Raw genomic sequence first — 132,440 nt, 5'->3', positions numbered from 1 at the left:
TGCAAGAATGTTACTAAGGGGTGTGTGTGTGTGTGTGTGTGTGTGTGTGTGTGTGTGTGTGTAACTAGCTATGGAATTACTGGGTCCGAGGGCACATACATAAACTATTTTCTAAAGGAATGTGCTCTTTTGTCACTTCAGCAGTAAAGCTCCATAGCTACCCTAATACTTAGTATTATTAGACATACACTTTTAAAAAATATTTACTTGTTTTTAAATTTTAAACATGTTTGAGTGTTTTGCCTAAGTGTACTGCATGTGTGCCTGGTGCCCTGCGAGACCAGAAGAGGGTGCAAGATCCCTTGGAACTGAATTTATAGATGATTAGCTGCCATGTGGTGCTGGGAACTGAACCCTGGTCCTTTGCAAGAGTAACATGTGTTCTTTTTTTTTTTTTAAAGATTTATTTATTTATTATGTATACAGTGTTCTGTCCCTGCAGGCCAGAAGAGGGCACCAGATCTCATCACAGATGGTTGTGAGCCACCAGGTGGTTGCTGGGAATTGAACTCAGGACCTCTGGAAGAGCAGTCAGTGCTCTTAACCTCTGAGCCATCTCTCCAGCCCGTAATGTGTTCTTAACTGCTGAATCATCTCTCTAGCCCCAAGACCTACATAATTTCATCAATCTAAAGGTTATGTAGTGGTATCCAGTGCCTTTTGATTAAAGGCTTTTATTTTTATCTACTTGATATTAGTCCTTGATCCTTTACATTTTAAAAATAGATGATATAGATCAATTGATTATATATATTTTGAAAATATTTTTATTTGTGTAGGGGGGCAGTGCATACCACAGCAGCCTTATGGAGATCAGAGGATAACTTTTGGGAGTTGGTTCCTCTCTTCCGTCATGGGTTCCCAGGAATGAACTCAAGTTGTTGGGCTCCCATTGGCCTTCACTATGGCATTTAAATTCCACTGAAAACATTTAAAAGAATGGTGTTAAGAAAAAGAATTTTTTTGAGACAGGGCTTCACTGTGTAGCCCAGTCTGGCCTTAAACTCTCAATCCTCCTTAGCTTTCCAAGTGCTTAGATTCTAGATGTTTGGGCCGCACACCTGGCTTTGTTCAGCACATTGATATTTGCTGTTAGCACTGTTTAAATGTTTTCTCTGAGCCAAGCCCTCTTAAATCACTTTACTGTCTTATCTCATGTAATCCTCTCCACAATTAGCTAATTCAAAGTTGAGGAAAATGAGTATAGGGAGGTTAAGTAATTTGCTCCTGTTCACACTGCTAGTTAAGTAGTAGAGCTAAAATTAAAACTCATCTGGTTCAAATGCTGTCACTTACACAGCACACTGTCCCGTTTGTTTGGTGAAATCAGTGCAGTAGACAGTGGACTACTGTTCTACTTGGTTATCAGCTTAGGTAGAGTTTTGTTGTTTGGAGAAAAGGTCTTAATACGTAGCCCAGGTTAACCTGGAGCATGCTATATATCTGTAGGCTTGCCTCGTACTGTAGTGATTCTCCTGCCTCGGACTTGTGGTGATTCTCCTGCCTCTGTCTCTGGAGTGCTGGGATTGCAGGCATGGGCCTCTACACTCGGATCAAATTGTTGCTGGCATTTGTTTTTTGGATAGTATCTCTTGTAGCCCATAAACTCGGGATCTCCTGCTTCTGCCTCCCACAATGCCAGGCTTGACTTTTCTTTTTTTAAACTAACTTTATTGATGTAGAATTTACTATACTTGTATTTATGGGTATGTTTGTGTGTGAGGGTGTGTACAGATGTGTGTGCTTGCAGGTACATGTCTGAGGACAGTTTTGGGTGTCACTCTCAGGAGCAATCCATCTTGTTTTTTGAGATAGGGTCTCTGTCTGCGATGTGGCGCTCACTGACTAGGCTGGCTGGCTACCTGTCTCTGCCTTCTCAGTGTTAGAATTACAAGTATGCCCAGATTTTTTACATGAATTCTGGGCATCAAACTCAGGCCCCTATGCTTGCATAGGAAGCATCTTAACAGCCAGATGATTTCCCTAGCTCTAAAATACTCAATTCTTATGCATATAGTTTGATGACAAAATCATCACCAAATTCTAATCTTAAGACATTTCCCTCATCTCATGGATCATTTTTAGCATGTATGTTCTTGAGTCTCACATTAAAGTTGGTTAGAAGGTACCAGAGAAGTAAACTCTATGGTCGATTCTAATGTGCAGAGTGGCCTTAGGGGAGAGGATTGAGAAAGAGGATAGCCTCCAGTTCACATACCTCCGTCCTCTCAGCTCTGCCCTCTGGCTGCCAGCCTCCTTCCCACTGCCTGTTCCTGGCACCTCTGCTGCGGTTGGGGAGCAGTCCGCAGCCTGTGGCGGGCTGACCCGGTTGGGGAGCAGTCCACAGCCTGTGGCGGGCTGACGCGGCTCTTGCCGTAGCTGTACTTGTTTCAGCACCAAAGCCTTTGCTAATGTTCTTGTCCTACCCAAAGTGGGTGCTCCTCCTTCTTGGAGGATTTTTTTTCTTGTTTTCCTTTCATTTTATTTTGTGTGTGCACATGTATGTGTGTGTGGGGGGTGTGTGTGTGCATGCCAATACATGTGCACGTGGAGACTTGATGTTAACATTAAGTGTCTTCTGTGGCTCTTCAGCTTATTTTTGTGATGGGATGGTTCACTAAGCCTGGATTTCTCTAGCAGGAGCTTGTCTCTACCCCTTTGTTACCCCAGTACTGCAGTGGCATCACGTTCGGCTTTTGCTTGGGTGCTGGGGATCCTAAGTTTTCATGCTTGCATAGCAAACAGTTCACTCACTAAGCCATCACCGAGCTCTTTAAAAAAATTATTTGTATTATTTTAATTATGTGTATTTGTGTGTGTGTTTGAATGTGTTTGAGTGAGTGTGTGTGCATGTGTGTGCACACATGAGTGCAGGCCAGTGCTGGAGGGAGACCAGAGGCAGCAGATCCCCTGGAGTTGTGGACCACCTGATTTAGGCCTGGGAACCAAACTCGGGTCCTTTGCAAGAACAGTATTCACTTTTAACCACTCCAGAACCTGTTGATCTTTTTTGTTGGCTTTTGTTTTGTGTTGTTTCGTGTTTTTGAGGAAGAGTCTCAGGTAGCAAAGGAAAGCCTTGAATTCCTGACCCTCCGTCCTCCACTTCCCAATGTGGAGATTACAAGTGAGGTCACTGTCCGTTAGGTCTGTTGCTGTCAGGGTAACTGAAGCAGCTCTTCCGTTTTCTTCATGAGTCTTCTCTCCACTCTGTCTGTCCAGCTGTCATGTCTGACCTGCCGTTGCACTGAATCTGCAGAGGCTGTCTCCCCGTGGTATAAAATTGGCAGGGGACAATTAATCTTATATGTATCTTGTTCCTCACTGCTGGGCATGGAGCTAAGACATGTCAATCTGGAGTATATGATGTTTGTAGAATTCTAAAGTTTGTAAAAACCATTGTGTGTATAAAAATAGGTAATTTTATTGTATGTAATTTATACATCAATGAAGTTGGTAAACAGTTTCCTCTGTGTATCTGGGGCTCAGGAACCTACTGATAGGTCTAACTTGGTTTCCATGCAGTATAGTATGTGGGTGCATGTGTTAGAGCATATTCAGTACATGTTCTTCTCTCTCTTTGCAGGAATATTACGTCCCCTGAATGTTTTGGCATCTTTAACCTATCGGAACTATGCTAAGAATGCCTGTCTTAATTCTGCACTGTGCACCATTCATTTTAGACATATTCAGACACCAGCTGTTTCCTCTGCTCCAGGACTTGTCACATCTGTCAGAAACCTGACACATGGGCATACTGCAACAGTCCTTAATAGGTAGAGTACATTCCAATTACATATTTAAACAATATTTACACAAAATTTTCTAAAATATTTGTGCCTAGGCTGGGCATGTAGCCCAGTGGTACAGTGTGGTCGTCTCCCCGACCTTCCCCCTCCCCCCGCCCTCCATCGGTGAGGCTCTTCCTTCTATCCCTGGTACTGCAAAGTCTGTAAAATGTGGTCAAGGCATTTTAGAGGTAGATAACCTTGCCCTACCTGCAGTTTATGATATGCACTGCCTCACTGAGGAGGAAAATAGGACTGGTATCCTAGATGCCAGGAACAGGAAGAACAACCCAGAGCACTTCCTTCCCATCTTGCTGTGTAGTCTTGAACTTGTAGTCACCCTCCTGCCTTAATCTCCTGAGTGCTAGGATTACAGGCATGCACCACCATGCCCGGCCTTTTCGAAATATTTGCAGCTCTGGGGAAGGAACCTCAGGCCTTGTATGTGCTGGGTTAGTGCTCTCCTAGTGATATCTACCTCCACTCCTGGGCTCATTTTCCATTTTGTTCATGTGGTTTCCAGATGGAAACCAGAGATCTGGCAAACCAGAGATCACATGAGATGCTCAGCTTATGTGGCTCAGCTTGTATGGTAGTCAGTCAGGAGATACTCAGTTAAGCACCCATAGGTACCCAGCACTGTACGTGCAGAAAGTACACAAAGATGAACAAGCTGAAGTCCTCAGAGAGTTTATACTCAGGTAGGCAGATAGAAAGGAACTTCGTGATAAAGATACAGTGGGATCATTCTCTCTTAGTGATGGAGTGAGTGGGTCTTGTTTGTTGTTAGGGAATTGGACCTAGAGTCTTGTATGTGCTCTACACAGGCTCTACCTCTCCCTGCAGGGCAGATGTTAGAAGGCTTGAAGTTGGGAAGGTTGCCCTTCTCTGTGCTGTAGTGTCACTTGAAGTCATGTGCTGTGTTCCAGTGGAGCAGTGTAGTGGCTTCAGTCTGATTGTTACATTTTCAAAACTATATTATTTAGAGTGGCCGCCTTGGTTCCCAGTGTCCTGAAGCCTCCGGTCAGAACTCTAACGTACTGCAGCACACGGAAAGGCAAGAGGAAGACAGTAAAAGCGGTCGTGCATCGGTTCCTTCGACTCCATTCTGGTCTTTGGCTAAGGAGAAGGGTGAGTGAGTCTCTGTACTGTCATCTGGGTGAAAGACAGGAAGTGAAGATGCAACTAAATGAACCATGACGTGCCCGCTCATCTCACTAGTAGCTCTTTCATGTTCCACCGAGGTGCTGGCTTTGTAGGTGTCTCTGTCCATCCTCGTGCAGAGAAAGGGCATGGGTGTGAATAAAGTAAAGCATTATTCAGAGTGGCAAAGTCTTCAGAAAGGCAGGAGCAGCCACTATTGGAAAGGCTGAAAGGATTTTCCCCTATCTTAAATTTATAGATAAATGTGTGGATTAGAACTCAGCTCATCTCTCCATTGAGACAAGCTTGTAATTCCTAGTCAGCAGTAGCTCAGGTGTCCAGAAGAAGCTGCATGGCAGTTCTGACAGTTCTTTTTGGACCATTGGAAATAGTTTTTCCCATTTATTATGCCAGGTCCTTTAGTATGAAATGAATGATTTTCTTTCCTTAATTTCTAGTCCCTCTTTTGTTTATTTTTAGATTTCTTTATTTTTATTTTATGTGTATGTGTTTGCCTGCATGTAGTGATGTTCATCACGTGCATGCCTGGTGCCTGCAGAAGCTGGAAGAAGGCATTTGATCCCCTGGAACTGGAGTTAAAGATGATTGTGTGCTGTCTTGTGGGTTCTGGGAACCAAACCTGGGTCCTCTGCAAGAACAGCAAGTGCTCTTAGTCCATGGGCCACCTCTCCAGCCCCTGTATGTCCTTGTTACTGGGTTCTGGACTCTTGGTTACTATAAAGGTCCTGATAAACTCTTTAGCAGGACTCACTCCAGCTCGTGTCTTGTGCAGAAAGTCCTGCTTCATTAAACTCTAACTTTATATATTTACTTTGTTAGGTTTATTGTTATTAGGTAGGGGCATACCATAGCATGCATTTGGAGGTCAGAGGGCAACTGTGTCGAGTCAGTCTCTCCTTCCACCTTACATGGGTTTGGGGCTTCTTCCCCTCCACCTTTACCTGGGTTCAAGAACCGACCCAGGCCATCAGGCTTATGAGACAAGCACCTTTATTGCCTGAGCCATTTTGCCAGCTTTATCAAAATTTAATTTATAGGAAAATAAAAGTCTAGGTGGGAGAAGTATTTTCTGTGGCATGGTTTCATCTAGGTGCCTAACTTTTATAATATTCCTTGCTTCCATTTCTGACCTAGAAACTCAGGTTTCTAGTGTTTTCATTGTGTTCTTATTGCAGTCATCTTAAAGGATGCTAATGGATGAGCAGGACCGTAAATTAGGACTCTAAATATGACACCCACAGCCACCTGTGGGATTAAAGGCATGCGCCACCACACCCTGCTGCCTTTGTGATTTTTATGTCTTTGTAACATTATCTCATAGGCTGGTTATAAGAAAAAATTATGGAAAAAGTCAACTGCAAGAAAGAAGCGCTTGAGGGAATTTGTGTTCTGCAACAAGACCCAGAGTAAACTCCTAGATAAAATGACGACGTCTTTCTGGAAGAGGCGCAACTGGTACGCCGGTGATCCTTACCAGATGTACCATGATCGGACGAACCTGCGAGTGTAGTTCAGAGCTTTCACAGGTTCCCCCCTGTGGAATGTGGATCTTTGTGTACATGACATCCTTGTAGAAGTGAGTATGTGGTAAACTGTACCAACTGATAGACAAACAGAATACCATCATTGTGCTTTGAAAGTCCATGCATTAAACATTCCCAGAGTTGGTCATAGAATTAAGTTAATTTTTTGTGCATTCTTTCCAAAAATGGTAATGGCTTTCTTCATTCCCATTAGTTGCAAGGAATCTCGAGTGAGGAAAAACGTGAAAAGACACTTAAACAATGGGCCTTTTTGTGGAGTTGAGATTGCACCCAGGGCCTTGCATATGCTAAACAGACATCCTACGTGCCTATCCTCAATAGGATGCATGATACATTTCAAGAATAAGTACCTTGGAACTCAGGAACCACCTCACAGTTTGATCTCCTACCCGAGACTTCCAGCCGCAGCTTTGGGAAGGGTGGAATTGGATGGAGCAGGAAGTGGTGGGGCTTTATGTCTGGGCTCTGCTGTGAATGTGACTCTACCCATCGCTCTCCATCTTGGCTTTGCTTATGTAAAGTGTACATTCCCTCAGACTATTCAGTTTGAACCTTTGAGGTTCCTTTTAACGTGACAACCCGCGGCTCTTGTCATCTCCTGTCTCTGATGGCCAGGGGACTCTTTAGTGGGCCAGCTTACCCTTTCATTGTAAACCCTGACCCATGCCACCATGCAGTGCAGAGCGTGCTCGTTTGGGTCGAGATCCCACCCTGGCCCTCTTAGTTAGCAGGTTCATGTGTAGTAAAAACGCAGCTCTGAGTGGTTTTCATAGAAGTGACACAGGGTAGCAGTGTACTTTGATCTTGTGTCCTGTGTTCTTTGTGTCCATGACAGTTATCATTCATTTATTGTAGTGAGATGCTTTTCATAAAAGTAAATCACCTTTCCACATACCCTTCTTGAAACACATGGCTATACAATAAACCCTGCCCAATTTTTCTTTTCAACTTTAATTTTTTAAGTATATGAGTGTTTTGCCTGCACGTATGTATGTGCATCATGTGGGTGCCTGGTGTCCTTGGAGGCCAGAAGAGGATTGTTGGGTTCACTGGCATTGGAATTACACATTGTCGTGAGCCACTGTGTGGGTGCTGGGAATTGCTCTTAACTGCTAAACTATCTCTCTAGCCCTCTCCCCAATTTCTCAAATGCACTGTATCTTCTAAAAGTTTATCCAGTTGAGCCGGGTGGTGGTGGCACATGCCTTTAATCCCAGCACTTGGGAGGCAGAGCCAGGCGGATCTCTGTGAGTTCAAGGCCTGCCTGGTCTACAGAGCGAGATCCAGGACAGGCACCAAAACTACACAGAGAAACCTTGTCTTGAAAATCTCCCCACCCCCCAAAAAAACTTTATCCAATTGAGATAAACTTTTTTTTCTTATTTTCATTTGTAAGGATAAACTTTTTCTAGAATTCTCCAAAAACGTATTATGGAAACTAAGGGGAGAATATCTGTCATTGATGAGACTGGCGGGCTGCCTGCTGTGCTCAGAGGGCAACAGAACCACTCATTTTAGAAATGGCAAGAGACTATGGCCACACCACCCTGCATACACATGATTTTGCCTGCTCTCAGAAGCTAAGCAGGGTCGGGCCTGTTAGTACTTGGATGAGAAGAATGATGCAAGAGTTACATATTATTTACTTAAAGAGTGGCAGGTGATGGCTACGGTCCAAGACAGCAACTCTTAGCTCTCCCGGCCGAATTATCTGGAAGCATTTTCAAACAAAGCAGCTTGCCAAGTTGAAAACTCCCATTAAATAGAATTCTGAATGAACTACTGTTTGAAACCTTTGGTGATAACATGAAATTCCTCCGTTTAGTAGAATAAGCTAATCAGTGGAAGTTCTGTGGCATGTCAGGCCGGAATCTGAGGGCCATTCACTGAAGCCAGTGCTTGTGTCCATTAAATGGCGAGGGACGCAGACTGACCCGGATCCAGACGGCCAAGTGTGTGTGTATTTGTGGGACCAGACGCACAACTTGAACACCTCATACACCAATGGCTTCTGTTCCGGGGGCTCTTCCTGTCTGTGTTCATACTCCTGAGGTGGCAGGAGCTGAGTGCTGTGGGGCTTTTCTTCCTGTCTGTGTTCACACTCCTGAGGTGGCAGGAGCTGAGTGCTGTGGGGCTTTTCTTCCTGTCTGTGTTCACACTCCTGAGGTGGCAGGAGCTGAGTGCTGTGGGGCTTTTCTTCCTGTCTGTGTTCACACTCCTGAGGTGGCAGGAGCTGAGTGCTGTGGGGCTTTTGCATTTCCTCACATGCGCAGCTCCTGCTTCCAGTCCATCTGTGCCATGGAAAGAGCTGGTGCTGCAGAAGCTCAGAGGAAGACACTGCAGCCTCCTAACTTCTCTAGAGTCAGTGTGGATGATTCGGGTCTCTGCTGCACGGTCTCAACATCTTGGCTTCCCCTGGGCCAAGGACAGGCTAGGCAGGGAAGGACCAGCAACTGCAGGCTGAGGTCAGTGGGCTGCAGGCACACCGTGTATGGGAAGGGAATGCCGTACGTACAACTTTTTGTGGGTAGGGGAGCTTTCCATCAGAGCTGAGGTTTTAGTTTGACAGTAAAGCAGTTTGCATTAGGGCCTGCCTAAATGATGTTCAAGTATAACTGTTTACTTACATGTAGTTTATTAAACATTTGCTATAGCTCAGTATATCTGCAAAAATCTGCTGGGCCTCATGTCAGCCTTAGAAAGAAGCTAGCATTTACTCCTGATATAAACTGGAGGCAACTAAAGCTTATAGAGGCTTAAATAATTACTCTAAAATACACCTTATGCATCCTAGAACCCCTGTCTTACTCTTTGGATCTGTGTGCTTCCTTTGGTTTTCTAACAAGATAGGACAGTCAGGTCTTACTCAACAAGGGACTGATCCAACACTAGTAGTAACTACTTCATAATCCTCCAGTTCAGTCCTGAAGGTGTGTGGCTTCGCCTTCTGCCCGTCAACTGTTGCTGTACGGCCCAGGCTCAGTAAATGAACAAATCAATGAGTGGATTTCTAGCCTTCCTCCCTGTCTCTTCTGTTCTCCGTCCTCTGAATCTACTCTTTATTTTCCCGTCTGTACTATAAAAACAGAACAGAACTGTGATTGACTCTGACGCCTGAAGGTCCTCTGTGACTTCCCAGGGAAGCTGGAGGGAGCCCTGCTGTCCAATGGTTGGTTGGTTTTTGAGATAGTCTTGCTTAGCCAGGGCTGGCTTCCAATTCATGTGTAACTGAGGATGACCTTGAACCTTTGATCCTCCTATCTCTACCTCTGAGTTCTGGGATGGATGATAGGAATGTCCTGTCAATCCTGTTTCTGTGGTGCTTGATACGGAACCCAGTGCCTCAGGCCTTCTGTACGAGTACTGTGTGACAGCTAAGGCCCCAGTGCCTGATGCTCGTGATTTAAAGGCAAAGGATGCAGAGTGTTAAGGGCATCTTTACCATCCACAGTGGCTCTGCACATGCGCAAGCCTGTTCTAACCTGCACAGGTACTCCCGTCTGCAGGTGAAGAAACACTCAAGAAGGAAACGGCTACCCAGAGGTCTGCTCACAAAAGTAAAACTGCCTACCAGTGAACTGCTCATTTTCACAGGGACCCAGTTTCCACTGATCTATAAAGCAATAGAACAGTGATGCCTTAAGGTTAATATTGTGTGATAAGCTGGGTTTGTGAAACATATATCAGTGACATGTTTCCTCCTAGTCATCCTGGGCAAGTTTCGAGGCTAGGGAGAAGTTAAGCACTCAGTTTCTAACCCTTGTTTTTAACTAATTTATTATTTATAATTTTTATATTTGTTTTATATTTTTGAGACAGGGTCTCATTATGTTCCAGGCCAGCCTCAATCTCTATATAGCTGAGAATTCCCTTGAACTTCTGATCTTCCTGCTTCTGCCTCTTGAGTGCTAGGATCACAAGTGTGCCCCACCAAAGCTGGTTTATATGGTGCTGGGGATTGGACCCAGAGCTTTGTGCATTAGTTGGGCACTCTCCAACTGAGCTACATCCCTAGACCCCCTCCCACACTGAAATAAAGTTAGATTACATTTTACTTATTTTGGGGGTGGGGTGGGGAGATGTGTGCCACAGCGTGCGAGTGGAGGGCAGAGGACGACTTGCAGGAGTGTCTTCTCTCCTCCTACCATGGGGTCCCAGGGGGTTTGTTGTTTTGTTTGTTTGTTTTTCGAGACAGGGTTTCTCTGTGTAGCCCTGGCTGTCCAGGAACTCACTCTGTAGACCAGGCTGGCCTCAGACTCAGACATCCACCTGCTTCTGCCTCCTGAGTGCTGGGATTAAAGGTGTGTGCCACTACCGCCTGGCATGTCCCAGGATTTAAACTCAAGTCATCAGGCTTGTTGGCAAGTACTTTGACTTCTTACCAGCCCTACCCACATTTTTAAAAAGTGTTTTGGGGTTGCTGAGATGATACAGTGGTTAAGAGTGCTAAGAGGACCCAAGTTTGGGTTCCAGAACCTTCATCTTGTGGTTTACAACGACGGTAATTCCAGCTCCAAGGGATCTGATGCACCCTTCTGGCCTCCTCAAGTACCTGCATTCATTATATAGGCACACACATCCACAGTTTACTGAGAGCCAGGCCAGTCCAAGGCTTTCTCAGAGGCCCTGATGAAAGGACAAAAGGAACCTAGTTCTGTGTCCTTGCCAAAGGGTAGACTTGGCAAGGTCTGGTCTGGAGCCCTTGAAGGAGTTGTTTTGGTTTCTGGGAACTTGGCTTTTTCCCTTGAAGAGACTGGAGCTCTCGGTCCCAATGCTGATGCCTCCTGGGTCTATGATGATAGACCTGTGTTCCCCTTGTGCAACCCTGCTTGGTCAGCTTCCTGCTGACTTCATTCCATTGTATGGTGACTTTCTGCTGACTCCTTCCCTCCCCCCCACCTCCCCGCAAACCACATATAACATGCCGTACTTCTTAATACACTTGTCTGGGATAAGACTTAGCTTGTACATGACCTCCCAACCCCAGCTTTTATCTTCTTTATCTTTTCATCTCCTGGTACTCCCCCTTAGGACCACTGAGGAATGACTTGCTGGTCTAGGTCAATAATTGTTTAAAAACCACCAAAATAATAAACCTTTTTTAAAAATATTTCTTCTTTCCTCCGAAGTCCAACATTACAATTTTTTAAAGAAAAATGTTAAGACTTTATTCAAGATGTTTATCAGGCATTATAACAAAACAGCAGAGCTTCAGCCTTTGGAATACTGCAATTTACATCCCTTAGAGACACAGTCCAGTATACTATTTAATTACAGCTCATTCTAGAGAGACTTCAGAAATAAACTAGAGGAAGTGTGCACAGTCACGATCCAGAACATCAGCTGCTGAGTGGACACTGTCCAAAGATGAAGCACATCTTTCGCCACTTCAAACACTTCCAATACTGTGCAAGGCTACACGACGGTTGTGTTGACAAGCACTCTTAACACAAACACATGGACGGTTTACCGTGGAGAACATACATGTCAAAGGCAGCACAGTGAGCAAGCTATTCACACAAAGTCAATCTCCAACTGATAAGCATGAGACTTCATCTCACGTCTTCAGAAATGGGGCCTGTGCTCCAAGGCGAGTGAGTGACTCAAAGCTGAGACAAGTGCAGACCTTCGAGCTAGCACTTTGTAAACAGCCCGTGTCTAAGTCAGCAAACTAGAAACATTCATTATCTCACTGGACAGCACCACACCACTACACGGACGGGGACATTCACATCATATGTCAGTCCACACACAAATGCACAGCTTGTCAGGGAAGTAAACACATTTTTCAAGAAACGACAGCTGCGCTCAGCTCTATCGTGAGTGTCTAAGAGAGGAGACAACTCCCTAGTCAACACTTGAAGGAAGAGTACTTACATTTACAATAAGACAATTTAGATACCTTTATATCTTAAATCTGGAACAAGAAGTAATACAGCATGTCTGAGAGGAGTGCTTCAAACTGGGTTTTGGCATAGCTGAGTACAAACTCGATAGCCTAGACGTGTTATGACTTCCGCTGTAAATGGTGAAAATACAACAGGGCTTAAACTCTGCTCCTAAAGCCAATTATTGGGGGGGGGGGGGAGTTTACACTGCAAAGCTGCTTCTCTCGGGCCTTTCTGCATCTGTTTCTCTTCATCCCAGATACACCCAGTCGATAGGTTTCTACAGTTTACAGGGTATCATTTCGCCTGTCTGGAGCTGTCGGGTGAGCTTGACGAGGACAGATGTTTTTCTTAACGGGTTCAGATGGCTGTGGGCCACAGGCAGACTACTCGTCCTCCCAGTCACCAGCTTTTGGGTTAGTTCCCTCGGGTTAGTTCTAAAATACAGAATCACTTTTGTAGAATTTCATTAGGTGTATCTGGCAGCAATGAACTTCACCTAGAACCCTTTGTGAAGTGGCCGAGGTCCGGCTGCTGTAGCCTGGCAGTCCCCCGTGCATGGTTGCGTCGCTCAGGAACCTCGGAGCAGTTGGTAATTGATCCTGTCTGCAGTTACTGGCAGTTCTATGTGGTATGCAGCACTACTTCTCTAGTCTTCAGGGCATAGCTATGGACAAACACAATCCAAATAGGAGTAACTGGGTTGTGACCACTGCATGCATCACACGGAAAGGAAACACCAACTCTAAGCACAAATGGACTAGCCCTACAACTGGGCTCAGCTCTCAGAGGGGAGGGCAGCTCCCTGGACCACAATGCTATCTAAATCAGACACTTGTCAAAATTCTCAGTGCAGTCCTGGCTTGTAAAAAAACATCCACGAAGACCTGGAGTGAGTATGAATGTTCATCTTCCACACAAGCCAGAAGGAAGCAAGAGCCACAGCTGCCTGTGGAGCTCAGCCTCAGTCCTCCCCAGATCCTGCCTTCCGGTGGTTATGTGAGGGTCTTGTGTATTTTGACACATCTGAAACAAAGCCTAGTTTTAGTCTTTTCTCTGCATAGTGTTCTCTAAAACAAGGTGCTCAGATGCAGGCTCTTCCTCCTGGAGAAATCAGCCACGGCACTGGTCCCTGAAGGAGAAACACTCTTGCCAAGTGATTCTGAGATACTTGGAATTCTTCCGGCATCTGAGTCTCCATCCCCCCCCAAACGGTTCTGCTAAGGGTGAGCTGCCTGCCTGCCTGAGGCAGTTCCAATGCCCCCAGAAGGGCTCAGATGTTTCTGATCTTGAACCCAAGGAGATGCGCTTCCTTGCTCTTCCCTGACTCAGCAACCTTCTTTCCTGTTGCTGAGACCCTGTGCTCCTGGCTCAGCTCTGCTCTGCTGACTACACAGCCACTTGAAGAACGCGGGCCATCTTCCTGCAGGAGAAGGCATGCCCTACTGGCACTGGCTTTGTAAGCACGTTGGAGACACTGTCTAGAATCAAAGTATTTGTCTACGTTTCCGGTTTTTGCAGCTCTGTCACTTATGAGAACCTCTGGCAGCCCTTGCAAGTTCATTACATTAAGCTAAAAGCCGTAAATATGTACATCATAGTCCAATGTATTAGTACCAAGAACAACGAAAAGGTTTTTAAAAAAGATCACTTCGCCGGGCAGTGGTGGCGCACGCCTTTAATCCCAGCACTCGGGAGGCAGAGCCAGGCGGATCTCTGTGAGTTCGAGGCCAGCTTGGGCTACCAAGTGAGTCCCAGGAAAGGCGCAAAGCTACACAGAGAAACCCTGTCTCGAAAAACCAAAAAAAAAAAAAAAAAAAAAAAAAAAAAGATCACTTCGTTTGCATTTACAGGACTAAAAACTATGCAACAAATAAATTACAAATGTCCATCTCAGCAGCAGGGTAAGAGTGCTTATATATCTAGAAACACTGTGGCCACAATGACACTCCAACTGTGGGACATTATTAACCCAGAAGATGGAAAGGTCACCCTCCACCACCACCTTTCCCCTTTAGCCTCTCCCCAGCAGGAACAGAAAGGAAAGAACAGAAAACTCTTAAAGGCAGAAGAGGGGAGCGAGTAAAGGCCATGTCTGTGAGGCTGCACACTCGAAGCACACCCAGCCTGCGGACTTCCGTGTTACTAGTGACTAGCTCTTTAAGGCAGAGGAGAGACATCTGTGGATCCGGTGCTGTTGGCTCATCTCACTCACGTGGTTTCAGTGGCCGGGGATGAGGTACTTTTCTTCCTGAAGCGGGATCGAAGGGTTCTAGGCGGTGCCTGGTAGAGAAAGCAGAGAAAGGGCATCCTCCATGTGGCTTGAGAGGTGGAATCTTGGGAGATGGCATCTGGGGAAGGGATACTGAGACATCCTCTCCTTTGGCCAGCTCCCCACTAGTGGGTAGAGCTGGGGTCCCCACAACAGGAATCAGATACTAGAGTCCCACCCTTGCACCACGTGAGGTAAGACTGAGCCCCCGTGAGAAGGCCATCACACCTTCCTGAGTCCAAAGAGGAGAGCTATGCAGAATGGCATGTCTTCCTTGTTTTAAATGAGTTGAACGAGGGATAGCTCCAGCCCTTTGCTATTTCTGTATTTCCTTTGGAAACTGTTTTCTGGTGTATGCTTCAAACTTCTAGCCTTCATCCTGGGTGTGAAACCTTTTACTATCCAGCAAGCCACACCACAAAGACCAACACCACCTCATCTGCCTGATGATGACTGCAGGGACTATTTCTCTTAGGGGAGGCATAAACCATAGGAGGCATTACGACTGAAATAAGAAGAGGTAAGATGTTCTCCTAGGATGCCACTGAATAGGGTTCACAGAGCTGGCCCAACCCACTGTCCACAGCCTCAAGCTTCTCTGTGAGGACAGAGAACTTTCTCTCCACTGTACTTTCATTCCATTGTCTCTTCTGACTGGAAATTCTAGTCCCCTTGAGCACCAGCTCAAAAGTCACTTGTCTAGGAGACCCCTGACTCTCTGAGCTGCCTGGCCACACACAGCCACTGTTGCCTCACAGTGGCCTGGGTAGTGTTGTTCATACACTTGAGACATGTCTTTCTAAATAGTTCAAGGTGGCCATGAGATCATTTTGTAGCCCAGCCTGGCATCAGACTTGTGATCCTCCTGCTTCAGCCTCCCGAGTGAGATTGCAGATGTGCTCCACACCTGCCTAAATGTTTCTCTGTTCCCTCCCATACTGGAGCATTGAACCCAGGGTTCATACATTGCTAAACAAGCACTTCACCTACAAGATATACACCTCCAGCTCCTTTTCCTCAGTGTTTTGTATATGCCCACAGCAGAGGGCTTTGTACCCAGGCCCAGGGAGTGGGATAGCGCCCTTCACTGCCCACCAGACTGAAGTGAGGCCTGTGTCCTCTTCACCACTGTCTCCTGGTGGCTGACTAGCTCAGTGCAAGGTAAGCACCCAAGTGGGGAATAGGCTCAGTGCCCCCCAGACCCCTCAGACCACAGCTTCACTGGTAGGAAAGGTTCACTACTCACTTCTGGGTGTAGACTGGAACAGCAGCAACAGAAACTTCCCTTTGGGGGCACCTGTTTCTTGACCATTACAGTAAGCAGGGGAGCCATGTGCAAAGCTTTAAACAAAACCACAGCTAGGTGTGGTAGTGTACTCAGTGATCACAGCACTCTGAAGGCAGAGGCAGGAGGATCAGGAGTGTGTGGCCAGCATCCACTACAGAGGGAGTTTGAGGCCAGCTTGGGCTACAGGTGAGACCTTGTCTTAAAACAAAACAAACAAACAAACAAACAAACAAACAAACAAAAACACAATCCCTTGGGCCCTGGGACAGTTAAGAGTGTTAGAATGAACTCTCCCCATCACGAGGGTTCCCAGGCTCTAGGCCAGATAAGACTAGTCCAGTACCTAGAACTAATCCCTACTGGCTGGTTGGAGACAGCCCAGTGGTAGAACGCTTGCCCAGTATATATGGGAGGCCCTGCTTTGATCCGCAGCCCTGGAGAAGGGGTGGAGGAAATAATAGATGAGGACATGAAATGGACAGGAATGAAGGCGCTCCTACATCTCAGAGTGAGTAAGAGAACTAGGCCTCCATGCCTGTGAAGGGGAATGTTCCTGAGCGTCTCATCTGATTCTTACAGGGCCCTCTCACTTTGTGACAGGAACCATGACCTTCTCACAGTGAACCTCAGGCCAGAGAGCTCAGTAGATAGGGAACCAGAAAGGAACCAAATGGCTCTGTCCAGAGCCTGTGACTAGTGACTCTCTACCTGTGCCACAGAACACAGCCCATGAGTGCCAGGCATGGTCCTCCTGCTGCCAAACCCGTCTACATCCCAACTGGCCACAGTGCCACGCACACTGTTTTCTGGTAACTAAAGAACTGTGGTGCTGGGGGAATGGCTCATCTGGTGAGGCGCTTACTGCCAAGCCTGGCCTGATTTCTATCACTAGAACTGATTTCTGCGCGCGTGTGCGCGCACACACACAGACACACACACCTTGGCAGGTAGCTAGAGGCTACCTGGTGGCTTGTCCTACCTGTTCGATGGGGAAGTCATTTTCCCCCCTAAGTACGCAGAGAATGTAGAGTATCACAAGTGAGGCTATTCTCAGGACCCCCAGGTGTCTAGTGCAAACACACGCTCCAGCCCACACCCCCAGACACCATGTACCTCCAGGGGCAACTCCGTCCTCCTCTGTGCCTTATACTTGTACATGAACTCCAACAGGTCCTCCTCCTCCTCGTCAGAAAACGCCAGTGGGCTTTGGACCTGGTGGGGCTCCCATGACTTCACACCACCCTCATTCACATCTCCCTCAACCACTTAATGTCCATCTAACAGAGGAGACAAAGTACAGCAGGTTGGGGGGCGGGGTCAGTGTGAAAAGGAGCAAGGGAGGGCAGGATTAGGTACACAGCACGACAAACCTGTTAGGACAGCCAGGGGCCCGCGTCTGAAGAAGTTCCACTGTTTTTATTGGGGCCAGGGAAGGTGAAGTTGTAATTGGAAGACTCAGCAGTACGTATAAAATTAACTGTAGGCGCAGAAGCCACTGAACAGCTACCAGGGGATGGGAGGAGACGGTCCGAGACTTGGCATGCCCTGATGCTTAGACCCATGAATTGACCCCGAGGAGTGCTCAGGGAAGACTTCTCTGAAAACAAGAGCTGTGCTCCTGAGGAGTGATGCCTGGCCCTCTAAATGGTATGCACAGGCGATGTTGACACTGCATTCAGTACCCCGGTGCATGCAGCACTAGGCATTCTGTAGGAGACAGGATGTAAAATGCCAAGAGACCTCAAGGGATAACTGTAAGCTGAGCTGTGCAGATTTCTCATTTCAAAGGACCTGGTGCTAGATAACAGAGGCCCTCATTGAGATGCAAAATCTGAATGTATCCCCACCCCACCCCACATGACAGCAAGATCCCTATTTCAGTCTAACTTGAATGGACTATAGGCAAAGCTCCAGAATTCACTTGGCCCACTGAATGCAGCCATGTTACTGAGCCAGGATGTCCTCGCTTAGTTAGTATGTAAATTATCCTCTCCCACACCCCGTCTAGCTGGCATCCACAGACGTGGCTTTCTATCCTTTGTATGTTGTCATCACCCAGCGTCACAGAAGGCAGAGCTAGAAGGCCCACAGCTCATCTGGCTCCACCACTCTGACGCCTGCAGACGGAAACCTGAGCTCTTTCTCGGATACTCTGCTACTGCTCCTAAAATCATATTCAGCCACAGAACTGGCTCCATCTGTCAGCAGAGGGCTGGTGGGTCTGTAACAGCAGCCAGCATGAACTAAACTAAAGCCAGCAACTAAGAGCTTTTCCAGTTGCCACGCTGTGCTCCACGGCAGCCAGCAGAGGGCAGCACGAGAACGTGGCTGCCTTCTGCAGGCCTTGCAGAGCGGAGCAGTGGGTGGGAGCCAGCTGCTCAGGCTGTGCCTTGTCCGCCTGACATCATGAATTGGCCTTTCCTTCACTCTGTGCTTCTCTTGCTCTGCTGACTCCACCTTCAGTTGTTTCCTGGTCCCTCCACTGCCTAAATCAGCTTGTTGAACTCGAGGACAGTAACTCCATGACACTTCCTGAACACTCCTGCCCTCCAGAGCCTCACTGCTCTGGGCCCCCAGTAATGCTCATGGTCTGTACCCTGCAGCCTCTGCCACATGCCCTGGTTCTCTGTCAGCCACACTGTCTCTGCTCAGCAGAAAGCTCCCTGAGGTTGTGGGTTTGTGGCTGCTCATCCCTCACATCATCTGAGAAAGGACGGCATTCAGCCAGTACTGCCACGCCAATAAGCTAAATGGAAGCCTGTTGCCATCTCAGAGAACTCAGCTCTCTGCACTGGAGCATGACACTCGCTAACCAGGACATTCCTCCAGACACAGATTCCTCCTTCCTGGGAGGAAGAATGAGGGCCAGGCCTACCCAGGACCCAAAGCTCCCTGGCCAAAGTAGACATGCAGAAGCATCCTGGCCAGCCCCACCCACCAAAATCTGCATCCTGAGGATGGGGTTGAGTACTGGCTGAGGTTAGGCCTCTGAACAGGTGTGTGCTGCTCCCCTTAAACCCTGTTTCCAGGACTTTTCCTGTACCAATTGTCTTGGGCATCAGAAGATAAACCAGAGACACAGCAGGATCTTTGGGTATCTAATTATACAGTCCACCCACCAGAATGCACTGAGACTGAGCATCCAAACCACACATTAACCACAATAATAATAAGCACCTCGTAAGCCGGGCATGGATGCTGGTAATCCTAACAATTGCTATGGGTTAACCTGGGCCACACAGTGAGTTCCAGGCCAGTCTGAGTTATAGTGTGGGGTCGCTGTCTCAGGCACAAAGCAAAAAAAAAAAAAAAAACCGAATGCCCATCTCAGTACTGAAACTGTTAACGGAGCTTTGCACATGCTTCCATGGCAACCTTGAAAAGAAGTGATCCTGTGTCTCCTAGGAGTGGAGGACATTCCAGATACACAGGCAGAAGTAAAAGCCAGACCTGATCTGGACAGAGGCTGGGAGCAACGGAGGCCAGTGTGGGCTGCTGGGGGACAGAAACAGCTTCACATGGAAGCGACAGAGAACCCTGTCTGAAAACCAGCCCCAACTGTTAGGATGGTCCCTGTACGTCTGTCACCATGTTGTTGGTAGTTATTTAGAGCGCTGGAAATCAAATCCAGGGCTCTGCACATGCCAGGCAGGTGCCCGACCACTAAGCTGAGTCCTTAGTACCCTGTTTGTATATTGTCTCCCTCTCAGGACAGGAAATAAACAAGGACAAGCCACGCTTCCTAGCACCACCACTGTGGACGCTGGCTAGCTGTGTTTCCCTCTCCAGCAGCTGTGAGGAGGGCCAGGCTTTGATGCTCCCTGACCAGGCGGCCGGGGTTAGAATTTTCCCTTGATCCTATCTTCCTTCTCACGTCCCCCAACTTTCATTTTCTTCTTACTTTTGACTCGCCATTTCACATATATTTCCTTCACATTCATTTCCTTTTTGGAATAAGCAGCAGAGTAGGCAAGAAATAAGTCACACTGAACTTGGCCACATTGAAGGGTGGCACCAATTGACTGCGCAGAAAACTCAGGAGTGTGCCTATGGTTTTGCATAGACTTGTGACCAATATGATGTCCTCAGCCTTAGCAATGGACCACACCCCAAGACCCTGAGAACTTATGCCGGTACAGGCTCTCCCATAAGAGGTGATGCCACACTCCTGCCGACCCTTCAGCAATGGCAGCCCGTTCCTGGGGGCCACTGAGCTGCCATGGTTGGGTCGAGGTTGGTGGTTTCTACTTAAGGACAGGGAGGCCCTGTGGTCTTCCACAACAGGGGACATGCATGTGTTAGTGCCGGGCTCAGCACTGGAGCATGGAGAGGAGGGGCTGGGAAGTCTAAGCCCTTTAAAGACCTGAACAGATCTGCCAGTCCCAAGCCCTGAGCCACCCACCCACAGTGCAGCACGACACCCAGGTTAGCATACATCCCACACGACACACATTAGTGAGGCAAGGCCGCAAATGTGTTGGAAGGACATGCCTGTCTGAACACTTACATCCAGGTCCCCAGCAGTCACCGAGGAGAGAGGAAAGAACATTCCGTTAGAGAAGAGACTTTGGGATGAAACGCACACGCACTTAAATTTATGCCCCGCATACTTGATTTTAAAGAGGAGGCCTGATAACACCTTTCTGACTAATGACAGGAAGCTCAGGGAGGAAGAGAGAAAGAGGAAGGAAGGAGGTGGACAGGGGTGATAACAGAAGCATCTACAAAGACAGAAATATGAGGGAAACAGCAGGGAACTGGCTGACTGGCAGAATAAAGCAGAGGTAGGGAAAGAATGTTCTAGTGACTGGGAGGCAGTTTAGAATAGGCTCTGTCTAATATCTGCTGTTTGCTGGGCCCGTGAGCTCCAATGCCATGGCTGTCACTGCCCTCTGAGCTGACTACCAACCTCCCAAATGCCCACCTTTCCTTTCTCCACTTCCTGAATTAAGAACTGGATTTGCAAACCCTGTAGAAAGTTCAGTTTCTGCTCAGGGATCCTAAGGCCCTAAGGATGCCTAGAACCTTCCCATGCTCTGGACTGAACACCATCCCATGTGACATAATTTCGGGGGATCAGGAGGAAAGCACCCAAGACCCATTTGGAGTCTTTCTCAAAAGGTGTTGAAGCTTAAGGGTCAGTTTCCAGTCCCAGGTGTCCGACAAACACATCCCAACACCATCAGCCAGCACTTCCCAGCAGAGTGCCCTTCACTGCAGAGAGCTGGGGGGACCACAGAAGCATTCAGCCCATCCCCCCACCTTACAGAAGGGAGAATGGGGCCCAGAGAGTGGAGAGTTGTCCCTAAGGACATAGAGGGATGCACTGTGGAGGAATCATGGCATGAGTCCTGGCAAGGAGCTCTAGGGGGCAGGGAGAAAGTTCTAGAGTACTGGATGTCAGCAGGACCCTAAGAAAGTAGGGCCTGCCACAGACAGGCTGGGACCAGTCCTGGCCATGACTCCAAGCAGAGCCATCCCAGCCGGATGCGTCCAGCTATTTGCTACTTACTGGCTGTTCCACTCTCCCCAAACCCCATCCACTCTAAGACACCTGTCGCAGTGGCCTACAGAATTCACAAGTGCCCACCATCAGCTGATTTAACTGTCTGCTATGTGGACTTTGACTATAAAACCCTGGTGTCCCACAGGTGAAGGTGTCCTAGAGCCAGGAAGAAGAATGGAGCAGAAAGGCTGGAACATTAACCGACCTGGTCCCAGACGGTACTATCCTGGCTCGCGGAATTTACAATTCAACATGCAGAATAGGGGACAGAAATGACCATGACCTTATGGGGACACTGAAGTGCTGTTTCCTAAGAACTAGGAAGTCTACCAGACTTATGTGCCCGCGTCTAGCAATGGGAGTCCCCAGCTTCCTAGATGGACTGGGGGCCCCAGTTGGACGTGGGCTGGTAAAGACTGGTTGAATACTGCTCTCCCACGGTGTCTCTGCTCAGTGTTCCTGTCTGTCACTTGTCTGGGACTTATGGCTTTCAAAACCCAGGACCCTCCCTAGTCCCTAATGCATCTAGTTAGGTCAGGCAAAATGGAGGGACACCTTCGAAGAGAGCAGTATGACTGGCCCCAGAGAACCACAGCTCCACCACCTGTCACTCACACACACCAGCCAACGGCAACATCAAGAGTGTCTGTCTAGAAGTGGGGGTTTGTCTGGCTAGTCCAGCCTGTAAAAATAGTAGTCACGGGCCAGAGCGATGGCTCAGCAAGTCAAGGAGCCTGCTGCCCAGCCCGACGGTCTGAATTTGATCCCCCGAACTCACACTGCGGGGAAAGAAAACCGACTCTCCGGAGTTCTTCTCTGACCTCCACACACAAGCCATGGCACGCACATGTCCATATACGTCCCCACAGACAAATAATAAATATAATGAATAGCAGTCACCCTTCAAAAAGCCTTTTAACAGCCATTTCTGTAACAGTGCAGGGAGGAAGGCCTGGACCCCATCTCTGTTTTATGATGAAGAAACAGGCTGAGGGCAGTTAGCTGACTCACACAAAGCTGCACAGCCAGTGAGTGGCAAGCCAGAGCTCCCCTAGCAGGGCCGCCTCCCTTCAAAGGAGCGTGGGCAGTCTCTAAGTCCTCGGGACGTATTGCACAGGGATGTGTAGGACTACAGATTGGCTTAACGATTCACACATGCGTCTCTGACATTCCTTCTAAGAGGCTGGATACTTCTCTCAGGGAACCTAGGTTTGGTGACTCACGGCCATCAAACAGAACAACCCAGGAGCAGATGCTAGCTTGACTTCAAAGGCAAGGTCATGAAAGGTTACCATGGCTCCCCGCTTGACCTCTCTATCTAGAACCATTGGCTCTGGGCCAAGCCACTTGCCACGTGTGGGGACTCTCCAACAGCCTGAGAGAGGCCCGGCTGGTAAGGAACTGCGGGCAGTGGCCCCTGGAGCCATCTTGGAGTGGATCTGCCAGGGCTCAGTCAAGCCTGCAGGTGACGGGGCCCAGCCAGCATCCTGACTGCAGCTTCCTGGGAGGTTTGGCCACAGAAATGAAGGACAGTGTGTCTGTCGGCTTGCCGTGAGGGCTTTGTCCCCCATTTGGCCCGTGCAGCTGAAAGGGAGCCCCCAGGGGGCAGCACCCGGTTAGTGCCCCCCCTGAAGCAAGCCGAATCCAGCGGGCTGCGGGCAGGCCGGCTGCTACTCACCTTTCCGGGTCCTGCAGCTGGAGCAGCAGGTACACACTGTGGGAATCGGGTGGGGGCACTGTCAGAGATAGCCTCCACCCAACAGGAACCAGGCCCCAGCAAACTGGGAAGACCCAGGAAGTGTGCCAATCCCGAGTGGGAATCCCAGCAAGAGGGCGGAGTCTACAGACACTGCAGTGTGGGAAGGGATCATCTCTGATTCAACTTCCTCTAGGGTCAGGCCCTGCTTCCTGTGGCTCTAAGGCAGTGGGAGCTGAGAAAGTTTTCTCTGGGAATAACCACCCCTTCCTCCAAACCTCTCCTTCTAGATCTTTTGATTCAGAGCCCTCCAGGAAACCTCCTCAGACTGATCTCTCAACCCCAGGGAACTAGTGTCTGAGCATTTGGCAAGAGGCCTAACTAGCTACCGCTTTGGACACTGCATTCCTTGGCCTCCAGACCATGCGGATCTTGGCATATAGTAGGTGCTCACTAAATCCATGCTGGCCCAGTGACTCAGAATCTGTGGCAGGCTCTCTTCATTCTCTCAGCTCCTGGTATACCCTTCCTGGTGGCTAATGCCAGTCATTCCAATGTGTGGTCCCTCCCTCTCAGTTCACTCTGTCGGAAGGGCAATCAGTCTCTGCCTGCCCTAACACTTCAAACTCCAGGCAGGTGGGTCAGCTCTGGTGTGTGGCCCAGCCTCGCCCTGGGTGCTAAAGGTGGCCGCAAAGAACTCTGCTTCTCCATCTACTAAGCTCAGACCCGGAGCTCTCCTCCTGCCACATGTAAGGGCTGTTGTGTGAGAGGCATGTGACAGGCCAGTAGAGGTCGGTTGGAGAGGGAGGCAGACCAGGGTCTGTCTGCAGGACTCTTGCAGGCAGAGTATCACAGCAGTACGGTTTCTGTGTCTTACTGTTCCTTTTTTCCCCTTTCCTCGAGATGCGGAGAGTAAATGTTCTCGTCCCCGGTTCTCAGCCGATCACCCTCACTGTGTCTGTCCTGGACCCACTCCATCGCTTCTATCTGGTACCTCACCCATTCTCCTTCCTCAAGAAGCATGACTGTCAATGTCTACGTGCATCTTTTTGTTTAATGGTGCTCTTGCAAACTGTATTATTTTGTATACTATGTATATTTTTGTGTGTGCATACATGTGTGCATGTGTGTGAGGGTGAGCCTGCCCCTGCTTCTGAGTGTAACGGTGACAGGTTATGTGGTCTCTTCTCTTGCTCTCCACTTTGTCTTTTGAGCAGGATCTCTTACTGGACCTGGAGTTCACTAGCTGGCTAGACAAAGTCTTGGGTCCTCTTGTCACACCCCTCCAGCGCTGGCATTACAGGCTCATGCTACTGCGCCAGGCTTTTCTAGGGACTCTGGGGATCCAAACTCAGGTTCTCATACTGCTAAGTAAGCATTTTACCAATTGAGCCATCTCTCCAGCCCCTGCTATCTACCTACCTACCTATCTCCCTACCTAATCTATCTACCTATCTACCTAATCTATCTACCTACCTCCCTACCTAATCTATCTACCTATCTACCTAATCTATCTACCTACCTACCTACCTACCTACCTAATCTATCTACCTATCTACCTAATCTATCTACCTACCTACCTAATCTATCTACCTATCTACCTACCTACCTACCTACCTACCTAATCTATCTACCTATCTACCTAATCTATCTACCTACCTACCTACCTACCTAATCTATCTACCTACCTACCTATCTACCCACCTACCTTTTTTTTCTTTTTGAGACAGGGTTTCTCTGTGTAGCCCTGCTGTCCTGGAACTCCCTCTGTAGTCTAGGCTGGCCTCAAACTCACAGAAATCCACCTGCCTCTGCCTCCTGAGTGCTAGGGATAAAGTCTTGCATCACCACTGTCTAGCCTATCTATTTTTTTTTTTTACACAGGTCTCACCATGTAGCCCTGGCCTGGAACTCACTTTGTAAATGATACTGATCTTGAACTCACAGAGATTCTCCTGCCTCTGCCTTCTGAGCACTGGGATTAAGGTATGTTTCATCACACCTGGCTATATGTTTACTTTACATAAATGATTACATAAGAATCCACTGTGGTTTGTGCATTTCCATGGGGTATCCTGCTTTCAAGATCCGCCAGGGCCCACTGAACTGGGACTTCCAGCTGCTGCAGACACAGCCTGAGCCATGCCGTCCCTGCTCCCTCTTCTAAGTTGTCTTCAGCTCCTGCCATCTGTTTGGAGTCTGAAAATGATCATTTTTTCTTCTCTGTCTCTCCTCACAACAAAAGACAGGTGGAACCTTTTCCTCAAGAGAAAGCCGGAGGGACCGGGGTCTGCTTCCTGCCAAGGTCAAACCCTCTGCTGAGACTGAGAAAGTTCTAGAAGGCTGGCGGCACACAGAACTCAGGGGAGGGAGTGGGCTCAGGGAGTGAGCAGGAGCACGTGTGGCGATTGCCCCGTGGTGTCAGCTTCCCTGCGTGGCACTTTCTGCACCCTACAGGCTCTGTGTCACCGAGCCAGGATGGACTCCTAGACTTGGGCACTTGACCCCAGCAGATGATGCTGTTTTGGAAGGCTGTGGAACCTTTAGGGGGCGGGACTCTGCAGAAGGCAGGGAGTCACAAGGGGTGGGCCTTAAGTTTTGACAGCCAGACCCCACTTCCAGTTCTCTTTCTGTTTCTTGACTTCTGACCCAATGTACCGCAGCCTCACATTCCTGCTACCATGCCTTTGTGGCCATGATGGCCTGTGCCCTCAAACTGTGAACCAAAACAAACCCATGCTCCCTTCCATTGCCTCTTCTGCCAGACTTCTTCCCAGGGACCCTGTCTCACCTTGTGGATGACAGCTCCAGCTCAACATGGGCTTGAGAGCTTCTACTACATATCCAGAAGTGGATCTGTGTCACATCTGTCTTTCTTTCTGCGGCAACTGCTTGAGAGAGTGCTATAGTCCCTGACCTCCCCACCATGGGCCAGCACCTCCATTCTCTGAAGGGGGGTCTCAGGATAGCAAAGGATCGCACCCCCTCCGCCAACACCAACACAAACCATCCCAGACCTTCTTCTACCTGTTGCTGGGCTAGAAGGTGTTTCAGGCCTTGGAGACATCCACATCATCTCTGAGACCCAGCCAACCTCCTCTCATTTCATTCTGAGCCTTGACCTGAAAAATCTATCAAGAGGTGGTCTGGGGAGAAGCCTAGATTCCTGTTTCGTGTGGCCTGGGCAGAGTGTGTGCCTCTCTGTGCTGCTGCCTCTACTTGGTTCTCCTTTAAAATGACAAAATGGACTCTTAGAGGGGAAGGGATACAGGGCTACCTGGGCCCACTTCCCTGCCAAAGCAGGATGCCCTACCTGACCTTTCAACTTTGGTGTGGGTGGGCCATTCCAATGTCAGGGCTCACACTACCTCACAGAGAAGCCCATTTGTCTTCTGAATATTCTCAGCATTGTAAGGAACTTCTTTGGGTGAAATAAAGAATTAATAAGATTTATAACAGTAGCTACGTACTGTCTCCTGGCACCAGGCATGGTCCTGAGTACTCTTACCTGGCTTATTCCAATTGAATCCTCATACCCTAGCCTTCTCCTCCCTGGTCCTACCCTGCTTCTGGAGTGAAAACATCTCCCATCAAAAAGCTATGATCTTCAAACTTAGGAGCAGTGCAAAGGGCATGGACCTGAAAGGGGAGGAAGCTGATGGATACTAAGGAATGCTGATGGTATTGAGTGGTCGGGCCCAAGTGTGTTATCATGTCTACATCATGTGCTAGCCCTCAGAATCAGGTGGGGTCTGTCAGCATCTGGGGCTCAGAGCCCGGGTGCCTTTCATGCTGCTTCTTATAGCACACAGTAAGGGTCCAGGGGCCCTCGAGGTCCTGGTTTGCATGTTTAAGGGCAGGACAGACATCGGGTTCATAACACCATATTCCAAGACAACCTAAGTCCTAATTCCTCTGTAACAAGGAGGGGAAAGGTGGTGCCCCCCCCCACTTTGCCATCAGGAGAAGGCGGTGACCCATCATTGTCCTCTATGCTTCCTGCTGTCCACCACTCGGCTCTGCTCCTGGAGTCATTGTCATCTAAGGATCCACCTTGGAAACTGATAGCCAGCCCAAACACTGACATCCAGAAGCTCCAAGTCCACACGGATAGATTAGATACTGGATTCACACCCCAATCTACACAGCTGGGGCTCACTGAGACCTACTGAGATCTCTGGAGACAGGCCCAAGACTCCACACGTTAAGCAAGGTTCCTGGTCGAGCCCCATCTGGGCAGTCTCATGCCAAGTACTTAACCACAGTGTTAAACAGAAGAGGTAGATTTTCCGATACTGGGTGGACTTGGCCTCCCCGGGAACTGGACCACGGGCCTAGTGTGGTCCTTGGTAGGTGTAGGCTGTGGGCATGCGTAGTGTGTAGGTAGTCAACGATGAAGTGGGGACACAGGAGAGGGAGAGCATGCCTATGGGAGGAGTCACCAGCTCTGAGGAGTGGGAGAAGATGCTCAGGGGGTCATGAGGCCTGAGTGTGGGGCCAGAGAGAACAGAAAGTGCTCCCACGGCCCAGACTACATTTCCTGCTCCCGATTCGGCCCAGGCACAAGCACCCAACACTCTGATCCCTCCATGATGAAGAAGGAAGAACTCTCTAGCTCTAGTAACCTATCCTGCCCAAGGCCCAGTCCCCAGGCCCGCTTCCTGAGTGGCTATGCTCCTCATCTGGCCTGGTATAATCTAACAAATATCTCTGTTGGTGACAGGCCCATGGGGCAAGGGACACCTTGTGTGTGACCCAGCACTGCGCCTCTTAGTGACAATGAGGCCCAAAGTGCGAAGGGGGAGTGGGGAGACCTACCTGAGCTGCTGGCACTCTCAGAAGCGCTCCTGGACATCTTGGGCTGGCCATGTTTGCCGCTGGACCGCCCAGTCCCTGGTGGAGGGGGGCCTGAGGGAGCAGGGGCACCATCACCCCTGATAGTGGTGAGGTCCTGCATGCTGAAGCTCCGTAGTCTCTCCGACAAGGCACCCTGTCCCTGGACACAACACAGGAGAGCACTTGTCAGAGGCCTGACCATAGGCTTATGAGCAATGGGAACAGACAGGAGATGTGACAAGGGCCGAGAGACCTTTGCTCTGTGAGTAGACAGGGCAGAAGTAAGCCCTGGGTTGCCTCTCCTGAGGTTCCCAGGTATACTTGCTGACATGGCAGGTATATGCCAGGGCCACCTCTAGGGCTCAACCGTCACCCCCCTCTCTTTTAGAGATATTCCCTTCCCTCTTTCAGACACCCCAGGGAAATCTCTACCTAGGATTACAGCCCCCTCCAACCTGTTTTTGTTTGAGATAGGGTTCTCATGTGTTCGAGGCTGGCCTTGAACTTGCTGCTTAGCAATGTAGGCGTATACCTATTAGGATGATCTTGAACGCCTAATCCTCTTGCCTCCACATCCCAAATGCAAGGCTTATAGGCATGGGCACCTGGTTTATGTATTGATGGGCTCAAATTCAGGGTTTTATGCATGCCAGGCAGGCACTCGACCACGTCAGTGACATCTCCAGCCACTGCAGTCCCCACCCTCCCGAGATGGCTGGAGGCCACTGGCTTCCCCCCAATAAAAGTCTATATATGGCCACGCTCTCCTCAGTTCTCAGAATCTTGTTACAAACTCAAAACCTAATAGTCTATGCACTCAGCTGTCCTTCCTAAAGGCTATAAAGCGCAGACGATGTTTCACTGTATGACAGCAGTCATTTTTTTTTTTTAAATCTGTGAAACTGAGATGGTTTACAAGGCACATTTGAGTTTCATAAAATACTCAAGAAGTAATGAATCAGGAAGGAAGAAATGATATTTAAAAAAAATCTCTGCTGTCAGAATAAGCACTCCATACACTGAAGAAGCTGTGGAGTGAATCTCAGTGTAAATATATTCTTTTGTTTAGGAAAGCAAGGTGAATGTGTTGTGTGGATGAAAGAGCAAATCTTCCCTCTCCAGCCTGGTCCTGAGTGAAGAGAAAGGGCCAAGGTGAAGACAGGGCTGGGTGTAGCTGTAGGTGTGCAGGTGTGCCTCAGGGCAGGAGAGAGGCTAGTTAGATTTTGTTGTTGTTGTTGTTTTTATAATTTATTTTTGTATAGTTTTATTTTTTCACTTATTATCTGAGGCTTTCATACACGCATATAATGTGTTTTGATCAAATTCATGGAAGTTCTACCCTTGCTGAGGAGTTAGTGGCCACTGATGTCTGCAGGTGGGGGTCAGGGAGTCAGTTATCTTTTTAAAGATTATTAATTTAAAATTATCTATTTGCGTGTGTGCGCGCATGCACATGTGTGTGTGTGTGTGTGTGTGTGTGTGTGCGCACACGCACGCACTCACTGGCCAAGCCAGAAAAGGGTATCAGATCCCCTGGAGCCAGAGTTACAGGCAGTTGTAGGCTCTCGGACGTGGATACTAGAACCAAACTTGGGTCCTCCCGAGAGCAGCAAATACTCTTAACCACTGAGCCATCTCTCTGGCCAGTTTTCTACAGGAACAAGGCCCCTGATAGGTTGCCCATGTTCCAGTAGATGGCCTATACCGATGTACTGAGCAGACCGAGTGGGTTAAAAGACAAAACAAGCCTGAGAAAGGGAAGGGAGGCTGAGAGGAGACTGGTGTTACTCAGATAGTGTTGGGATTTGGAATAAGCAACTGCCAGGCCATGAACTTGGGTGTGCTCAGAATGCTGGTGGCCCTGCAGCCTCCCCTCAAGTACTAGGGGGGTGAGTCAGCAGGGTGGGAATGGCCTCTTGTTTTCATAGCGAAGGGAAGAGTGGTGCCTAGAGGCCCAGAGGACTTGTGAATAACAAGGTAGGGTAGACACAACAGCATCAGCGAATCAGTGCAGAGGGGACGAGGGCGGCCAGAGCAGAAAATGAGCAAAGCACCAGACAGAGGCTTTCTGCAGCGGGAGGAGGGTTCGAGTGAGCCTTTCCACGTCGTTCAGTCACAAACCACTGATCTAAACGGGAGGGCAGAGCTCAGCCCCTTGCTAAAATGGAAGGTCTAATGCGACAAGGAACAAAGGAAGGCGAGACACAAAATAACGCCAGAGAGGCTGCGTCTATGTGTTTAGGAACGTGTGTGCACACAGACATATGTAATAACGACTGAAGAAAAAGAGGTCATTAGTTTACAAGAGTGGCTGGGGTACATGGGAGAGGCTGAAGGAGGACAGGAAGGAAAGGGAAAGATATAATCTCGAAAAATAAGAAAATACAATAGTAAAACCAACAACACCACAAACAACTACTGCAATGAAAGCTGGGGGGGGGCAGGCAAAAGGGGCTAGCACACTGTAACAAAGCTGGGGAGGGGGCAGGCAAAAGGGGCTAGCACACTGTAACAAAGCTGGGGAGGGGGCAGGCAAAAGGGGCTAGCACACTGTACAAAGCTGGGGAGGGGGCAGGCAAAAGGGGCTAGCACACTGTACAAAGCTGGGGAGGGGGCAGGCAAAAGGGGCTAGCACACTGAAATGAAACTGGGGAGGGGCAGGCAAAAGGGGCTAGCACACTGTAACAAAGCTGGGGAGGGGGCAGGCAAAACGGGCTAGCACAAGGTTTGATGATGCACCGGGAAATGAAATAGGTAAAGTCTCAACCTACCAAAGACACAGAAACCATGTCTCAAGGAAACTAACAACAAAGACACGCAGTGCCTGCTGTCTCACACCTGTAATCGCGGCATTTGGGAGCCTCAGGCAGGAAAATTATCACGTGTGAGGCTGGTCTCGGCAGCATAGTTCCAGGCCAACCTGGGCTACTTATTCCCCCAGAAGCCAACAACAACAAACACAAACCACAAACAGAAAATGGTTTAAGTGACCAAATACATACAGTTAGAACCATTAATCTATAAAAACAAAGTATTACATCCTCAAGATACCCACTGTGTAGAACAAGCCAGAGTTAAGTGTGTAAGAGGGCCAACTAAGGACCTGGAGAGATGGCTCAATGGTTAAGAGAGCTTGCTGCTCTTCCACAGGAGCTGAGTTCAGGTCCCAGCACTCACATCAAGAGGCTCAAAACTGCCTGGAAATCCAGTTCTGGGAGGATCCAACACCTTTGGCCTCTAATGCACCCACACAAATGTGTACAACCCCTCCACACCACCCCCAACAGATACCACACACACACACAATTAAAATTAAATAAATCTTTAAAAACAATGTTTTGATTTTATTTTTTTATGCCAGTGAAGATGATGGCTGCTGCTGTTGCCTGCTGCTGGCCACATCGAAGTTGCTACTGAAATCAATGAAAGAAAAGACAACCTATGGCCAAAAGGATCAGGTGGGGTCTCATGACCCCCAAGCCCAAATAACTGATCAGGGACTAACTCCATCAACACCTTCTGCATCTTGTAAACGCTCTGCAACAGACCTGAGGGAAAACAGCAGTCTACACAGTACGCGTCCATTTGGCAAAGGGCTGTTTCACTCAGGGAAGCCGAGCCAGCCCAGCTCCAGTATCACCAGCATCAGGGAGACTGTGAGTGGAAAGGGTTAGGCAAGAGAAAAGCATGGCTCAGGACCAAGCTAGCCCTGTGCTGAAGGGAACCACAGAAGCATGGAGACAAGAGTCCTGAAAACAAACCAGAACAGCTGGAGACGTCTGAAAGTATCATGCTTCGCTTGAAAACCTCTCAGGCCTGCTCAGTCTCTACTCAACCTCATTCTTAATCACCATCCATGAGGCGCATCTTAGCTGTGCTTGGAGAAGCTCCATCTTTTATTCGGGAGCTATCATCTTCTGGAAGAGCTTCTGTCTGCCACACTGTGTTCCCTACTTTGGGAAAATAATTTCGGATTCTCTATGTTTGAACAACATAATATCATCAGGGCATAGTGGTGCACGCCTTTAATCCCAGCCTCGGGAGGCAGAGGCAGGTGGATCTCTGTGAGTTGGAGGCCAGCCTGGTCTACATAGTGAGTTCCAGAGCTACATACTGAGACTTTATCTCAAAAAAAAAAAGAAAAGAAAAAGTGTAATATCATATTGTCCCTAACTCAATGAACACTATGTTAATAAAAAGCTCTGAGAAGCCCTATAGTGGTTTATTTGTTTGTTTTTTTTTCTTTTCTTTTTTCTTTTTCTTTTTTTTTTTTTTTTTTGAGACAGGGTCTCTCTACAGCCCTGGCTGTCCTGAAACTCACTATGTAGACCAGGCTGGCCTTGAACTTACTGAGTTCCATCTACCTCTGCCTCCTGAGTGCTGGGATTAAAGGCATGTACCACCCCACCTGACTGCCCTACAGTGTTTGGGGCTGTTTAATAAAATATATCCCAAATGTCTGTGGCCACAGTAGGAGTCACTGAGAGCCAACCATGCAAATGTCTTTCCAAACCTCATTCTTTTCCTTTTCTTTTCTTTTCTTTTTTTTTCTCTCTTATTTGAGACAGGGTCTCACTCTGTAACCCTGGCTGGCCTGGAACTTACTATGTAGACCAGTTGGACCTGGAGCTCACAAAGGTCTATTTGTGTCTGCTTCCCAAGTGCTGGTATTAAAGGAATGCACCTCCATACATGGCTATTCTTTTTCTTTTGAATATGTATGTGTATGTATTGCACGGAGGTGTATTGGGGCATATGTGTATTTGTGTACGTGGAGATCAGAGGACCTCCTCAGGACTTCCTTTGAGTCAGGATCTCTCCTTGACCTGGAGTTCACCAAGTTAGGCGAGGCTACCATGGGGATCTTTTAGTGTGCACCACCCCCCCCCCCAAGCACAGGGATTTCAGGCATGTGCTGCCACACTTGACGTTTTTACTGGGTTCCAGGGACTCAGGTGCTCATGCTCGCACTGCAAGTGCTTTACTGACTGAGCCATTTCCCAGTCTTCATTCTTGAAATGACTGTAAAAAACAAAACTTAGGCTGGGCGGTGGTGGCGCACGCCTTTAATCCCAGAACTTGGGAGGCAGAGCCAGGCGGATCTCTGTGAGTTCGAGGCCAGCCTGGGCTACCAAGTGAGTTCCAGGAAAGGCGCAAAGCTACACAGAGAAACCCTGTCTCGAAAAAACAAAAAACAAAAAACAAAAAACAAAAAACAAAACAAACAAACAAACAAAAAACAAAACTTAAACTTCCCTGCCTCCCTTGCAGCTATGGCTGCATTATACTGCAGTCTTGTCCAATAGGTTGTGAGGAGAAATCTGCTGAGGGGTTTGTGGTTGGGGAGACATTTTCTCTTCCTGATATGTAGAAGGAGAAAGTCCTGTCCTGCTCCTTTCTCTCTGCCTTCAAGGGTGGTTTAGATCTTGGAGCTGGTGATAGGAGCGTCACAGAGCCGTTGTCCAGAGCCTGGTTGTAATAGTGACAACTTCCATCCACTCCTAGCTTTTTTCATAAGTAGTTTTCATCAGTTCATAAACAAAGTCTTCCACTTCTGAAGTTACAGTGGTTCGTAATATTGCTTCTGATATCACTATCTCTATCTACAGATATGTATACTTAGTTATCACCTGTGGCAAGACTGGACAATGGAAGGTTCTGAGTGTTTGGTTAAGTGAAGAAATATGGGTCCTGGTTAACTAGAATTTCACTGATCTTTTCTGGACCATCAAGGAACAAAGGGGTTAAACTCTCCCACTTTCACAACTACATTCAGGCCTCAGTTCTCTGAGAAGGACAGACAGGTGTCTTTGCCAACAAAAAGCCACTTATCTACAAGGCCTTTACATTCAGGGTCGAGACAAAGAACAAACACAGAGGGTCTAAGTCAGCCTCACAGTGTCTCAAGGACAAACCCAGCAGCCCCTTCTGAGCCACGTCCAAGCTTGTGCAGATGTGTCCGAAAATGATAAGACTAGACCTCAACCAATTAGAAATATATTAATATAACTGCTGCTTGCTTAACCAGATATGTAGCTGACCCTGAAACTCTGCTTAACTACGCTTAAAAGGAGCCTACACATCCCTCTTGGGGTTGTCCCCACTTTGTACAAGTGAATGACCCACATGCATGATCATGTAATAAACGCTCTTTGTTCTTGCACACTATTTGAGGCTGGGGTCTTCCTTCAGCATTTCCTCGGACCCTACAGGAAGTGGAGGGCATAATAGGTATTGGCAGCAGAGATGAAGATTCCAGAAATAACAGTCGTAGCCATATCACTAGTCCTTTGCAAGAATCAGAGAAAGGGATAGCATAGGCATCGATGGATGGCTGAGCTGCAGCGCTTCGGCAGACTCTGACAGTGAGCAACGGGGTTAGTCAGACCTTAGCCTGTTTACTGTGCTTCTGCACTCCTCTTAATTGTATGCACAAGTGTTTTTTAAAGACTTCAGTCTAGCAGTGTGTTAAATAAGCCGTAAACACTCTAAGTGGAGGGCATTGTGTCCCTATTTCCCTAGCAATGTTTCCTTTCTTAGGGGCACTTGAGATAATGACTTTTAGACAATGAAAACAGCTGCACTTCTTTGAGCAGCTTCTGATAAACATCTAGACTCCCTGCAACATGCTCTCAATGGCATCTGTCCTGTTCCCTGTACTCCATGGGAATGTACTTGACTCTGGGCATCATCTGCTGGTCTTCCCCTCCAGATAATACCACTGCAGCCTTGCAGCCTCCTTTCTACTTGACACCGAGTCGGGGCCAAGGAGCTGGACAGCATAAGCATGTGGCATCTATTGAGTCACTGTCTGAGTGAAGTGGCTACAGGAGACCACCCGACCCCACTCCCATCCATCAGCCAGGGGCCCAGACCTGAGTGGGTGTTCTGTTGAACACGCATTGAGGTGTGTCCACAAGAGTAGGGCATAGGAACGGTGGCACACCTGTGAGGCAAAGTGCTCCAGGAGTGAGCCCCTTTTGGAGAACTTGGGTGTGTAAATATGTGAACCAAGTGGAAAGAGGATTTTTGGTTTTTTGTTTGTTTTGAGACAGGGTTTCACTGTGTAACTCAGGCTGACCTAGAACTCTTTGTGTAAACCAGGTTAGCCTTGAACTCACAGAAGTCTGCCTGCCTCTGCTTCTCAAGTGCTGGGATTAAAGGCGTGTGTCACTATGCCTGGTTGTTTTGACAGGGTTTCATGTATCCCAGGCTGACCTCAAACTTGCTAAGTAGCCAAGGATAGACCTTGAACTTCTGATCTTCACCTCCCAACCACTGGGATTTCAGGTATCCAAAGCCACATTTAATTTACATGGTGCTTGGGATTTAACCTAAGGCTTTGTGCATGCTAGGCAAGCACTCTACCAACTGAGCTCCATCCCTAGCCTAAGAGGGGTGTATTTGTTGGACAGTTTTTAATACTTTCTCACCACTAAGCATTGCTATTTAGTCCATCCTAGAGGGAATCTTGGAAGTTTTGATGGCTAAGGAGATGGATGGGGTGCAGTTACCCATTGTCAATTCCCATGACTGTCTCTGCTCAGTGAAAGCATGCCTCCAGGTGACAGGCTTTACTGGGTGGTAGGGCTAGGAGTGACCTCACCCTCTTTTATCCTTTTTGTGTCTTGCCCAAGGCTCATGCACTCCTTTAGGGAGGCAATGCAATTAAATTTCCAGCAACACACAGCAGTCTCTCAAGATAACTGTGAGGACCTCATTCTGTAAATACAGGGCTTCTATGATAGTGGCAAAGGTCTTCAAACCTAAAACAATTCAGGTAGTTTTGGCTTTGTTTTGTTTTAATTTTTACTTATTTTATTTGTATTAGTGTTTTGCCTGCATGTATGTGCACTATGTTCATGTCTGGTGCCCACGGAGGTCAGAAGTAGGCACTGGATCCCTCAGAACTGGAGTTACAGATGTTTGCAAGCTACCATATGGATGCTAGAAACGGAACCTGCCTCTCAACCACTGAGCCATCTCTCTAGGTCCTATTTTTTATTTTGGAGGCAGGGTAGCCCCAAGCTCACTATGCAGTCAAGATGACCTTGAGTTCCCAATCTTCCTTCGCCCACGTCCTAGGTGCTGGGTTACAGGTGTGCAGCGCTATGGCCCATGGATATATATTTAACAGAAATTAAAATAGAACCGAGAGGTAAGGCAGATACTTCCAGAAATGGGATGATTTAAGGCCCTACGCAGGTTCTGGAGGGATCCACCGAGTCTCAGGGGAAGGCCCAGCGGAGTGTGAATTTTAGCTCATCTCATTTCCCCAAGTACCCAGTGCTCACTTCGGATGACAACGAGGATAAAAGTGAAAGGTTTTAGTGAGTCAGGCAACTGACAACAAACTAGCATAACCACACTCCCCAGGGGTCACTCAAGAAGAGTTAGTGCTTCCTGCGAAACCTCCCATCATGCCCAGCTTCCACGGCTGAACGTGCTCTACCGCAGGGCCAGGCAGCCCCACCTCAGCATGCCGCACAGAGATCAGGCTTTCTTTAGGACACGAAACTGGATTAAGGAACAAAACAGAAAGAGACGAGGATTTCTACCGGGAGAGCTTTGGTACAAATTCAGTTCATTCTCTAGGCATTAAACAAAGGGGGGTGGGGACTGAGGAAGTTAGTCACATGTTAGATGCTGCCAGATGAACACACTAACAAGCTCTGGTATGATGACAAAGTGCAGCCAGTCTGTGTGTCTGGATTCATACATGCCACACGGAGGTGTTGGGGCAGCAAGACACCTGCCTGGGATCCAGACCAGAGCCTGGTGGGTAGAGACGGCGGCTGGGCCTCTCTACCTGACTGGATCGGTTTGGAGTTAGTCACACCTCTCAAGGGGGTTACCTGCCCTTCTCTGACGTCCAAAGAGGAGACAAAATGAAAGAGTCGAGCCACCTGATAAGAAGTAAAAGGGGCAAAAGAAAAAAGAAAAAAAAAAAAAGAAAAAGCCATGGGCGCGGGCCAACAAGATATCAAAGAGTCATGTGACCCTCCTTCTTTCCTTTACTGGTTCACTCACTCACTGCTCAGCTCATGCTTTCTCTGTTCACACACAACAGATGCTGAGGGAATGCTGACAGAACTCCACGGAGTCCTGAAGAGGAACGAACGTCGGTGTGAAGCGGCTCCTGCTTCTAAGAACCTCAGTCAGACCGAGGCATCGAGACAGACATTTGTACAAGAGGACAAAAGACCAAGTTGGCAAAACATGCAACAGTTCTGGGTGGACGGACAACGTGGCTGCCTGAGTCTCAGTGGAGTCCTGACACAGGAGCTCACAGGAAAGAGTGAAAACAAGGTGAGGGCTGGCACACCAGGAGGAAGGGTGAAGGAAAAAAAAGGATAGTAGGATAATGAGAACCTTCTAGAAACAGTTCGTGGACTATGCTGAGAACTGGCCCCAATATCCCAGTATCTTTCTCCCCTGTTTTTCTTCTCACTTTGCAGCTGGGGACAGGGATGTTTGGGATATGATCTATTTCCTGACCTCTGTTTCAGGAAGTGCCCTTAATGAGAAATAACAGGCAAAATCAAGCTGCCTGGTGAGCTAGATCTCTGTGTCAGGTCATCCGAATCAGGCATCCCCAGGAAACGGGGGTTCAGGACCCTCCCAATGGAGGGTCTCAAGACAGTTGTCTCAGGTGGAGACCTGCCTGCCCTGTGCACGCTTCTTCCACATTTCTCATGCTCTCTGGCACCCAGGTAACAAACGACAGTCATTTCGGAAGCTCACCCTTTCACTTCTCAGTTCCTACCCTTTCAGCGTCCCTTCCTCCTCTGCCCTGCTAACATGGATTGCGCAATAGCTAGGCAATGGCTGACTGCTCTTCCCCTCCCTGTCTGAGGCCTGCAGCCAACCCTGGCCCCAGTTCCCACGCTCATCTTTATCCTTCCATCCCTTCTTGTATTACCCCTACAGGACCATTTTCTTATCATTCTAGAAATAGCAGCTCTGAGCACTATTTTTTTAAAAGGCAAGATTGACTGGGAATAAAGCGAATGAGAACACATAATTCTATTTCCCAGTGAATGGTGCCCATCGATTCAGAGAGTAGGCTGTGGCCAAAGCCTTTCTAACCCCTTGTGGTCACAGAGCACAATTGCAGGCAAAGTGTTTGAGTGTTGTCCGAAGTGTGTGGAAACCGGGCTGGCACAAGGAAGAGGGTGGAGAAACAGGAGCCGCTGCATGGGTGTAGGCAGGACCGTCCAGCTCTGCTTCCCTGGGAGCCGGACAAACACAGCTCCAGAGAACTTGGTGAGTGAAGAGGGGAGAGAACCCCATGAAAGCCAGAGTAGCTGCAGGCGAAAGAGTGAAAACAAGACCGACGAGAACCAAGAATGTTCACAGAGGGCCTGAGGAGCCGCCCAGAACAGGTTTCCTCCATGACGGAAATATGCTGTGCCTGTGCCAACTACTGGCCAACCGAGGAACTCAACTCCAGGGCGCCTCCATTTCAATTAATCTCTATTGAAATAGACCCAGTGTGGCAAGTGACTATTGTACTGGACATAATAGGGTTGGATGAATAAAAAAGGGTGGTGCATATTTTCCATCAACTAAGGTTTGTTTTGTTTGTGTTTGTGTTTTTTCAATACAGGGTCACTAAGTTGCCCTGGCTGTTCTGGAACTTACTATGTAGACTAGGTTGGGATTGCACTCACAGAGATCCACCTGCCTCTGCATCCCAGGTGCTGGGATTAAAGTTGCATGCCACCAAGACCAGCACATCAATTAGGTTTAATGAGTAATAACAAGTAACTACAAAACTAAGCATTGTTGTTCCTGTTATTTAACTCTTTATTATTTATCTGTCTTTAATTCTTTATCTATTATTATTATTATCTAACTATTATCTTTATCTATTATTTAACTCTTTTTCTTGAGATTTTATTTTTAATTTATGAGTATCCGACTGTATGTCTGCGTATCATGCCTATGCAGTGTCTGCAGATGTCAGAAGAGAACATCAGATCTCCTGCGAGTTATAGATGGGTGTGAGCTGCCATATGGGTGCTGGGAATTGAACCTGGGTCCTCTAAAGGAGCAGCCAATGATCTTAACTGCTGAGCCATCTCTCTAGCCCCTTCTGGTTATTTTCTAATGCAAAAAAAATGCAGGAAAAGAAGGCACATTCCCTTAGTTCAAGACACTGGCAATCTAGGGGCAGAGAAGCTAGCTTAGCGGCTGAGTAGCACATACTCCTCTTGCAGAAGATCTGAGTTCAGTTCCCAGCACTCACATCAGGTGGCCCACAGCCTCCTCTAACTCCAACTCCAAGGAAATCCTATACTATGGCCTTGTGGGCAATAACATGTGCAAATACCTACACATAGACATAGACACATAATTTAAAATAAGTTTTTAAGTAAAGAAGCTAGTAATCTAATAAAGAAACAGGGGGTTCCTGTGGGGAGGGGGAGCCACACATAAGCATGTGAGTGCAAATGCCACCCACCCCCACCCCCCGACACACACACACACACACACACACACACACATTGAAAACCACCTGCAGGACAATCTCTAATTCACAGAATGCAACTCTTACTTGGGGCATTTCTCTTCAATGGCTGACTTTAATAACAGGGTTGGTACAATTGGGGCTGTTCCAGCAACACATCTTCAGGGGAACTAAAGCAACATTGTTTTCAAGTTAAGTAAAGTTGGCCTAGCAAGCCTAAGAATGAACAGGTAGCTGGGACTCAGTGCAGGGGCCAAGTTTCCAAGAGAGTAAGGTGTCCAGGATGTCGCCTCGTGGTTGCAGAGCTTGGGTTCAGCTCATTCTCTTTACTGGGGCCAACTGTTAATGTGGAACGGGTTCTTCTGGACAAATGAATTCCAAGAGTATTGTTTTTGAAAAACAGAGATTATCAATTCTGGTCTTTCAAAGCGTTGGGGCGTCTTCCTTTTGCATGGAATCATGGGCTATGAGACAGGAAATAGAGCAAAGCGCCAGCGAAGCCATCAGGACACTTATACAAAGGGCACATCATTTCCTGGGGACAGAGATGGAAGCCTTGGAGACAATGGTATGGACAGGGATAAACAGGGAACAGAAAGTTTCCATGTCTGGTTTTGTTTGTTTTAGGTTTTTCTAGTTTCAAGATAAAAAGAATAGCACAATAGAGGAATAAGAAATTATATTTTCATAATGATATGGCTTACGAAGCTCAAGACATTTTTGCATTTATTTGTTTTGTGTGTGTGTGTGTGTGTGTGTGTGTGTGTGTGTGTGTACATGTGCACATGTCTGGCACACATACAGCAGTCAGAGGTCAACTTTCAACTGTTGGTTCCTTCATTCTACTATATGGGTTCCAGGAACAAATTCGGGTCATCGTAAAGTCAACAGCAAAAGCCTTGTCCCACTGAGCCATCTCAATGACCTAGACCTATAAAGATTTTCATACTTCGTGAAGATAAAAACATCCTCCACAGGTATTATTTTACTAGGGAAGTTGCTCAGAGCTCAATATTGTTTTTATTTTTAAAATGTTTGTGTGTATGGATGTTTTGCCTACACATATGTCTGTGTACCATAAGCATGCAGGGCCCCTGAGGCCAGAATAGCACGTTAGATTCCTTGGGACTGGAGTCACAGACACTTGTGAGCTGTGGTGTGGGTGCTGGGAACTGAATCTGGGCCCTCTAGAAGAGGTGCTCTTAACCACTGAGCCCTAATGTGGTCAAAAGATCTTTCCTTCCTCTATAGATAGCTCTGTGGTGTCCAGGGAGCCATGGAAACATAGACAAAAGAGCACTGGAAGGGTTGAGGGCCAATCCTTGATCACATGACCTGATAGAGGGATTTGCAGTCCCACTGTGGCACAGATTCATGTTGTACAGTGATGTCTTTGTCCACATATAGGGATACACACACACATACACACACACACACACACACACACACACACACACCACCCCCACAGTTCTTTTTATCTTCAAGGTCAGTGTTGTAAGGTATTACATTTGCACCACAGGAAAAATACAGAAATAAACTGTTTTAACCTCAGTCACCCATGTTTTCTACTGTGGATGGGACTTCAGGCAGTGACCTATCCAAAGCTGGATGTTTAAAATCATCTTATCAAGAACAGAGATCCCCAGGCCCACTGCCTGAGGCTCTGATTCAGCACTACTTAAAATCGAAACTCAAAGCCTCCTAGGTGGTTTAGGCATGAAAGCCAGATTTGGACCCACAGTGAGTGAGTCATCCTCTGACACTGCTGGGTGCTGTCCACTGTCGCTATGGAAACCACTGGTGTAGACCTTGGCGTGACTGAAGTTTTGGATTTTTTTTTTTAAGCATGTATCTGTTTCAAAAAATAGAGGGCATTATTTTTGGAGGAGAAGATGTGTTTTCTCTCCCTAAATATTTATATTTTGTGAGAAAAGTCAAGGCTCCCACAGAGCAGAAAATTTTCTCTCATTTATAACCATCGGACAGAAAACGGAAGTCCTTTGCCACACACACCCAGATGGAAGGAATTGATGAGAAGTTATTCCTTGAGGCAAGTTCTAGACCACCTGGACTGTCCTTCAGGTTTTAGCTGAGGTAAGACGCTCTGCTGGAGGAGTCTTGGGCCTAGCTAGGGGCCTTCCTGGTGATAGGGTGAGGAGATGACCAGCCAAGATGGCGTCAAGGCTCTGGAGGCCCCAGCCGGAGGCAGACCTGGAAGAGAATGACCCTCCGGAAGTTGCTGATGCCTCAGGGTGGCTGAGGAGCTGGGTGACCGGTGCTGACAAATACACCGTGTCTACTCTGACTGCAGAGAGACTAAGTGGTACCCTCTTCCATCAGGCTTCCAAGGCAGAGAAGATGCAGGAGAGAGGGACTGAGAGATGGTTTCCATCACTGTGTTGAAGGGTTGGCCAGACAAACTCAGGGCTTGGTGGTTTGTTCTCTTTTCTTTCATTTAAAAATTTGAACCTTAGAGGCTTGTATCACAGATGGAAGTTTCTTGGGATTCACTGCTATTTGTAAACCCTGATAGATCTCAAGTACTGAGGCAGAGTTTCCCTCCCAAAAATGCTGTCTGGGATCTGCTACCATGGTAGTTCCTATACAGAGTTCCTATTACACTACAGTGGCCAGGGGTCTTGTGGATACTGGAGTCACACTTTCCCACAGTTCCTTCCTTCCATCTCTCCTTCCCTCCTCCCAGCCTCAAAAGGGACTTTTCTTTCTTTAAAATAGAAACAATTGTTGTTATCATTCGAGATAGAGTCTCACTATGTAGCCCTGACTGGCCTGGAACTTCATATGTAGACCAACCAGGCTGGCCTTGAACTCACAATGATCCATCTGCCTCTGCCTTCTGATTAAAGGTGCCACTAGTGGCAGAAGGTCCTTTTGAAAGAACCACTCAGCTCTGGGTGCTGAGCTTTCTCTAGCCAATGCTCTCAGCATGCTTTCCCCCATTTTCTGGCACAGGAACCCATCTTGGATCCTTGCTGGCCATCAGTGTGTTCCATCCTGCCATCTACTCAAAGCACAAGGAGAACCGAGGTTTGTATCCACCTGCCTCTGCCAAACCCATCCACACCTCTATCACATCAGACCCCAAACCCATCCACACCTCCATCACATCAGACCCCAAACCCATCCACACCTCCATCACATCAGACCCCAAATCCATCATCCACACCTCCATCACATCAGACCCCAAACCCATCATCCACACCTCCATCACATCAGACCCCAAACCCATCATCCACACCTCCATCACATCAGACCCCAAACCCATCCACACCTCCATCACATCAGACCCCAAACCCATCATCCACACCTCCATCACATCAGACCCCAAACCCATCATCCACACCTCCATCACATCAGACCCCAAACCCATCATCCACACCTCCATCACATCAGACCCCAAACCCATCCACACCTCCATCACATCAGACCCCAAACCCATCATCCACACCTCCATCACATCAGACCCCAAACCCATCATCCACACCTCCATCACATCAGACCCCAAACCCACCCACGCCTCCATCACATCAGACCCCAAATCCATCATCCACACCTCTATCACATCAGACCCCAAACCCATCATCCACACCTCCATCACATCAGACCCCAAACCCATCCACACCTCCATCACATCAGACCCCAAACCCATCATCCACACCTCCATCACATCAGACCCCAAACCCATCATCCACACCTCCATCACATCAGACCCCAAACCCATCATCCACACCTCCATCACATCAGACCCCAAACCCATCATCCACACCTCCATCACATCAGATCCCAAACCCATCCACACCTCCATCACATCGGACCCCAAACCCGTCCACACCTCCATCACATCAGACCCCAAACCCATCCACACCTCCATCACATCAGACCCCAAACCCACCCACACCTTCATCACATCAGGCCCCACACCTCCATCACATGGGACCCAAACCCTGGCATCATGTCCAGACTTATCACCTCTGTTTTGCTCTGATAGCTCACCTCTCAGCCACTGGGTTTTCTTTTTCTTTTTTTGGTTTATTTCGAGACAGGGTTTCTCTGTGTAGTTTTGGTGCCTGTCCTGGATCTCGCTCTGTAGACCAGGCTGGCCTCGAACTCACAGAGATCCGCCTGGCTCTGCCTCCCGAGTGCTGGGATTAAAGGTGTGCGTCACCACCACCTGGCTAGCCACTGGGTTTTCTAAACAGTGCTGTAACTGCTGACCTCTAGCCTGTGTCTGGATCCCAGGGAAGGGAACTCTAGGGAGATCTGATGAATTCACTCTAAGATGTCTGACTATTTCAGTTGTTCGGGTCTGTAGACATAGCAATCCACACAATGACAAAGTGTCACATGAGAAGAAACTAGGAAGGGACATAAAAGGACTATTGTTGTTGTTTTTTCCCAGGGGCTAGATAACAAAGAGGAAGAAGTAATGACCACATCACAATTGCCCACTGGTCCTGTTTATTTTGAACCTCCTCCACTTCACTCTGCCTGCTATACACATCACCATCATCACCATGTTCTACATTGTAACCTTTCATCCCTTCTCAGGATGTGATGGACCACATGAACACCGAGACGATCTACATGCCTAGATGAACTCTCTACTTGCCCGCTTTGGGTTTAGAAGATTCTCTCCCTCCGTTTTCCCTCTGTTTTTTCTCTCATGCATCAGCTTCCAGTAGGTTAGAGTACTTTTTTTCCCCAAAGTTTATTTTATTTTTAATTATGCGCACATCTGTGTGTGGATCCAGTGCAGGTACCCACTGAGGTCTGAAGAAGGCATCAGATCTCCTCCTGGAGCTGGAGAAACAGGCAGCTGTGACCCACCTGACTGTGCTGGGAACCGAACTCAGGTCCTCTGCCAGAGCAGCATGTGCTCGTAACTGCTGAGCCATCTCTCTAGCCCAGGTTAGAGGTTTTTAACCTGTGATCCACAGGTTGCTTCATGCACTCTGGGAAACTCTTGCTATCATATATCATGTATGTCTGTGCATTTGCAGATATATGAAAGAGAGGCAGATGCTCTGGAGGCAAAATTCACCATCTTTTCCTCATCATATTGTTTTGTTTTGTTTTTTTTGAGACAGAGTTTCTCTGTGTAGCCTTGGCTGTCCTAGAGCTCGCTCTGTAGACCAGGCTGGTCTTGAACTCACAGAGATCTGCCTGTCTGCCTCCCAAGTGTGAGATTAAAGGTATGCTCAACTGCCGCCCAGCCCCCCATTATATTTTTTAAAGGAACCTTCAAATACAAAGATAAAGGGGTGCTGAGTGGTCTTTAGCCTACCCTGTGCGATCTACATAGGTGACAGGTAGGGGTAACTAGGGGGCCCTGGCGGTCAGGCCCCGGCACGGTACCGTACCTTGGAAGCAGCCATCACAGCTGCCGTGGCCGCCACGTTCAAGCCCCGCTTCCCGAAGTGCACAAGGGCGTCATAACTTCGATCTTTTGCTTGGACCAGGCAGTCATCGATTTCCTGTCAGAGAAGAAGCAGAGGCACACTGAACTGGCAAGTTCAAATACATCTCCTCTCATCCTTTCTTCCCAAGTGCGGGCTTGGCAGCTTGCCCGACGGCTGACTCTCCCTGGCCTGTAATGGCATAGACACCTTGAACAGGTGTCCATAGATGGCGGGCTGCAGAAAGACAGGTCAGCTATGGCCCAGGGCAAAGGGGAATTCTGAACAAGCAAAACCCCAGCAAGGCTCGGGGGTTAGCTCTAAAGTTCTTTTACGTTCCAGGGATGAAGACAACCCTGCCCTTCCCTGGGAAGCTGTTCAATAAGACAGACAGACAGAATCCAGAATGACAGAATACCACAAACAAAGGTTCAGATTCAGACCTCAGCTAGTCGGTGGCAAAACTCGGGGGTTTGTTTGGTTTGGTTTTGTTCTATTTTTAAAAAGATTTATGTTATATGTATGGGTGTTTTGCCTGCATGTATATATGTGCACCATGTGCATGCGGTGCTGTGGAGGCCAAAGAGGTATTGGATCCCCTGGAACTGTAGTTACAGATGGCTGTGAGGCACCACCTGAGTGCTAGAAACGGAACTCAGGTCCTCTGGAAGAGCAGCCAGAGCTCTTAACCGCTGAGCCATCTCTCCAGCAGCAGTACACAGTTTTCTCTTCTGGAAAAGGACGATAACGACGGGGCCTCACTTGTGGTATATGGAGAGGGTTAACAAGGGGAGCACCTTGGCTACCACATGTGATAGCCTCCATCATCCTCTTCATCTTCAAGACAAGTGATGGGAACCTTGCAATTCCCAAGTTCTGTTATTCTAAGATATTGCCTCCTGTGTGTAATGATAGAAATTGGATACAGAAAAAAAATGGGCAATATTTTTGTGGATAAAGAACATTTTAACAGATGCTGAAATAAAAGAAAGTAAAATCTCTGGTGTCACACAAAGGAAAGACAAGGTGGAAAACAGCACTGGGTCTCCTGACCAAAGCCAAGGACAGTGCTGCTAACTCAGTTTGATTCTGGATCATCTCTAGTGTATTCTGGTTCTCTCTTTGTTTTGTGCTTTGCATTGCTCTGAGAAAGTAGGTGTTGGGTAGCCACTGTGGCTCATTTCAAAGCTCAGTGAGATGTGTGGCATGAGTCTTGTTTAAAGCTCTGTTAGTGAGTTTCCTTTGCTTGGAAGTTGGGGTGGGGGTGGGGGCAGGTCAGGTGCCCCAGCTGTGGTTCCTGCTCCCAGCCTCCCCAGGAGGTCCTAGCCTCTGTGATCCAGAAGACTAAGGGAGTGATGCTTGGCAGGTCTTAAGAGACAGCACATTTCCTCCAATGGACAGGACACAGCTTCAAGGAAGACACAGCATTCAGGGAAAAGGAGAGAAGAGAGGGACTGATAACCAAGTCAGGAGATATCCAGTTCTTTAATCCAACCTCTCTAGATGGGAGGAGCTGTGGGCTTTTTTCTGAAGGGGATGTTCAAGGCTGTCTACAGATGCCCAATTAATTACCCTGTTCTCCAGGGCCTTCCTGTACAGGAAGTCCAAAGCCTTAAACTTCAGAAACTGCAGACATTAATATACCAGTGGGAGCTACTTACAGGGCTCTGTGGTCATTTTCTCGGTGCTGTGAGAGACTACCTCAGAGAATGACTTGAGAAAGGAGGTTTTTTTTTTTCTTGATGGTTTGAGGTAGTATCATTCATCATGGTGGGCAAGACACAGTGACAGGGGCTGCTCAAGGTCACAGTAGCAGGAACATGTGACAGCTGTTTCTTACATGGCACATCCACGAACCAGAGACCTCAGTGCACCAGAACCAGAGGCAGATATCAACTTAAATTCCTGCCCCATAATCCACATTTGCCCTTCAGACCCCATGTCCAAGAGATTCCACGGCCTCCCCAAACAGCACCGCAGCTGTGACCAGCTCCTCAAATATGTGAGCTTGTTAGGGATATTTCACACTCAAATGTAGTAGACTCCTGCTTTATTTTAAAGAATTCTACTACACAATTAGGTTAGAAAATAATGTAACTAATGAATTTTACACTGTTAGAATCATTTGGCCCAGTAATCCCACTTTTGGGAATTCATTTTAAGATAAAAGAAAGAACTCAACAAACTCTGTGTGTGGTAGGCGCCTAGTGCAGAATTGCTGTGACAGGAAGAAAATTGGAATAATCTCAGTGTCTAGTAGAAGGAAACAGGTCTCTCAACGCGGGTCATTAGACCATGCAGATATGGATTAGAGGCAATGTTTACTATCTCAAAATACAAATAACCCTTTGCTTGGAGAGTCATCCCTATTTAGTTATTTACTTAGTGTGTGTGCTGTACGTGTGTTGGGGAGATGTGTGCACCCATGGCTACATTGGGTGTCTCCCTCTATTGCTCTCTACTTCAATAAAGATTTTCAATTTACAGTTATTTATTTTGTGTGTGTGGAAGTGGTGGGGCAGAATACAAGTCAGAATACAAACTCTCGCCCATCTGGGTTTGGGGGCTCAAACTCAGATTGTCAGGTTTGGTGACTAGCGTATTTATCCTATGGACCATTTAACTGGCCTTCTAGACCTCAGTTTTTGAGACAACATCTCTCATTGAACCTGGAGCTCACCATTTTGGTTAGACTAGCTGACACTGAGCCCTGGTATCTGCTTGTGTGTATACTGTTCCTCCCCTAGAGCTGGCGTTACAGACACATGCCATGCCTGTCTTTTACATGCTGTGGGGATATGAACACAGGTCCTCGTGCTTACAAAGAACTGAACCATCTTCTTCTTTTTTACTTTTCGAGACAGGGTTTCTCTGTGTAGTTTTGATGCCTGTCCTGGATCTCACTCTGTAGACCAGGCTGGCCTCGAACTCACAGAGATCTGCCTGGCTCTGCCTCCCGAGTGCTGGGATTAAAGTGTGCCACCACTGCCCGGTGCAAACATACACTTTTTAAACAAAGATATTACTTTCATATTTCCTTGTCAACAATATTGTCATTGGTATATTAAGAATGTGACTGATGGGCTGGGGACTTAGGCCAGTGGAAAAACATTTGCCTAGCATTCATGAGTCCCTGGGCTCAATCTTTAGCACCATAATAAAGAAGAAATGTTACTGATTGTGGTGTGTGTGTGTGTGTGTGTGTGTGTGTGTGTGTGTGTGTGATAGATGTGTGTGTATGTTCATGTGTTTATGCACGTATGTGTACATGTGTGCACACAAATGTGGGAGACATATTTCTATCCCTCTACCTTCCATTTTTGAGACAGTCTTCACTAAACTTGGAACTCACTGATATGGCTAGAACATCTGTACAGGGATTTCTAGAGGATCTGCCTGCCTCCGATCCTCTCCTACCCACCAGTGCTGGGGTTACAGGCATGCACTCCAAACCTGTTTTTTCCTATGGGTATTCAGGATCAGAACTCAGGTCCTCATACTTGCATAGAAAACACTTTACTGGTGGAACCGTCTTTCTAGTCTCAATGTTACTGATTTTACACCTTGATATTTTAAACAATTATTTGACTTTACTGAATTCATTTATCGGTTTAATCTATTGTGGAATCATGTAAATAGGAGTGGTAGACTTCCTCTCTTCCTGTGTCTTTTATTTATCTTGCCTGACTGTTATGGAGAGACCATCCAATACTAGAAGAAAAAAAGTAGTGAAGGTGGACACATATTTGTCTTATCCGAGATATAAAGGCAAAATTAAAAGCTTCTCCCCAATCAGGTATGATACAGGCAGTGAGTTGTCACACATGGTTTTTTATCATGTTCATGTATGTTCCTTCTGTATGTAATTTTTGATAGATTTGTCATGAATATTAAATTCTTTTTTAAAATATTTATTTTTAGGTTTATTTGCTTTATTTTTATGTGTATGAGTGCTTTGCCTGCATGTATGTATAAACATCACATGTGTGTGTGGTGCTTGCTAAGGTCAGAAGAGGGTATTGGATCCCCTGGGGCTGGAATTACAGATGGTTGTAAGACACCATGTGAGTGATGGGAAAAACTCAGGTCCTCTACAACAGCAACAAGAAATGAGCCATTTCTCCAGCCCAAGGAATATTGAATTCTATCAAATGCTTTTTCCTGCATCTATTGAGATAACTGCAGATTTTGAACCAATCAGATATTGCTGGACTATTGATGATAGTAAGATATGGAATTAATCCGTATGCTCATCATTGGATAAATGAGGAAATATGGTATATATGCATAATGGAAAACTACTCAGCTCTAATACAAAAAGATAACCTTTCTAAGCAAAATGGGCCAAATGGAGGACACTGGGTAAAGTGAAATAAGCCAGACCCAGAAATGCAAACACCATGTTTTCTTCCCTGTGTGGGTGTTAAAATAGTCAGTCTGGATGCAGAGTTCAAAAGGAGGAAAGGAGACAAGGGACACAGGAAGGTGGACAGCAGTACAGACAGAAGTAATGAGCACAGGTGTTCTGTAGCACTGTGGGGTGCCAGTAGTTCACAATGAGGGGGAAAGAACACATTGTAAAAATGCTGAAACATCACACTGTACTCATAAATATGTACAATTACTATGTACTAATACATCTTTTAAAAATGTGTGAGGAGATAGTAACACTAACTGCCTTGATTTGGTCAGCACAAATTATATGCATTTATAAAATTATCATGTGTGGGAGCCCACAGAGGCTTCCTAGTGAGAACTTACTCAGGGTCAGAGAATCTGAGCTTGCTTTACCCAGCAGGGCTGCATAAAGAGATGATTTGACCACCAGCATGGTTACCAGGTGTTTGGAAGGGTTTACACTTGGCTGTGTGGTATGCTTTGATTTAGCAAGGGGAAAGTCTTTTGCCTTGCCCCTTGGCATGTTATAAAAAGTCTTTTTGAATAAACCTATGGGCTATTGGGTACTGACCCAGGCCCTCCCGAAGCTATCCTGTGTCTGTCTTTTTGTCATCTAGGTCTTTCTTTCTATCTGATATTTTCTTATCCCTCTCTTCTCCACCTAAGAACCCTTCAAAAGGTGGGAGCAGGTTGGAGCTGAACTCCCACAGACTCCCACAATCATGCTGTACTCCATCAATACATACAATTAGAATAATAAAAGTAAAATTTGAAAATCAAACAGAAGCTTACAGAAATGATTGGGGAGGGGTCTCAATGTTTAGCCTTGTCTGGCCTGGAAGTCACTCTGTAGACCAGGCTGGCCCTGAAATCACAAAGATCCATCTTGCTGTGGGAAGTTCTGTATGGCAAATGTGTTGCTAATTAGTCGATAAATAAAACACTGATTGGCCATTGGCTAGGCAGGAAGTGTAGGCGGGGCAAGGAGGAGAATAAAGCTGGGAAGTGGAAGGCTGAGTCAGAGAGACACTGCCAGCCACCACGATGAGGAACAGCTTGTGAAGATGCCGGTAAGCCACGAGCCATGTGGCAAGGCATAGATTAATGGAAATGGATTAATTTAAGCTATAAGAACAGTTAGCAAGAAGCCTGCCACGGCCATACAGTTTGTAGCCAACATAAGTCTCTGTGTTTACTTGGTCGGGTCTGAGAGGCTGTGGGACTGGCAGGTGAAAGAGATATATCCTGACTGTGGGCCAGGCAGGAAAACTCTACCTACACCATCTGCCTCTGCCTCCTGAGTGCTGGAATTAAAGGCATTCAGCATCATGCCCAGCTACAGAAGTGCTTTTTAAAAAGGCACTGGAGCTGAGTACAGTGGTGTAAGCCTTAACCCCAGCATATGGGAGGCTAAGGCAGGAGAATCATGTTGAGTTGGAGGCCAACCTGGACTACATTGTGAATTGAGGGGACAGCCTAGGCTACAGAATGAGACCCTATCTCAAAAAAAAATTTTTTTTTGAGAGAGATGGGCTGATGAGATGGCTCAGTGGATAAAGGTACTTGCCAAGCCTCACAACCTGAATCCAGTTCTCAGGGTACTTGGGGTGGAAGGAGAGAACCATTGTTCTCTCTGCAAGTCTGTGGTGATATACTGTGTCCCCAAAAATATTGTGTACCCTAATAAATTTACCTGGGGTCAGAGAACAGAACAGCCACTAGATATAGAGGCCAGAAAATGGTGGCACACACGCCTTTAATCCTATCACTTGGGAGGCAGAGATTCATCTGGATCTCTGTGAGTTTAAAGCCACACTGGAAACAGCCAGGCATGGTGACACATGACTTTAATTCCAGGAAGTGATGGCAACAGACAGAAAGGTATACAAGGTGTGAAAACCAGGAACTAGAGCTGGTTAAGCTTTTAGCTTTTAGCAGCAGTTCAGCTGAGATCCATTCAGATGAGGATTCAGAGGCTTTCAGTCTGAGGAAAAAATATCAGCTGAGGAATTGGCAAGGTGAGGTTGGATGTGGCTTGTTCGTTTGTCTGACCTTTCAGCGTTCATGCCAATACCTGGTTCCTGAGTTTTTATTAATAAGATCTTTTAAGATTCATCTACACAAGTTGTCCTCTGATCTTCATGTGTGCCATAGCATGCATGTGCCCACACACAATAAGTGTGAGAGAGAGAGAGAGAGAATGAGAGAGACGATTATATAGAGAGACAGAGAGATAGCTATTAAAGGAAACACTTACCTGCTGAGGTAAAGAGGAACCAGAGGGGTCTCCTGCAACAGAACAGTCCTTTCTACACAGAACTTTGATTTTTGGGCTTGTTAGAAGCAGTGTCAATTACCTTTTCTTTTGAAGACAGTGTGGGATGAACAAACTTCCTGTACAGGAGGCTGGATCCTTTTGTATAGGGAGACAGCAGCCAGGCCACAAATGCTATTTTTAGTTCATAATAGAATGGAAACCTGGAAAGATAAGAAAATATACTTTCTGTTAGGTTCTCAGAAGCACCGCCTGAGACCCTTGTAGAAAGGCCAAGGTTGGCACGGATACCTCCCTCCTCATATACAGATGACAGGGTCCCAGATTCCTCATCCTCCACCTATGGAAGGCACATGTGCCCACATGCGCATCTACACACCCAAGACCTCTCTCTGAAAGCCAATTCATGTTTTATTTTGTTTGTTTCTGTTTCCCAAGAAAAGCAGGAAGGCAGGTTCCCTCCAGCAATTACAGCGTGGCTTTGCCTGGCAGCAGCTGGCAGCAGAAGCTGCAGGGCTTTGCTCATGGCAGTTGGCATGTGCGTCCAGCTGCAGCTGTGGGCTCAAAAGGTGAAGTTTGTATCTGGGCACCTAGTCATTCATCCTTCATTATTTATGGCCAGGAGACCCAGAGACCAGGGGAATCACAGCAGGGTGAAGCTGGCAGGCTCTCCACACTGGCCAGGCACCTCCCTCTCTTGTCAGGAGAGGAGCCTACCAAGCAGGAGAATCCTACTTACTCTACTCAACTCAGTGGCAGGCACAGAGATCTTAATCTTTTGTGTGTGTGCCAAAAGAAAGATGAGGGTGGGGTATAAGCAGCATACGATCCTGGACTCCTACACACACTAGGGCCCATTCGTTCACTGGTCCCACAAACACTCCCCTCCACCAATCAGAGCCAGCTTATATACGGCACCAGTGTGGGGGGAGGGGGGAGGTAGCACAGTTCCGGGATTGCTGGGTCCCTGCAATCCTGGAACTTCCAGAGACAAGATTCTGGCATCTCTGGCTGAGGAGGGAGTGCAGTCAGGAAAAACGCTTGCTCTGCAAGTGTGATGAGCTGAGTGTGATCACCAGAATCCACCAAGAAAGAAAAAGCCAGATGTGGTAAGATGTACTTGATACCCTAGCACTGGAGAGGCCCTGACAGGTGGCTCCCCAGGACACTGGCCAGCTAGTTTAGCCTCCTCAGTGATGAGTCACAGGCCATGGAGACCCTATCTCCCCCCCCCCCCGCGCCTCCCCCCCAAAAAAAGTAGATCATAGAGGAAACACACCTGAAGCTCTTTTCTGGCCTACAAATACATGCATGCACACCTGTGTGTGTACCTTCAGAAACACCAGCACACACACACACACACACACACACACACACACACACACACAAATACATGCACATACACATGCACACATACCTTCAGAAACACCAACAAGCAGAGAAAGAGGATGGAGGTGTGAGAAGAGGAGAGGAGAGGGTCTGACATCCTAGAATTTAGTAGGAATCCAGCTAGAGATTGACTGATAAGATGATACCAACCTGAGACAGGCATCCTAGGTGGTCCTAGTGGGCTTCTGGTACTCTACAGCAAGTCTTTGAAACAATGGAAAAGCCAAGCCCCTCAAGAGGATCCAGATCCATGGGGCCATGGTGTGGACCCAGATTTCAACCCTACCACCTCAGTCTCTACCTGGGGCTGTGAATAATCTGGACAGTCACACTGCGGCTCCCTGAGGTAGATTACCTCGAGTTCTGATTTTCTGTATTCTGACAATTTGACATCCTGAGGCTTTGCTGACCCTGGGGGAAGTGTCCTTACCGGGGGAAGTGTCCTTACCGGGGGAAGTGTCCTTACCGGGGGAAGGCAATTCCAAGAGCTAGCTGAGAATGAGCTCCCCAGCACAAGACTCCTTCTGAACTTCCTTACTTTTTTCTAATATTTTATTTCTAAATTGTCTGTATGTGTGTGTCTGAGTGTGAGTTTATGCATGTAAGTGCCGTGACCACGGGGGTCAGAAGAGGGGGCATCAGATCCCCGAAGCTAGAGTTACAGGAGGTGGTGATCCACCAAAGATGATTGCTGGGAACCTAATTCTAGTCCTCTGCAAGAGCAGCAAGCACTCTTAACTGCTGAGCCATCTCTCTAGCCCCCTCCCAAGCTGCCTTTTCATTCTATTTTACTTTATTTTAAAGACAGGGTCTTACTTGTAGTCCCAGTGGCCTAGAACTCATTATGTAGACTAAGCTAGCCTAGAACTCACAGATATCTGCCTGTCCCTGTCTCCTGAGTGCTGGGATTAGAGGTACAAATCACCATGCCCATTCTCCCCCCCCCCTTTTTTTTTTTAAATAAGAGTAGAAATAGAGACAGTCTATTAAGAAAGGGAACTCACTCCTGGAATAAGAGTGGGCTAGTGAGCGAGGAAAAGACCTTTGGTCACAGCCTTACACACACCGGCCCATAGTCCAGAGCCTGTGAATCTCCCATTCTGAGCCACTCTGCACAGCTTGCACTTCTCCAGGAGCAGGACCAAGAGCCAGAGATGCACCTGTATCTCAGAACCATTTACAATCGTAACCCCCAATCCACTCACCTTCCCAGTGCATTCCTTCCCAAGGACCTGCGCTGACAGTGAGCGCCACTGTTCCCACCCTCTGCCTCCAGAACCATCCTGGTACCTCCCCTTGTGGCCCTGCATGGTGCCATAGGCTGCATTTCCTGTTTCTCGGGATGGGTGAGCTGAATAAATCTCTCCCTTCCTGTCAGTCATGAGGCAAGTCTGACCACATCTACTTAAAACAAATCTCAGGCATCCTTAACAGAAGATGCAGTGGGTGAGAAGGCCTCTTATGCTGGGCCGAGGGATCAAAATGTAAGTCTTTCTCAGGCGTCCTTCCCAGATAAAGGGAGCTGAAAACAAAAGCAACCCCCAGCAAGTCATGTCAGAGCCTTTTCAAACTCACACAGTTGCCCTCTCCCCCCATCAGCAGTTCCACCTCACCGAAGCCTGTCCGCTCTTGGCCTCCAGGAGGCTCTTCCTGAATATTCTCCCAGCAACTGGGGAGGCACTTTCCTGGCAAAGCCGTTTCATCTTTCACAGCCACAAAAGACTGGGGCTGAAAGAGGAAAGGCGTGATTGATTCCCCCAGAGTGAAACACGCCGGTGATTAATAATGGAGGAACTTTTGTTTGGAAAACAAATTATTTGCCAGCCCAAGGGGAAAGGGGCTGAATCCAGCAAGCTCAGACAGCAGCCTAAGATACACAGACAGTCCCAAGGGCAGCCGCCACACTGCAGCAATTCTAGCTATTATGTAAAAGATATTTTTAAAAAGTAGGTCATGCACGCACGTAGTTAAGAAATGCTAAAGAATCCAAGAGTATACTGTAGTCTCCTTCCCACCCACGGCCTCTAGACGCTTTTCTTAATCAGTTTCTTGCGCATCTTGGACTAGGAGCTAGGCCTATTCAATCACCTAGGGACCTGTGATTGATTCCCTTAACTGCCTGGTAGCATGGTACACCTACATGGTACATCTACACCTCCTTCTATACCTTGTTTTCCCTAATCTGCACAAAATCAACAGTATACATTGGGGACTGTCTCATACCAGAACATGGAAAGCTTCAGTGTTCTTCATGGCCTCCTATAGGTGTGCAAGCACCTCCCTGGCAAAGGGATTGATGACAACCTTTGTCTATTACAAGCCAAGCTTCCAGCGAACTTCCCTGTGTACACTTCTTTGCATACACATGCAAACGAGGCTCCGGCATGGGTGCTCAGCGGTGGATTATCTGCACGCATTCTGTAGACAGCAGGCACCTCCACACAGACTGAGTAATCACTGTACAGCCAACTAAGAGCCTCTGTCCCAGGCTACAAGACTGGGGTTGAAGGAATGCATATGCCTATTAGACTCTTCCTGGGGCCCCTCCGAACTGCCCAGCCTACCTTGATTCTCTGGACCATTTGTTACAGATCACTAGTTGTTTAGAATCTTTCTGGCATATCTCATGCTGATGCAGCCTTTAAAACCTTCCTGCAAGACAGCCTGTGCTTAAGAACACGTGCTGCCCAGAGGATGGGAGTTTGGTTCCCAGCACCAATACCGGCAGACTCACAACTGCCTACACCTCCACATCTGGGGGATCTGACACCCTTTCTGACCTCTGACGACCCACACATGCCTGTAATGAATGCACACACACACACACACACACACACACACACACACGCACACACATATAAGAATATCTTTAAAAAACAACAATACAATTTTTTCTTTTTTCCCCAATTTTGGTTCATTCCTTGGGCCTTCCCTTGTCAGATCAACAGATATTCAATTAATGTTAAAAACATTAACGGGGGGGGGGGAGGGGTGGGAAAAAAAAAGAAAAAGAAAAAAAAAACATTAACGGATGTGGTCTCTTCCACCCTCCTGGTCTCCCATGTGTTCTCCTAGCCCACAGCGGCAGCCCATCCTTATCACAGGGTCAGGACACTGAAGCGGAATGGGATGCAGGTGTCAGAATGCAACAACTCCAGAGATAAGCTGATTGCCTACTCCTCCAGGACAGGATGTTTCCAGGCAGAAAACAACTCTTAAAGCTGCCTATGGGTAAGGAAGAATGAACAGACCCTAATCTACCTCTACAAATGGTGCACATAAATGGAAATCCAGCCTCTCTGTTTGTCCCAGAACTAGCCCAGTTCTGGTTCCATTTCTTCATTCCCAGCCTGCACTTCCTTCTCAACAAGGCTCTGCCTGTGAAGTTCCTGGTTTTAAAACTCAGTTTCATCTCCAGGTGATGGGGTTAAACTCTCCCACTTTACAACTGAATTTAGGTTCCAGTTCTCTGAGAAGGACAAACAGGTGTGTTTTACAACAAAGGACCATTTATCTACAAGGCCTTTACATTCAGGGTCGAGGGAGAGAACAAACTCAGAGGGCCTAAGTCAGCCTTAGTGTCTCAAGGACAAACCCAGCAGCCCCTTCTGAGTTACGTCCAAGCTTGTGCAGACGTGTCCAAAAAATGATAAGACTAGACCTCAACCAATTAGAAATATATTAATACAACTGCTGCTTGCTTAACCAGTTATGTAGCTGACCCTGAAACTCTGCTTAACTACGCTTAAAAGGAGCCTACACGTCCCTCTGGGGGTTGTCCCCACTTTGTACAGGTGAATGACCCCACATGCATGATCATGTAATAAATGCTCTTTGTTCTTGCACACTATTTGAGTCTGGGGTCTTCCTTCAGCATTTCCTCGGACCCCACACAGGGTCACAGAGAAGGAAGCTCCCGCTTGTCCTTGTTGAGTGTTTTCTTGATAGCAAAACCAGAGTCTCAAGACTTTATCTTATCATTGATAATCACTCTGACAGGCACTCACACTGACAGGCAGTTTGTCCTGCTCTCTGAATTCCTGAGATATCTGTTGGTTGGCTGCTTGACTAACTGATCCATTCGTTCATTTATGCATGTATTCATTCCACCGAGAAAATCCTTCTGTAAAGGTGCACGTTGAAAGGCATATGCAGAGCAGGACGGGTGTTCTAGTCGGTTCCCGTTCTGATCAAAGCGACTTAGGGGAGGGAACTTCACCGTTCATCACGGAAGGAAGTCAGGGCAGGAACTTGAAGCGGAAGCCTGGAAGAATGCTGATGGCTGACCCGCTCCCTCACAGGCTCATGTTCAGCTACCTTTCTCATACAGCCCAGGAGCACCTGCCAGGGGGCACGCTGCCAGCTGGGCTGAGTTCTGCTATACCAGTTAGCTCTCACTACAATCCCCTACTGACATGCCCGAGGGCCAGGGTGATGTAGGCAATTCCTCAATCTATGCTTTCCTCTCACGTGACTCGTAAGCTGTGTCAAGCTGACAAAGACAACTAGGACAGTAGGTCAGACACATCCTTGCCCCAGGAGAGCTAAGACAAATGGGGGGGGGGCATGGCAAAGCCATACAATGCAGAGGGAGTATGGACAAGTCCTAGCGGGACACAAGGGCATTAGTGCCTTCCCAGTTTCCCTCCCCGGAGGGAATGTATTTCAGTGAATTGTTTCAATTTATTTCGCCATGTGCATAAATTATTTTATAATTTAAACAGGATTAAATTAAATCACCTACACAAGTTATGAAGCAAATCACCATCCTATCCTGTGACCACTAGTGGCTGCTTCCATCAAGGTAGAACACATCAAGAGGAGAGGAGGGGGAGGGGAGGGGAGAGGAGAGGAGAGGGGGAGGGGAGGGGAGAGGGGAGGGAGGGGAAGACGAGGGGAGGGGGAGGGGAGGGGAAGAGGAGAGGAGAGGGGGAGGGGAGAGGGGAGGGGAAGGAGGGGAAGATGAGGGGAGGGGGAAGGGAGGGGAGAGAGGAGAGGAGAGGAGAGGGGGAGGGGAGGGAAGGAGGAGAAGAGAGGAGAGGGGGAGGGAGGGGGAGGGGAGGAGAGGAGAGGAGAGGAGAGAACTGTGAAGAGGAAACTGCCTTGGGAAGGGTAATAGAAAGAATGGGGATGAGTGCAGAGTGGGGGGCCGGATCCAGGAGAGCCTTTCTCTGAAGAGCTGAAGCCCCCAGGAGCAGGGCAAGGGATCCTCACTTCCCACCCATAAACTCAGGACACCACCAGCTAAGAGGGCCAAAGGGGGAACAGGTGAAGCCTCCACTTGACAAGCAGGAAGGTAGGGATTCTACCCTGCCCTGTACAAAGGCTGCAGACATACCTGATGGACATAGATTCCCACTACAGACAGGATTTTGCTGTGACCTTCTCCTCCTGGGGTTATGCCCCTGTCATATGTACCCTCTATGACAAAAGAACTTACAGATGTAACGCAGGTTACTCACGGCTAACTTTAACATGAGGATATATCTGGATTACTGGGGTGAGCCTGTCTAATCACATGTTACAGGGCAAACACACAGAGCTTCTGTCGGAAGTAGAAGACAGAATCTGAGGCCTGAGAAGGATCAAGATGCCGTTGTGAGCTTGAAGAAGAAGGGAGCTGTGTATGTGAGGAAAATGGAGCCGATGGTCCACAACCGCAACGGATAGAATGTAACTAACAACTTGAATGTGAAGCCGGGATCTTTCCCAGAGCCTTCAGACAGAGCCCCAGCTGTCCCACACCTCGACCCTGGCCTTGTGAGGTTCTGAGCAGAGAACTTGGTTCATTCAACCCCAACTTCTAACTTGTAGAAATGGTAGAATAAGACGCAAAAGCAAACTTCTATGGCTCACTAAATAAAAATCAAATTGACAGGGCCAGGTATGGTAGCACACAGTGCTGCAAGCCACAGGAAAACGTAATGGAATTCAGCTACTATCACAAAAGCTACTACGTGGAAAACTCAAGAGCTTCTCCAAAGGTCAAGCCATGGCTTAAGAAGTCTTGGTGATAGTTCAGATATATATATATATATGTATGTATTAGCTGGTTCCTAAAATGATTTCCTTGTGTGCTTCCAAGAACTCCTAACAGTTTATTTATCTAAAATGCCTATCAAGCGTCCAAGGCCAAACGAAACAACACCTGTCTCCTAGATCAGGCAGATAACTTTATTTCTTGTGCAATTTAGGGTGAGACCCTCCTTTCTTATACAACCTTACTAATAGACCCCTAACTTCTTACCTAACCACTTCTAGGAATGTAGACTGAGCACATAGATCCCTTTTTGATATACTAACCGGTCATTAGCTCTCAGTTGACCTCCTCCTTTACCACTCCCATTTTAGGTTGTAAAAGAAAGCCTGGTGGTCACTGCCTGAGGAAAATTCTTATGACCCCATAGAATTCAAGCAGGGTGACCTTGCTCAGCCAGAGGATTGCTATTGCTTGGGTTTATAACTGGATTCCTGGGAGACTTAGGAGGAACATGGAGAACTGAGAGGACAGAGAATGGAGAAGGACAAGGAGGATTTTGACCAGAGAGTATGTGTGGACGAGATGGAAGATGAGGAAGAGTCAGATGGGAAAGTACTAGCTGGGTAAGAACAAGATGAAAAGGACCTAGATGAGGCAGAATTAAGACGAGAGAATTAAGACAGAACTTAGAGGGAGCAGCAGATAAATGTAGAGAGAAATCAGGCAAGAAAGGAGCTAAAAAATGAGAGCAGAATAGAAGCTTGTAGAGAGAGAACTGACTCAGAATAATAAAGTGTATGGACTAAGGAGTTTCACGTACACAGATTCATTTCTTTTCATCAAAGATTAATTATCAGCTGGTTGTAGATTTTTCCCGGACCCTGGGAGGGGACTATCAAGGGGCTGGACCCCCATAGTCCCTGATAACACAGCTTTAATCCCAGTGGTAGAGGCAGGCAGATCTCTTTGAGTTCAAGGCTATCTGGTATTCATAGAAGTTCTCATCCAGCCAGGCCTACATAGTGAGACCCTATCTCAAAAACTGAAAAAAAAAAATTATATTGACTAAAAAAAAATGGTTGAGTACTTACTAGGTAGGAAATTCTAAAACTGTACTATGGCCAGTGGGTAGTCCAGTGACTTGATAGGAAGGAGCATAGCCACCGTTAGCCAGGATTTCTATCCAGCAAAAGTAGCAAGGTTAACATGTCGATACTTGAGCAATGAGGTCCCGAGACTAATACTATAGTTCCCTGTCATCCATGAGAAGGAGAGAAGAGCAGACCAAACACAGCACTAGACAGAGGGAGCCTGAGGAGCTGTGCCTGTAAGACTCCAGGTGCTGGCCACACTATTTAATGGACTACCCATTCTTTGCTGGCCTGGGACCCAGTACCCTCATCTCTACAGGTGACACAGGAGCCTTCCTCATGTAAGTTCTCACAATGGTCTGATCCCTTGTGACAGCTTCTGTGTTCTGGGGACAATAAGGGATGGCAGAGAAGAGTTCTGTCTCTATTCACAGAAGTCCAGTCCATCCTGTGTCACGGGTATGAACTGAATCAAGAAATCCAGCCCGGCGGTAGTAGCTCACACATTTAATCCCAGCACTCAGGAGGCAGAGGCAGGCAGATCTCTGAGTTTGAGGCCAGCCTGGTTTACGTACAGAGTGAATTCCAGGACAACCAGGGCTACATAGAGAAACCTTGTCTTGAAAAACCAGAAGAAAGAAAGAAAGAAAGAAAGAAAGAAAGAAAGAAAGAAAGAAAGAAAGAAAGAAAGAAAGAAAGAAAGAAAGAAAGAAAGAAAGAAAGAAAGAAAGAAAGAAAGAAAGAAAGAAAGAAAGAAAGAAAGAAAGAAAGAAAGAAAGAAAGAAAGAAAGAAAGAAAGAAAGAAAGAAAGAAAGAAAGAAAGAAAGAAAGAGGAAGGAAGGAAGGAAGGAAGGAAGGAAGGAAGGAAGAAAGGAAAAGAAAAGAAAGGAAAGAAAGAGAAAAAGAAATCCAGATTCCTGCTATGGCTGACACATGGTTCCTTCAGAAGAAAGACTGCATAGCTGTGTTCTAACATAATCAAGGCCAGTGACTCAAAATGGAATTCAAAGATTTACTGTCCAGGTCTGACTCTGGGCCTATGATGATGTCGGGGTGAGGTATATAGGTACATACTGGCCCTTTCAGAATAAAAATCTTTTTCTTCTCCAGAATGGAAATACCTGCCAATCCCCTTAAATATGAATAGGACATTATGCATTATTTACTATCTTTGAGAGAAAGCTGTGTATCGATGCAAATAATGTCATTAATTGCACCGCTCCTGAAAATAGTTGTATTAATTTCTTTTGGGCATAGACGATTAAGACAGAGTCTCATGTAGCCTAGGATGGTCTTGAATCCACTAGATAGCCAATGCTGACCTTGAACTCTGGATCCTGCCTGTACCTCCCTCCCAAGTGCTGAGATTAAAGATGTGTGTCTAGCAATTGTGTTGTTTACAAGCAAAAGAAGCCAAACAACTTAATGTCCATCAAAAGGATATTAATGGACTGGAGAGACGGCTCAGTGGTTAAGACTACACACTGCTCTTCCACAGGACCTGCATGTGGTTCCCAGAACTCTCATTAGGCCACTCTCGACCACCTGTAACTCCAGCTCCAGGGGATCCAATGTCCTCTTCCGGCCTCCTCAGGTGCCTATACTCACATGCACAACCCCCTTCCCCCACCCCCCACACACACATGCAAATAAACCTACACACAATTAAAAATAAAATACACCTTTAAACTTTTCAAAAAGGACACTAATTAAATAAGTTACACTCCATCTAGACCATGAAATTCTACGTGGTGACTGAAAAACAGGTAGATATACTTAGGCTCACATGAATAAATTCAATCAGGAATCTGGGAACTGTTATGTCTAATACTTACATTTACAAAGAGAAAACAAAAAGCATAAGCAGCACACCCCTGTCATCCCAGCACGTGGGAACCGGAGAGGGGGTTTTTAGTGTGAAAAAAGTTAGCATAAAAAAAGGAAAAACACTGAGCCAGTGAGATGGCTCAGGGGGTAGCGGCGCTTGCTGCACAAGGTTGGTGACCAGAGTTGATCCCCAGAACACACAAAGTTGGAAGGAGATAACTACAAAGTTGTTCTCTAACGTCCACATGTGTACCATGGCATGCTTATGCTATATCACATGTACCACACAGGCAACATGTGCAGCACACACACACACATACACACATACAAATACACACACACACACATGCGCACACACACACACACGCATGTGCGCACACACACATACACACACATGCACACACATATACACACACATGCACGCACACACACACACACACATACACACACACACACACACACAGAATAATAAAATTTTAAGAATAAAAATGTCTGTGTAAATGTGTTCATTAACACACCAACATTTTTATTTTGAGACAGAGTTTCTCTATGTAGTTCTGGCTGTCCTAGAACCCACTATGTTCAAGATGGCTTCAGACTCAGAGATCTGCCTGCCTCTACCTCAAGAGCACTGTAATTAAAGGCATGTGCTACCTACTACTCCTGGCACCAAGGAATGTTTTACAAGGACATACAAGTGTGAATAGTGGTTATGAGAAGAGCACATGAGTTAGGAAATATGGTATCTTGATTGCACACTTCTTTTGTCTTGGAGTGCTGGGCCTCAAGCCCAGGCCCCCATGCATACAGCACTAGCTCTTTATTTACTCCTGAGGCTTAGCCCTTTCATTTCATACTCTCATATATCATTTCCTTCCCTCTCTGACATGCAAATACCTTACCAACTCCATTCACAGAGGAGCTCTGCCCGTGTAGTCTATACGACATCCCTAGTGCCTTACACAGCACATGCTCTTAGGAAGCTCATTAAGGAAATTTACTTGAATAACTTTTATGGAGTAATTTACTAAAAATGCTGCCCTTTGAAATGTCCCAGTCCCTGGAGCACTTACCAGCAAAGGAAGATGTCTGTGAACGTCTCTGCTGTGGTGAAGAGGGCAAATATAATCCAGTACATCATCCATTTGACCTGTTGAAAGAAGGAGTTGGTAGACAAGGTCATGGCTGCCTAGCCCAAGGCAATGGACACTGAGGCAGGTCCAAGCCATGCCATTTGCACCCGTCGCCCCCCCCCTCCATACTTCCCTAACTCAGGTGCAGTTCTGCTACACGCCTTCCACGTTGGGAACAAACAGGCTACTGTGCAATCAGAGTGAGATTCCAAGCAAAACCTCTGCAGGGATCCTAGACTTAATCCAGGTTAGTTATGTCTTAGGACAGAGCCCCAAAGAGCTGAGGCAGGAGCTTGAGCCTGCCAGACTGGCTGCAAGTTCAAGAGGGGAGACTCTCAGAGAAGGGACACCAAGAAGAGGAGACCCCAAAATTGACACTATGAGCTGTCTTCAAAGTCTTGCCCAGAATCTCCGGCACTCAGGGCTCTCAGGGGGATCATGAGGTTGAGGTCAGCCTGGACTACAGAGCAGGAATCTGTCACAAAAATAACAAAGTTCTTGGCTGGATCTTGAACTACAAAGAACCAAAGTAAGACTTCAAACAGGGACTTAAATACACATGTAAATGAAATTTTAAAAAAGGATAAAGTATTGGGAAAATTAGAAAAGACTGGGTGTCCTCTGGACGCCAGGTGTCCTGCACACAGTTCCAAATTATCCTGGTTCTTCGGGTATCTTACTTCTCAACATTGTTTGGCTATTTTTTATAGCTTGATAGGTTATAGAAAACTGATTTCAATGACAATATTGTTTCTATAAGGATGCAAATCAATTTTGTCTCTGGGAGGCACACCTGAACTTTCATTCACTCCTGCCCGATGAATCCATTTAATATTAGTTACCACATTAATCCCAACAGTTTCAGGGTCTCACTCACTATTAACAGCTCCCCAAGGACAGCAACCACTGCATAGCTAAGAGGAATTGGCAGAGTTATTAAGGACATCGGATGAGAAGGTCACCCTACCAACCAACTGTAATCACATCCTTAAAAGAGAACTCTTCCTAGCTGGGTCCGCGGGGGGGAGGGGAGGGAGTGACTGTGGAGGACCACTCAGAGACCCAATGGCACTGGCTCCACAGACTGAGGAAAGGGTTGGTGCTGAGGGGCAGCTGCCACTAGGAGCCACAAAGACAGGGAAACAGACTCTCCTCCAAATACTGCAAGAGGAGTAGCCCTGCCTGTAACTCCAGGATTGAAATCTAATAATGTGTGCTGTTTTAGGCTGGGAAGTGCACGGTAACATGTTATAGTGACAATAAAAAGCTAATCTGAAACTTGTATGAAAACTCTAAAATAATAACAAAAGAATATAAAAATGAGAGTGTAGCCACAAGGGAGTTACTCAACATTATAAATATTAGTAGTCATGAAGAGGTTATTGTTACAGTCTTAAAATTTTGCATTATCCTGGGATAAAGAGAGCTCAGCCGTTAAGAGTACCGGCTGCTCTTCCAGAGGACAGGGGTTCAATTCCCAGCAACTACATGATGGCTCACAACTTTCTGTAACTCCAGTCCCAGGGGATTTGATGACCTACACTTATGGACATTCAAGCAATACATCCATACACATAAAATAAAGTCAAATAAATTTGCATATCTAATAACCTATGTTTTTGTACATATTTTACAAATTATAGATAATAAATATAATCTCAGACATAACCAATTGAAAAACAATAAATAGATATTTTTAAAAGCTAGTTCAAGAGACCACTGACCCACTCCAGGGGAATGGTGTGAGGCAGATCTCAGACAGTGGTTGCAGAGAAGGTTGGGAGCCCTGTTTGGAAGACAATAGCTCTACGGATGAGGGGGTACAGTCCCCAAATAGACATGACAGTTAATAAAGCTGGAGAGTGGAGAGGCTGGAGTCACAGGGAAGTGCCTGGTTTCCTCCTGGACAAACGGGGTTAGGAGGTGCCCCAGCAAAGAATCATCTGGAAGAGTCTTCATCAAGAAATTCCCTAGATCAAACTGACCTGTGGCAATGTCCACAGGAGATGGTCTTGATTGTTAATTGATGTTGGAGGGCCCTGCCCACCGTGGGCGGTACCATTCCCTGGGCAGGTGGTCCTGGACTACAAAGGGAGTTAGCTGAGCGTAAGGCTAATGGCGCCATCAAAGCCGCACTCTCCAGAGTTTCTGCTATACTTCCTTGGCTGTGAGTGAATTCCTTGGTTAGAGGCACTGCTGCCTGACTAGCAAGCAGGCCTGCCTTTAGGATCCTGCTTGAGATCCTGCCCTGGCTTCTCTCAATGATGGACAGGGACCTAGAAGTGTAAGTCAAATTCTTTTCTTCCCAACGTTGCTTTTGCTCAAAGTGTTTTCTTTTTTTTTTAATTTGAAGATTTATTTTTATTTTTTAATCTCTCTCTCTTTCTGTGTGTGTGTGTGTGTGTGTGTGTGTGTGTGAGAGAGAGAGAGAGAGAGAGAGAGAGAGAGAGAGAGAGAGAGAGAGAGAGAGAGAAAGAAAGAAAGAGAGAGAATGTGTTCAGGTGCCCTTCTAGAGGATAGGAAAGGGCATCAGATCCTCTAGAACTGGACTTACAGGTGGTTGTGAGTCACTCAACCCAGGTGCTGCGAACTGAATCCAGGTCCTCTGGAAAAACAGCAAGTGCTCTTAACCACTGAACTCTCTCTCTAGTCCCTAGTCAGGGTATTTCATAACATCGACAGAAATAAAACTGAACAGACCACAAGAAGGAAACATGTTAAACAGTGTGAGTATGTGTGTGATACGTAGACACTGAGTATGCTAGAGTGGGTGTTTTGAGAGTATTGGGACATTGAACGTATGTTGACAGTGTGTGTGTGTGTGTGTGTGTGTGTGTGTGAGAGAGAGAGAGAGAGAGAGAGAGAGAGGGAGAGAGAGCGCACACGTGCATGTGCGGACAGAGGAAGGAGGCAGGTCTCCCTGGTACTGCTCAGCTCCTATCTCCCAATGCCATTTTTACCCAGAAACCTCTAATCTTAACTCCCAAGCTTTCCCCCAGGGGAAAATGTGTGCACACACCAGCCAACACAAACAGCTGTTCTGCTTGTCAGTTAGTGTTCACTCTAAATTAATGAATCGCCATTCTGGTCATACACCAGGCTCCTGTGAGTTTAGTCAGCGCACAACAATTTACCAGGGTTTGATCTCGCCCAGCTGGCTGGGAGCGTGCTCAGCCCCTGCTTTGCAGAGGATCAGCTCTTGCACTACAGAGATCTCAGTAAGGCCTCCCTCCCTGGCACAGCTGCTGAGCACCACAGGTGGGAAGGGGTCAGGAGGGGTAGGGCTGGAAGAAGCTGCTGATTAGCCTGGGCGGTGTCAATTGAGAACCAGGAGCCTCTGTGCTTGCAACTTCTCAGCTATTTATAGTGTGCAAGCAGCGCTGTCCTCACATACCAGGGACTGGCCTCCAGAAGTTACCCACTCTGGATTCCCTGGTAAGAGTAGCTGAAGCAAGTAGTTCTGGGAAGCTGGGAGAAAGGGGGCTGAGCTCTGGTTGTAGCTGATCTGGAGGTGTTCATCATAAAGACATAAAGACTTCTGGGAAATCCATGAAAAAAATGACTTCCAGGATGGCTCTGAATTAGTTCTTTCTTTTATGATTTTGTCTCTGTCTGTCTGTCTGTCTGTCTGTCTGTCTCTCTCTCTCTCTCTCTCTCTCGCTCTCTCGCTCTCTCTCTCTCTCTCTGTATGTGTTAGAATGTACTTGTATGTGCAAGTGCCTGAGGAGGTCAGAAGATGATGTTGGATTCCATAAGCTGGAGTTACAGGTGGTGGTTAGCGCCCTCAAATGGGATCCGGGATCTGAATCCTGGTCCTCTGTAAGAAGAGCAGGATTATTAACTATTGAGCCATCTCTCTAGCCCTTGAATTATTTTTTTTACCTACACCCCAGGATGACCAGGGGTAATGCCAGGAGCACCCAACATTAATGACTGCAATCCTCTAGAGAATGAGTCTGCCCGACCCTGAGCTTGTCAAGCAACATCTTCTAAGGGAAAAGGGGACTGTCACCAGCCCGTTGTTCAGAAGATGACCTGAGGCTCTTGGAGGTTTCCGCCACTTGTCCAGCATATAATTAGCACCAATAAATTTCAGAGCTAGGACTTGGTAACTCGGTCTCTTTATGACCAAACCGACATCCTTCACACGTCGTTGACCTGGGCTAGTCCTCTACAAGGGAAAGGACATTCTCATCATATCCTTCACTCAGCAAGTCTTGGTCAATGGGGCGGCTAAACAGGAGGTACCTGGGATGACCAGGAATGATGCATGCAGCACCCAAACCACCCAGCAGTAATGGTCACAATCCTCTAACCAGTGAGTCCTCCTGACCCCATTGCCATGTGCTCAGCTCTCTGCAAGGTGCTGCAGAGAGATGATTACGAACGCCTCATCCTCAAAGAGCTAACACGTCAACAAGGCTTAAACTGTAGGTGTTGGAAGACAGCCTGGGAGGAGGTCAGAACTGGAAAGCCAGGAAACAGCCAAGTCAGCTGGCTTCTCAGACCTGTGCACCTCTCCATGCCAGATAGTGGTCTGTGGTCTGCAGAGTCTCCCAGACGGGGAAACCCAGGCTTAGAGAGATGACGTCACCATGGCACCTGGCCTCCAGTGCCAGATGCAATGTCCTCTCATACTTCTCTGCTTTCCTCACTTCAACACTTAGGGTCTAGACAGGGGGCAGTCTGGGAAGGGAACAGGACTCCGGAGAAGTTATATGAGCAGAAGGGTGACGAGGGATTCCCTCCTGCCACCCCTACCCATACCAAAGGACTATCTTCCTCCGCCCCAGCTTCACTCTGCCACTCCCAGCCGCCCCAAATGAGAGGCTCTACTTACATATTCTTTAATGTCCTTGGACTTCACAGCCTTGTAGGAATAATATGCGGGATAGAGGGTGCCAAATATAAGCCTGGAGAGGAGACAGGAAAAAGAAGAGATGTGATTTTCACCGATCCTGTTTAATGAGAAACTTACATCAGTTCCAGGGGACTGTTCTCTCAGTCAGGAAAAAGAATCCCCTGGAGGGTTCCTGTCACTGCTAGATTGTTCTTAGGAAACACCTTCTCCTGAGACAGCCCACCCACACACTTCCTACTGCTCTGGCTTGGGCAACATGGAAGGGTGATTTAGAGTTGTGGAGGTCAAATGGGAAGGAACAGCCCAGCGGAGCAGCCACGGCGCTATCCAAGGCTGACTTCCTCTCCCGATGGTGAGTCCCGTCAGCATTTCCTCAAGCCTATAATCATTGGATTTGACCTCAGCATCTCGCAGCCAGAATAAGCTTTTGTAAAAATCACAAATCTAACCAGGTCAACCTCTCCTCCCATCAGAATATCGCCACTCTGCCTTCACTTACAGCTCTCCCTGCTCTTAAGATGCAAGTAAATAGTACACCAGCTGGCTGATTGTAGTTCAGCTCTCACTAGGGTCAGGAAGCAATTAACTCTCAGACCTGCAGCTCAGATCAATCTTCAAGGGGAAGCTCTACCTGCCCACTCTCTCTACCTTATCTTTGTCAATACTGTTTTCTTCTGGAATCTTCCCTCTCCATCTTTTTTGATTAATACCTACTCATTCTTCAGATCCCAATTCCCACATGATTTCTTGGACACCTCTCTGACCTCCCAGACTAGGTCAACCTCCCCCATTGAACACTCCCAGCATCATCTACATATTATCAGGGGTTCTTCTACTACTCCTTGGTGCTTTGGTTGACAAGATCTCACAGGTGAACTGTAAATGTCCTGAGGGCTGAGAACACTATTTGAAGGGGAGGGGCCACAGGACCTCATTTGGTCCAGGATGACCTCAACCTGAAGATCTTGGCTCAGCTTCCTGAGCACTGGGATTAAAGGCATGCAACACTATGGTTTTGTTTTTTTTTAAATTACAGGTGTTTTTTAAATAACATTTATTCATTTGTGTATGAGTATGTGTTCACATGGGTGCAGTAGCACACATGTGAAGGTCAGAGGACAACTTGGTGGGAGTCAGTATTCGCCTTCCACAATGTAAGTCCCAGGGATTGAACTCAGGTCATCAGCCTTGGCAGCAAGCACCTTTACACACTGAGTTATTTCACCAGCTCAATATATATTTAGGTTTTTGAGACAGGGTCTCACTGTGTAGCTCTGGCTGGCCTACAAGTTTCTATGTAGACCAGGCTGGCCTCAAACTCATAGAGTTCTGGCTGCTTCTGCCTCCTGAGTTCTGGGCTTGAAGGTGTGCACCACCACACACACAGCCCGATAGGTATTTTAAGATGAACAAACACAATGTCAGACCTGGAAGGGCTTCATACTTTTGCCCAAATGACAAAGTCATTTGCAACTGTCACCTCAGTGCAAGCTGACCTGGGTAGAGAAGCCACCCAATCTCAGGTCTTACAGGAGCTGGCAACATCAGACAGAGCTTGAGGGGGGTGTCCCTTCAAGGACCCTGCCTTGTTAGAAAAAATATCATGCAGAGGATACTCAAAGTCAATGCCCAGTAGGCATTCAGAAATCATATAGAGAAGATGTGCAATTAACCAAGCAGGGGGCAGCTTTACCAGGAGCACTGTGGCTGGGGGACATCAATGTCCATGGAAAACGGAAATAACAGAACCAGGTCAGTTCTGACACTGAGGAGAAAGGGGTAGGGGTGTGCGTGTGTGTGTGTGTGTGTGTGTGTGTGTGTGTGTGTGTGTGTGTATACAAATGCCTGTCTCAAGTACCTTTACAAGCCTTAGCTATCCTAGTCTTCTCTGGCCGAGGAACCCCCATCATGCACATAGGGCCCCACTTGCTTGCCCAGAGTCCCACAATCATTAAGGGAGGGGTAAAGCTGGGGTGCACCCAGACAGACTGGCCTCTTCCAAGCCTGACGTCCTATCACCACTATTGGTTGAGATGAGAGGCATGGGAAGCCAGAGAAGCAAGAAAAAGGGACAGAAGTAGACTGAAAGGGAGAGGAAGATGGTGGTAGGAGAGAAAGAATTTAAGAAGGAGAAGGCAGTGTCGGACATGGTGGTGATGCCGGGCATAGTGGTGATGCTGGCATGGAGGGGAATGACTGCACTTCTAGCATGCAGGAGGCACAGGCAGGAAGATTACTGAAAGCTGGAGGTCAGCCTGGTTTACAGAGTGTGTATCAAGCCAGCCAGAGCTACATAGCAAGACACACAACAATGCAGGGCAGATGAGGTGACTCCAAGCCTGATGACCTGAGTTTGATCCCAGGGGCCCAAGTGATGGAAAGAAAGGGACTCAACTTGTCCTCTGACTTCTACACGTGTGCCATGACACCCACGTGCCCACCCATCCTAAATAATAAACAAACGTGACTTTTTTTAAAAAAAAGAAGGGGGGTCAAAGAGTGTGTGGCCAGGCCTGAGGGGCTCCAGGTTGAGGTACAGGTGACCCTGTGAAGGAGGTCTCCCCAGCCACTCCGTCCCTTTCCCCCGCTCCCAAGCCTTCTTGGGAACCAGAGGACACTTCCTTCTTAGCTGAGGCCTTCCTGCCCACGTCATTGTGCCCACCAGCCCTGAGATCAGGCTCTTCTCCCTGTCCCTCACTGTCACAGCTCCCTGCATTTTTACTCCTCATCCTCATGCAAACACTTGGTAGTCTGTTCAGGGTCCGTCTCTCCCACCCAGCCAGGGCTCACGTCTGCTTTACTGGAGCTCATGCCCATTCCTGGCCATGGAAGGGAGTGTCCAGTAAAGACATCAAAGTCAGCATCTTGCAGGGGACACCTGTGACCTTGGACGAGGTCTCGGCAGCGAAGTGTATTCCAGACAGCACCAGGCTGAATCAGCAAGGCCTCAGGCCCAATGCCAGCCATTCTGGGGGAAATAGCATGCAGCTCCTCGGGCACAGATGCCATGGTTATTATCCATGTCTGTTTTATTAGCCGTGGTTTGCAGCCCTTGTTCAGAGGCAGCATATAAACGGTGGAAGATGGATCCAGGGGCCTATTGAGTGGCACCTCTCTGAACCCCAGTGAGCTGAAGCAACTTCCTAGTGATCAGAGCTGAAAAGCTCACAGGCACCTAGCCAGGGAGGCCTGGGCTCCATCAGCCAGTGTCTTCGGACATGAACTGGTAACTAGAACCCCGGCCTTAGAACCCTTTGACAACAGAGGGTCCCTCCACAGACACATTTACATCTGAGTCTCTACTAACTCAAGAACACTTAGCCTTTCACCTCCCCAGGGAAGAGAGACTGGGATTAAAATGACTCGTTCTCAAGAAGTGATGAATGAAGCAGGTCCAGGCTGAAGGGGCTTGGCATTTATGTCTGTTTAAACCAGGCAAGCTATTCTGAAGAGTTTTAATGGGGGGAGGGGCAAACCTAGGGCCTTGTGCCTGCCTGACAAGGGCTCTACCACACCACTGAGCCTCAGCGTCAGCCCTTTATCTCTGTTCAAGACCAAATGTCTCTTAAAAGGATATCTTCAACGATCCCACCTGCCGGCATCCCCAGTCTCACGGCTGCCCCTCTCTGAGCTGGGATTAGAGTCCCGGCGCTTTCCCCAGGGCCAGCGACCTTCACCTTCCTGGCAGCTCTTTCTGCTGCCTGAATCTTAGTGTAAGATCTCCTCTCAACCCCACAAGGGTTTTGTTTTCCTTGACAGAACCCCGATAATCCTTTAAGATCCAGCTCCGGGACAAAGCCATTTCAGTGAAATCCGGTCACTCCTCCCCTAGAAGCTTTTCCACACTCCAGTTTTGTTTGGTTTTTGAGACAGCCTCTCATGTTGCCAAGACGGACCTCACATTCACTCTGTAGCTAAGGATGACTCTGACCTTCTGGTCTTCCTGCTTCTACCCCCAAATGCTGGGAGCACTGGCTTGCATCCCAGGCTCTGTTTCTGTGGTGCTGGGATAAACTCACGGCTTCATGAACCAATTTGAGCTCTCTACGCACTGAGCTACATTCTCCACCCAGACACTGCTTTTTAAAAATCTCTTCTTTTACATAGGGTCTTGTGTAGCCAGGCAGGCCTTGAACTTGCTGTGTAGTAGCCAGAGCGAGTCTTGAACTCCTGATCCTCCTGCCTCTACTTCTCAAGTGCTGAGATTACAGATGTGTACTACCATGATCAGCTTGGTTCTATGGACTTTTCTGTAAGTGTAGGCCACATCTTAGAACCCACTCCCTTGTCTCCACTTCTTCCCAACTTCATATACTTTTTTTTTTTTTTAAATAACCCATCCAATTTTTGCCGCCCATATATTCCTGGGTGTGGGGTCATCCACTGGTGCTCTGTTTACCTACCAGGGACCACAGCCTTAAAGAAAACTCATTCTCCCTCCCCTAAGAGCATCCACTGTCAAGAGCTTCTCAGCTAGGGGTGGAGGCTCACGAGTCCCTCCCCACTCTAGGCTGGAATGTTTACTGGCTTGATCTTGTGCCAGCCATGTGCAGGAAACCACAGCTGCTGGGAGTTCAGGAGTGAAGCTGTCTTGGCATGTCCAGAAGACACTGTTTTGCTTCAATCCTCCCCAATCTCTGGCTCTTAAATCCCCCTTCCACTTCCTCTATGGCCCCTGAGTCTGTGACGTAGATGTCCCATTTATCAGCTCTTGTTTTTATTTGTTAAAGATTTACTTATTTTTATCTTATTTGTATGAGTCTGCATGTAGGCATGTGTGCTACCCATGCAACTGGTACCCGTGGATGTCAGAAGAGGGAGTCAGAGCTGTTGGAACTGGAGTTATAGATGGTTGTGAGCCTCTGTGTGAGTGCTGGGAACTGAACCTTGGTCTTCTGCAGTAAGTGCTCTTAACAGCTGAGCCATGGCTCCAGCTCCAGCCCTTAGATTTTTGAGACAGGGTCTAGCTACATAGTTCAGGTTGGTCTCAAAGACATGATCCTCTTACCTGGTGATATCCAGGAAGCAGAGGGAGGCAGAGAGAAGTCTAGAACAAGGTATGAATCTCATTCTCATCTTGACCTACCTCTTCCAACAAGGTTCCTCCATGAAAATTCCCATCATCTCCCAACGATGCCAATAAATTTTGAATCCATCAGTGAATTAACTCATTGATTAGGTCAGAACCTTCACAACCCCTTCAGCTCTCTGTGATCAGATCCCCTAGCTGGGGTCCTAGCCCTTAACACATGAAGCGTTTTGTTCGAGGAGGCACTTCATATTCACACCGTAACAGATGTGGATATTGTGTAACAATACACAGCATCTTCCAGTGGGTAACGTGAAACCACTTGGCAGTGTGGTACCAATTTCTACTTCTTCCTGCAAGTGTGAGAGTAGTATGCTCCCCGTTCTTGCCTGAACAATATCAGACTGAAATTTCGGCTAGTCTGACGAACGTGAAATGGTGCCCTTGTTGACATTTCCTCAAATATACATTCATCAACTTTTTCAGATTATTGCCCAGGGGAGCTGCTTAACTGCCCTGCTCACTGTCCCTCAGTAAAGCTACCTTTCTAGTGATATTTTTAGGAATTCGGAATTTTGAGTCTAGATATTTCCTTGGACATATGCACTGCAAATGTTTTTTCTCCAACATCAACTCTAGTAACTTGGCCTGCAACGTCTTTTGTTGTCCAGATGTTGGGCATTTTATATGAACAAATACTCTGATCTTTGACACTTGTCTTTGTATATTTTAGGAAGGTCTGGCCACCTTTTCTTACAAAAGTTTTAAACTTTGGAGGCTGGACAGATGGCTCAATAGGTAAAATGCTTGCTATACGAGATAAGGACTCGAGTTTGGATCCCCAACACCATGTCAAAAGCTGGACATGGGGGCTGGAGAGGAGGCTTGACGGTTCAGAATTCATATAGCTCCTGTGGAGGACCCGAGTTCAGTTCCCAGACCCACATCAGGGGGCTCACAGCTGCCTGTAACTGCAGCTCTAGAGGATCTGCTGCATCCAATGTCACCTGAGCTCACATGCATACATCCCACATCACACACACACATACTAAAAAAAATAAATCTTAACAGAAAATCAGAGCTGGACACAGCAGTGCACACCAGTAATTCCCCTGCTGAAGAGGCAGGGACCTGAGGATTGCCACAGCAGAAAGCTCCAAGTTCACGGAGAGGCTCCGTGCCAAAAAATAAGGTGAAGAGGGCCAGAAGAAGACTTCCGGGCACCACATGCATGTACACATGGGCACACATGTGTACCCACATGCACAAACATGCAAACATATGTGCACATGCAAACAAGAAACAAGAAAATGTGCACACGTGCACATACCTAAACATACACATGTACACACAAACATGTGCCCACACGCGAAAGTGCACATGCAAACTGTGCACACACCAACACTTCAAATGTTTTCGTTTCCACTACTAGATTCTAACTCGTCTGGAATTTATTTTCCATGTGACACGAAATAGGGACTCAATGTTACTCCTTTCTGCTTGGATCCCAGTTGTCCCCAGCACATCTGCTGAACTCTTCCCCGTTGGTATACAGCCCTACCCTGTCAAATGTAAAGTTTTCTGAAATGTTAGAGTACTATTCTTCAGCTCTCCAGTCTAGTCTACTGACCTACTGTGTAACATGGTGTCTTAATAATAACAATCATGAATTTGATCAACAAAGCTTTAGAATAAAGCCCAGTAGTCTTAATATTTTCCTGGCTATTCTTGGCTCTTTGTTTTTCTATATAAGCTTACATTTTGTTTGTTTGTTTGTTTGTTTGTTGTGTGAGACAAGGTCTCACATATCCCAGACTGGCCTAGAAACTAACTCCTGATCCTCCTGCCTCTGCCTCTAAGTACTGGGATTACAGCTTTGGGCCACAGGTGTGTGTGTGTGTGTGTGTGTGTGTGTGTGTGTGTGTGTGTGTGTGTACCCACATCCTCCTGCCATGGATTGCTTATGGAGACCAAAAGAAAATTCCCAGGAGGTGGTTCTCTCCCTCCACTGCTGATACTGGGAGATCAACTCAAGTCAACAGGCTTGGCGGCAAGTGCCTTTACTCACTGAACTATCTCACAGACCCAATGCAGTTAATTGTTTTAGTTAGATCTCTTCTTGGTTAGTAATACAGGAATGCTATTGATTTTTCCCAGCCAATCTCAGGACCACTTCCCTAACTGCAATAAAAACATTTCGATTATGAAGAGCATTGTGGAAACAAAAGAAGCAAAAGACAACATGTGGTCCACCCCGTTAGCATACTGTCCCGAAAGTGGAGCACTCGAAGAGCAAAAACAATCCCCGTGGTTGCCAGGGTTGCGCGTTCAGAAAGGATGACCACAGAAGTGTGTGCAGAACTTCAGGGACCTTGACTGTGGTGGTGTTTATTCAACTGCGTGAGCTCATAAAACTTAGATTCAAGCTCACACTAAGAGGGTGGGTGCATCTTACTAACCGGGCCTCCATCAACAGACTCTTAAAAACACAGAAGTTGCAAATGTCATTCATGTGAATTTATGGCAGATTAAAATTCCATTGCATATACGTACCACATTTTCTTTATCTACTCCTCTGTTGATGGGATGTAAGGCTGCTTCCACTACCAGTTATGGTGATTAGTTCAGTGATAAACAAGGATGTGATGGTGTCACGTGATAGGACTCAGAGTATGTGCCCAGGAGTGGTACAGCTGGGTCATATGGTAGGTCCTATTTTTAGTTTTTAGAAACTGCTGTACTAATGGCTGCACAATGAATACTCATTTTACAGATTGAGGCATCTCCCGAGCCTGGATCTTAGGGGTGTGTGGGGGGGGGGGGGGCGGTGGTCTAAGTTATAAAACTAGATAGACGAGTACTATGAGAGGAAAAAGGTCTTGAGGAATGACTGGAAAGGGGAGAAAGAATGCATGTGACATGAAAGGGGAGCAGGGGCTAATGGGGGGGCAACAGGAAGGAGGTAGGGGTTGGGGGAGAGTAGGAGATCAACAGAATAAACACTGTCTGAGGGTGCTATGGGGAAATCCATTGGTTTGTATAGCAACCTAAAAACCAAAGCCAAACACAAAAACTTTGGGTGGAATTCACACCCATTAGTGGGCTGTGTGTGCATATCTCCTAAAATGGAGAAAGCGGGCTTTATGTCAGCCTCCACACTGAGACAGTCAGGATACGGTGATGTCAGATAGCCCAGGTGTGACAAAGCAAAAATTCACACAAACTGACGCATCTCCAAGGCACACTGTCACTGAGTCCTGAGAGTCTCAGACCAAGATGCTCCTGTGAAGCCCTGGCCTTTCCCACACCTCCACTGGGAACATCTTTCCCATGGGCACCCAGAAGCTTCTTCTGGGTGGAGCCGCTCACTCTGAGCACAGTGCTTCAGAGTCCCACGACACAGGAATCCACCTGGGCCGTGGTTACCATGGTCCCAACCTTGGGCTTCTCCTTACCCATCATGACCTTCTAATAGGCTGGAGGGAGAAAACAGGAAAACAGCAGGCCTGGTTCCCTGTGCATTTGGCTCTCCAGAGATTTATGTGTTGCATGTTTACTACACATGAGAAGCTATGCAAACTTATCAACAAACATAATCTCTAATCACCACTGAAGTCGGGTATTTTTGTTTTTCTCATAAGACAGGTGAAAAAAAAAAACACTAAGATTTAGTGAATTCAAATAATTTAGTTTCACAATTAGCCAGGGTGCCAAACTCCAGCCCAGGCTAGTGTGACTCCACTGCCTATCTCCTCACCACCATGCTATACTACCCTCCCGACTCCACACTGTAGAGCTGGGCATCTGCCAGTGGTCCCCGAGTGAAGGAAGGGGTAGGAGAAAGAGAGGGAGAATGGAGGCTGGAGAGACCGCTCAATGGTTAAGCGTGCTGGCTGCTCTTAGACAGGACATGGGTTTGGTTTCCAGCACCCAAACCAGGTGTTGGACAACGGCCTGTAACTCTAGTTAGAGGGGACCTGGTATCCTCTGCTGACTTCCTCTGACACCTGTGCTTATGTGGTGCACTCACACTCAGGCATACACACTCAGGAGCACACACACACACACACACACACACACACCTTTTATTAAAAAAAAAAAAAAAGCCAGCCAGGGGAGAGTGTTGCCAATTAACTTTTACCAACTATCTTGTCTAGCACAAGCCTTCTTTGGCCCTGTGTTAAATAGTAATTTCCTGGTATCCTACAGCAGTATGACTACAGGGCCTAAGCACATGTCACCCTAGTGAGCTGCTTTCTCAGCCTGAGCTGATCTTGGCAGAACAGAAAGAGGGCATGTCCTCGCTCATTTCCTCGTGGGCTTCTGCCAGTCTCCGTCTGCGGTCTTCCTTCTCCCAGCATTCCAAGTGCCTGCTCCTCTCTGCAAGTCTTCACCAACTGAAGGACACACCCTTCCCCTAGCCTCTGCCTGCCATGCAGTGTTTGGCTATCTGCCCCTTGATCTGGGTGACAATCTCTAAGACACTAAGATGATTGAGGTTCCTTTCCCCATCTAAGAAGAAAAATCCGAGCTTCAGAGTGACCAGGGAGCTGCTAAGACCTTTGCCAGCCCTGTAAGAGTGGAGCCCAGGCCTTTTACCTCCAAGTGCAGCCTTTCTGAGAACAGAGGGGAAGTCATTTCTCAGAGCTATGTGTATTGTGTCTAAAGGGGAAAAAAACACATTTAAATTGGATTATGGAAAGGCTCTCAAACCAATTTAGGAAAACACAAGATTGAGAACTCTGATGCAAGCAGGAAACCAACATTCTGTAAATTCTTAATTCACGCTGTTAAACTCTATAATCCAACCCACTCAACTCCTGCTCAAATTTCTGAATCTCTTTTTCATTTTGTTTTGAAATCTAATTTGTCGAGAGTTCTATTCTTAAGATCCTTGTTTGTGGATAGAAAGAGGCTGGGTTTGGATGTCAGACCTGAGTTTGAATCCGACTCCATCAGTAACTAGTTAGGAGACTGGAGGCATGTCTCTTTACTATTTTGCATCCACTTCCTTGGCTACAGTGGGCAAGAACACCTACTTACAACAGCCACTATGAAGCTAAATGAGGAGGTTGTAGGTAAAGATTTAATAGCCCAAACAAATAGCATATGACTCACAATTACTAGTTTCTTTCTCTATTTCTTTTCAGAAATAGTAATTTCAAATGCCAATTCTTTTAACCACAAAACCCTTTTCATTCAACAATTAAACTGGGAAAGGGTGCAGTGGGTAAAAAGCGCTTGTCCTCTAAGCCTGACAACTTGGGCTCCATCCATGGAATCCACACAAAAGCTGGATATGGTGGTGTGCATGCATAATCCCAGCACTCCCACTGAGATGCGTTAGAAGCACAAGGCCAGGTAGCCTGCAGCACACAGCACAGGAAGGAGAGAACTGACTTAGAAAAATTATCCTCTGACCTTCACATAAGCACCATGGCATGCACATAACACACACACACACACACACACACACACCTCTGCATACACAGATACCTGTACCAACACACACACACACACCTCTGCATACACAGATACCTGTACCAACACACACACACAACCTCTGCATACACAGATACCTGCACCAACACACACACACACACACACACACACACACACACACACACACACACCTGCCTAAGTACACATACAATATAAAAAAAAAGGGGGCGGGGAAGAAAAATTACTGTGTGTCCTGGGTCCCCTGGTAGGGAAAGTATCCAGCAATCAGATAATTATGTAAATAACTGATTAACAAAAAGCAGCCTGGTGAGTCCTGCCATCTCTGCTTTTGCTCACTCAGCTTTTTAAACAGTCTCATGCTGTAGCCCAGGGTGGCCTGGAACTCACTATGCAGCCCAGGTTGGCCGTGAATTCACAGTAGTCCTCCTGACTTGGCCACTTCAATGCTGGGATTACCACACCCTTCTGGGTCTATTCTGAAGAAAAGAACACATTCTTTTTGTGTGACAGCTCTAGGGCTGCCTATATCCAAGCCCATTTCCCTTCCCATATCTGAGAACCAGAGACGACCCCTGGTTGGGAAGAGGGGGTCCCTTGCTAAAGATATCATAGTTCTTTATTCCAGAAGTTCTTTATTGTCCCCCACCAGGTATATGTTTGGGGAGAAAGAAAAACTGATGGGATCCTTGTCTACACCCTTAAAGAAGAGGAGAGGAAAAGTTCAAGGAGCTCTCAAAACTGGACTTGTGAGGTTCAAGTCAGCAGCTATCTGTGGGGCTTTCTGGGTATTTATCTGCTCAGCTAGTGGCTCAGGGCAGCCATGGCCCCCACCCAGCAGGTGCTCGGGTCTAACCATCTTTGAGGTCTGCACCACATGCACAAGTCAGTGTAAGGAAGAAATCAAAGGACAGCCACGGAACAGGATAAAACCTTAGATGCCCACAACAGGTGAGACCAGACCCTGATACCCACAGCAGTCAGGTAAAGGGGCTGCTAACAGGAGGCAACTAAGATTTCAGAAGGTTAAGCTCATTCATTCATTCATTTATCCACTCATTCATCCATCCAACAGACGTCTAGCCAGGCCCTACTCTGTCTCATGTTCAATACGAGGTCACAGAGCTGCTAAGTTTGAGCTGGCTTCAAACGACCTGCCTGACTTCAAAGTGTTCTTTCCAACCTCATTTCCTTCCTCCAAAAAGAGCAGAGTCTCGGGCTGGGAGCAGTAGGGTAACCTTCATGTCTAATCCTAGAGCAATGGGCCCAAGTGCCTTCTTCATCCCTAGGCTCTGAGCTCTCTGAGGGCCCAGCTTTCCGCATCTCAGCACCACCAGTGCCGGGCACGGAGGGGCAACATACAACATGGATGAAATACAAACACACCAGGCAGCGTGGAAGAAGCAGACTCGGAAGACCACAAGGTACAGGCCAATTTATAATGTCCTTTTATACTGAAAAAGGCAAAGCCACAGAGATGGGAAACGTGCTGTGCCAAGGCCTGGGGACGGACTAGGTTAGAGTTGTCTTTTGGGAGTCATGTGCCTGCTCTTTCTTTATAGTGCATGGCACCTAAGAGACTGCATGCATTTGTCAAAGCTCCTGGAACTGTACAGTGAAATTAAAGGAAAAGATTCACTTCACTACATACAAATTATACCCCACTTTTCAAAAGGTAAAAGGATGAGGATAAGCAGGAGGTGGCTGAAACTTCAGCTCCAGGTGCCTCAGCAGCATGGGGTCCAGGAGGGGGGTCCAGCAGTATATTCACCAAAACGCTCCTGACCTGGGCATGGGAATGTGGCTCAGTGGTAGAGCACCTGCTAACCGTGGACGGAGCTCCAGGTTCAATATTTAGCTCTACCAAACAAACAAGTGTGAATGCTTTTTCTAAACACTGTATGTCTAGGGCTGGAGAGATGGCTCAGTGGTTAAGAGAATTTGCTGTTCTTCCAAAGGACCTGAGTTTGGTTCTCAGCATCTGTGTCAGGCGGCTCACAACTGTCTGTCTCTAGCTCTAGGGGATCCAGTGCCTTCTTCTGGCCTCTTTGGGCACCACACAAATGTGGCATTCACACACATACACAGTCATGCATATATATATATTGAAAAGAAAAAAAAAAAAACCTTGGGCTCTGGAAAATCTAGCTCATCCCTGAATGTAAGTAGATTAAGAAAGAAAGAATAGAATGTTCCCAAGAAGTTGGACTCAAGTGGGATCCTGAAGAGAGGCAGTGAACGAGAGGTGACCAGAGTGGAACCAGCGTGGATGACAGCAGAGGTTCTCCCTGTGAACCATTAGCACGTGGCCACCAGGAATTGGCGTGCCTATTGTAAACATTCACTCCGCGGCCGGCATACATGCCAAGCTGTTCTAGGCAGATGTCAAGGGAGGTGAACGTTCTAAAGGCAAGGGAGCGATGTAAGAAGCGTCTGGCATTCTTCTGGCTCCCAGCATGGCAGAGATCCCTCCGCCTCATGTAGGGAAGTCGTTGCCTTGTGAACCTGGAGCTATCATGTGTTATGCTGACTCTCGGTTTCCCTTGCAGCAGACTTTCGTACCATCAATCAGACACAACTGCCCAGGTATGAATCCAGGCCCTGCCATCTCGCTCATATACGGAGGCTAAATCCCTTATGCATACGAGCCCATGACACCATGTGAAAATAGGACCAATTGAGGCTAGTCTGATGGGTTCCAATGCTGAGTTCCTCTTCTGCTAGCATCTGCCAACTAGACATGTGGTGTGTATCTGTAAGCCCATCACTCGGGCAGCTGAGGCAGGAGGACTATGAAATAGAGGTTAAAATCATCGCCACCATCATCATCCAAGTTAACAGAGCTGCAGGCAGCTGAGGCCCAGAAATGGTTCTCACAGGGATATCTATCTACACACCTGAGTTCACAGGAACACAATTCACAGCAGCCAAGACATGGCAGCAGTGCAAATGCCCATCAACGGAAAAGCAAAGACGCAAACTTCAGAATACATATAGAAGGAATTCATGTACTCAGCCTTAAGGGGGAAGGAAATTCGGACACAAGCTACAGCCAAGAGGACATTACACAAAGTGAAATAACCAATCAGGAGAGGCAGATCCCAGTGAGTCCGTTTACAAGATTTATCAGGTAAGTTAAATTCCCAGAACGCAAACAACAAACAATATAAACAGTGGGAGTCATATGTCCCACTAGCAAAATGTCACTTAAGGTGGGAGCTAGCTCAGGGGCAACGCGAACATTTTTTTTTTTTTAAGTAGTTCTGGTTTCTTAGAAGGGAAAATGGCTGTTTATTATGTTCCATTTGGAAGTTACCCAGTGTGGTGGTTTGACTAGGAATGGCCTCCATGGACTCATGTATTTAGATGCTTGGCCATAGGGAGTGGCATTATTTGGAGGTGTGGCCTTGTTAGAGTGGGTGTGGCCTTGTTGGAGGAAGTGTGTCACTGTGGAGGAGGGCTTTGAGGTCTCATATATGCTCAAGCCACACCCAGGGGAACAGACTCTGTTGCCTGTGGATCAAGATGTAGGACTTGCAGCTACCTCTCCAGTACCATGTCTGTCTATACGCTCCCATGTTCCGCCATGATGACAATGGACTAACCTCTGAACTGTAAGCCAGCCCCAATTAAATGTTTTCCTTTATAAGAGTTGCTGTGATCATTGTGTCTCTTTTACAGCAGCAAATATGTTCCTGTTGGTGCTAAGGGTGTGGCTTAGTGGTACAGTATGTACTTGGCATACTCAAGGCCATGGGTTCAATGTCTAGTACAAAAAAGAAAAGAAAGAGAAAAAGAGATGGTAGGAGTCATGTTTTAACTAGAAAAAAATTTTTTTGAGACAGAATCTCTTATATACTAGGATGGTTGGATTCCAACTCACTGGTAGCCAAGAATGACCCTGAATTTCTGATCCTCTTGTTTCTACCTCCCAGGTGCTGGGGTATTTACTATTAAAACTGGTTCATGTTATTCTGGGGATGGAACCCAGGGATTCGAATATGCTAGGCAAGCATTCTACAAGCCAAGCTATATCCCCGGCCCGACATGTTCTATTATTGACATTTTATACATTTATTTGATTTTTAAAAATTTTACATACATAATTATATACACACACATATGTTGTGGTATGTGTGTATATGTCTGTATGTGTGTTTGTGTGTGTGTGCATGCTATCACATGCAATGTCAGGTAGGGGTGTGCATATCACTGTACACATATGGATGTCAGAGGGCAACTTTGGGAGTCAGTTCTCTCCTTTCACTGTGGGTCCCTCAGATCAAACCTAGACCATACAGGCTTACAGGGCAAGTATTTCAACCCACTGAGGCATCTTGATGGCTATTTCTCTCTGTGTCTTGCTTGCTCGTACACACACACACACACACACACACACACACACACACACACACGAAACAGTTGGAGCTTATTAAGAGAGGAAAGGTGCTTGGGAAGAAAGTAAACCACCAAAACATAGGTATGGGCTTCTCAAAGGAGACCCATCTACACTGTATGAAAGGCAGTCAACAAAAGCTCTGCTACTGTCACCCACCCTGAAATGGAAGAAGAATTAGGGGAAAGAAAATTACGTTCAGGCCTGAAACTAAGTCTCACCTGCTCTTGGGAGGACAAAGAGTCTGTGAAAGAGGGATGCTTGGCTCACGTCCAGAATGTCATTCTCATTAGGCCACAAAACCCATGAAAAGAAAGCCTGCTGGAAACCTGCCAGGTTCCTTCAGTGAACAAAACTGAAAATCTGAGGTGACCTCCCAGCGTGTCTTAATTACGAGCAAGTGCAGAAGAGTTAGCAATCAAACATAGTGAGGGCCAGGGGTAAGAATGCTCCTGAGTGCTCCCTCCAGGCTCGGGAGTCTTGGGCAGGAGGCTGCAGTGGGGTGAGAACATGCCACAGGCATCTCCTGCGGTTGATGCAGGCAGAGGTCTGCTGGAGCAAGAGGACCTCCACCATGCAGGCTGCATAAGGCATCCAGCCCCGTGTGAGAAGTGAAGCCCCTAGCTGGGTAACAGAGACATTATGCTTTGAAGGGCAATTAGATTTTTAGGATTTATTTTTATCATTTGTGTGTGTGCATGTGCCTTCGTGTGCCTGTGCTCATGGAGGCTAGAAGAGGGGGTCAGATCCCCTGGAGCTGGAGGTGGTTGTGAACCACAAGACATGGAAGCTGGGAACTCAACTCCAGTCCTCTGGAACAGCAGCAAATGCTCTCAGAAACAACCAGCAGCTTGCTTTGCTTAGAAAATAAAGCCATTCCTTCAAGTATCACAGGTGAGACTTACTCCTCAACAGCTGTGCCACTTGCTTTGAAAAGAATGGGTGCCATTGAGCACTACAATGGAGAGAAAAATTCCAAGGCAGGAAATCAACAAGAGTTAGCTCTGGAGCAGGAGTAGAGAGCACTAGCTAAGAGCACTTTTTACTCTTGCAGAGGACCTGGGTTCGATTCCTAGCAACCACGGAGTGGTTTACAACCTCTGTAACTCCACTTCCAGGGGATCCAATGCCCTCTTCTGATCTCCGTGGGCATCAAGCCCATATGTGGTACACAGACATACATGCAGGCAAAACATTTACACATAAAGTAAAATGAATAAATGTAATCTAAAAGTTGGCTTTGGAAACCTACGGAGTTTTATTTGTTTCAGAATGCAACATGGTGCATTCTTTCCACGTGTGAGCTCCTGGGTGGCCATGATTATGGGTGGGCACAAGGGACAATCTAAGTGGAGGATGTTTAATTATCGTGATGGTTACTTTTGTCAACGTGACCCAATCTACAATCACTTCGGAAGTCTCAAACAATGCCGGTGAGCGGGTCTAGGGCATACAGATTGACTCGATCACGTTAAGTGATGTGGGAAAACCCAGCCTAAAAGTGGTGGCACCATTCGCTGGACTTGGGGTCATGGACTGTGCAGGAGTGGAGAAGGTGAGTTGAGCACCAGAGGCGTGCGTGCGTGCGTGCGTGCGTGCGTGCGTGCGTGCGTGCGTGCATTTATGTTCATCTCTGCTCTTGACGGTGGATGTGACTAGTTGCTTCAAGTTCCTGCCTTGACTTCCCCAGAACGATGGAATGGGCTGTAATGTGGAATTGCAGCCAAATAAACCCTTTCTCTCCTCAAGTTGCTTTTTTATCACAGTGATAGAAGAGAAACCAGGACATCATACGAGGAACCAACAAGAGGGAGCCATCGAATTTGGGGGGAAACACAGGCTGAAGGGATGTGTTGCCTTCATTTATCCTGTGGGGCTCCAGGACCACAGGCTGCATTGTCAAAGGACGGATGACCCAGAGGCTCTGCTACCTAGGGACCTTAGTGCTGAGCTGGGCTGGAGACTAGATATGGGTTCTGGTGCCCAGGAGGAGTCTCTTTTATTGTAACTCCCCTGCAAAATAGGCTGGACCCACTGCACAGGTGGGAGGGTCATGTGGGATAATATACCAGAAAACAGCTTGAATAGCACTGACTGCTCAAGCCCTCTTTGTACCTGTAGTGTCCAGGACTTCTTTGTAGCTAGGAGACCAAGGACAGCCACTGTCAGCAAGATGGACTCCCCCTGGGGAACAGGACAGAGACAAAACCACATTTCCAGTTTGGATTTGTGTTTGTGTGCTTGTTTCTTGGGGCAGTCATGGGGAGGGGACCATCATCTCCTGGGCCCTGGTTCCTTGATTCTGGGTATGTGCCATCAAGAAAGGGTCTCAGGAGACACCCGAGGTCCAGTCTGGTTTTCTCTCCAAATAAAGAGAGAAAACACCCAGCAGGGCCACGCAAGACCCTTTTGTTGTGTGAGTGTGACCCAAGAAGGCCCTGCTACAGTTTGGACAGAACTTCAGCCCCACAGAGAGCCCCCACTTCCTAGTTTAGCCTGGAGTACCATGATGATACTCAGAGTGTAAGTGAAGACACCCCCAGTCTCTAGCATCTCTGCCAGAGAGCATAGATTAACAGCTCTGTGGGGAAGGGCAGGCCATCTGGGGTGCTGGCTTGTGGGGGACGGTGATTTCAGGAACAGAGTGTTTGGGGGTCAGAGCACATGAAGAGGTCTCAGGAAAGGAAGGGGAGATGGGCACAGGAGAGAGGCAGCTGCTTGAGGACTCTGGTTCTAGGCTCAGCCCTGATCCTAGTGGCTGGTGAGCTTGGGCCATTACTTTACTCCCTGGAGCTCAGTCTCATTCTTTTATCCAGGGAACACTCACCGGGGCTTCCCACAGGGTCTGCACACCACAATGTTCCAAAATCCTTAAGTTTTGAGCACCCATACACATGCCTAAGTGGAAAATTCTACCCCGACCTCATGTAACAAGCTGCAGTCCAAACACAAGAGCATTAAATAAATTGTATAAAATTACCTCCAGCCTATATGATTAAGGAACTTATGAAACAAAATGAATTTATTTATTTTTAAAAAATCATGTACTTATTAATGTATGTGTGTGTATATGTATACGTGAATGGTGTCTGTGTGAGAATGTGAATGCACATGTAGGGGTCAGAGCATGACTTCTCGATGTTGGCCATCTCCTTCCACCATGGATTCTGGGGATCAAACAACTCAGGTCCTCAGGCCTGGACAGCAAGCATTTTTTTTTTTTTTACCTGCTAAGCCATTTCACCCACCCCCAAATGAATTCCTTCCTTTCTTTTTTCTTCTCCTATTTTCTTGAGACAGAGTCTCATGCAATCCAGGCTGGTGCCAAACCTGCTGTGTAGTTGAGCATGGCTCCTGCCTCAACTTTTCACATGCTGGGATCATCGGTGTGTGCAACCATGCCCATCCCAAAGATGACTTTATATTGTGACTTGGGTTCTACCTGCAAGAGATTGTGTGTGTGTGTGTGTGTGTGTGTGTGTGTGTGTGTGTAAGTATGCCAAAATCTAAAATCAAAGTCCTAACTCGGAAACATTTCTGGTCCCCAAAACTTGCAAATCCAGATACTCAGTCTGTAGTCCAGTGAGTGCCCACAGTGCTGCTGGTGCTTGTGAGCCCACAGTGAACAGAGGACAGCACCATGTTGGGGCCTGGTGTGTCCTCCCCCATCTCATGCACTCATACCTTCACCTTCGTGTGACTCGGGCTAGGCCTTTGTCCTCTGGGGTTCTGTCTCCCCTGAAGGACACCACTGCGCATGACTGAGTCACAACTACTCTGCATCCTGAGTTAGTGGGATGGATGGTGGCAGGCACCCACATAAGGATGAGGCCAAGCAAAGCTTCTATAGGGCACCAGAGGAATCATGGGTAGTCAACCTTTGCTAGGACACATTCCTGGAAATCACAGTAGGAAGTAGAATGGCTTAGAAGAGGTTTGGGTTTTTTTGTTTGTGTGTTTTCCCCTGCACCTCTTTGTCCCAGCAGATGGAAATCCGGGTCAGGACAGCTGGGTGCTGACACAGCTTTCCTCTGGATGGTGGAGAACAAAGGGGCTGTGACAGAGGAGGAAGACAGGAAAGTAAGGCATGTTCTATCTCTGCGACTAGACAGGGAGCAGGGCAGGACAGTGAGAACGGACACCTTTCTTTTTGCTGCTGTTGATTTTGAGACTGTGTCTCTCTGTTATGTAGTCCTGGCTGTCCTGGAACTTGCTATGTAGACTAGGCTGGTCCCCAACTCACAGAGATAGATCCACATGCCTCTGCCTTCCGAATTCTGGGCTTAAAGTGTGCACTACCATGCCTGGCTGTTGTTTGTTTTTTGAGACAAGGTCTTAAGTAGACCAGGCTGTCTTCAAATGTATTACGTAGCTCCTGGAGTTGGAGTTACGGGTGGTTGTGAGGCACTCAAGGTGGGTGCTGGGCACCAAACTTGGGCCCTCTACAAAAGCAGTAAGCACTCTTAACTGCTCAGCTGTCTCTTCAGCTCCCTAAAAAATTTTAAAATCTTATATAAATCATCCACAATAAACAAAAAATACTGCCCTAGGTGGGTTTAACTTGCTTAGAGTTAACATAATACAACTAATATTTATGTAGGAAAGAAGAATATAGTGAAAAAGGATAAAATGACACCATACAGCCATCACCTGGCAAAAACAGTGAGAATATTGATATGCTGGCCTTGTCTCTCAATACGGGCATGTCAGTAAAACTAGTGCATGTGTCCCTCCAATATGACATGCTCAGAGATCCTAAGTATATGCTGCAAAGGCCACAGTCCAGGGCCACATTAGCTCATGGTCACAGGCACCCTGAAGGTCACCTAGTCCAGCCAACCAGCAGCTCGGGTCTCTCTAGGATACCATTCCATTCCTAATTTTTCAAACACCTGTATATACAGGAACCTGCAGTCATCCAAGGCAGGCTGGCCCTCAGGGGCCACGCTAAGGAGCTGTTTTGCTCTTGGGTTTTTGGTGGTCCTGGGGAATGAACCTAGAACCTCACATGCTGTCACTGAGCTGCATCCCCACTCTCTTTCACTTTTTTTTAATCACTGAGGTGTCCAGGATGGCCTTAGCCAAGGACCTACTTACTGTGCTACATCTGTTACCTGGAAGCCTCCACTCCTGGGTCCAGCCCAAATTCTACCTCTTGATCCAAACTCATCTACTTTCTCTGTTATCCCAGAGGAGATCTGAGACCATCGAGGCCAGAACCCGTGTGACATCTCTGCCTGTGTTTTCTCTGAAGCTCCACCCTGAAGTGTTGCTCACAGGGCAGCTCCACAGACCAGAGCACCAGCGGACACCACCTCAGCTGGCCAGGAGGAACACAGTCCATCCTCCTCTGGGTGCAGATAATGAATGAAGCGGGCTTCCTTCCAGCTCCTGCCAGACACAGAGCAAAGCAGCCCCTTGAGTGCTGGGCGGTAGATGGGCTTTAGAGACAAGTGTTCTTGCCTCATTTCTACCAGGTAGTGGTTCTATGACTTCAAGTTATTAAACTTCTCTGTGTCAATCTAATCTCTTCATCCACAAAAAATAAGAAACCACAGCAATCCCCACTTCCCAGATGAAATGAAACAAGATACTTATAGGGCACAGTATGATGGTGCTCTCCATCTAGGAGTTTCCAATCTTACCCTGCTCAATTAAAATCTCTATTTCATTTTCACCTGTATTTATTTATTTTGGATTTGGGTTGTTGTTGTTTTGAGACAAGGCCACAGTCTATAGCCCAAGCTGTTCAGACTGGCCTCACACTAGAGGTGATCTTCTTGCCTCAGCCTCAGCTTAATTCATTTTCAAGCTGATCTAAGAGATAATGTGGTCTTCATGTTAAGACATAGTTTGAGGGTTGGAGAAATGGCTCCGTGGGTAAAATGCTTGTTAAGCAAGCATGGGGACCTGAGTTTGGATCCCCAGCACTCCTGTAAATGCTGCGTCAGTATAGTAACCCCGGCAATAGGGAGGCAGAACCAGGAATTCCCAGGGCAAGCTGAGTAGCTAGACTAGCCAGATTGGTGAGCTCTGGAGTCATGTGAGAGACCCTGCCCCCCAATACATAGGGTGGAGCAGAGCATGATTGAGGACATCTAGAGTCAACCCCTGAACTCTGTGCTCGAGCATGCACATAAATACACACACACACACACACACACACACACACACACACACCCCACAAGCCCCCATAATTTAGTAAAAAATATTCTCACTGTATATAGTCCTCTAGAAAATAGGAATTTGATTAGGGCTCATTTTATTTTTTCAAAATGTTGTCTGCACATCATTGATTCATAAATGTCCTTGTCCACAAATTAGCAAGTGTTGTTAGTCCTTCCACAGATGTGTAGGTCCCAGAGGTTACAAGTTCAGCTCTCAGGCAATCACAGGCAAATGACTCATCTCTAAGCTGCCAGAAGGTTCTATGCAGATGAATGCACAGTGTGACCCCCCCAACTGAGGCAGCAGCAAATGGTTCATCCACTCCCCATTTTCCTTTCATTCCCAAGAGGTTTCCTAACATCAGCTGGGCCTCCGGAAGACAGAGTTCTGAGCTCCTCATCAATAAACGTGTGACTAACGGCGCACAGCTTCAGGGCGCTGAGCCCGGAGATCAGTACCAGCTTCCTTCCCTTCCCTGCTCTGGAGAGCCCGGCAGCTGCTCCAGAAGGCTTCTGTTCCCAGAGTGCCGCGGACCAGGGCAGCTGGGCTGAGTGTCCCTGAATGCCCATCTCCAGGTCCCAGGACTGCCGCATAGCAGGTCTCTCTCTGCCCTAGCCTTTATCAAAATAAAAGCTGACCAGAAAGTTTTCCTGCAAGTTGGAGCTATGGTCAATTAGAAGGTCAGTGGAGCTACAGTTTTGTTTGCTTTTGACCCATCTCCTCCCCACCATTAAAAAAAAAAAAAAAAAAAAAAAAACTAAAAAATTAGGGTTTTACAATTTTTTAAATTTAAATTTAACTTAATTAGTAGTGCGTGTGCGCGACACTTATGCTATGATTAGCACATGGAGGTCAGCGGACAGCTTTCAGGCCCATTCTCTCCTTCAGTGTGGTTTGGGGGCATCGAACTCAGGTCTTCGAGCTTTACTAAGCCACCTCACCAGGCTGCCCTCATTTTTTCTAAGAATCCACAAACTTTAGCTGGGAAGTGTGGCTCAGTGGTGGACCACTTGCCTAGCCTCGCATGTGCAAACCCTAGAGTTTATCTTCAGTAGCGAAAGAACAAAAATGAATGAATGAATGAATGAACGAACCCCACAAACTCAAGCATTACGACAACTAGGTGGTGATCTGCACTGATATTCTTGGATCCTGCACTTGGAAGGATGAGGTAGGAGAAGCATGAATCTGAGCCTGGCCTGGGCTCCACAGTGAGTTCCAGGCCTCCCAGGGCTACAGTGAGGGGCACTGTCCAAAAAAGAAAAAAAGAAAAAACTGTTTGGGAGCAGAGCTTGGCACACTCTCCCCAGGAGCCAAATTGCTAGTTTCTCAATCCTCAACAGTGTTACTCTCCTCTGATCGTAATTGTCCTCCTGGGGATTCATCAAATGAAACAAAGACAAAGGCATAAATGCATCCCATGGCATTTAATGTCAAAAACTGAATCTAAAATAAATGTCAACAAGAGAGAGTGAGCTATGTAACACAAAAAGTTCACTACACTCTTAAACAGAACACTTGTGAACAATAAGAAAGTGTTAGTACCTTAACTGAAATCAGTAGCGACTTCAAACACATGAAATGTGTGTTCAGAATGTGCCCAGGGCCCCTCTAAACTGGTCTCTGGGTAATGAAACACGAGTGACTTCTGATTTCTTCTTTCTCCTTCCACTGGCCTCCACCCTACTGACCACAGCGACCGTCAACCCTTTAGCCATCTTTGGTGTGATGGAAAGATGAGTGGAACAGCCCCAGGCCTCACAGAGTTCAAGTCTAACTGCATGTGGCACACGAAACACCACTGCACCCACAGGGAATGCTGTGCTGAGTTGGAAGTTGCTCAGACAGGGCTTCCAACTCAGCAACTTCCCCAGGCAGACAGAGAGGGAGAGTGGGGGAAGGGCAGGAATGCCAGGCAGGGGAAGCAGCATGTGCAAACCACAAAAACATGGCAGTGTGGTGGCTTTGGGCCACACACGGCTCGATGCATTTGAGTCAGGCAGAAGCTAGGGTGAGTGGGCCTCTCACTCCCCAGAGCACATGCGGTCAGTGTCTATCCAAAGGGCAGGGGAGCAGGAAGACTGAAGAGAAGGCTAGTGGCAGATAATGTAAAACAGGGGACCTCCATTTCCCAGCACAGTGATTAACACAAAGTAGGTATGCTGTAAATATGAATGGGTGGTTGGGTGAATTGCTGGGGTGGGAGGAAGAGGTCAGAGAAACAGTTTATGGCTAAGACTGGAGGGAGCCAGTGAGGTGACATCTCCCCATGAGGTGAGGAGGAAAAGGCCTGTCACACATGCTCTGTACTCTCCCAGGACTCATAAATACTCCAGTGAAAAAAGGAACAGTTCCTGTAAAATCATTAGCAGCCAAGACTGGATTAAATGGCAGGGAAAGATTACAGCTTCCCAGTTCCACTCAGCATCAGCTAGATGAAAGATGAGCCCACTCTGGTGAAGAGGAGAGAACACAGAGGAACATCTTCCTGTCACCTGAGGCCAAGAACATATCCTTCAGGCACAGAGGACTGGATTTTCTAGTCTCCTTTAGGATCACAGACTCTCACAGTGGAGGACTTTAATGATCACTTCCCACTCGCCCACACACACACACACACACACACACACACAAAGTGTGAAGCTTCTACACCAACAAGCTTTATACCAACAAGCTCCTCCCCCAAATCAGAACTTCCCAGTCAGCAGCACACACCCACCCTGCCATGTGGGACACTCCATCCTTCCTGGAAGCAGCAGCCTCACTTTTGGGGGGCTCCGTAAAGAAAGAAGTTCATTGCAAAGGACAAATGGTTTTTCATTCGTGTGTGTGTGTGTGTGTGTGTGTGTGTGTGTGTGCCATTTATGTAGAGGCCAGAACTCTTTAGGCCACTTTCCTGCTCAAAACCTTTAGCTCTGAGAAATCAGGCTGTTAGGAATACTTGACCAAAGTCCGATGTTTCTTAGAATATATGTTGTCTTTTCTCCTGGGTAAATACTCAAGAGTAGAATTGCTACAACAGGTGATAAACATATATTTATGTCCATTTAAAAACCATACGGCTGTTATTTGGAGGAGCTGGCGGCTTCCCGTCCCCTTCCTGCTCAAGGCTTTGGCTTGACTCCAAAGGATCTGTTACCTGACTCAGACCCGGGGTCCTTACACTCCTCACTTGCCCACACTGTATCTCTGTTGCCTCCTAAGTCCCTGAAAAGCCCAGATCAAGCCCCCCTCTTCCAAGAACCCATCCCACCACCCTAGCTTGAGAATGAAGACCTCTTTTCCCCAAACAGAAACAATCTGAGTAAAGACAATCGAGTTTCCCACCCTTTGCTTTAAGAAGCATAATCCTGAGGGAATGGAGGGATGGCTCAGTGGTTAAGAGTGCTTCCTAGACCCACGTCAGTGGTTAGAAATCACTTGTAACTCAAGTTCCAGGGGATAAGGTGCCTTCTTCTGGCCTCTGTGGCACCTGCACACATGTGTACATATAGAGATAGACACATATACAAGAATAAAAACAAAATAATTTTTTAATATTTATTTTAATTTTATGCACATGAGTATTTACCTGCATTTATGTATGCACCACATGCATGCCTAGTACCCACAAAAAGCCAAAAGAGAGCTGGGCGGTGGTGGCACATGCCTTTAATTCCAGGACTTGGGAGGCAGAGGCAGGCGGATCTCTGTGAGTTTGAGGCCAGCCTGGTCTACAGAGTGAGTTCCAGGACAGCAAGGACTACACAGTGAAATGCTGTCTCTAAAAACAAAACAAAACAAAAGCCAAGATATCAGGTCCCTGAAACTGAGGTTACAGATGTGAGCCACCATGTGGGTGGTGGGAACCGAACCCTGGTCCTCTACATAGAACAGCAAGTGCTCTTAACCACTGAGCCATCTCTCTAGTGCTTATAATAATTTTTTTAAAATGTATGATAATAAAAAAACATTCAGTGGAGCCTGACAGTGCTCGCCTCTAATCCCAGCACTTGGGGGATGTAGAAGAAACAGGAGGGAAAGCCAGCCTGGGCTATACAGAAAAGTCAAGGCTAGCCTGGGCTATATGGAGACCTTGTCTCAAAAAAACCAAGTTATCCAAATCTTTGTCCAGTGTTTATTAATCTGCTCAAAAAAGGTCAACTAAAGGATGTTTATGTGGGATAATTACTCTAGCCTTATCAAATGAAAAACAGACACATTTCCCACCTCTGCAGTATCACTTGATCTACAAATTGGTGGTTAAGCTTTTCTTAATGCATCTCAGAGAACAGTAAGGAAGAAAAGGTGTCTTTATTCTCACATGTTGCTTATTTGGAGGCTAGGACAGAAAGGCGTACAGTGGATTCCGATAGGCCTTTCAGCTGCTGCTGCGTAGGGACTAGTCTGTCCTCGTTGGGAAGAAATCTGAAGACACGTACGAGAAGCTCTGCAGAGCTGCACGTGCTCATCTGCGTACGAAATCTAGTACACAGAGAAACACCAACACACAAAGGTGCAGCCAGAGCACCAGCACTGTAGATGTCTAACACACTTATGGTGATATTTTATTTGTGCTGAAATGTGATTTTATTTGTATGTTAATAAATAAAGTTGCCTGGGGGTCAGAGCTAATAGCAAGCCATTTAGCAGAAGTCTGGCAGTGGTAGCATATGCCCTTAATCCGATCACATGGCAGGCAGAATCTGTGTGTTCAAGGACATAGCCAGCTTGAAAACATACGCCTTTAATCTCAATACCAACCATAGAGACCTGGAGGCAGTGACGAGGAGGTCATGTGGTTGGGTTTACAACCAATGAGAAGGCAGAACAGAAAGTCAATAAAAAGACACACACAGGAAGTAGGTCTCTTTCTGAGGGGTAAGAAGGCAGTCTTGGTCTTAGCTCTTGACTGTGGCTCTGACCTCTTGGGCTTTTAACTCTGCATTTGGCTCTGTGTTTCTTATTTAGTAACACCGTTCAGAATTACATCTACACACACTGGTCTTTACAGCTCATGTTTTCCATATCTTCACTGTCCATTTATGCTCAGGGGTTTAGCATGTTCTTAATAAAATGTTCTCAACTTACCAGAATGGCCACAGACATACAAGAATGACATTTATAAGCATGTGAAATCACCATGTTAAGGAGGGAAGTGGAATATGACATTCTTAATAGAGAATTACATCCGTATATTTTTACAAATTAACTTCACAAAGAGAAAAATACTAGGAGGATTTTCTAGAATACTATTGGAGTGTGATGGTAGAAACAGGGGTATCTATTCCAATTAATGAATTTATTTTTCAAATTTTTATTAATCTTTTAAATTAACATGCAAAGTAGTGGTTTTCACACACAAATACCAATAAAAATAAAATGTGTATTTAAAATATTTAGGGATTTATTTATTTCATGCATATGAGTGGTTTTGTAAAAATTTTATGTGCATGGGTGTCTGGTTTACATGGATGTATGTGCACAACATGTGTACCTAGTGCCCACAGAGGACAGAAGAGGGCATCAGATCCATTGGAACTGGAGTTACAGATGGTTGTGAGCCACCTTGTGCATGCCGGGAATTGAACCCAGGTCCTCTGGAAGAACAGAAAGTGCTCCTAACCTTTGAGCCATCTCTCTGGCCTCCACGTGTATGTGTGTTTTGCCTACATGTATGTGTGTGCATTATGTGTATGCTTGGTGCCCATCATGTTCAGAAGAAGGTGTCAGATCTCCTGGAACTCGAGTTATGGATGGTTGTGAGCCTCCATGCAGGTGCTGGGAACCAAATCTGTGTCGAGCGACAAGTGCTCTTAACTACCTAGCCATCTCTGCAGTCCCCAAAAATACACATATTAATCTGACCATGGTGGCACATGTCTGTAATCTCAGTACTTGGAATGAGAGGCAGTAGGATCATGAGTTCAAGACCACCCTGGGATACACAGTGAGTCTCTGACTTAGCAAACCAGTGCTAGGAGAAGCTTGCATATTGCAAAAGTGTGTGTGTGTGTGTGTGTGTGTGTGTGTGTGTGTGTGTGTGTGTGCACGTATCTTTAAATAAGAGAACCAAATAGGGTACAGTGTCAGGAATTCTCTGTCATGCAGCTCAGAGAAGAACACCTGTTCTTGAGACTTAATTGTAGGTCACATTACAAGAAGAAAAAGAAGACAAATGTGAAAACCACATAGGAATGGGAAGACCTTGGCTGTGGGCCAGGAACACCGCTAAGACTGAGGTGCAAGATCTAAAAGCTCCAGTGGAGGTATTGAGGGCCTTGCTCTCCACCTGACACAGGAAGGGGGGCAAACATGTCTGATGCCGGAAAACAAACATGATTCAAGTATGGCAGAACATAGACGATGTCTCACTATGTAGCTCTGGCTGGCTGGACCTCTCTACATAGACCAGGCTGACCTTGAACTCACAGAGATCCTCTGCCTCCTTAGTGCTGGGGTTAAAGTTGTGCACCACCATGCCCAGCTGGGGTTTGCTTTGTTTTTGTTTTGAGACAGACTCTCACATAGCCCAGGCTGGCCTCAAACTCCGTGTGTAGCCAAGGTTCTCCTTGAATTCCTGATCCTCTTGTCTCCACCTAGAACTATGGGTGGGTGCTGGCATCAGACCCTGTGTTAAGAGGCTGGTGGGAAAGGAACAATGTACTTTCCTGGTGGCTTCAGAACTACCTCAAGTCTGCTTTCCTGGCTCTGAGAGGTAGGGAGAGCAGAGGGTGGGTGTGGAAACCTGCCGGCAGTTAAGGAGCCACTACTCCCTGACATGCCCAGCGCCCATGCCTGGCCTCTGCTTTGGTTTTCCTCTATCACATGGAAGGATCTTGACAGAGGTTCTTTTTCGGCCTAAGAAATAATGAGGACTTGGGGGGGAGGGTGCTAGGGTGGCGCACAACCCAAGGACAGCCTGGACTTGTAGGCATCAAGAACCAGGGAGGGAACAGTCCTAGGGAAGCCAGGCCAGGCAGCATTCCTCCCAGGCAGATGCTGAATGCCTCTCTCCTCTGGGTCGCTACCATCCTCCTCACCGTCGTGACTGTGTTTAACATAGCCGTTGTCTCAGCATCCATCTTTAGACCTAACCACCGTTTGAAACCCAGCTGGACTCCACTGTCTTTGGCCTGGCTAAGCTGCCCTCTCTGTGTGGTAGTCTCCGAGCTTGCTCCTCACCAAACTGACCCCAGACCTAAAAAACCCCGGCTGCTCACACAACAGAACACATCACTGAAGACGGTGTCAAGGACACGAGCTCATTCTCAGTGCGTATATTCTCAGCCACCGGCCCAAGTCTACCATCCCCACAGGAAAGCACCGTGGAGAAGCCCATGAACCTCAGGAAAAGCACACCCCCACAGTTCACTCTCCTGGACACACGCATGCTTCCAGGGCTGAGCTCCCTCTATGCCCAGATGCTGCACTGGCCCCACACTGGCCCCCTAATCCCCTGGGGTCTGTCATTCATTCTGTACCGTGTCTGCCCTTTGATCTCCTTTTCCCTTTGTGTCTCTCCAGACACATCAGGGGTCCTCTACACCAACTATCCTGTAGATGTGTCTAAACTTTAGACACCGAGACATGACCTTGTCATCTAAAAAGTTCATTCTCAGGAGCGACACCACTGAGATTTTTCTAGATCTCAAAAAACACAATACAACAAAACAAAAACCCCAAAGCCCTCACAACGTCTAAATGATTTTGCAGTTTTGTGTCGGGCTGCATTCACAGCTATCCTGAGGTGCATGACAGCCATGCCATGGGTTGGACACATCTGCCAGAGACCTCAAGACCAAACAAGGGCGAAGCTCAGTGGGCAGAAGAGATGAGTCAGCAATTAAGAGAGCTTGCTGTTCCATCATGAGGACCAGAGTCCAGATCCCGGCACCCATGAGTAAGCCAGGTGTCTAGAAAACACACATCTCCAGCTCCGAAGGATCTGATGCCCTTTCTGGATTCTGCACATATACATGAGCATATACTCACACACACACACACACACACACACTCACACACACACACACACACACACACACACACACACACACACACATATATATAACACATGATAAATAATAAAAAGTTTTTTTAAACAAACAAGAAATCAAATGCACATGCTCTTCATGGGAACTTCCATCCACAAGGCAAGCACAGTCCTTGTACCTGCCTCTTACCCCATCCCCTTTTATGAGATAGGGCCCCATGTATCCAAGGCTGGCCTTGAACTTGTTATATAGCACAGAATGACCATGGACTTCTTATCCTCCTGCCTCCACATTTTAAGAACTGGGATTATGGGTATAGCATCACTCCTGGTTCATGTAGTGATTGAAATCAAACCGAGATTTCATTCATGCTAGGCAAACACTCTGTCTACCCAGCTACCCTCCAACCACATCCCTGCCTCCTATTCTTTACAGTTCATACTTATTAACTAATCACTGCATTAGCCAGATCCTGCTGCCATAGCTTGATTCTATACACTGGGCAGCTTAAACAACAGAAGTTCACTTCACTACAGTTCTGGACACCGGAAGTATCCAGCCATCGGCACTATTGGGTACTGATGAGAACTCTTCTGGCTTTCAGATGGTGGAAAGAGAGAGAGAGAGGGAAAGTCTGGCTAGAGCCTCTTCCTATACAGATACTCATCCCATCATAAAGGGCCCCACCCTCATGAGTATATTTATAACTGTATCTCTCCCAAGAACCCACCTCCAAATATCACATTATGGGTCAGAGCTTCAATATATGAATTTTGGTGGAACACAATTCGGTTCATGGCAACTGGCTACTTCTGAATCACTTATCTGTTTCCAGGAGAGGTGAAGTACAATTGGTTCAGCTTGAGTCAGGGGTCCACCTGCTTCAATTAGCCACAGCTAAGTGGAGAGGGCAGGCTATGAAAAACAAGCATGGCTTCCAGGAACAGCCTGCTTGGCTGGCCTGCCTGTACTGTGTCCCTTTAATCAAAAGCCATAGGAAACCAACTTAAACACTCACTTGCTCTGTGTCCATATTTCCTGAGAATACTACAGACTTATTGAAGAAATCATGGACTAGAACCTAGAATTATGAAGCCAAATAAATCCTTTCTTCCCTAAGTTGCTTTTGGCCAGGGTATCTTATCAGAGCAACAGACAGGAAAGTAGGACATATCCCAAAGGTCAAGACTTAACTTTGAGTTAACAGTTCTTCTTTCTAATCTTTCTCAAGCCAGGAAAATTAACTCCCATCATTGCTTAGAAACTTCCTTCTTATCTATATCTATATCTAGTCAATAATAATGCACCAAGAGTATATAGGAGGAAAGGAAGCAGAAGACTCTGCTATCTGCCTTTAAAGAGCTGAGATGGAGCCCAAGAGACAACACATCAACACTGGTCAAGTTAGTAACAGAATAACGAATGAGTTAAACATGAAAACATGTAAAACGCCTCGGCACAGCTATTCGGGGTGTTGCCCAGTAAGCGACGCTGGACTGTGCTCTGAGGTTGCACAACAGAGCATCTACATTCAACTACAAAGGTCCAGGGTAGAAAAGTCAGCATTTGGGATAGATAGGACGCAGTCAGGGAAGGAGACAGGGAGATGCATTCCAAGGGACATAGCAATGACCCAAGTATAGCACAGAAAGCTTCGGTTACATAGAGACGTTGTGATGGTGAATATTGATCATCAACGCGACAGGACCTAGAGTCAACCTAGGAGACAAGCTACTCACTCAGCAAGTGTATGAGGGAGTTTCAAGATTAGTTGAATTGTGGTGGGAAGATTTCCCAAAATGTGGGTAGCACAATTCCAGAGGCTGGTTTTTTGGTTTTTGTTTTTTCTTCCCCAGACAGGGTTTCTCTCTGTTTAGCCCTGGTTGTCCTAGAACTCACTCTGTAGATCAAGCTGGCCTTGAACTCAGAGATCCACCTAAAGGCGTGGGCCGCCACCACCCAGTGAGACTGGGGTCTTAGACTGAATGAAGAGGAGAAAGCCAGCTGAGAGCAGCATTCACCACCCTGTTTTCCGAGTGGATGCAGTGAGACCAGCTGCCTCCCACTGCTACTTCAGCGGCTTCCCTGGTACATGGCCTGTGCCCTCAGGCTGTGAACCAAACAACCATGCCCCCTTAGGTGGCTTTTGTCAGGTGTGTTTCCTCAGCAACGAAAAAAGCAACTAATACAGATGTTTGTGGGAAGTGTGAAAAACCAGGTTATCCGGGATTAGATTCTGGAGGATTCTAAACACCATGCAAAATTCTGGATCACCCATTCCCAGGGCCTGCCTGGCTCCACAAGGATACATCCAGCTGAGTTGCTCTAGGTCTCTTTTGCAACAGGGGCCAGGAGGGGTCAACAGGTGCTTCAACTAATGGACAGCACATTGGTTTCTTAGAACTGCCAAGCTCAGTGGCTTGAAACAATTTATTCTTGAGGTTCTAGAGTCTTCACATCTAAAGTCAGGGTGACAGCAAGGCCACTCTCCCTCTGGGGACTGTAGGAGAGGATTCTTCCTTACCTCTTCCTCTGTCATCACTGTGTGTAGAAGGATCACAACACTCAGCCTCCATTGTCCCATAGTGTTCCCTTATACATCTCAAGTCTGTCCAAATATCCTTCTTCTCATAAGGACACCAGGCCTTGGATTATGACCAAACAATCCAGTGAGAGCTCACCCCAACTTGACATACATTCGTAAGAACTCTATTTCCAAATAAAGTCACATTCTGAAGCTCTGGAGAGATGTGGAGGGAGGGATAGACAGCAAACTTGACATCAATACACTGTCTGGCCTTAATCTGACAATGCCCTCACTGGCTGGCCCCTGCCTAAAAGCAAAGCTCTGGATCCTTCCCTCAAAATCTGCCTTTTCCCAGTGAGTTCCCTCAAATAACATCACACCAGTTCTCCACCCGAGCCAGACAAATGTAATTGGCACATTCTCCCTCCTCTTCTTAACTCCAAACAGCCCAGACCAAACATGCCTCTCCTCCTACAAAAGGGGATCCCAAAGGCAGTCGGAAGATGGCTTACTTCTCTTCCACGAGGCTGGACCAGCTTGTGCATCCCCCAGTATTTCTGCATGTCATAGTAGAGATGGGGAGAGAACTTAATTTATCACCGTCCTGCATTATGAATGATGCCTTAATGGATAATGGGGATGGAGTAGCCATCAGGCAAGGGCAGATTCATACTGGATTCCTGCCTTGGACATTTATAAGCCGGGCACATTCCTCAGCCATTGTGAGCCTTGGATTGCTCCTCTAGAGTATGTAGACACTGCCTGTCCCGTGTGGCTTAAGTGAGAGAATATAAGCAAACTGCCAGTGGAAATGCTGTGTTGGTGGCAGTACTCACTTTCATGACAGTAACTATATTTAAGTCTGCCCCTAAGTCTGGGGAACAAGGCCCAGGTCCTGTGTCCTCCTTGACCTAGCTGTATACTACCCATGACTACTTAGAGTGACAAGCATCCACGTAGGTAGGAACCCCCGTGAACATCTAGGTACCGCAGGCCTCTTGTTTTCCTTGTAGAGTGAACATCCAATTTTATGGAAGGTCCTGGAAAATGGAGTTAATGTAACTGAAACGCAAATGGATTAAAGCAGAATGAGATGGAACTCATACCCAGTGACTCTTGGGTGGCCAAGAACCTGAGACTAGCTAGGCCAGGGACCTAGGGAAAACCAAATACTACTGTTCTGCTAAAGGAATGCAGCAATAAAATGACACCTAACAGCATTCTGATACACTCATAGATCAGTGTCTTGCTCAGCCGTCGCCAGAAAATCTTCCTCCTGCCTCAGAGGGGAACACATACAGAGACTCACAGCCAGGCAATATGCAGAGAACTAGGAACATTCAGCCCTAAAAGTGCTGTCTCCATCAAATCCCTCCCCTTGGGGTTCAGGGAATTCTGCAGAAGCAGAGGCAGAAAGAGTGTAAGAGCCAGAGGGGATGGAGGACACCAAGGAATCGAGGCCTTCTAGACACAAGAGGACTGGTGCACTATGAATTCAGAGACTGTGGCAGCATGCACAGGGCCTGCGCGGTCTGCACCAGAAGGGTTCCTCCAGCTAAAAGGAGAAGTGGACACACACTGCCTTTCATTTGAGACAGGGTCTCTCGTGGGCCCGGACCTCTACCAAATGGAACTCCCCTGCCAGAGGGAGTTGGCCAGCAAGCTCTAGGAACCAACCTGTCCCTACCACTACACAGGTGACAGATGACACACTGCCACACCAGCTTCCTGCTAAGACTTACTTTATTTTTAATCACGCGTGTGTGTCCACGTGAGGGTCAGGTCTCCTGGAGCTGCAGGTCTAAGTGGTTGTGAACCACCAGCTATGGGTGCTGAGGACTGAACTCCTGTCCTCTGCAGCACGTGCTCCTGACCTCGTAACCACTGAGCCGTCTCTCCAGGCCCCGTGTGCAGCTCTTTATGTGGACGCTGGGGGCGACTAAGGCCCTCACACCGGCAAGGCAAGCTTTACTGACAGGCATCTCCCCAGCCTTTCTCTTTTCTCTTTTCTGTCAGCTCTGTTCTCTCCTCCCTTTCCTTCCTCAGTTTCTCGGGATTCTATCTCTTGTGCAGGGATATGCTACCTAGTTCCCAGCTCCTTCATTTCTGTGAATGGGAACCTGGGACCTGGACAAGGGAAGCCATTCCCTCAAAATGACTGAGCTGTTAGCAGCAGAGCCAGGGCTGAATCAGGCCATGACTATTTTTCTACATAACATGTTGAAACCAGTTGGGGCCATTGTGACCTCACTGGCAAAACACTGTTGGGTTTTTTTGGTTTTTTGTTTTGGTTTGGTTTGGTTTTGCTTCCTCCGGTTGCTCTTGAAATATAGATTCAAGGTCTAGGCTATCGAGGAAAAGAAAGGGATCAGTGGCCTGCAGTCACTGTTCTGGGGGAGCTAGTGTCCCAGGGGTAGCCACCCAAAGTTCGGCCAATGCTGCCCTGCTGGAATCATTCAGAACTTCTGTCTTTTGAGACAGGGTCTCATTGTAGCCCAGGCTGGCCTCAATTTTATTAGGTAGCAGAGGATGACCTTGAACTTCTGACCCTCCCACCTCCACCTCCCAGGGGCTAGAAGGCAGGTCTGCACCGCCATGTCCAGTTGATGAGATACAAAGGGCCAGAAGCAGAGCTTCTCACATCCTAAACAAGCTCTCGACTCACCAAGCTACGTCCCCAAGCCAGAACTTCCTGCTCAAGAGACTCTTTTTCTGGAGTCGTGCCTCTCCATCTTAAGTGTTGGCAATTGACTCTAACCTAAAACCCTGCAAGCCCACGAAGCACCCACAAGCCGGTTTCTTCTCTCCTGCCAGCAGATCTGTGACCCTGGATCCCACAACATACGAGAAGACAGTTTAGAAACCGCTAAGTCTCCAAATGAAGCTTAGGATCAATGAAAAAACAAACCCACAGCAATTGGTTCTGACTCTCTACCCAGGAAACTTCTCCAAAATCTCCTCCTGGGATCTGAGCTCCCGCCCCCCCCCCCCCAAGTGACTTCACCCAGCCTGGTGGCAGGCATGCAACCACCACAGTTGACCTCACATTCCTGCCAATGCACCGTCAGCAGCTCAGCTGCCTGGGCATCCATGTCAGCTGGGGAATCTGCCCAGACCCTGCAAGGAAACCAGCTCTCCACCCAGCGCTTCATTAAGGTGGATGAGTTGGCCTCCAGCGAAGTGCTGAGCCTGCAATGCTGGGGGGGGGGGGAGGGGGGATGGGCTGGCCCAGGATGATCCCAGCCTCTCTGAGATGGGGCTGGCCCCAGATGATCCCAGCCTCTCTGAGATGGGGCTGGCCCAGGATGATCCCAGCCTCTCTGAGATGGGGCTGGCCCAGGATGATCCCAGCCTCTCTGAGATGGGGCTGGCCCAGGATGATCCCAGCCTCTCTGAGATGGGGCTGGCCCAGGTAAGCTGAGCAGGCTGCCAGAGCTGAGCCATCTGGGACAGAAACCCCAGCACCAGGGCTAGCCTATCACAAAGGAAGAGGGTCAAGGCATCGCCAGCACTCTGAGCTGTCCTCCTAGCCGGTGTGGGTAAAGGCCACAGTAATCGCTTGTCTGCTAAGCCTGCCTTTCTTGCTTACGTCTGCTCCCCAGAGGGAGCACGGGGAGGCAGTTCCCGGGAGTCATCCCTTGGGTTCTTGTCTTCAACAGCTCCTCACCATAAACGCCAAAGGCCTTGCCGGGTCTTGCTGGGTCCCTGAGACGCTGGTGAGCGTCTGCTTAGCGCTGAGCAATGGTCACTTCTGGAGATTTGATGGTGGAATAAGCAAGGACTCAGGACTTGCCCACCAGGAGGTACAGTCCCGTGGTGCCCTGTGGGGTCCTGAGAAGCACAGTTCCGTGCTCCGTGTGTCACAGCTCACCCGGGACCTGAATGTACACTCCCGAGTCACACCCAGTACTGAGCCAGACCGTGCTTGGCTGCATTTGACTGACAGGATGGCCTGGGGGAAGGCTAGGTTCTAAGTACATCATTTGGGAAAGAGAGTCATGCTTACCTGGCATGAAATTATAGGGCTTTACATGGAAAATGCCGTGACACCAGCGACTGACTCCACATGTTTTCCTCAGTCACCCAGCCTCACCCCCAGCGGGGCCCAGATGGCCGTGTGCAGGTGCTGTGCATGTGAAGAGCACAGTACTGTCACACTGTAGGGACTCAGTACAGCTGTGCCCGAGTCGGTGCATGAGTGCCACAGCACACATGTGGAGGTCGGAGGACAACTGTGGAGTCAGCTCTCTCCTTCCACCATGGGAGTCCCAGGGATCAACCTCAGGTCATCAAGCTTGACGGCATATGTACGTATATACACGCAGTGAGCCATCCTGCCAGCCTAGTAAAGGGTTTTATAGTATTATGGATACTGACAAATTCCTTTGTGGGTGTTTGCAGTGTCTCTAGTCCACCGTCCAGCTGGCTCTTATCTTGGAAAGGGGACCCAAAACATTCTCTGTGTCTCTCCCCTGTCCCCTCAACTCCTGGGGGCCCTGTGCTTAAAGAAGCTGACCATGTCCTCCAATGTTTGGTGGATCCTGGCTGCCACTTGGCATATCCCATTTCTCAGCCATAGGAATGGCAGAATGACAGGCTTGTGGCCAGACTAGAAGAAGATGGTTCCTAGGGGGCGTCTGCGGAAGAGGCATCTCAGATCCCTGCTAGATATAGATGAATTCAAAGTCCATTGGCTGCCAGGAGTCAGTCATATCAATATAGGAGCCACCAAGGACTGTAGAAGAGAGAACAGAGAGCCTGCTGATTTGGTACCAGTGCTGAGCTGCTGCTGGATCAAGACTCCCCAGAAGCCAGTGTTGCTCGAGACATCTTTGAGCCAGCGTGTCATACTTTAAAACAAAAGTCACATCTTCAAACCTCAAACATAAAGGACTCTTCACAAGCTTCAGTAATTGAAAGTGCGGTGCTGGTGTGAATCCAGACAAAGCATTCACTGATAAAGCAGAGTCCAGAAACACCCAGAAACCAATTCTGCAGGCTGGGCACTGCAGAGTGCAGAAGAAGGACACACTTCTAATGCATGGAACTGGTCACTGGTTTTCCATAAGGGAGGAAAAAAAACAGGCACCTGTTTCACGGGATACATAAACCCAGTTCAGCGTGGATTAGAAAAGTGAAATGGAAATAGGAATACTGTTCAACTGTCAGGAGCAAGACAGTAGGCTCATGAGTTCAGGGAGGGGAGGCTTCAGAGGCCACAAACAACACTATCAGTAAGGGACTGGAGTCGCGGCCCAGAGGTTAGGAGCACATGCTGCTCCCACAAAGGAGCTGGGTTCAGTTCCCAGGACCCTCACTGGAGGCTCAAATTTGGGGATTCCCATTCCAGGGAATCTTACATCTTCTTGCTTCCAAGGGCACCTAAGCACATGGTACACATATATACACTCAGGCACACACACACACACACACACACACACACACACACACACACGGAATAAATAAATGTTTAACAACACTAAGAATCACAAAAGTTGATTAATCTATGGCATGGATACCAAGAAATGCTGCACATCAAAATACATCACAAAGAAAATGGGAGAAGAAGCTACAGAGAGGAGACGTTTGAGACATATAAATGGCAATGGGGTAGCATACGGGGTATTTAAAGAACTCCTCCTACAATGTGGGAGAAAGTGGGGGGGGGGGATTGACCAAAACTGAACAGGTACTTCACAGGAAAGAGAACGTGAATGGCTAGTAAACACACAAAACACACTCAGTCTTAAAAGTATTCAGGGAAATGTAAAAAAAACAAAAAGCAAACAAACAAAACCATAATGAGGGTTTGGGACACAGTTGATAAAGGTTTCTAAGCAATAATGAGAACCTGAGTTTCATGCCCAGAACCTATGTTAAAAAAAAAAAAAGTTAGGCATGGTGGCACATGCTTGTAAGCCCAGTGCTGGAGCTCACTGACCAGCTAGCCTAGCCTGCTTGGTAAATTCTGGGCCAGTGAAAAATCCTGTCTCGAGAAACAACACTGGTGAGTTCGAAGCCAGCCTGGTCTACAGAGCAAGATCCAGGAAAGGCACAAAGCTACACAGAGAAGCCTTGTCTTGAAAAACCAAAACCAAAAAAAAAAAGAAAAAAAAAAAGAAAAGAAACAATGCTGGGACACTTTGCTAGCCTGGGTGAAAGGAGGAGGGGACTGGACCTGCCTCGACTGAATCTACCAGGCTGAGCTGAATCCCCAGGGGAGTCCTTGCCCTGGAGGAGATGGGAATGGGGGGTGGATTGGGAGGGGTGAGGCTGAAGGAGGGAGGACAGGGGAATCTGTGGCTGATATGTAAAATTAAATTGAATTATAAAATAATAATAATAATAATAAAGAAACAACAGGGCTGGAGCTGGAGAAATGACTTAGTGGTTAAGAATACTTGCTGGTCTGGCAAAAGGATTCAGTCCCCAGCACCAAGGGACCTGGCATGCTCTTCTGGCCTTCTCAGGCACTGGGCACAAACCTGGCTTTCAATACATGGGCCTTTGGGGACAATAAGGAACCAAACTGTAGCAAATAGTGAGGACTCCCATCCTCCCTCAATACTCATTCATTAGTTCGTCACTTAGCTGATTTATTAATCAATTCAGTGTCCATTATTGATCATTTCCTTGGTGCTATGCCCTATGTTGGGCATCTCAAACATAAATATGAATGAGTTATAATTCCATCTTTGAGAAATTGATGGGTTCACATAGGCAGTAAATGGAAACTGAGGCTTAAATTCAAGTGTCTCCACTGCTTGACTTGGAGGTCTTTTCCTTTGTTACTTAAAAACTCAGCTAGACCTTTGAAGAAGTATGCTGTTATATTTTATCTTATAGTTTTAGATGTTTTATTTGTTATTTTTGGTTTCTGAACCACTCTGAGCCCAGACTAACTTGGAATTTACTATGTAGCTCAAGCTGGCTTCAAACATGTGGAAATCCTCCTGCCTCAGCCTCCTGAGTGCTAAGATTACAGTTGTGAATGACCCTGCCTGGCTTAGAATTTCTTTTAATTTTCTAATTCACTTTTATTAAGGAAAATTTTTCAGTTTTTTTTTTCCCTTCTGGTATTTCCAGAAACAGGAATCAAATCTTCCATTGTAGGTTAAGCCTCACTATTTAGGTTGTCCTGGAACTCCATATGTAGCCAGGCTGGCCTTGAACTTACAGAGATCCACCTGCCTCTGCCTCCCAAGTCCTGGTATTAAAGGTGTGTGCCTGGCTTCATCCATGAACACTTTAAACATCATCAGAGGGACAGGAATAGAAGTGGAAAAGCTTGGGAGAGTTTTCCTGAATTGTTTCTGTTTATTCAGTTTTCCTGAATTGTTTCTGTTTATTCGTTTTCCTTGGTGGTTCTGGAGATCAAACTCAGAGCATTGTGCACACTTGGTAGATGCTCTCCCAGTGAGCCACATTCAATGGTCCAAACAACAGGAAGAAGCAGGTGTTAACATAGAGTTGGAGTCATAGTTGGATGGGGGGGGGGGCAGTGTTTTGAAGGTAGAGCTAAGAGGATTACACAGCACACAGGCCCTGGCCTGGAGTATGCTCAGATGCCATTGGACTGCAACCTTCTCAGGGGAGACACATGATCAATGGCTCTACACTTCACCTGCTCATGAGAACAAGTCCTAGTGTGTTATTAGAAATCTACTCCAAGCCGGGCGGTGGTGGCGCACACCTTTAATCCCAGCACTCGGGAGGCAGAGCCAGACGGATCTCTGTGAGTTCGAGGCCAGCCTGGGCTACCAAGTGAGTTCCAGGAAAGGCGCAAAGCTACACAGAGAAACCCTGTCTCGAAAAACCAAAAGAAAAAAAAAAAAAAAAAAAGAAATCTACTCCAGTACCAATTAGTCATGTCTTACCAGTTTCTTTTTCTAGGCAGGTTGCATCCATTCTCCCGAGTGGTCTATGTAACTTGCCCAGCCTGATATTCTGTATGTCAGGCATTGTCTTGCCCATTTGAACCTCAATGGTGACAAAGCATATTTTTATTGCTCACAATTAATCAGTCTATATTTGAAAGGCTCTAGCAAGTGGTTCTCAACCTGTGGGTCATGACCCCTTGGGGGGTCAAATGACCTTTTCACAGGGGTCACCTAAGACCATCAGCAAACAGATATTTACATTATGATTCATAACAGTAGCAAGATTACAGTTATGAAGTAGCAATGGAAATAATTTTATGGTTAGGGGTCATTACAACATGAGGAACTGTATTTTTTTTTTTTTATTTGGTTTTTCGAGACAGGGTTTCTCTGTGTAGCTTTGCGCCTTTCCTGGGACTCACTTGGTAGCCCAGGCTGGCCTCCAACTCACAGAGATCCGCCTGGCTCTGCCTCCCGAGTGCTGGGATTAAAGGCGTGCGCCACCACCGCCCGGCTTATGAGGAACTGTATTAAAAGGTCGAAGCCCTAGGAAGGTTCAGAACCACTGCTCGAGGCTTTGAGCATTAAGTTAATGGAATCCAATTATATCATTTGAAACTCCTAAAAAGTTAGGGCGGGACCTTTTAGAACTAGTTCTCCCTGAAGAGATGAGGAGACAGAATCCCAGTTCTCTAGCCAAAATAGGAGCCTGAGATGATCAGTTCCTTTTTATTTCATAGGGATAACGATGTATATTGCCTGCTGACTTGGCATTTCTCAACCTTTGTTGGGATTTTGTTAAAATGCAGATTCACTAGATCTTGGGCAAAGCCCTGAATTCTGTATTCTCAATTATTCCAGATGTCCATGCAGCTGGGGTTCAAGCCAGTCTTTGAGGAAAGATGTCCTAACTCGTCCATAATACAACATGAGCTTCTCAGGGACCTACTACAAAGAGGCATGAGGGAAACAAAGAAACAGATCCCGTCTCCAAGGAGCAGTAAATGCACAAACCACAGTATCAGACAGTACAGTGACAGCTCTACCCTGGAAACCCAGAGGACATCGTTATTCAGTCAGGGGACCAAGGCAGGTTTTATGGATGTTACGGTTTGAATCTAAAATGTCCACTGTAAGCCAACGTCCCCAAGCTGGTGGTGCTGTTCAGGAAGATGGTAGAACCGTTAGGAGGTGGAGCTTTGAGAAAGGAAGTGAGTCACTGGGGGCGGGCCTTGAGATTTCATAGCCCAGCCCCCGTTTTCCTGTCCACTCTACTTCCTGACTGTGGAAACAATGTAACCAGCTACCTCTGGCTCCACTATGATGGTCGGTATCTCCTCAACCTGTGTGCTAAATAAAATCCACTCTCCCTTCAGTTGCTTCTGGTCAGACACTTGGTCACAACAACAAGGAATGTGACTAATACAACGAGTAAGAAGTTAGAGCCACACATGAAGAATGGACACACGATGGCCCTACGCTGACACCCACTCCTTACTGTCCTCAAGCTCTCCTTAAACCTAATGCCTGACCTTTCATTTTAAAACAGAACAAAGAAAAGGAAGAGAAAGAGGAGTGAGGGAGATATTTCTAATTTAAAGAGGTTTAAAAAAGGCCCCCCAAAGCGCATATGTAGACCTAAGTCATTGCCTTTTCTTCAAACTTAGTAGGCGGAGACAGGGCAGGGTAGGTCCTAGTCTGGAATGGGAAACTTGGTCTGCAGCCTAAAGGACTGACCACCATTTTCTACAAGGAGGTTAAAAAGTATGTGTATAAGAGTACCCAGGGGCATGCAGCTTGGTGGTTCACACTGGGGAGGCAGAGGTAAGATTATAAATTGGAAGCCACCCTGGGCTACATCAGCATTCAAGGCCAACCTGGACTACACAGCAAGACCCTTCCTTTAAAAATAACTAACTGGACCTGGCGGTGATGGCGCACACCTTTAATCCCAGCACTCGGGAGGCAGAGGCAGAAGGATCTCTGTGAGTTTGAGGCCAGCCTGGGCTACAGAGTGAGATCCAGGACAGGCACCAAAACTACACGAAGAAACCTTGTCTCGAAAAAACAAAAACAAAAATGACTAACTGGGATTGGAGAGATGACTCAGTGGTTAAGATCACTGCTTGCTCTTCTAGAAGACTGGAGTTCCATTCCCAGCACCCACCTAGCAGTTCACAACTGACTGTAATCTCAGACCCAGGGGATCCAAGGGCACCAGGCATGCACATGGTGCACAGACAGACATGCAGACAAAATGTCCATACACAGAATTTTTTTAATTAGAAAAAAACTCCAATTAACTAAATAGAATTAGGACAAAGGAGAATGCCTACGGTAAAATATAACTGAACTGTGACCAGTAGAAGAGAAAGAAGGGAGGTACTGGGGATGTTCATTCGTTTGGAAGAGTGTTCGTCTGGTGAGAACAAAGCCTTAGTAGTACTTGGGAGGTAAAGGCAAGGGGTTTGGAAGATCAAGGTCATCTTCTGCTACACAGTTTTAGGCCAGCCTAGGACACATGAAACACTGTCTTAAAACTAACTACACAACATAAAATTTATGAGAAAAATAAAAATGGAAATTATGCATGACTGCTGTAAGAGGAAGGAGGCAGCCACACAGAGCCTCTAGGCTGGACAGCTCCTAGTGCTGGCACCGGGAGGCTCTTGGGCCTTAAAATGCCAGGTGACTGAAAGGCCTTGGTGTGCAGTGCGGACAGGGATCGGCAGTGGCTGCTATGGAAGGACAGAGAGATGTTGGGAGGGTATTTTAACTCAGGAAATGGATGCTTCCACTCACGAATCTAGTAAAGATAGGACAGAATTGGTGATCAAACCAGGAGCAACTAATTCCACCTTCCCTGTGGGACCCACTGAAAGGACTGGACTCCTTCCCATGGCACGAGACCACTGTATGCTTTTCCTCCAGACAGTATTCTGGGCAACCTCATAGGGATCATAAGAGATAACAGGGTCTCGGTACCTATGCCCACGATTGAAGGGCTGTAACAAGATCCCTATCAAGACGTCTTCTGCCAAAAGGGGTATGGCTGAATGGTAAAACGTGTATAAAGTTCTAGGTTCAATCACTAGCACTGGAAAAAAAATTAAAAATAATAATATTTCTTTTAACACTCCCTTCCCCTCTGTATTCCTAGGGTAGTGCTTGGGTGAGAACTGAAAAACTCCAGAAGGAGAGTACTGTATGTACTGTGTGAGGTCAGATGAGATCATCGAGCTCAGAACACATACTAACTGTGTAAGTGTTCACCTTCCAATCCTTTGGGACATTCTCCAGCCCAGTAGTAAGAGGAAAATATTCTTCAGCTATCTAGTGACTGTGTGCGTGCGTGTGTGTGTGTGTGTGTGTGTGTGTGTGTGTGTGTATGTGTGTGTGTGTGATGCGGGCTCACTTGGCTTGCATCTGGGCCTATGCTGGTTAGTTTCTGTCAACTTGACACACACTAGAGACACCTGGGATAAGGAGCCTCGGGTGAGGAACTGCCTCTGTCAGACTGTCTACAGGCAAGTCTATGGGGGCATTTTCTTGATTCATGATTGACATGGGAGAGCCCAGCCTACTATGAGCAGTGCTGCCCCTGGGCAAGTGGTCCTGGATTACCTAAGAAAGTCTTTGGGCAAGCCAAAACAGAAAAGAAAATCAAGCCCGTAAGCAGCGCTTCTCCATGGCTTCGATTTCTGCCTCCAGGTTCCTGCCTTGAGTTCCTGCCCTGACTTCCCTCGGTGATGGACTGTTACCTGGAATGGTAAGATGAAATACACCCCGCCCTCACTGGGTTGCTTTGGTTCAGTGTTTTATTACAGCAACAGAAAGCAAACTAGAGCTGGGCGGTGGTGGCGCACGCCTTTAATCCCAGCACTTGGGAGGCAGAGGCAGGCGGATCTCTGTGAGTTCGAGGCCAGCCTGGTCTACAAGGTGAGCTCCAGGACAGCCAGAGCTACACAGAGAAACTAGGACAGCGCCATCTCCTCCTTCCTCTTGCTTGTCATAGCTCTTCTGTCATCCAACAGTACACTCTCTGAAGATGGCTCTTTTCAGAAAGGAGGGACTGACTCGGTCATAAGCACTAAGGCCCTCCGTTGCCAGCTAACCCGGGGGGATACACAGTAGAAGGTCCGGAGTGCCCCTTCCCAGCACGCAGGCAGGATTAGTAAACAAAGAGCTGGTATTTTCACTTCCTGGAGGATTCTCATGCCTATAAACACACGTGGCACTCTGGAGCCAGGTGGGAAAGGAAGTGGCCTTGATGTATGCTGATTCTTGGAGTTATTAGGATCTCTCAGGTGATGCTGGCCATCTCACCTCTCAAACTGGGAATAGGGGCCCCCGACTCTGGACTCCAGCGGTGGAAAAGATCAGTGTGGAGACTAGAATCCACATGCTCTCTCCTAAGGTACCATCTTTCCTCTCTCAATTCAACTGAACATCTACAGTTTTTACAGTGCCCCACACAACTGCAGCAGGAAATACATACTCAGGGAACATGAACCCTCTATTAGCTGGGTTATTTTTCTGCGTTCCAGATTTTAAGAGCATGCCTCCAGGAAAGGCAAGCTTCTGTCTGAGGATTCAGTCTCTTTCCATTTGTTTTGCAACAGTGGGGGGAACAGCTTGAGGACAGCCCACAGGCATTCCTTCCAGGCTCCTCTCCTCTCCATCCCTGACCCAGAGTGAATGCCGTCATGCTCCAAATCCTACCCCTGGGATCCAGCCAGACTTCAGCATCACTTTGGACTTTGCTAAAACTAATGTTTCTCACTTGTTTGAATTTATACGAGTTTCACCACATCTTACGCATGTGTGTGCCACATTAAGGTCAGAGGACAACCTGCAGGAGTCAGCTCTCTCCTTCGACCATGTGGGTCCCGGGGACCGAACTCAGGTCGTTAGGCTTAGCAGCAAGCACCCTTACCTGCTCAGCCATCCCACACCTCCCCCCTCCTTTTCTTTTTAAATTAGATTTTGTTTTGTGTGAGTGTACGGATTGCTCGTGTAATGGCTCATGTGTGGAGATGAGAGGATAACTTTGGGGACTCAGCTCTCTCCTTCCACCACTCCGTGGGGCCTGGGAATCACATTCAAGTGTCAGGCCAGCCCCTCTTACTCAGTAAGTAACTGAGTTACTGGCCCCTTGTTTTGTTTAGAGACAGGGTTTCCTGTGTCCTAGGCTAGTCTTAAACTTGATAAGGATAGCCTTAAACCCCTGACCCTCCTGTCTCCACCTTCTGAGTACTGGGATTAGTGGGACGCCATACCACTTTTATGAGATGCAGAGCTTAGTGTGTGCTAGGCAAGGACTCTTTAAAAAATGAGCTGTGTCCCAAGCCCCAGAAACTAACATTTAAAAAATATGCAGAATGGGCTGGAGAGATGGCTCAGAGGTTAAGAGCACTGACTGCTCTTCCAGAGGTCCTGAGTTCAATTCCCAGCAACCACATGGTGGCTCACAACCATCTGTAATGAGATCTGGTGCCCTCTTCTGGCCTGCAGGGATACATGCTGTATTCATAATAATAAATAAATAAATCTTTAAAAAAAATATGCAGAATGATTGTGGGTGTAGCCAGTGGTAGGGCTCTTGCCTAGTCCTTGCCTACCTTGCCTAACCCTTGACTAGTCTTTGCCTAACCCATGCCTAGTCCTTGCCTAGCCCTTGCCTAGTCTTTTCTTGCCTAGTCCTTGCCAAGCCCCTGTCTAGTCTTTGCCTAACCCATGCCTAGTCCTTGCCTAGCCCTTGCTTGCCTAGCCCTTACCTAGTTCTTGCCTAGTCCTTGCCCAGCCCCTGTCTAGTCTTTGCCTAGCCGTTGCCTAGCCCCAAGCTCTGTCAGAGACAATGAGTACTTGCTTCTTGGGATACTTCAAAAAGGCGCATTCCCCCAAGTCACAGAACAGCCTCTGTGCTCCCCCTATCAGTCTACTCCTGGACACTGTCTCCCAGTGTGACATTCATTCATGTCTAGGCCTTGAGAGACAAGAGCCGCTGATTGGTTCAGTTAGGAAAGTGCACAGAGAGTCCAAGTCCAGCCCGGGCACATGAGACCCTGTTTAAAAACAAGTGAAGAGGTGACTGGCAAATCCTAAATGAGCCCCATGCCCATGAAGATACCAAGCAGGTTCTACTAACAAGATCCACTTGCTACTACACGGATTCTCTTAATTTCCCCCTGGTTGAGCCCAGGGGGTCAGGAGGAAGTCAGGTGGCCAGAAAGAAGGTTCTCAACTTCGTGCACACTCATTGAGCTTAGCCCACCGGGCACAAGCCCGCCCTGATGCCCAGGTGCTGCATCCTCAGAGGACAGCCCTATCCAGATCCCTATCTTGTACCCAGGGCCTCTGGAGCCTCTGGGTTCCTTCAACAAATCAATGTTAGATGAGAGGCCTTAGATGCCAGGTACTTGATTTAAAGCAGGAGGAGGGGTGAGGGGTGGGAGGAGCCGTGCTGCGGGGGGGGGGGGGGCAGGGGCTACGGAGGGAAACAGGTCACAGCTGCTGCCTTCACAATACTCATGGCCAGTGGCAGAAGGGACATCAACAGCATCAGTTTGTCCCAGTAACTCTGGTTGGATGATGGGAACCATAAAGACAGGAAGACACTCCCTCTCCATCCTCAAACACAGCGATAGGTCTTCCTTAAATATTCTTTGATGTGGCTGACAAAACTTTGAAAAGGCTGCTCGCAGGAAGGAAATGGGACTTATGAACAAAATCATAGCACAAGCTCAGACCAGAGAGCTAAGGGAGCCTTAAAGAGATAGCCTCGGTACAACCGTCAGGGGTCCGTGACCATGCATGCATCCATCAGACTGAACATCCTGAATTCATTTTCTTCAGCTCGTCTTTTGACCTTGGGCAAGGCGCATACCCTCTGCAGTTCCATAGATGAGGGCAGAGGACTGGGTTGGTGGTTTTTATTAGCAATAAACCCATATATTGTCCAAATTTTGTTTTATCTAGAACCCCATTATATAAAATAAGGGGGAACTGTTCATATGGAATCAGGGTAGCAAAGCGCAAAGCCCTCTGGGAACCCAGTGGGAGAATTGCAGAGCTGGAGCCCCCTCCAGAGTGCTTACAGCCTCTTGCAGTGTGCCCTGAGGACAGGAGGGAATCACCATTGATGTAGTGTTCGCCATGGTGCCTGGGAATCCACAGGTCACATGTTACTGAAACCTCTGCAACAGCAACATGCAGTTAATTAGCTTAGGAATTGTGATCTGTTGTGATCAGGGCTATGAACTGGGATCTGCTGGCAAGAAGCAGAATTGGATTTGAACCATGGATTTTCTTGATTCCAAACACAATATCCCAGCTCCACCCCCAGCTCCACACCCTTTACCTATTGGGCTGAATCAATTATTTCCTTGCATCATACATATAAATATATGCATAAACATAGAAGAATAAGTTATATTCTTAAAGACTATAGCTCCCCTAAATTATCATGTGATTTCCTTCTGAGGCAAAGATGTAGCTGGTTTTCAGTTTATTTACACCAGCTAATTTTCTATAATGGGTATTGTTAAGGTGAACCAGGAATTGTTTATTTAAATCTATGTTAATCATTCGTGTTGAGTTTATGTCGTGAATTAGGGACAAGGTTGGAAGTACCCTTGACCTTTTCAAGTTGCTCCAAATCCCACCAATCTCGGGTGCAGAGGGTAGCTGTAGACCTGAGGGGCAAGTCTCATGGCCATTTACGTCATCGGAAGTCTCAGTTCTTCAGGGCGTGGTTGTTTCAGAAGGTAACATCACGATGTTGCAACCCCTCCCAACATTACACATCTTTTCTACACCCCCCCCACCTCAGTTGCCTCCTCTGTGGAGGAAGAACAGTTGTGTGATGCTGGTTGAGGACCTACAGAGAAGCCCACCAGGCAAGCAAGCTCCAATGCTCCACCCACCCACCGGAGGTCCTCCAGAGGTCACAAGCAAATTCAAAGATCACAGGACTTCAGGGAAGAAAATGTCACCGAAGACAAGACAAGCTTTAGTCGGGCATGAGGTGTGGCAAGGCGTGCCAGTGGCTTCTCTGTGTTATTGATGCCAGTCATGCCACAGAAATCGAGATATTTTACATGCCACCTGAGGGTACAGAGCAAACCTCCAGCAGCTGGCAACAGCTGTTGCAGAGACCTTTGGGGAGTAACTTGCTGGACTTTGGGAGGCAAGGGCAGAATGGTGGCTGGGAGACAATGGCTAGGACTTTAAAGAACGCTACTCTAGGCTGCCTTGAAAAATCAGTCAAGAAGCCAAGAAGAGAGATATGCCAAGACGTGGGATGTGGCGCTGCACTGTCAAAGGGAGTTAACAGCCCCTCTTTCTTAGACAAAGAAAATGCTGGGCACGTGTTCCTCGCCCAGACCTCCCCAGACCCATTTCAGTCCCAGGTCCCCTGAGCAGGTGGTAAATCAATCCTCCCGATCCAGGTAGGAAAGGTGGGAGGAAAGAAAACAAAACAAAGTCCCCATCACACATCCCCAAGGACTTCACACAGGCCTCACCCCAGATGACTCTGCTCTCCTGCACCGTTTGGGAGGTGTCACCACCACCGCCCTTGGTGGTGGTGGTGGGGTGGTGGGATGCTGTCTGTCACTTAGAAATTCCCTTTGCACACCCAGAGGTGCCTGCCCCTGTCTCTCAAACCCCTGCAAAGGACGGCAGACAAGAGGGACGAAGACATCTACTCCAAGATGCATACTAGTCTATATGCCACCTGCCTTTACCTCTGTCTATTTGAGAAACCTAAAAAGGAGTGTTTTCCCCAGTCCATTGCTACTGGCTACTCGTCTCCGCGATGACCCCTCCAGGCAGCGCCTGTCTTGTCTGTCTGTCCTTTTCACCTGACAAAGCGCGGCGGCCCGCGAGCCCAGGACATTTCTCCCAAAAGAGAGAGACGCGCGGAGCACCCACTCCTGGCCCCTGCAAATCCGCCCCACCCGTAATGGAACAAAGCAACAGAGGCAAGGCGAGACGCATCGCCCAGCACGGGCGACTCCACCAGCGTGCGGGGACCCACGCCCCGGTCCCCCTGCAAGGCGCCGCCCGAGCCTGCGGCCACCCGTGGACCAGTAGCGCCGCGTGTCCTACGCCTCCTCGCGCTCCCCGCGTCCCCAAGCAGCTACTGTACCTGCTAAATTTAGCGACCGCCGGGTATTAATAGCTCTAGCGACCCGGGGCTGGTGGCTCGCAGGGGCGCGCGGCCCTAAGGGGACCTGGGGACCCGCAGGGAAGGGAAGAAGGGACGCAAGAAAAGAGGCCACTTACACCACCAGCCTGGAGATGATCCACGACACCATGGCGGGCGGGCGGGCGCGGCCCGGGCTGCTGGGCTGCGGGCAGTGCTGCGCTCCCGACACGTCTGTCTGTCCGCGCACCGCCGCCGCCGCCAGACTGAGTGCGCCCGCCCGGCCCGGCCCCGCGCTCGCGCGTCGGCGCAGCCGCGGCACGTTCCGCCCGCTGCCCCAGCCCCCCGGGGCTCCGCGGGCCGCTGGCGATTGGGCGGCTAGCGGTGAGGGCACCCGCGCGACCCGCCCCTGCTCCGATCGTCCCAGCCCGAGGGCTGCAGCCAGGGCGGGTCCTCCTCCACCCGCTGTGGCGTGGAAACCTTGCCTTGCAGGGGCCCAGTGGGCTGGGCCTCGGAACCCCTGGAGAGGGCTGCCCCACCCTCAGTATTACGGTAGGGAAACTGAGGTCCGGTTCTGCACTTTGAAATCTTGCCTACACCTGTCTAGATGAGATTCTGTCATTCTTCACTTAGATCATGCCCTAGCCTCAGGAGAAACCTGACATCTTCAATTGGCACCCCATAAGTCATCATTACAGCATCTCAGCAAGCGTCTGCCTACTGACAGTTCTTGTGTCCCTACACGATCTGAACCCTGTCTGCAACCCGATCACCATTCACCCACCACTTGTCCCTTTAGTTCTTTTTACTGCGGATACCTTGGTGTCTCTCATTTACTTGTGTGTGTGTGTGTCTGTGTGTGTGTCTGTGTGTGTGTGTGTGCGCGCGCGTGTACGCATGCACCATCACACATGTGTGGGGGTCAAAGGACAACATACAGGTGTCAGTTCTGTGTGGGTCCCAGGAATCAAACCTGGGTCATCAGACATGTCAGCAAGCCCCTTAACCGGGGGAGCTGTCTCATAGACCCGCACCTGGGACTTTTCTGTGTACGTACATATACTTCTATCTTGGTTTGATATATCTTCAAGCCTCAGCTGATGGGCTATGAGAGCTGACCGTTACATACGTCACAGCCCAGCAACATTTGCAGAGCCATGTGGCGTCGTAGGCAAAATGGAAACTCTGTTCGGTATAAACACTTTAATGCATTTAAAAATGATTGCATCATATAGAATTTGTCTTGATAACTGAATTTTGTGATGTCCCTTTAAATGTTGCAGCCCAGCTGAGTGACTTGCTTTGCTTACCCTGAGGAGCACTTGCACCAACTTCATTCAATATCACAGGAAAGCCTTTGTCCTTTATCCTTTGGCTCCGCTGCCCCTTCCTCCAATAACTCAGGTCCCAGTCATCTGCTCTTTGCTGATACTCCGTTGTGTAAAATTCAGTGCCCAATCCGAGAAATTCCATAGCGACCTAGCTTGCAGCTTTCTCTGAAGGAACTCTGCCCAAGATGGCTTCCTGCAGAGGCCGGGTGACTTTGGACTTGAGCTGAAAGACACTGAAAATCTAGTGCTTTCAAATGTGGTGGAATGCGCATGGTGGCATGTACCTAATTCCAGTACTTGGGAGGTCGAAACAGGAGCCTGGGCTAATATCCTAAGACCAATCTCAGCTCCCTCCCTCCAAAACCCAGGCATGGTGGTTCACACTGTAACCTTAGAACTCAGGAGGTGGAGACAGAAAGATGAGTTCAGAGACATTCTTGGCTACTTAAGGAGTTCAAGACCAGCCTGGGTTACATGATGAGTCTCTCTCTCTCTCTCTCTCTCTCTCCCCCCCCCCACCCTCGTGTATGCACATACAGACAGAAAACACTTTGTGACAATGAAGGTGCTGTAAGAGAGCTGTCTTTTGTGATGAGGAGGCTTAAAGAACCCATAAAACATTTACAATATCAAGGGTTTTAATGTAGTGTTGAAGCTGAGGCTGGTCATTTCCCTATTGGGCAGCTGTGAACCTTACAGCCCCAAACCACTTCCCTTACAGAACCCTCACACTCCGGGCCACTATACACCTAGATATGAGACAACCAGAGATGCTCCTGCACTCCAGAACCCCCTGAAATTATTCAAACTGGGGAATTGTGAACCTGCCTTGCCCTTCAGGAAGATGTCTGCTATGGCCCCCTCTCACCTGTCCTGGGGCAATCCCAGCTGTTTTCTTTGAGTGGCCTACAGGACCTGTGCTCTCTCTAGGGATGAGAACAAATAGAATAAAACTGAATTCTTTCCCAGCTCTCTCTTCACTGTCTGGCCTCACCATAGTTTACTAGAGACAGTAAAAATGAAACAGGAAAAAACTTGGAAAACTTAGCAGGCAGTGAAAACCCTAAGGCCAAGCCAGGCATGGTGACTCACGCCTGGAGACCCAGAACTTGGGAGGTTGATGAAGGGGGAGGAGTTTGAGGCCTACCTAGACTACAAATGTGAGATTCTATGTCAAATAACAAAGCTCCAAAGGCAAACTTGGTATGGCAGTACACACCTGTAATAATAACAACAACAACAATAAAATGAATACAAATTTCAAAACACAAGAGCCATGCAACGTTCAGTCATGAAGTGCATGCCTTGCAAGCACAGGACTTGAGGTGGACCCCAGAACCCAGGTTACAAATAAAAAACTTGTAATTCAGAGAGGGAAGCAAGAACATGAATCCCTGGGGCTTACTGGTCAACCAGAGCCAGGACTACTTGGTGTGTTCTGGGCCAGTGAGAGGCCCTGTGCGCCAAAACAAAGTGGATGCTGCCTGAAGAATGATGCCTGAGGTTTAACTCTGGTGTACACACACACACACACACACACACACACACACACACACACACACACATACACCCCGTACATATTCCAAAGCCACAGCAAGACAATACTAAGCAAGGAGGGTCTTCTCTGCCTTCCCCACACTTCTCTTCATGTTTTTTCCACCACACTCACTAGTGAGATCAGACTGCCTATCAGCCATTTCGAGGGGTGGAGGACACGGACTATTATGGCTCCTCAGGGCCTTGGTAGCGCAGGCCTATAGTCCCAGCTGTTGAAGAGGTTGAGAAAGGAGGCTTGCAAGATCGAGGCCTGCCTGGGCTATAGAGAGAGTTCGAGGCCCACCTGGTCTACTTACTGAGACCCTGTCTCAAAAAGTAAAATGACAACAACAACAAAAAAGGAGACCCTGTGATAGCTCAGTAGCAGGTTTGCCTGTGATAGCTCAGTAGCAGGTTTGCCTGTGATAGCTCAGTAGCGGGTTTGCCTTGTCTGTGCAAAGCCTGGAGTTCAATCCTCAGCACTGGGGAAAAAATTAAAATTTTCAAAAATAGTAGTTTGCAGAGGTCTCCTGGGTAGGGAAACAGCAGAGTGCTGCCCCTGTGGGGTCTCCTTCCTGGGCATGCCCAGTGGGTAAGCTTTACAGGTAAATGGGAAACTCAGGTTTGATTACTGTGCTCAACTGGACATTTTCATCACTGAAACAAAACACTTAGGTCTGGAAGAAAGGGCTAGAAAATGAGTGAGACCATCCCATTTTCTCCAACGGTCAGGAAGACTTGGTCCTTAGAGCAAGGCTGAGAGGTGGGCAGGAGGGGAGAGAAGCAGGGGCGGGAAAAAAGTTGTTTTTTTGTTGCATTCTATTTCCCTGAGCAAAAATGTTGCACATCCTGAATCTCTCCATCCTGGACGCCTCCAGTTTGTCCTTGGCCGTAGCCCTGAAAACACCGAGACCAGGGAGGAGTTCCGCCTTCTAGACAATGTGTCTCTTGAGAGACAATGCAGCTCTTGAGCCGCTATCAGCTGGCTCTCTCAGAATCCCTTTTCTCAAGACCAGAACGGCTGTGCAGTGACTTCTGCTTCCGTTCCAAACCCTTCTATCTTCTGACAGAGCCTGCTGCTCTGTATTCCAGAGTGATTCTCTCACAGCCTAACCTTAGAAATTGCAATTTCTCTTATGTGTTTATTACCTCGATGAGTTTGTGGGTGATCACCAGACATAAGCTGGGCCAAAAACTTCTCCCTAGCAGGTTTTTTTTTTTTTTTGTATTGAAAACAGAGAGAAGAGACTTCTACATTTGCCTGTGAACTAAAGTTCCCAGAATAAAACTCCATGTGTATGTTAAAGAACCTACAAGGCTGGCTGACTTAATAGAACTTTGTGATTGTAGGAAGTTGGAATGTTCCAGATCCATAGATAAATTATCTAATATTATTTTTATGTATCTTAGTATCCATTCCTTGCTGTGATGGCCGTTCTTGGTTGTCAACTTGGTCACATCTGGAATTAACTAAAACCCAATTAACTAAAAACTAAACGACTGGGCACACTTGTAAGGGGATTTTTTTCTTAATTAAATCATCTGGAGGTGGGAAGATACATCTTTAATTTGGGACACATCTTTGGCTGGCAGCCTACATAAAGGACATGGAAGAAGGAAGCACTCTCTCTTTGCCTACTTGGTCTCTCCTCGCTAGCAAGTCCATTCCTTCACTGGCATTAGAGCCTACTTTTTCAGGATTACAGCATATATTGAAGACCAGCTGAGACATCCAGCCATGTGGACTGAACAACTACTGGATTCTTGGGTCTTTTGTTGGTAGACAACCATTGTTGAATTTTCTAGATCATAGCCTATAAGCCATTCTAGTAAATTCCCTTTATATATATTTATATATTCATTATATGAGGTCTGGTCCTCCAGAGCACTGGTTCTCAACCTGTGGGTCAGGACCCCTCTGGGCAGTTGAATGACCCTTACACAGGGGTCAAATATCTGCATATCAGATATTTATATTACAATTCATAACAGTAGCAAGATTACAGTTATGAAGTAGCAATGAGAATAATTTTATCGTTGGGGATCACCACAACGTGAGGAACTATCTTAAAGGGTTGGTCACAGCATTAGGAAAGTTGAGAACCACTGCTCTAGAGAACCCTGACCAAAACATTTGCCCACCACTGTGTCTGGCTAATAACATTTCAAGTGTCAAGTAACACCAATTGTTAACAGACCATTGGCTTTCACCAACCCCAAAGCTACAGACATCATCAGATAGCAACTAACACCTGTTTATCTGATTTATGTTCCCACTATGTACTTGAAAAATTACTTCGTTTATGACTTTATTTTGTCTTATAACTATAAAAGCTTCATGGAACCATTTTACATTTGAGTATATTATTCACCTCTCTCTCTCTCTCTCTCTCTCTCTCTCTCCTGCCACCTCTCTTGAGCCTCTCATAACACATGTTGTCACAGTGAAGGCTCTGCGTCACTTCCTGGGGGTCCTGCTCTAACAGGGCTGTAGATATTAGTAGGCTCCCAGACCTTAGCACAACTGACTCCATGATGGAAGTACCATTCAAGCTGTAAAACTCAGCATGTAGATAGCATCACCTGCTAAAAACTAAAACAAAGGCCTAATCCACCAAAGTTTGTATATTTCTGAGAAAGTCTCTGAATGTACTAACCTTGCTTTTTAGCTTCTATAGTTCTGCTTCTAGCTAACTGTTCTTGTTCACTGAACCATGTCAACCCAGAACATGGCTTTTGTGCTTAAAAGCTCACCGAGAAAGACTTGGGGCTATACTGGGATCCCAAACACCCGATGAAGTCGTTGGCCAGCTAATAAAGACTTTCTATTGGCTTAACTCATGTCCAAGTAGTCTTCTCTGGTGAATGCCCGACAACACTGCAGGTCGGTGATGAGTATTATCGTTACTGTCAGCAAGTAATTTTGTTCTAGCTTTTCTGATTTCTCAACCCTTTGAGGGTAGAAGTGACCTATGACCTTCATGCCCTTGGCTCCAATCAACTAATTTGATCTGATCACAAACATCAAGATATTGGCCTTGGGAGTCTAGTCCTCTCTTTAAAGTCTTCATCCAACTTTGCATCAGGAAAAGTACCCCAAATCCCTTTCTTTGGTCACTGGGGTTCCCTCAGAGTGAGTGTTGACTTCATGGCACACTATTCACCCCTCTGTGTATCCCTTTCATAAATGCATCATCTAAGGGATGCAAGCCATTTCCAAAAGGGGACCTGAAGCATAAGTAGCAGTGCACCCTGTTTTCTGTGACACTGTCCCTGAGCTTCCATTCTGCCGTTGATGACGTCATTCCCACAGCCAGGCACATCCACTACCATAAGCCACATCTTGACACTACCCCCACGCTCCCATTTCCACAGCTGGAGTCTCAATTTATATAGTTCTTTCCCTTTTTTACTGCAGCTCTTCACATAGAGGAGAGATCAATGAAATAGATTGTGTATGAGAGCCAATTTGCCAAGATCCAATTGAATAACTTCCATCTATGTGAGCCCAAAACCTTGGTGCCCTGATTTTCAGTGAACTTGAAGGGGCTATGCTTCAGATCCAACATAACCAGGAGCTTTTTGATGCACTAACTGAATTGGTTATTGCTTAGACACCATTCGAGGTTTTTTTCATCTGCACTGGTGTGGCTTTTTGCTCAGTATCATGCTGCTCCGTGGGAAGCCATAGTAGATGGAGCCTGGTCCAGAGATACAGTGGTGGGAAGGACAGGAAGAATAAACTTAACCCTGAGCCCTTGGCCTGGCCAGGGTATCTCAGACATACACCTGGCCTGCTTGATATATATACACTCCTGTTTCCAGGATTCTGACGGAGTACCTCAAGAGCTCAGTCAACCTCCTCCTGAGGGTGACCTTAGAATCTTCGAAGCCAATACTGGTTTTCTTTATCCTGGCTCAGCCTTTCTGAGCTCTTCTAGAAGACTGTTGTGGAATATTATTTTAACTATGTAAAGATGTGTTATATTTGTTTATGCTGTGGAATATTATTTTCATTGTGTAAAGGTATGTTGCTGTGGAATAATCCTTTTGTACACTGTGAAGGTTTGTTGCTGTGATTGGTTTAATAAACAAGCTGACTAGCCAATAGCTGAACAGGATAAAGTTAGATAGGAAAGCCAAACAATGATGGGGAGAAGAAGGGCTGAGTCAAGGGAGTTGCCAGCCAGATGAAGATGGAGCAGGAGATGAACCTGCCATGCTAATGAAGGTACTGCCCTGTGGCAGAGCACAGATAAGGAATATGGGTTAACTTAAAATGTAAGAGCTAGTCAGTAATAAGCCTGAGCTATTGGCTGAGCATTCTGTAATTAATATAAGCTTTTGTATGTTTATTTGGGACCAGGCAGTCAGGACAGAAAACTCCACCTCCGTTTACACTGTGTTACTTTTGTTTATGCTGCATTTATTTAATTATGGAAGGATGTGTTGCATTTGTTTCACCTTGCCTGTCTAAGGCACCTGATAAAAAGCTGAACAGCCAGTAGCTAGGCAGAAAAAGGGTAGGTGGGGCTGCCAGGCAGAGAGAATAAATAGGAGGAGAGGAACAAGAGAGAGAGAAGAGAGGAGAGAATGAGGGAGAAAAAAAAAGGAGATGCCAGGGCCGGAAGCCAGGCAGTCGCCAGCCAGACATGGAGACAGCAGGAAAGTTAGATATCCAGGAAGAATGAAAGTAAAAAGCCTGAGACAAAATGTATATGAAGAGAAACAGGTTAATTCAAGTTAAAGAAAAACAAGCTAGCCAGAAACAAGCATAAGCTAAGGCCGAGCATTCAAAAATAATAATGTCTCTCCATATCATGGTTTGGGAGCTGGTTGGTGGCCCAAAAGAAAAAGCCTGGTACAGAAGACTGTGCCATTTTTGGCACCATCTTTCACAGGGCATGCTCAGTTCTAAGCTGGGAGAACACGACCACCATATCAAAAAAACAGCTGTTCCCAGTTCACTGGCATGAGTGTGAGCATCAAGTATCTCTTGGTTCTTAAGACCAAATGAAGCAAGCATTTTGGAGTCTCTACCAAGCAGAGTGGAGAGCTGAAATACCTACTCCAAAGCAGCCAGTAGATAGACAATCTATACTACCCCCAAAACTCTATAGTCTCTGTGATGGAGAAAACAAAGATTCATGTAAGACCCTGCACGGACAATGGCCACTGGACCACCACATCTATTTGTGTTGTTCAGAGGTTATGTCTAAATAGGAAGATGACTACGATATGGACTGAGAATTGGTCAACATTTTTTAATATTCAGCCTGATGTTATAACCCATGGTTGGGGGCTCCTGTTTCAGAACACCTGTGGGTTTTGATCTCATCGTAATGAAGTTTATACTGCACAGGGTAGCTGCTAGAATCAGAGGCAATACGTTGGAAACTTGATGCTGCTGTAGAGTTTTGTGTTGTCTTTGGTTGTTCTCTGTCCCCTTATAGAAGCAGCACATGTGTTCATTTATAGCAATGCCCCACCTGTTTCCAGAAAGATCCAAGACAGCAAGGATAGTCTTTCCACGACACACCCCAGATTCTTGTAACAGTGCCTAAACCAGGTGGGGCCCTGCTCAGGGCACTGGCAAGATTCAATCAACAGAAAGGGTGGGTCAACAGAGGTGACCAAGCACTGTTGGCAAAGGCAGAGCTGCCACGGTGTCCTCTGGCAGGGTCAGCAGGGAAAGACAGAGGTTGGTACCAGAGCCTCACCCTCCTGGCCCATCCCTTGATGTGGACCGTCAACAGCAACTTCTTCAGTTATCTTTAATCTCTTCATCTTCACAGCACCACTTCTCAGGTGACTAGCTGCCATCTCCAGCCTTCTTGGAAAAGAGTTGGAATCTGTCATAGTCACTCATTGATTGCTGTGAAGAGACACCATGACCAAGGCGACTTATAGAAGAAAGCATTTCACTGGGGGCTTGCTTAAAGTTTCAGAGGGTGAGTCCATGACCACCATGGTGGGAAGCATGGCAGCAGACAGGCAGGCATGGTACTGGAGCAGTAGCTAAGAGTTTACATCATATCCTCAGCTAAGAGAGAGAGAGAGAGAGAGAGAGAGAGAGAGAGAGAGAGAGAGAGAGAGGAGAGAGAAAGAGAGAACTAACTGGGAAAGACTAGCACAACAGAGGGGTTGACTTCTGGGGTCAGCACACCTAGATTGAAGCCTGGCTCTGGCATTTCCTGTGTCTGTTATGACCTTGGTCAAGCTCCAACCTATGGATCCTTTATGTGCCTTAGCAGAAAGGAGTTATGAGAAGTAAGTAATAAATGCACTCACTTAGCTTGGTGCCTGGGCAATGCACTTCAAAACCACAGTGAGTTATCCCACCTACTCCTGAGAATGGCTATTAGTGAAGGAGACTGGCATTACCATGGGCTGTGTGTACAAGGGGTACCTGGAACCCTCATGCATTGTTTATGACAGTGTGATCATTTGCAAAACAGAGTGGCAGTTTCTTGTTACTTAAAATATGTGCATCAAAGGCAGAAATCCGAGGATACACAAATATATATAAAAAGGAGATGTGTTTACTTCATTGCTCAGCAGCTCTACTCTTGGGCATTTACCCAAGAGAAAGACAACCATATGATCATATAAAGACTTACACATGATTGCTCATGGTCACATTATGTGTAATGACCAAATGGGCTATCACAAGTGTGATGGTTTGTCAACTTGTCACAATTTAGTCACCTTAGAAGACAGTCTCAGTGAAGAAGTCTAGACCAGGTTGTCCTGTGAATACATCTGTGGGAGGTTGCTTTGATTATGTTAATTAACATAGGAAGACCTATCCTAAAAATGAGCAGTGCCATTCCCCAGGCTTGGGTTCTAAATTGTATAAAAAAACGAGGAAGGGAGCTGAATGCAATCATTGACATATTTATTCTCTCTCTGCTTGAATGAGAATGGTCCTCATAGGTTCATTGAATGCTTGATCCCTAGTTGGGGGAACTCTTTGGGAAGGGTAAAGAGTTGTGGCCCTATTGGAGGAGATGTGGCAATGGGGACAGGGTTTTGATTTTCTAAAGACTTGCACCAATTGAGTCTCTCTCTGTCTTGTGGTTGTGTCTCAAGATATGAGCCCTTAGCTACTGCTCCATTACTATGCCCCTTTCCTGCTGACATGCTCCCCCACCATGATGGTCATGAACTCATCCCATGAAACTTAAGACCCCAAAAAACTCTTCTAGAAGTTGCCTTGGTTATGCTGTCTTATCACAGCAATAGAAAAGTAACTAAGACATTGTTCTTGTGTATGGCTATGACTAGCTGCTTCAAAATCCTGCTACCTTGATTTCCCCCACAATGATAGACTGTAACCTAGAATTGAACAAATGAGCTAACAAAAGCCCTCCTTTCTCCCCAGGTTGCTTTTGTCAGGGTATTTTATCACAGTAACAGAAATAAAACAAGAGCAGCAAGTGAATGGATAAAGAAAATATGGTATGTCCATATTGCAGAATAGTACTCAGCAATAAAAAGAGTGACTTATATAAATTCATGTAACAATGTAAAAGAGCCTCAAAAAGTTTAGTATGAGAAAATAATAACAAAAGAATACTGTAGGTAGGGCTTTTTGTTGGGATCTCTGGCTCCCAAGATAACACACAGAGACAATATTAATTATAAATGTTTGGCCAATAGCTTAGGCTTGTTTTTAGCTAGCTCTTATAACTTAAATTAACCCATTTCTATTCATCTATGTACTGCCTCAAGGCTCATTTACCTCGTCTATGAACTTCCCATGTTGCTTATTCTGAGTCTGGCTGGCAACTCCTCTGACTCCACCTTCCTTCTTCCCAGCATTCTCTCTGCCCTAAACATCCTGCCCAGCTATCAGCCAATCAGCTTTTTATTAATAATGAGAGAAACACATCTTCACAGTATAGGGAAGGATTATTCCACAGCAGAATACATGGTGTTTGACTTCATTTCTCTGAGAGTCTAAGAAAGAGAAATCTAATTAGAAGGATGAAAAGCTCATGGGTGTTTTGGATGGAGAGAAAAATCAGGTTGAGTCATAAGGAAGCTTCCTAAAGTGTTGGCAGTTCCACAGTATGTAGGTGCATTGTTTAAAACCAACAAACCATTTTCTTGAAATTGTATGAGCTTTTTTTGAGTTGAGTCTCATGTAACCCAGGTTGGCCTCAAACTCTCTGTGTGGTCTAGAATGACCTTGAGTTCTAGGATTGTGGGTGTCAGCTACTAGCTCTATTTGATGTGGTACTGGGAATCAAACCCAGGGCTTCCTGCATGATAAGCAAGCACTGTACCAATACAACTACACCCCCCCCACTGTCTAAATTTTATTGGCTGTAAATTAAGTCTTAATAAAATTGATTTTAAAACTTCCTGTGTGTAGGGGATGGAGAGACGGCTTAGATTTTCTATTTTAATTGATTTAGTTTAGATGATTACTTGAAAGATAAGATCACCATCTACACTTTAAAAATGTCTATTTTATTACTTTTAATTATGTGTATGTGCACGTGAGTGAGGTGTCATCTGAGTCCAGAGGTGTCAGATACCCCTGGAGCTGGAGTTACGGGAAGTTGGGAGCTGCCAGCCAAGCAGGGAACCAAACTCAAGTGCATGCTCTTCATCTCTGAACCATCTCTCCACCCTACCATGGGAGCTTTTGAGACAAAAGAGAGAGAGACAGGAAAAATTACGAGGATACAGGAAGAGAAAGAAACTCCTTGCTCTGAAGCTCGTGTGGGAATCAGAAGCTGCAGCCCGGGACAGCTAAAACCAAAATTGCCAACAGAGGCAGTATTTGTCTTCCTAAAAAAAAACGTCTCTAAGAAGGATGCCGCGCTCAGGGCCAGAAGGTGTGTGTGGTCTGGGTTTTAATTGTTTCACTGTATTAACACTCCATTTTTGTTTCTAAGTCATGAAAAAAAATCTTACAATTTCATTTACAAAAGGAAATGTTTTAAGATAAGGGAAATAAGTATATACCTGGTTATTTTTTCCCCCTCAATCTTAAAACGTTGCTTAGTATTTTAATCTTGTCATAAATTGCATCCTTTCAGCAAGGTAAGAGAGAAAGCAACAGAATCACACATGGCCATGTAAAGACTCACAAATGTGGCTATCTCTCAAGAAGCCCACAGGCATGTCTTTGGTGTACACGGTCTTGTTCCCAAGCATCTCTCTCCCTACAAGCCCATGATTAAATATGAAGTGGATACTGAATCCCGCTCATCTCTACTGAATAAACTCATTAACTTTACTTCACTCTGACACTCCTGAAATTCTTTTTTTGTGGCACAGTCAAGACTGAGTGGAGGCTCCTGAGGAGATCAGGGGACTCCTCTGGCTACGGGCAGAAGTTCTGGGCAGTGCCTCCCCACCTCTGCTGACAGTGGGGTAGGTAGGTGTGTGAAATTTGAAATTCAGCCTTCTATTGTTAGTTTAAGTTTCAGTTTGCTTTTTCTGAATGATGTATAGTAGTTGTGGTAGTAGGTTTTTTAAAGCAGTTATTTTAATTCAAAATTAACCACTCCACCCCATCACTTTCTCTATAAGCAAGAGTCCAGTTATATGAAAGCTAGTGAGTGAGACTCACAAGTTTAACTAAACCTCTGGAGTCGACTGTGATAAGTGCTGGCCAGGGTGGCATGGGAGAGCCATACTTGCTGGACAGCTAGATTGAGAGGGGGTAGCATGCTGGGTGGTGGTGGCACACGCCTTTAATTCCAGAACTCCAGAACTCGGGAGGCAGAGCCAGGCAGATCTCTGTGAGTTCGAGGCCAGCCTGGGCTACAGAGTGAGTTCCAGGACAGGCTCCAAAGCTACGCAGAGAAACCCTGTCTCAAAAAAAAAAAAAAAAAAAAAAAGAGGGAGGGGGGAGCATTTACACCCAGGGCCTGGGCAGTAAGAAAAGGCCTCTTTGTCTGTCCTCTTGTGCTCCTTAAAGTGGCCACAAGTGCAGATAACTCCGAAGACACAATTGGTTGCTGTTTAAGTCCTTCAGAAGTCTGTGGTGGATACGGAAATTCAGTTCTCCATGGAGACTGTGATGCCCACAGCAGTTAGGTCTTGGGCACCAGAAACTTCTGATAAGTAGCCTCAAGGCAGCTGCCTGTTCCAGCCTGGATTCAGGATCTGAGGAGCAGGTGCCTGTGAGAGCCGGGGCACAGGAGACTGCCCTTGGAGGAATGTTCCACACACCTTGCCAACCCTCTCCAATTTGTGTAAATATGCACATGCACATTATTTAGGGGAGTACTCTATAGCTTTCATGGATCACCTGCTGATGTCATTACGGTCAGAAGGTTGGTAATCTATGTGTGTGTGGGTAATGTGTCTGTAGTGTTCACATATATGTGCATTTGCGAGAGGGGGTGGTGTCCAGGTTCAGAGGTTGGAACACCTTAGGAGCTGACTGGTTTTTGGCGAGGCTGGCTGCTGGTAAACCCTAGGACTCCACAGTGCTGAGGTTATAGGTGCACATGGACACACCCGGCTTTTATGCAGGTTCTGGGATCTGATCAGATCCTCATGCTTGAGCAGCACTGAGTTAGTGGAAGCCACTGTGATAGGCCTATTAGCTCACCCTGCTTCTTTCTGCTCTGGCTGTCCTCTCTTTAGAGGCCTCTCTTGATCCTGGCCTCCTGTGGTGCTCCCGTCCATCCTCCTAACACCCTTGTTCCTGTGCCACCAGACCAGGAGGATCCGAGACACTGATGGACTCCCTGGGGGCAGGAATAATATGTGCACCACACAGATCATTGAGGCACAAGATGCTTGAGTGTGTATTGATGAGGTAGGCAAATGGCCAGGAGTCTGAGGCCAGCTTGAGCTACAGCTATAGTGAATCCCAGGCCAGTCTGGGATATAGAGTGAGAATCTTTAAAAAAAAAAAAAAAAAAAAAAAAAACCCAAACAAACAAATTAAAACTGGCATAGACTGCATGGTGACCACTCCTGCTTGACAAAGTCTAGCATTTAGACTGTGGATCACAATTCTCCAGCACCCTCTTACTCCAGTTTTTTAATGATTCTGATTATATGTTATGGGAGTTTCCTTATACCTCTTCCTTTGGGAAATTTTGTGGGGGCTTTGGTGAAGGATGGAAATATATACAATGGTGGTCTCTTTAAACTTTGGGAAATATCCCCAACACCGTTGGAACCATATAGTGGTTCTCTGCACACAGGAATCCCCATTGTGCCCTTCTGATCACACCAAGAACAGGAAAGCCGGAGATTTGCTAGCCAGTCACACCTGACCCCAAGGATGAACTGTGTACAATCCAGATCCAGAGCCAGAGGCTGTTAAGAGCAAGAGTTCAGTATAGAGGAATCAGAATGGTACAGTACGATGATGAAAGAGTAAGATACCCTTTGGGAACCTATGGGGGGAGCAGGCCCATATAGTAAGATTAAGACACAAAGGAACACAGTTAGGAAACAGCTCAGTGCTTATTATGCTACATGTTGAAAAACATGCCCCTTGAGGAATGCAAATTGATCCTAAATTGTAGTGGAGTATCTGGTCCCCAGGAAGTCCTTTTCCCAAGGTCAGACATTTGGATAATGCTTCCATTCCCTCAGGGACTTGAGGAAAGTTCTTGCTTGCTAAAGAGAGTTGTTTTCCTTACCTCTGGCAGAAGGAACTTGTGGCCCTTCCATTGATGTAAGAGGGCTCCTGGTGAAGTTACTGAGCCTTAGAGAACAATAGGCATTTAGATAACTTGCTGAACTCAACACGTTTGTCTCAGGAAAAACACTGTAATGAAGTTAACGGCCGCTCCTAATCCTGAATCATTGAGCCTGCTTTCAAGCTTGCCTGTGGCTAAACTATTGTACAATAACAGAGTATAAACGTTGTAGCCTTTTTTCAATCAGATTCACCTACAGATCATGTCAGTCTCTTCCTTCCCTTTGCCAATGCCACACCTCCTCTTTAGGACCTGCACCCCACAGGAGCTGGTCTCCACCACAAAACAGTATCATGTACTAAAGAGGTGCATACTTTATTTTGTTTTCTGATGTCCCAGGCTAGGACAGCAATCTGACGAATGTGAGTATGCTGCTCTGGATAATGGGCAGGATGCTGAAATGGGGTCTGGGGAAACATCTGCAAGAGGCAGAGAGGCCTCCGTGAAACCCCAGGCTTCACAGCATCATCATGAACACCTGCTGCTTAAAAAATCCCGCAAAACAAGACAAGCCTTATTATAATTCAGCCAAATGAGGTATGGCGTGGTCTGAATGCCATGTCTCTAAGGTTCGTTTATTGAAGTCTCAACCTCAAAATGATGACTCCTCCCTCCCGCTGCAGGGAGGGCTTTGGGGAGTTACAGTGCCCTTTAAAAAAAACCTAGAGGGATAACATGCCACTCCTTCCACTAGGGTGGGACACAGTGAGAAGGTTGTACCCATGAGCCGTGAGTGAGAAGGTTGTACCCATGAGCCGTGAGTGAGAAGGTTGTAGCCGTGAGCCGTGAGTGAGAAGGTTGTAGCCGTGAGCCGTGAGTGAGAAGGAAGGTTGTAGCCATGAGCCGTGAGTGAGAAGGTTGTAGCCGTGAGCCGTGAGTGAGAAGGAAGGTTGTAGCCATGAGCCGTGAGTGAGAAGGAAGGTTGTAGCCATGAGCCGTGAGTGAGAAGGTTGTAGCCGTGAGCAGTGAGTGAGAAGGTTGTAGCCATGAGACGTGAGTGAGAAGGTTGTACCCATGAGCCGTGAGTGAGAAGGTTGTAGCCGTGAGCCGTGAGTGAGAAGGTTGTAGCCGTGAGCCATGAGTGAGAAGGTTGTAGCCGTGAGCCGTGAGTGAGAAGGTTGTAGCCATGAGCCATGAGTGAGAAGGTTGTAGCCATGAGCCGTGAGTGAGAAGGTTGTAGCCGTGAGCCGTGAGTGAGAAGGTTGTAGCCGTGAGCCGTGAGTGAGAAGGTTGTAGCCGTGAGCCGTGAGACAGAAGGTTGTAGCCATGAGACGTGAGTGAGAAGGTTGTAGCCATGAGCCGTGAGTGAGAAGGTTGTAGCCATGAGCCATGAGTGAGAAGGTTGTAGCCATGAGCCGTGAGTGAGAAGGTTGTAGCCATGAGATGTGAGTGAGAAGGTTGCAAACTTCAGACAAAAGATCCGATGGCATCTAGATCTTGGACTTCAAAGCCTCTGGACCTGTGAATAAATCCCTGTTGTTG

At 47.2% G+C, this 132,440-nt stretch overlaps 2 protein-coding genes and 1 long non-coding RNA gene across 5 annotated transcripts in view; 2 read left to right on the top strand and 1 right to left on the bottom strand.

The window, feature by feature from the left end:
- Window positions 1-6,629, top strand: part of Mrpl35 (mitochondrial ribosomal protein L35) — a 7,901-nt gene extending 1,272 nt beyond the window's left edge. Inside the window, exons 2-4 of the mRNA XM_059256713.1 lie at window positions 3,584-3,773; window positions 4,772-4,916; window positions 6,271-6,629. Coding sequence (XP_059112696.1) covers window positions 3,584-3,773; window positions 4,772-4,916; window positions 6,271-6,459 — 524 coding nt within the window. The 3' untranslated portion in view covers window positions 6,460-6,629. The remainder of the gene's footprint in view (window positions 1-3,583; window positions 3,774-4,771; window positions 4,917-6,270) is intronic.
- Window positions 6,630-14,204: 7,575 nt separating this feature from the next.
- Window positions 14,205-116,585, bottom strand: Reep1 (receptor accessory protein 1). 3 transcript variants are annotated; one of them, XM_059257953.1, is made up of 9 exons: window positions 116,545-116,585; window positions 67,803-67,875; window positions 62,903-62,979; window positions 51,625-51,745; window positions 44,834-44,947; window positions 27,962-28,139; window positions 23,126-23,161; window positions 17,055-17,206; window positions 14,205-14,664 (listed from the first exon to the last, which is right to left on the bottom strand). In XM_059257953.1, the coding sequence occupies exons 1-9, from the start codon at window positions 116,574-116,576 to the stop codon at window positions 14,593-14,595; spliced, it is 855 nt and encodes a 284-aa protein (XP_059113936.1). In that variant the 5' UTR covers window positions 116,577-116,585; the 3' UTR covers window positions 14,205-14,592. The 3 variants fall into 3 exon arrangements, with proteins under 3 accessions (XP_059113936.1, XP_059113934.1, XP_059113935.1); XM_059257951.1 differs by lacking the exon at window positions 17,055-17,206; XM_059257952.1 differs by lacking the exons at window positions 17,055-17,206; window positions 23,126-23,161.
- On the top strand, window positions 108,492-116,563 carry LOC131907046 (uncharacterized). The gene is made up of 4 exons (XR_009378277.1): window positions 108,492-108,582; window positions 110,417-110,517; window positions 110,968-111,025; window positions 115,088-116,563. It is a non-coding gene; the product is annotated as an uncharacterized LOC131907046 (long non-coding RNA).
- Window positions 116,586-132,440: the final 15,855 nt, after the last annotated feature.

This window comes from Peromyscus eremicus, chromosome 3 (genome assembly GCF_949786415.1).
Source record: "Peromyscus eremicus chromosome 3, PerEre_H2_v1, whole genome shotgun sequence".
NCBI classification, from domain to species: Eukaryota; Metazoa; Chordata; class Mammalia; order Rodentia; family Cricetidae; genus Peromyscus; species Peromyscus eremicus.
This window is presented reverse-complemented; position numbering and strand designations above follow the sequence as displayed.

Coding starts and splice junctions, on each gene's coding strand:
- Reep1 (XM_059257953.1), bottom strand. CDS start 116,576: ATGGTGTCGTGGATCATCTCCAGGCTGGTGGT. Junction 23,162..27,961: donor TGAGAGTGCCAGCAGCTCAG/GTAGGTCTCCCC, acceptor CGATTCCCACAG/TGTGTACCTGCTGCTCCAGC. Junction 17,207..23,125: donor CAGCTGCAGGACCCGGAAAG/GTGAGTAGCAGC, acceptor ATGGACATTAAG/TGGTTGAGGGAGATGTGAAT.